At 44.3% G+C, this 144,179-nt stretch overlaps 1 protein-coding gene and 1 pseudogene across 2 annotated transcripts in view; one reads left to right on the top strand and one right to left on the bottom strand.

Moving 5' to 3' along the window:
* CFAP97D2 (CFAP97 domain containing 2) overlaps positions 1–24,731 on the bottom strand; it is a 136,809-nt gene extending 112,078 nt beyond the window's left edge. Inside the window, exon 1 of one of the 2 annotated variants that reach the window (XM_086934579.1) lies at positions 24,574–24,731. In XM_086934579.1, the coding sequence (XP_086790705.1) occupies positions 24,574–24,666 (93 nt within the window). In that variant the 5' untranslated portion in view covers positions 24,667–24,731. Of the gene's footprint in view, positions 1–23,684; positions 23,763–24,573 lie in introns of those variants that run through there. The other variant, XM_086934580.1, reaches the window with a different exon arrangement.
* Positions 24,732–31,122: 6,391 nt separating this feature from the next.
* On the top strand, positions 31,123–114,929 carry LOC147697909 (large ribosomal subunit protein eL8-like; annotated as a pseudogene).
* Positions 114,930–144,179: the final 29,250 nt, after the last annotated feature.

The raw sequence follows: 144,179 nt of genomic DNA, 5'->3' as shown, positions 1-144,179 counted from the left end.
ATAAATGCACACATTTTACAGTATTTTAGACACCAGGGGTTTATGACTGCACTGTTTAATGTCATATTTTTGTAAGGAGTTTGTATAAAAACAACCATTTAAACCAATATTTTGTTTTTGCGGTGATGCCAGTCGTCGCAATGATATCGTAGCCACGGTCCCCGTGAATACGTCGCGAAATGAAAAAACAAATGCAGACATTCAATAGCCACCACCACATTCAAAACTTATAACTGCAAAATGGATTTATCTGAGAGGCGTTGTAAGTTAAGCATTTGTGACCACATATAGTAACCCAGTGACAACACTACAAATGGACACCACACAAGGTTTTATATAAAAAATAAGTATATTTTATATAGAGTTACCACAATACCAATAAACGACAAAAAGTATCCACAGTACTATTAGATTTCAAGAGTTCTGGTTAAAAGGCTTACTTCAAGGTTCTGTGCGAGTCGGTAGCCTGGTCTGTGTACAGCTTTGTTGTAATAACACAGAGTCTAGCAAATCCAGCGGACCGTGTCGGTACGGGCCCACTCAAATGTCGATAGACTCAGTCACAGTACCTTTTACTTGAGGCAGCCCTCATGTATGTGCGGGCCGGTTCCGGTGTCCATCGCAGTGCAGAAAAGAAAGCGTTGCAGGACGCGTTGTCCCTCGATGCGGTGCAGGCAGCGGCCCGTTGACAGAGTTGGTGGATCCAAAGCGTGCGTTGCAGGACGAGACGGTGCTTCTATGCAGTGCTTGCAGCTTGCGGTGCGGCGTCAGAGCCGGAGTTCGGGAGCTGGCGCCGATCAGTCCGGAGAGTGGTGCGAGATGCGGGGGGTGCATCGCGAAGCGTGCGAAGCGGCGCCCAACTCCGGTGCGTTCACAGGACTCGAAGTCAGCAGCAGTGACCACGTCGGTCAGACCAGTACGAGTCGGTGTAGCGAAGCGTTACACCTCGAGGTGTCCACTAGTCGCGGTGCAGGCAACGGCTCGCTGACGGCATCAGGACGGAGTCGGTGACCTCAGAGCTTGCGTTGTTCAAGGCAGAGGTGGGTGGATGCGGTGCCTAGAGGACACCGGGCGGTCGTGAGAGTCTATCACAGCTCCCTGCCTCTGTAGCCACTAAAACAGCGTTTCCAGCAGCAATCCACAAAGACTGGTAAAGTCTACTGGTCCTGAGACTTCGGTCAGGGTGCAAGCTCTTTTCCAAGCCCTTGGAGATCTTTTCACAAGTTGAAAGTAAAGTACACAAAGTCCTTTCTCCTTCCTTTGGCAGTCAGGCAACCACTGCAGGCCAATCCCCCAAGCAGCACTTCAGCTTGGGAATAGTCTCTCCTCAGTTTCTGCAGGTTCCTCTCCTCAGCAAAGGTTTCTTCTTGTAGTCCCAAAGTGATCGAATTTCTTGGGATCAGGGTCCCAATATTTATACCCCAAAATCCTTTGTTCTCTGAGGGGGGAGGGGCCTGTGCCCAGTCCAAACCAGTTCGGAAGCACTCTGTTTACCAGACTTCTCCTTTCCTTTCAAAGTGCAGGGCAGGCACATCAGATGCCCCACAGGAGGTGGAGCCAGCATTGTGGAAGGCAAGTACAGTCCTGGAGCACTTTATTTACCGGACTCCTTCTCTTCTTTCAGTGTGCAGGGCAGAGACATCAGACGCACCACAGGTGGTGGAGCTGGTATTGCAGAGGGAAGGCCCAGCCCTATTCAGGTCCCAGGTGCAACTCCCCCCTCCCATCTAGATGCAGATCTCTCTATTCACCACTGGGCTGCCCCAGCCTGTCTCCTGGAATCCCCCAGTCTTGTCACTCACAAATCCCAGACAAAGGAATACACAACCTCGCAGAGGCAGGCTTGAAAAGGTTAGGCAAGCAAATACCTACTTTCTAAAAGTGGTATTTGCAAACACAGAATGTTAAAACCCACTTTACTAAAAGATGTATTTTATCATTCTGAGTTCAGGCATACTAAACTCGAATTTCTACCATGTTCTCTGAATCAGTTAGGATTATAAAATCTAATAATTTTAACAGCCCATTCTGGCCTATAGAGAACAGGTAGCCTTGCAATGGTGAAAAACGAAAATGGCTGTAATTCACTATTAGGACATGCCACACACCTCAGGGCTTGTCCTACCTTATACTTACAATGCACCCTGCCCTTGGGCCTACCATATGGGTGTCTGATATGAAGAAAAGGGAAGGTTCAGGGACTGGCAAGTGGGTGTACTTGCCCAGTCAGCATGACAGTACCAGACTGCACACAGGCTCTGCAATGGCAGACCTGTATACACATTTTACAAGGCCGCTTCTGTGGGTGGCACAACCAGTGCTGCAAAGCCACTAGCAGCATGTGGATTTACATGCTCTATGCACGCTCAGTGCACTGTACTAGGGTCTGACAAGTAAACCAAATAGTCAATCATGGAATCACCAATTAATACATTCATTTACAGTAGGGAGAGCATATGCACTTTAGCACTGATCAACAGAGGTAAAGTGCCCAGAGTCATAAAATAGCCAACAACAGGTCAGAAAAATATAGAAAGGAGGCAAAAAGTTCAGGGATGACCCTGCAAAAAGAGCCAAGTCCAACACATAGCATGTACAACTCCCTTAATATCTCTATAAGACAGTGCATAACTTTTTCAGTGTAATCTATGACTGCATGTATCACTAAGTCTCTCATTCACTGTATAAGTATTTGAGGGGATCTGTAAGACGGTGCATCAGTTTTTCAATACTTTTGTAACGAAATGCGTGACTGCCTCAATACATCAATGAGTGGGTGCTTCAGTGTCACAATGGGCCAGTGATTAGTTGGGTAAGTCTCTCACTTAATCTGTGAGTAAGTGCATGAGTGCATTTTCACATTTGTGAGTTAGTATATCCCTGTCTGACTGGATTCTCTGAGTGGATAAATAAGTGCCGGAGTGGGTGTTTGAGTGGGTGAGTGAGTGCATGAGTCTCTCAGTGGGCCTATGACTGGCATCATGAGTGTCTGAGTAGTTCTGTCAGTGGGTGCGTGGTTCTTGGAGTGCAACTGTGAGTGGGTACATGAGTCTCTGAGTGTATAACTGACTGGTGCAATAGTCTCTGAGTGGGTCTATGGGTGGCTGTGTGAGTGACTGTATGGGTGTGTAAGTGTCTGAGTGGGCCAATGAGTGGATGTATGAGTGTCTGAGAGGATCTGTGAGTGAGGGTATGGGTGTCTCAATGGGTCTGTGAGTGAGAGTATAACTCTGAATGGGTGAGTGAATGAGTGCATGCATAAGCATCTGAGTGGGTCTGTGACTGGGAGGGTGAGTGTCTGGGTGGCTCTGTGAGTAGATGCATAAGCCTTGACTAGGTGAGTGGGTGGGTGTGTGTATATCTGAGTGAGTGTGTGAGTGGGTGTGTGAGTTTCTGAGTGTATGAGTGAGTGACTGAGCCCATAAGCCTCTGAGGTCTGTGCCTGAGTGTGTGAGTGACTCTATGGGTGTGTAATTTGGTGTATGAGTGTCTGAGTGTATCTGTGAGTCAGTATATGAGTGTCTCAGTGGGTCTGTGAGGACATACGTAAGTGTGTGAGTGGCTCGGTTAGTGGATGCGTGAGTCTCTGAGTGGGTCTGTACATGGGTGCATGACTCTCAGAGTGAGTCTATGTGGATGCATGAGTATCTGATTGGGTCTGTGAGTGGGTGCATGAGGGCCCAGGTGGGTCAGTGAGAGGGCGTGAGAGTCTTTAGGTGGATATGAAACTGTACACATGAGCCTACGAGTGGGTCTCTAAGTAGGTGCATGAGTCTCTCAGTGGGTCTACTCTTTACATGGGTGCATAACACTCCAAGTGAGTTTGCCTGTGAGTGCATGAGTCCCTGAACGGGTATGTGAGTGGGTGCATGAGTATCTGAGTGGGTATGTGACTGAATGTATGTGTGTGAGTAGGTATGTGAATGGGTTAATAAGTGTCCGAGTCAATTTGTGAGTGCATACATGAGTGTGTGACTGTGACTGGTGAGTGTCAACAAATATATATATTTTGTAATATATTTTCACCAATATTTGCGATGGCATAGCGATATTCGCGATGTCCCTGCAACGGTACATGGAAGGCCGTGCTGGCGTTCCCGGGGTCACGTTAATATTGTGCGCGATTTTAAAAAAACTAATTTGGACACATAACTTGTGTCACTAACATGCACATTTCTCAACCATGGGGTCAGAGTATCTCCACCCTGACATTTTATGTGGGCTTTCACACACATTTTCAGCCCTGGCAACTGTTCCCAGACGATAAAATGGTGGCTGCAGCTTTCTGTTCAGGTTGCATCCAGCCACTCAGAACATTCCTGTTGGCGCGTGCATCCACGATTATTCGCAAAACCGTTGCAAAATATCAGCAGCCAGAGATATATCTATTGTTTTCAGTCTAAATTTCTCAAAAACTACTGGACGGATTTGCACCAAATAACAAAAAGCACAATCTGCGTAACAACAGCTACCTTTCTGCCAAATTTGGTGTAATTCCGTCCTGCGGCTCAGATGTAGATTCGACAACGCGTTCCTATGGGAATTAACACACCATTCTTTCATGCCCCTATTTCTCGGTCCACACTGCACAGATCACCACCAAACTTTCCATGACAACCAGAACCTTCTTTGACACTTTCACTTGAAAATTTCATGAAGATTGGTCAAACAAGACCAATGTCAAAAAATGCTTTTCCTACAGAAACTGGGTACTAACTATAACTACCTACTGGCAACCGCCATTAGTTAATTAATATATATACATATATATATATATATATATATATATATATATATATATATATATATATATATATATATATATATATATATATATATATATATATATATATATATATATATTCACAGAAAAAACCATAGGTTTTACACACGTTATAGTTAGGAAGTAGCATTTAAAAAACCTATGAAATTCACTGAAAAAACCATAGGTTTGACACATGTTATAGTTAGCTGGAAATTTTACTGACATAAAACCAATGAAATTCCACGTTATAGTTAGTTGGACTCACTATAACTTGCGCGTGCAATGCACTGCTGATGACGTCACATATTACATCACTCATGACATGGTCAGTGACATCACTGATGACACCATCCTTGTGACATAGTGACAGACCTCCTTTCACTGTAATGTAACCCTTGAGACACATATTCAAAAATATAAACTGAAATTTAAAAAAAAATGGAGATACCTATATCAGTTACAACAAGCAATTCAGTAATTCCACTATCTATATACACATCCACTCATTCACCAACAGTTCTATATAGTCACTCATACATATACTCACTCATCATATGAAGTGATACACCTATACATCCTGTTACACACCGACAGTCATCCAAAAGTTACTCACACACATATTCACACGTGCAAATAAACTATTGAACATCCATTTATTTGAATATAGAGTTATAAACACACTTCCACCTTACTTCTATTGAAAATTACACATATTTATTCTCTTAAACAATCACTTATAGAAACACATACTTATTTAAACAGGAACTCTTACAATCTCTTACTCTCACATATACTCACTTATATACATCAATATTCATATATACTAGATTAAAACATATGTAGTTAGTGATAAAGACACTAGTGAGACAGTCATTCACTCACTAACAAACACATATAGACACTCATCCACCCATACAGTCCTGTACATATGCTGTCTTCAAAACACATACAAACAGAGAGTCAGTCACTCATGCATCTATGTGCTAAGTAATACCCCCACCAAACCATATAGACACTCATACTGATACTAATAAAAATATCTAATAACCCATATACATACGCATGTAGCTACTTACCAACACATGTAGCCACCTATACACAAAGTGAAACACTAATATATATATTTAAATATTTAAACATAACTCACTAATATTTATTTTTCAGAAAGACACATATTCACTGGATGGTGTCATCAGTGATGTCATGAGTGATGTCACTGACCATGTCATGAGTGATGTAATATGTGACGTCATCAGCAGTGCATTGCACGCGCAAGTTATAGTGAGTCCAACTAACTATAGCGTGGAATTTCATTGGTTTTATGTCAGTAAAATTTCCAGCTAACTATAACATGTGTCAAACCTATGGTTTTTTCAGTGAATTTCATAGGTTTTTTAAATGCTACTTCCTAACTATAACGTGTGTAAAACCTATGGTTTTTTCTGTGAATTTCATTGGTTTTTAAAATGCTAATTCAGAAAAATGTCGTGTATGCAACCTATACTTTTGGCAATAAAGTTCTGGCAATATTTTTTTCGAAAACAAGCCGTTTTCTTCACTGTTCAAGTTGCATAGAGACTCCTTGTAAAGCGATACAGAATTCGAAAGTCTGTACCTTGCCTTTTTTTAAACACATTAAAATTTGTCTGTAAATAAAAATAGCCTTACTAAACTTTTGTGCGCGACCCGGTGTGCGCACTCTCGGCAACAGTTGTCAATAAAATGGATATCGCATTTCCAGGCTTTCGTGCGCGACCGAGTGCGCGCACCTGCCTATATATTTCGTGAAAACTTTGCAATTTGAACTTTCCAAAAACAGCTCCAGGAGCATATTATAAAGGGCGTTTATCGGCTTTCGAACGTGCGCGACCGTGTGCGCGCAACCGCCTGTATATATATTTCGGGAAAAGTTCGCGATTGCAACTTATTAAATTTCTTCATACACCCACCATAGAACTTATACTACTCAGAAGATATATTAAATCCGGATATGTTTCGATTTACTCCTTTTCACGTTTTGAAATTGGACCGCTACTTCCAACCAGATACTATCACCGCGTACACGTCCTGAGACGCGCATGTGAAGTCATGTGACTTGAAAACAACACTTCCAATTGGTTCCTAGTAGTTTCTATGCTGCGTCAATACCTACGCCTGCTTCAAACACATGCACAGTTTTGAAACAGCATGGGCCTGAAAGTCACTGAGTGAAATATCATACATTACAGTCAGCCACTTTCAAGACGCATTCCTTCAGAGGAACACTTACCGTTTATTAGAGGTAGATCGTCCGACTCCACCGGAAAACACCCCTAATAAAAAAGACATATATATAAAATGCGGACTAGCCGCTGTATCGTACTAGCAAACTTTAACTTAAAACTCGTTAGAGAAAACAAAAGGAATCGAACAAAATCAATAGGCCACTGATAGGATCTCTTTTTGACCTTGCTAAAATAGAAACATTAGGAACAACCCCTCATGAGAAATATGAAACTAGTGAAACTAGTGAGAGAAACCGAGCTCGACGCCATCTTGCCCCCTTTTAGGCCCCATCACGAACATAGATAGCCCTACATAGCAAAACGTGATCTTATCGCCTGCCCAACTTCAGATCTGACCCCCCCCCCTTTTGCTCTCATGTCATGTCGGAATGTCCGGCTGTAGATTACAATCACATGTTCCATTTGGGAGGGGAAACGACATCAGAGCGACAAATACTAGAAATATACCACACGACAGCAAAATAACAGATTAAAACGTTTTTATTCTTGAACAAAAATATATTAAAACAACTATGGAGAACCATTACGCGAATAGTCCGGAGGCGACACCATGCGCCAAGGCCTGTCCCCAGGATGAACCAAGGAATCCGTTCCTGGGACCGTGGCAAAGAGCAGCCGGTCGCCATCGGCCGGAGAAGGCATGGGCCCGACCCGAGATGTAGTTGTCTTCCCATTCTCTTCCTCTTTCGGCGCCTTGCAGGCCACGAGGGGGGGATGTCTTGCATATGCCTCCGACCCCCCCCCTCTCTTCATCGCCTGGTCCGGCCATAACAAATGTCAGCAAAACGCCGTGGGGTACACTGGGAGGGAGAGACGACGCGGACGATAATCTTTCGGGGCCTTGCAGGCCACGAGGGGGGATGTCTTGCATATGCCTCCGACCCCCCCCTCTCTTCATCGCCTGGTCCGGCCATAACAAATGTCAGCAAGACGCCGTGGGGTGCACTGGGAGGGACAGGCGGCGCGGACGAGCCTCCTTCGCCTCCCCACGTGCAGGCCCCTCACCTGCACCCCCAACGCTCCACGCACCCGTCAAAGGACTCGTCCACTCTTGCGGTGCAGCGACGCTCCATGCACCTGGCAAAGGACTCGTCCACTGTGGCGGTGCAACGATGCTTCGCCCGACAGGCTTGAGTCCATCAGCTCCTGCAACCCAGTGACTGCCGGTGGTTGCAGATCTTTCCTTTCAAAATGCTGCCAACAATATTTTCTGAATGGCGTAGCCACGAGACGTTGGCGCTCTCATGCTGACGCCAGCCTCAGTTTGAATGACCAACAATCCGGGGCGCGGCGCGGAGCGCGTAACGTAAGCATAACAGGTCATGTGACTTGTTAAGGCTTTTCATTGGTTTAGAAATATTTTTATGAGCATATTTGACTATTTTATTAAAGACACTACACATAACCTGTTTTTCAAGTTATGTTTAATTTTAAATGAAACGGTTTACATTTTCACTTTTTATTTCCAGTAAATTTGAAAAATAAATGTTTATAGTTCCATATGCTGAAGCACGTCAGCTTCCCACCCTATGTCATACAATTCTGACAAATCGGCATCCTCATCATGTTCTTCATCATCCTCAGGATTTAAATCATCTAAGGGTTCCACTTCCACTGACGTTTCAATGACATGTTCAACAATAAGATCGAGACCAACGGATTGCTCATTATCACTCATGGTTAATGTCCTTATCTTTAAAGAAAGAGAACAACAATGAGATGTTGCAGAGTAAGAGACAAATCTCAGACACTATAATAGTAAAATTGTTTAACAACAGTAACATTTTGCAGCTATTATTTAGCCATGTCCAGCGATGCTGAGGAGGTGAGTCCTATGTCCAAGTTTTCAGTGAACAGGACTCATCTCTTTTTAACCTTCGATAAGCTTCACCAACTCTGTGTCCCCTGCTCATACTTAAATGTAAAGGAGCAGATTTATGTTAACTGGCGCATCCCCAGAGATGCACCAGTTAATGTGCACCGCTGCTCTGCCACCCATGGTGTGCCGCATTTACAATGTGGAGCACCATTTACTCGCAGTGACAAAATGGCGGTCAACACTTCCTGATTTCCTTCGAATCGAACGTTAACAGACGTCACGCAGCAAAAAAAAATTCCGCTCGCGCGCAGCCCCTCCTTCCCCAAAGTAGCAATGTTGGGCTACTTTTGGGCTGCTTTCTAGTAGGGTTTTTGAGCGTCAGAAAGTCTACAAAAGCCGTCGGCAACGGCCTGGGGTGGAGAACCATTACACGAATAGTCCGGAGGAGACACCACACGCCAAGGCCTGTCCCCAGGATGAACCAAGGGATCCGTTCCTGGGGCCGTGGCAAAGAGCGGCCGGCCGCCATCGGCCAGAGAAGGCATGGGCCCGACCCAAGATATAGTTGTCTTCCCATTCTCTTCTTTTTTCGGTGCCTTGCAGGCCACAAGGGGGATGTGACATACCTAATAGTATACCTCATATATATCCGACCTCCCCCTCTCTTCATCGCCTGGTCCGGCCATAACAAATGTCAGCAAGACGCCGTGGGGTCCACTGGGAGGGAGAGGCGGCGCGGACGAGCCTCCCCAAATGGAGGCCCCTCAGCTGCACCCCCAACGATCCATGCACCCGGCAAAGGGTTCGTACTCTGTGGCGATATAGGGACACTCCACGAGCCCAGCAAAGCGTTCGCATACTGTGGCGGTATAGGGACGCTCCACGAGCCCAGCAAAGGACTCGCCCACTGTTGCGGTACAGCGACGCTCCACTCACCCAGCAGGGTCTCGTCTCCTGTGGCGGTGCAACGATGCTTCGCCCGACAGGCTTGAGTCCATCTGCTCCTGCAACCCAGTGACTGCCGGTGGTTGCAGATCTCCTAAAAATGGCGGTCGACTTTGCAGGAATGGGCCTGGCGTGAAAAGTTGGCCTGGTCACCTGTTAACCAGAAAATGGGCCCCTGTCTTTCCTTTCAAAATGCTGCCAACAATATTATATCAAACTCTGCATCGGTACTTACTTATAAATGCAGAAACAACTCAATTAACACAAGGGCTCTTTTCAGAGCCACCTTATATCAAAGCACTCAAACTTCTGATTTATCTCCATTTTCACACTTTTGTAAATAGGTGTGCGCGCCCGAGTGCGCGCACCCCGCAACTTTTTCGAGAAAAAAATATATATATTTTCGCTTTTGAGGACCTTACTGCACACCCTGAGAAAACCTACGCAGCAAAACAATCTCTACCTTCTCCCCTTTCCATGTTCCAACGCTTTGAAATGACAATATATTTACTCGCAGTGACAAAATGGCGGTCAACACTTCCTGATTTCCTTCAAATCGAACGTTAACAGACGTCACGCAGCAAAAAAAAATTCCGCTCACGCGCAGCCACTTGGGTGCGCGCACGCATGCGCGCCTATAGATATGTAATTGACTTTAACTTTAATTTTCTCAACAACTACTGAACGGATTTACACCATTCCAAAAAAAGCGTAATCTGCGAGCCAGACTGTACAGTTTTGCCAAATTTCTTATAAATCCATGCACCCGTTCGACCTGTAGCCGAGTCTAAAGGTCCTATGGAAAATAACATGGAGAAAACACGTTTTGGGACCCCCCTTTTATCTCAGCCCCCACTTGACCAATCCCCCCCAAACTTTTAGGGAAGGAGCGCAGCGGACTGAGCCATCTTCTTTGAGAAATTCGCTAAGATTCTTCAACCAGGGCCAAAGTTATTCCAAATAGAATGTTGAGCATTTCCTATGGAAACTAGGTCCTAACTATAACTACCTACTGGCGACCGCTGATGACATCACTGATGACATCTCAAATGACATCACTGATGACATAATTGATGACATCTCAAATGACATCGCTGATGACATCACAGATGACATCTCAAATGACATCACTGATGACATCACTGATGACATGTCATTTGACATTACTGATCACATCACTGATGACATCATTCATGTGATTATACGATGAACCTCTTCAGACTCTAATATAACCTTAGATACACTCAGTGTAAACAGACACTCACAGACTGTCACTCATCCATGGAGTTACTCACACACCTAGTCAGTCATGCAAAGAATCAATCACACCTCCATTTCCTCAACTATACAGTTATACACACCTTACTCATTCAAACATATACTAACACATATTTACTCTCTTATACAATCCCTGATACAAGTTCACAATGATCCATACAGCCACTCACACATTCACTGGCTCTTATGCACAGTTATTTATATATGTCAACTCTCACATGTACTGTGTTTTACATATGTACTTACACCTCCCAGCCACCCACACACACACTCAGTCTCCCATACAAATACTTGGGCAACCAATCAATAACCCATATAGTTACTCATATAGCTACTGATCAACACATGCAGCAGTTTACAGAACAACAGACATAATGATGCACAAATTAAGACAGTTTAGTCACTAACCCATGCACTCAGTGAGACACATTTAATCACTCACTTATACAGCCAGTCATGCACCTACTAAATCCTTCATCCAGACACTTATACATCCACTCATTCTTCAATATGTAAGACATATTTTAACTTTACAGAAACATACAGTCACTGGATGTTGTCATCAGTGATGTCATCAGTGATGTCATTTGAGATGTCATCAGTGATGTCATCAGTGATGTCACTGACCATGTCATGAATGATGTAATATGTGACATGATCAGCAGTGGATTGCGGGTGCGCGATATATAGTTAGTGCAACTAACTATATATGCGAATTTCAATGGTTTTGTGTGAGTAAAATAAAGTTTTGTAAATGTTAATTCCTAACTATATATGGTCTATAACCTATGGTTTTTTCAGTGAATTTTCAAGGTTTTGTAAATGCTAATTCCTAACTATATATGGTCTATAACCTATGGTTTTTTCAGTGAATTTCAATGGTTTTTTAATAGCAAATATCAAAAGCTGTAAAATGTATTCTTCTTTTAAAGGAAAAATGTATTTTATATGTATTTAATATAATTTTTTTATGTATATAAATTTTTTGAGGGAACAAATTTATCAACTATCATGCTGAAGAAGAGTGTGGGGAAAAAAAAACAAAGAGGAGAACTAAGAGGAAAGAACAATCAGTTCAAAAATACAATTGCTTTAAAGCATGAAGTGCTTTTCCACACATTTACATTTAAATAACCCATATTTGAACATACAAAATATCTACAGAGGAGACGGTGTACATTGAATTTTAGACTCTTCATTGGTACCTACATGTTGGTACTTACATCACCCACACAACACAACAGCTCTATTCAGAGCTACCCTACCTCAAAGCACTCTAAAATATTATTTTACTATTTCCCTTGGTTTTCCCCTTGTTACGCTTTCCGGAACACTACCCGGTGCGCGGACCGGGCGCTAACCGTGCGGAAATTTGAATTTTTTTTTTTACATATATGGGCCTCCTCAGCCATCCTCAGAAAACCTAGGGGGTCAGGATATGTCTCCCGTGCCCCCTTATACCCATTCTCAACATTGTTTATCCTCCATCTTGTGAATAAATTCGTCCGAAACACAAGATGGTGGACTCCCGTTACGCTACCGGTGAGCTACCCGGTTCGCGTACAGCGGTTAAGCCTTGATCACGTGATCAAGGCTTAACCGCTGAAACGCGTTGTTTGTTTGCCGCATTAAATCGTTTTTCACAGAAGGAAGGTGTCCGAGTATCTTTTGATATACGAAAAGATTGCTGAAAGAATTGTTTGGACTCTCGGTATCCAAACTCGGACCGCCCGATGACAGCTTTATAACCTGACCGGGGATCGTGGAGAGAATTTTTTTTTATATATATATATATATAAAATATATATATATATATCTATATATCTATATCTATATATCTATATATATATATATATATATATATATATATATATATATATAAATAAAATATATAAATATATGTATATTTTGTATTTACGTCTTTTGACTAATACAGATGATTGTCTTTTTATTGACTGTTAAATGGTAACAATGGTTTCTACCTGAAACAGTGGCAAATATAAATGAAAGCATGTTAGAACTGGGGGTCTCTAGTTGGCAGAGGTAGGTACCACTGTCCAAATAGGGACCCTTGCTTCTAGTCAGGGTAAGGAGGAAACCCTCTGGGATAACCCCTGCTCACCCCCTTGGTAGCTTGGCACGAGCAGTCAAGGCTTATCAAAGGCAATGTGTAAAGTATTTGTACCAACACACTGTAACACAGTGAAAACACCACAAACTGACTCCACAACAGTTTAGAAAAATAAAGGTATTTAATCTAAACTACACAAGACCAAACAAAACAACAAAATTCCAACATACTCAGTTCAAGAATATGGTTTCAAAAGAGTTCTTAAGATTGCGTTAAAATAATCCACAGTTGCGTGAAAATAGTTCACAGTTGCGTCACGTTTAGCCAACAGTACCTTTGAATGTGACAAAGTTCCAAAACAGAAGCTGGTGTGGTGGAAAACAAGCAATGCGTCACTCCTGAGACCTTGGGGAGGCGATGCGACAACCCCGCTGGATGTAGCGGGCATGTTGCGACAAATCCGGTCTGTATGGGGAGGGAGGCGATACCTTTTATGGATTCCGGTGCCAAGGATCCGTAGTAGAAAAAGCTCGCATAGGCATGATGTAATGATCTTTGAGGACTGCAACAATCTCCGGGGCGATGATGTGCGGTCCAGCGGCGATCTTCCTCTCGCAGCTCCTCGATGCGATGGCTCTGTGACGATGTTCGCAGCAACTTGATGCGGTCCGCAAGCAAGTGGTGCGACGATCTCACCCAGTGACGACAGGTTCTGCGACAATACTCGCAGCGATGGTAATTTTCCTGCACCAGCCTGGTGCTTCGCACAAACGAAGGATGCAATAACTCTGGCAACGTCAACAGGCGCTGCGACGATCTCGGCCTTCGTAGCAGCGGGAATTTCCTCGCACTGACGGGATGCGCTCCACAAGCGAGCGATGCGATAAAACTTTCAGAAAGTCTTTCAAATCTTGGTTTCTAGCTTCCCAATACAGGCCCAACTTCCAGAAGCACCACAACTGGCCCATACACTCTAGGAAGGACAGAACTCTCTCAGTAGAGTTCAGGGAAGCTGGGGGTGAAGTCCTTTTGTTCCTGGGACTTCTTAACAGGGAACCAGCTCTTCTCAGGCCCTTGGAGATTCCTTCAAGCAAGGGGACACAGCACAAAGCAAAGTCCTTCCCCTCTCCTTGGCAGCAAAGCAACAGCAGGTCAGTCCAGCAGAGCAACAGCAGGACAATCTTCCTTCTTCAGTTTCAGCTTTCTCCTTGGCAGAGGTTCCTTCTTGATTCCAGGATGATCTCATTGTCTGTAGTCTGAGTTCCTGTACTTAAACCCCTAAAAGTCTTTGTTCCCTTTGTGCAGGAGGGCTCTGAGCCCGGTCTGAACCAGTTCTGGGTGTTCCTTGAGCACTTTGTTTTCCTGGCCTCTCCTTTCCTTTCAGAGAGAGGGGCAGGGTCGTCAGCCGCCCAGCAGGAGGTGGAGCCAGCATTGTGGAAGGCAGGCACAGCCCTATTCAGGCCCAGGTGCTACCCCATCCCACCACTCTAGATGCAGTTGGAGATGGTCAGCCCAGGGATGGTCCACTCAGCCTCGGGGAGCCACCCAGCCCCTGTCACTCACAAACCAGACATTGAATTCACAAACAGGTCAAGGCACACAGAAAGGTCAGACAAAAGAACAGCAACTTTCTAAAAGTGCTGTTCTCAAACACAGGATTTAAAAACAACTTTTCCTAAAAGATGTGTTATTTAAATTATGAGTTCAGGCATACCAGACTTTTATGTCCTATCTTGCTCCTATGGGAAGCCACTGTAGCCTGCATACCCCATGATAGCCAATGGGGCAAAATAGCCTTACAATAGTGAAAAACGAAAATGGCTGTAATTCAATACCAGTGCGTGTCACCTGCACTAGTACATGGTCTACCTTTCACCTACAATGCACCCTACCCAAGGGGGTACCTTGGGCCTTCCATAGGGGTGACCAATGTGTACAGAAAGGGAAGGGTTAGGCCTGTTCAGTAGGGACACTGGCCAGGAGGACATGGCAGTTCACAGATTGCACACAGGCACTGCGGTGGCAGGCCTGGGACACCATTTTAGGGCTACTCATGTGGGTGGCACAATCAGTGCTGCAGGCCGTCTAGTAGCGTTTGTTATCACCAGTCCTGGCACACTCAGTGCACTTTACTATGGACTTCTTGGTGATACAAATATGCCAATCATGGATAACCAATCACAATAACAATTTACACAGTGAGCACTTGCACTTTGACACTGATCAGCAGTGGCAAAGTGCCCAAAGCATCTAAACCAGCAAAAAGGAAATCCAGCACAGCATCAAAAATACAGGAGGTAGAGGCAAAACGATAGGGGGAAACCAGGCCAAGGATGCCAGGTCTAACAAAGCATCACTGTGATTAAAATGTTTTCACAAAATCAACATGAGGAATAAAGGAAGCATGTTGAGCATACATAAAACATCCTAATCAATTCAAGGCTAGTGAGCATAATAGATATTATAACTAAAAGCTAAAAACTGTGTGCACAACATTAGAACTGCTTTTAAACTGGACGGGGATAGGTTCTCTCAGCTGACCTAGTCCAAGGCAACTCACTGTCCTTCAGTACCCTGGCGATTTCCCCCCTATCATGTAGAGCTACGCCAGTCCTGTAAGGAGGTCAGACTTTATGTTTCCAGAGCAATCTGAGGCTGTATTACACAAAGTGTTCTGGGAAAGCAACAGGCATTGGTGCCCACTTTGTGCCCTCTCGGGGACCCTTGGTATTAAAAAAGGGGGCACAGATGTGTGTGTGGCACTTTCTGTAGTACTGATAGTGCTGGCACACATATAGCACCCCATGCAAGTGAGGTAACCTCTTTGCCTGTGCCGCCACGCCGTATTATGGGTAACGGCGAAAGGGTAAAAAAGCTGTCAGGAGGCACACTGAAAGTGTGTGCCACAAAAAGGTGGCACACTCTGTGCATCCCCAGATGGCAGCCCTCTGGACGGGAAGGGGTCCGATGGCCCCTGAGACATTCCCTTGCAAGAAGGTGCGGTCACTCACTGCACCCGCCTACAATGTAATCTCTCTCCCTTCTTGAAAGTGCAGGAGGATTGCTACCTGAACCCTAAAACATGGAACAGCTTTTAAATAGCTACTCTGTATTTTGCTTGGGGGCAGCGCATTTTCCTCAGCTGCCCTGAGGGCAACGCGTGTTCACAGCTGTGCTGAGGGCAGCACATTCAGCATAATAGGGCACACTTTTTCTGTTTACGCCCTGCACCCCTTTTAAAAGGTGGGCTGTGGTGCAAACAGGGTAAGGGTGCACTGTGCATAATACCGCCCCTGGTGCACGCAGGAAATGGCACAATAGTATTGCCTTGCAGTAACTTGGCTTCTGTGATCAAACACTGGCTTCTAGTGGGTGCACAAAATAAACTATTTTAAGGAATAGAGGGGTTTGTCATAAAGGAGGTAAAATGTGGTATTATTTTCTTAATTCTGGCTATGTTTTGCTGCTCTACGTATTGTGTCCTATTGTACTGTAATTGGATTTATATGGCGCCTCTTGTCCTATTATGGGGTGCTGAAGTGCACTATTGGATGGGTAGCATGGCCCAACATAGGGGGGTGCTTGATTGGAAGTGTGTTGTACTTGCTGTGAGCCTATGTGGGATGTGTTTATTTCATTTGTTAGTGACTGGAGTGCTGATCTTATAGTATCTTGGGTCGCTGCACTTAGCAATGTGATGGAGAAAGGAAAAAGAGAGATAGGACTTGGGCAGGATATAACTAACTCACAGATGTACATTTCTCTGCATGACCCATTTTGAATGTATGGTTATTACCTACAATGTTCAGTGTTTCCACACTCGTCTTGAAGACTGACCCTGTCCCAGTCCCTGTTTCCTCTGCTGCTCTTTCAGAGTGGCTTTCGACTGACCCCTCTGCAGTAATGCCTAGGAAATAGCTCTGTATGCATTGTTAAAGACCATTCCTTTCTTTATCAGACCTATAGTTTAGGGCACTATATTCCCATGGCAATGTAAGCACAATGCAGACTCTGCGGGACACAGAGTCTATAATTAGAAGGATGAACAATTCTGGGAGACAAAAGAGCTACTTTCACAGTGGAGTAACAAATGTCACCCCAGGGTGTTTTTGGAGACATTATAAACAGCAGTAACTCTACCAAAACTATTCTATTGGCAACGTGATTAGCAGCTACAATAAACTGGGTACATTTTATTTTCGAAGTCTTCCAAAACACTAGTGGTGGAATAAAAGGGCCTCTTTTAAATTTGTTGCAGAGCCTCCTTCAGAGTCATCCAAACAGTATAGCGCTAAATATTGTAGCCTTCATTGCAGGACCTGGTGACAAAGGTATGCTAATAACAACCTGAAACCATCAACATGGAAGTTCAGTCAGTCGGTGCTTAATTTGAATCGGTGGTTTCCGGTGCTCAGCATCGCACTTAATCAACACCTGCGCTATAGTTTCATGAGCACCACTCAAGGACACACTCATTTTTGGTAGGTGATTAGGTGATTTGTCCTGAATCACGGGATGTTGAGCTTTTGCCGAGACTTGAACCTGGTTCTCCAGCTCCAAAGTTGACAGCTCTGGCAATTATGCTACATCCTCTCCCCACTTCCTGGTTAATAGTTGGCTCTGTTTTAGGTGGTGTTACAGAAGAAACGGGCTGGTGCAAACTGGCTCCTGACGAAAGCCCTGGCACTTATATTTTTACAAATTTACCACTGCAGTCAGTGTAGAGTAAGGGCCTGATGTACTATTGTTCCATTTGCAAAAAGTGGTCACAAATTGCATACCAGCTTTTTTCGACCATAATAGTATTTTGCGAACTTACTTATGTATTAATAGGTCGGTTACCAAATACAGACCAACCTGCCCAATAATAGTCATTAGGCAAGTTACAATTTGTGACCCCCGTGATTGGCTGCAATCAACGAGATTGTGACCTGCAAGCGCAAATCACCATCCCCGTGATTGCATTCCAAAACAGCAAACTTTTTGTTAAGCAACCCTTGTACCTCCGCCTTTTCAAAGCAGTTACTACACCAACTTGTGGGTCACTAATTTATCAATAATTTACAACTCCAACAGCGCCTCAAGATTCTCACGGGTGAAGCAGCTGCGCTATGCAAATCCTTCTTGATGATTGATTGAGGTCGTAACCATTGATACACTAATTTTCCCAAAAATAGGACTAAGCTAATCACAGAGTTTGTATTCACAAAAGGTTGTTGCACAAAGTTTTCCTTAGGGCCTTGCTGAGGCACTGCCAAATGCTGGGGTTGCCAAATATCAAGGCTGACTGGCTTTGTTTCAACTTTATGCCTCTTTCTTCCACTATCCTCCTCTTCCTGTCTCTTTGTCTCACTCCTACAAGTTCTTTTTCATCTCTGCTGTGTTTTTAGATCTCTTTTTCATTGACTGCATCAATAATATTAATTGAGTCAGAAAAAAGGCTTTACATAAACAGAAATAATCAACATAAGGGGGCTCAATATTCTGGAAGGAAACAGCCTTTATAGAATGGAAATTAAATACCAAAACCATCAGCGCATAAACATGGATCCGCTACTGTTTCAGGGTACCAACCTGGAGAGAATCCTGTTGTGTAGAGCACGGGTACTCATAGTACGGCCTGCGGCCGCTAGCGGCCCGGCAAGCCTTCCCTGGCGGCCCGCGGACCTTGCAGTACCAGTGTTTTATAAAAACATTTTTAAAGAGTGTCTGCAACCGGAGCTCAACTCCTAGAGACTCTGCTGCTCTGTAGGGGCCGGGTAATTAATTTCAGCGATAGTCAGAGTGGAGCTGCAGGGGCCTAAGAAGAGGTGAAATACTACAAAGCCCCATTAACATGCAAATGGTCTTTTAAAGACCTGTGAAGTGCTCGGGTGCGGTTGTGTGCGTGTGTCTGTGTGTCGCCAAGAAGCTGTCTCAGCCCGGGATGACACACAGGCAGGGTGAGATGACAGAGAGTGACAGAGGGAGGTAGAGGGAGGGAGACAGAGGGAGAGGGAGGGAGGTAGAGGAAGACAGAGGGAGACGGAGGGAGGGAAAGGGAGGGAGACAGAGGGAGAGGGAGGGAAAGGAAGGGAGACAGAGGAAGAAGGAGGGAAAGGGAGGGAGAGTGCGACAGAGAAATAGAGACTGAGAAATGGAGACTGAGAAAGGGAGACAGAGAAAGGAAGACAGACAGAGGGAGGGAGAGAGACAGACAGAGGGAGGAGGGCAACAGAGGGAGGGAGGCAGAGGGAGGGTGACGGAGTGAGGGAGGCGGGGGAGGGAAGCGGAAGTGAGGGAGTGAGGGAAAGGGAGTGAGGGAGTGAGGGAAGGGGAGTGAGGGAGTGAAGGAAGGGGAGTGAGTGAGGGAGGGAAGGGTAATGAGGGAGGGAGTGAGGGGAGTGAGGGTGGCGGAGGGAGGGAGGGAGTGAGGGAGGCAGAGGGAGGGAGGCGGAAGTGAGGGAATGAGGGAAGGGGAGTGAGGGAAGGGGAGTGAGGGAGGGAGTGTGGGAAGGGGAGTGAGGGAGGGAGTGAGGGGAGGGGAGGGAGGGAAGGGGAGTGAGGGAGGGGGAGTGAGGGAAGGTGAGTAAGATGAGTGAGGGAAGGGGAGTGAGGTAGGTAGTGAGGGAGGGAGTGAGGGAAGGGGAGTGAGGGGGAGTGAGGGGGAAGTGAGGGGGGAGTGAGGGAGGGAGTGAGGGAAGGGGAGTGAGGGAAGGGGAGTGAGGGAAGGGGAGTGAGGAAAGGGGAGTGAGGAAAGGGGAGTAAGGGGAGTAATTTTTTTGGAGTGAGGGAAGGGGAGTGAGGGAGGGAGTGAGGGAGGGAGGGAAGGGGAGTGAGGGAGGGAGGGCGGGAGGGGAGTGTGGGAGGGAGAGGGGGAAGGAGGAGCGGGGGAAGGGGAGTGAGGGTGAGGGAAGGGCAGTGAGGGTGAGGGAGGGTGAGGGAAGGGGAGTTAGGGATAGGGAAGGGGAGTGAGGGATAGGGAAGGGGAGTGAGGGAGAGGGGAGGGGAGTGAGAGAGATGGAAGGAGAGTGAGGGAGAGGGAAGGAGAGTGAGGGAGAGGGAGGGAGAGGGAGGAGAGGGAGGGGGAAGGAAGGAGAGGGTGAGGGAGGGAAGGAGAGGGAAGGAGAGGGAGGGGAGGGAAGAAGAGGGAAGGAGAGAGAGGGAGTGAGACAGTCTGAGTGAGAGAGAGTGAGGGTGTGTGAGGGGGAGTGAGGTAGAGTGGGGGGAGTGAGGGAGAGAGGCAGTCAGAGTGAGTGAGACAGAGGAAGACAGGGAGAGAGGGAGAGAGAGGGATGGAGGGAGGGAGACAGAGAGAGATAGAGGGAGAGAGACAGAGAGAGAGATAGAGGGAGGGAGATTGAGGGAGAGAGGGATGGAGGGAGGGAGGGAGACAGAGAGACAGAGAGAGATGTGTGTATGCCGAGTCTGGTGGCTCAGTGGACGAAGACATCCGCTGCAGGGACCTGTGTTCAACCTCATGGTCACAGTTCTTTTTGTTACTCTAGCCCCTCCCTCTCCCCCACTGACCCCGCCCCCACACCACACTGTAAATTTAGCCCCCGAGAGAAAGTTTGTGAGTACCCATGGTGTAGAGGGACACCATGGGGCTTCCTTATTTCCCACAACTTCTATCCAGTCAGGCCATGTCCCTAAATGGAATCATCAGGTATGTGTAGGACTCTAGAGAAACCAAGAATCACAGGAACGCATATCACCATCAGCTTTCGAGACAAAGATGGTGCTGGTGTGCCCAACTTTTCGCAACTGAGAAAATTGTTCTGCACTTTCAATAAGGGTTGATAAATCTCAAGATTGACTAGTACTGCCACGGTAGGGAATGCTTCATGGCACAGAGACATCGGAGTGTTATGTAGAGGCAGAAGATCACCCAGGACCACAATAATGATCTAGCAGGCCAGCGCTTTATCTGTATATTTGTTTGAACTGTTGCATAGAGGGACGCAGACAGGCTTGCCTTTAGCGCCCTTCTCTCTGCTTCCAGTCTAAAATAGGGCGTGAATGGATGGCATATCCCAACTGGCAAGACCAGAGAGTCACCTCCAATACGGCACCTCTAAAATGGCACCGTTGAAAGTAAAGTAAAAATGGGTGATGCTCTAACCGTAATACAGGCGGACCATAAAGTTAAATTAAAATAAGCATTGGCAAAGCCAAAAGGATTAAAATAGGCATTGGCAAAGCCAAAAGGTCTCGTCTATGCAAGAGATATTGTCTTTCTGAATGTGTTCCAGCCAGACGGAAGGGACTGTATGGAACGGGGGCTGCCTCTTCCCTAGAGTAGAGCGTGTTGAATTCTGCACTAGAGACAGTCAAGTTCCCTTACTAGCTTCTGGGCTACTGCCAATGAAAATGTATTACATGTGGCACTGACACCTTTCAATACATGTGCTCCAAAAGGCTTTTTAAGGCCTTCTTTGGCACAGCAGTGGGAACTGGCAAGGTTAAAATGACTGAAATACCAGAGGGAGGGCCTTCAAAGGCGTAGAGAACGGCATACTTTGATGCATGGTGACAGAAAGTGCAGTAGAAAACATTTCTTACACACAAAAAGCTCCTCAGATGCTAACAGTTTTTATGCAGCACTTTACTGCAGATTTTTGCTTCTTCGTAGTGCCGTCAAAAATACAGGTGGACCTATTGCCAAACCGAATGGTACACATTCTGTTGACACTAGAAATTGAAAACCGGAGTCAGTAGCGCGGGGATCTACTTTATTATCTGTAGGGCACACAGAGATCTTAGCAGCAAGCACTTAACGCAATGATATTTTCCAACAACTTTGATGCACTTGCAAAAAAGCAAAAAAAATTCTGTTACTTATTATTTTGTGTATAAAGGAAACCGAGAGAAATGAAAAAGGACCCCTATGAATTGTGAAAGACTTGTCCACATGAGCAAGTGTTTTGCTACTGAGGAGCACACCGGCTTCTGGTCTGCTAGCCAGGGTCAAGAAGTCCCTGCCGTTGGTAACATTAAGAAATCGGACATAAACACTGCTTTTTGCTAAAGCAGCTATTGTTAACATCTTTACCTAAACTAACTCACTGCTCATAGCGCTGCACAGCCTGCAATGGGAGGAGAGCGTTCGAGTGATGCACCTATCTGACGAACAGCACCAATCGAGGCAGCCTTAAAAATTAGAAGAAGCACGCTTGCGGTGCACCTGGGCATTAAACATGAACATAGGCTTGTTCTAGAAACATGTACACAGAGCTAAAATGGGCTGGGATAGAGTCATAGGTCCTCAAAGCAACTTTCAGAAGGGAAGCCAAATTGTGAACTCTAAAGTCCACCGGCCTAAACTGCAGGCAGGTCTTGGTGAACGGCGTAGACTACATCAATGGCACAAGCAGAAGGGTCTCTGGTGAACCACATGGGCAAAAGACAGAAGGTGGTGTTGCTGGCCCATATAGAAAAAAGGTGAACTCAACCAACAAATGAGTCTTAGTTTTCTCGTGAGACTGACGTCACTAGGGTACTAGGGTAACCAAACCCAAAGATTTTAACATTAGGATGCACTGCCATAAAAGAGTTCTTCAAAGTAATAAGAACCTGGATCAGGTCTTCGCACAAGAGATTGAGTCACAACCCAACACATAAGATCTGATTTTCTTCTGTTAAACCTAAGTCCTCCAGAAGCCACTCTGCTCCCCAGTTATGACAAATTCTTTCTGGTGGTACATTGCTCATCCTGGGCACCTGTAAGCTAAGTCACAAATATAAATGTGTCAACAGCATTAGATTGAATCAATGGGCAGTAATGTACGCGAAGGCCCATCAGGATTGAAAATCAATATCGCTTAAATAGGAAAGGCAGGTTGAGCTCTGCAGTACACCACAGAGGATAAGCACAGGTTCTGATGAGAACATGTCTCAACCTCGATCACAATGGTCTGTGCTTCATCTTCATTATAAGACATTGATGTCAATTAGTGGCTCGCCGGGTGTACCAGCCTCTTCTGCTGTCTCTCGCATCCTTCTAGCAGCCAATCCCATCCTGCCAATCAATCTATATTCCCCTGGGCCTCTTGGAACCTTTTAAAAATGTAACATTGACAGCAGTTAAATTGAACACTTGGATTCAGCGAATAACAAACAGGCTTTTAACTCACTGGTAATCGAGAAACTGCCTTCTACAAGTAGCAGACAAAACACCTTCTGATTTAATGATGTCACTTGATATCACTTTGTGTGATGTCACTGTGGGGGTGGAGGGGGTAGAGATTGTGGTATCACCTCGCCTACCACTGTCACATTTTATTGAGATCGGTCAAAAGACAGAAGAGCCAGCGCCCGATTTGTTTCAAGATCGCACCAGGTTTTCCAGGTCAACAAAATTGATATTCCACCCTGAAAGTCGTTTATACGTTTAGCAGGCTTACTACTTATGCCAACATGACTAGTGAATTGCCAGTGTTTTCATAATACATCATAGTTCTCTTTAAATGATTTTATCTGAAAACTCATTTGCAATGTGATTATTTATCAGACATTATACATCGCATAGATGGTCGGTACCTGAATGCTGCTTTTTTGATTAACTCCTGGGCAGGTCATTATTTGTGTATTTGTTTGATGCGTTCTTGTTTCTTTATTTGTGCGTATTGTTCTGAGGTTCAGATCATAGTTACTGTTTAGGCGGGTGTACCCTGTTTTCAGTGGCGATTCAGTGGGGGCAACAGAAATCGAAAGATGAAGAAAAGCTGCCGTAAAACAAGAGATGTCAGACTCATATGGTTTAGGTTAATCAGCGGGGTAGAAGTCCCCTCCCCCCTTGCAATACTGCCAGCAAAGATAGCAAAAAACTTGCATCATCACTTTCAGATGAGTTTGGGGAGTAGGTCACGAGAACCTCCCTAAGAGGCCCCATCTGAAGAAAAAAATCACTTTCCCGGTGCTAGAATTTTTAAACTTTCAGGCAAAATATCAGATTGCCATTGGGTTGCTCCCCTAGGAGCAAAGATATTTTAAGGTCATCTTGTGGTGACAACTTAGGGTAGCTGCTTAAGTGACTTCATTGCATAAACACACTTCCCTCACTCGGACCACAACTCTGGGGCCTCCCCCTACTGAAGGCCCTCAAAGGGCAAACCCACACCCCTCTCCTACAAGAATCGGCAAAGCTAAGTAACTGGTTAGTGTGGACCATGCAAAATCTGAGTAATACAACACCAACGTAAACGTAAAACTCTAAACTACCACGCTGTAATGTGATGGTAGCTATGTTCACTATGCCATTTGCTTTGGAATACTGCACATGTGCTGAGACACCAACATAGTACTTCATTTGTGTGTTTATTTAGTTTAGCACCAAACCTGGACGTCACATGCAGTCCTTGCACATACACATGCAACTAGTCATTGACGTATCGTGTGAAGCACAGCAGGGCCGCCAAACCCCCCTCACCTTCCTCTGGTGCTCGTCATAGTAGGTTTTGTCCCACTTCTGCTGCAGGTACTTGTTGCCGCACGGCAGGATGGGTTGGAAGGCGCGGTGCATGGTGAGCGGCGCGCGAGCACAGGCAATCTGTGCTCTCTTCACGGACTGGGAGCCTGTCACGGGAAGCGACGCCTTGGAGACTCGGCTGTGTTTGGAGCTGGTCATGTGGCGGTTGTCATGGCGCCATTGCGGTTAAGACTGAAGAATAGACCGTGGCGTTGCTACACCGTGTGACAGGCAGTAGGGCAGGCACGCTTCAGAGTTAGCGGTGCTTTTTCAAGGGGGGACCTCGCCTCATCGACATTTTCAGGCAAAATTCACCCCAGGTCCGACTGTAGAAACTCTTGAATGAGGAAAAAATAGCAGTATAATGAGATTTCAGTTCAACCCAGTTTTTCACTTGAAAAATACAAGACATATGACAAGAAATGCAAAATATTTTCTGTTTAAGATACACCTTTTCACTCCGGTTCCAGTGCTTAACTGACCTACGAATATTGTCGAGATCTGTAACCTGCTGCATTGTGCTTTCAGTGGGTTGTCAATGGTGCGACTGTTGCAGTAGTAGCAAAAGGTGGGACCAACACACTTTTTCTGTCCCATTAGACTCTTTTTTATGTACAACAAGAGACAGGATAAGTCAGCGGATACTGCTTATGTGGTAGACACTTCTGTGTAACCTGTCAGTGGTAGGATCCAATTTTACAGTGCAAGGGCTGCTCTTCATCCTACTGTGGTAGATGAAATGTGAATTGTGGAGCTGAGTATAGTAAAAGCTGCTGCTCATAGATCTGCATACATGAAGTACTTTATCAATATTTACAAAGCCAACAGGTCTGACTTTTGTACAGTACTTGCTACATACAGTGAGGTATTCCGCAGAGAGATACACAGGCATACTGGTCCAGAAACATACAGGCATCAATGTACATAGACTGACAGACATAGATAGTTCAGTGCTGCAGGGGACATAGGCGATGTGCATAAGGATGCAGAGGTGCTTAGCAGTGATGGGGCTATTTTCCATATTAAATGTTTTGCATTATATCGACATTAACGTGTATACACACACATGCTATAAATTGTGTATTATTCTTGTCAATATTGACAGTAGTTAATGTAGGCCTGCATTTAAGCAAGGCAAACGTTTGGGAGCCATATTTTGTGATGTCACATTTTTATTTCTATGTTTAAGTGTAGAAAAGGTGAGAATTGTGTGACTTGAGCTAGTGCAGAGCAGAACTTTAGAGATGCTTTTGTGGACTATGAGACAGCTTATAGCAGAGTAAGGTGCTCTATTTATAGGAGAACTGATTTACTTAGCCGTTTCCATTGAGACAACTTTATACTACTCTGTCCTCTTGCTTATATGACGTTAGTCGATTTGAACTTCATAATTACTAAATGCATTAATGTAGTGATCATTGATTGATACTAATTTGATAACTTTGAATCCGTAAACCTTTTTAACCTTTTAATAAACCCTTACGATTTGAAAACGTAAACACTCTCAGTCTTCCTTTTGGAGCCTAATGTGCTTCACGTTATTGAAATGTATTGATCTGATGACTAGCCCAGATTGTGGATTTTGAATAATCAAAAAGCCCTTTATGGGTCCTAATTTCCCCAAAGAAAAGCACTAACAGTAGCAGTAAGCAAAACAAAAGCTGATGTGGTCCAGGCACAAGTGCTGTGCTTAGCGGGAGCACTGGGCAACCATCTTAGAGTAGCACTGAACTTTGTGAATGGTAAACTTTTTTTTTGTATTAAATGTTTTGCATTAACATGCCATTCATGCAATGGCACACAATTGCTAGTTGAAAAATAGAAAGCATTTTAATGACATTTAGAATGAATACAGCAACTTAGGCCTGCCTTTTAAAATGGCTAACTTTGGTTACCATCTTGCTTTGTGATGCTTGAACATTTTATTTTTAACTGAAGCTGGAGTTCGAATTAACAAGTGCGATGTTCTTTTATTCTTCTTTCCCATGTGAAAAATGTTTTTTCTTTTCTTTGTGATAATCATGGAATATTTTAATATATATCACATTCAAGAAGACACTTGCAGAGTTCAGATTGGCATGTGTATCTTATCCTTTTACAAAAACTGCAAGTTTGAAGAACAGAGAGAGAAGACTGCATTGTGAGGAGTCCTGAGAACCTAACATGCCCATTATTTTATCATCCTTCTTTAACTTGATTGCACAGTTTAATGAGAACTGTTTGTAGGTGTGTGAAATGTTAGAATTGCACGTTTAAAGTTAGTGCAATATACATTAAAGTTCAGGCCCGTTGTCTAGGAAGCTTGGAGCTGGTCTGAGTAGGAGATTTAGAGTTCTCTCTTAGTGAGAGAACTGTCTTTCCCTTGTCCTTTCGTTTTGAGGCAACTCCATACTGGTTCATCCTCCCATCTATAAAACATAGATTTAGATTTGAACTGCATATTATTTGAGGCATTTATATTTTGATTATTAATCAATACGAATCTGAATTTTTGCTTTCTGTAAACCATTAACTTTAATAAACCTCCATGGCGTGAGTCGTAAACATTCTCTGTCTTTCTTGTGTGTCATATTTATTAAATGTATTACATTTTTGATCAGGCTCAGCTGCGAGCATCAGTCCATCCGATAGCAGTTTATGGTTCCCAAATCTGCATGAAGAATATCACTAACACACATCAGGACACAATGGGGGTTTGAGGGAAGGAGACTACTTTAGAAGGCCCATCACCGGATTTCTGGGTGGGTGATGGATGCCTGAAAAATGCAGGGGTATGATTGATTTTTCCTGGGGGGAGGTGGGGCTTTATGCAACATTTAGGGTCAGGGTGGAGTTATATGGATTCTCTTCCTGTAGGTATAGTTTAGGAGCCAGACCTGTTGGTGGGGTGTCAATTTTGTAGGCCTGTCAATGATATTGTAGGTGGGTGATTTTATACATTTGGTTGGTTAAACATGGCTTCAAGTGCTGTAAGCATCTGTGGCTTTCCGTGATGCAGGATGAAAGGATTTATTAATCCCAGAGTGCTCAATCAGGCATTGGTAACACGCAGGGCCTGCCCAGCGAGGAGTTTAGATAACACAGTGGCAGCAGTGGTAATTGCTTGCTCACCTCCGCACCAGAAAGTGCAAAAACTTGGTACCAAAGGATTCGCTGCGGTTGTAGTGGAGACTAGAGGAAGGCGTTATGGAGGGAGGCACTCTCACTTGCTGCTGTTGAGTCTGTCACTAAGGTGCCTGTAGCAGTGATATGCCCACAGTTGAAGCATTCAGATGTGGCCGAGTGCAGTACACCTCTCGAGCCAGTAGGAGGCAAATATTCAGTAATACATTGTAATTATTAGTAGGTTGGTGGGTTTATAGGGGATTAGGTTGGGAAGATATTTTAAAAATAAATTATAGTTTTTTATTTGTAATAATTTTGTGTTACATAATTAAATGCTCATTATGTTAAACAATTCATTAATTATTAATTAATTAATTGTTAATTTTATTTTTTCAGAACTTCTTGTGATTTTTGATTCTTCTATTTACATTTTGTACAGTTTAATTGGTATTTTGTAGTTAAATAGTGGGATTTAGGGTTTGTAGGAGATTATGGTGGAAAGTTATTGAAATATTTATTATTGTTTTTTATTTAGAATTTTATGATATTCCTTCAAGGTTGGTCGATAATTAATTATGACAATTATTGAATTGATCAATTCTTAATTTACGTATTTGTTGTTTAAATACATTTTAAAATAGTAGTATTAAATTGTACTTTTAAAAAAACATGAATTTTATATTTATTATGCGTTCTAAATTTACTTGTTTTGTTTTTATAACTAAGTTAAGATGAATAATATTTTATTTATCATTTATATTATTTTTTTAGTATGCTTGTAGTTTTTTTTGAAGGAGGTAGGGGAGTGCATTTGTTTGAGATTTTCTGAAATTGGTCTATGTATTGTAGTTTTTTGTATTATGAAATTTGTTTTTTTACATTAACTTTAATTTTATATATCTATAAAGCATACAGTTTTTAATATAAACACTTTTAAATATTTGTATTATATTTTGTAAATGAAGTTTAAAAAAAAAATAGTAATCGGAATAGTATATCTAACTCCTCTATAGTGCAAATCTTCTGCAACTGTTGCTTAGATTGGAGTGAAAATAGTAAATGCAACCCCTCCAAGTTCTAATTCTTTCTCTACGGTTGCTTAGCGTGGAGTGGGAATAGTAAAACTCACTCTTCCAAAGTCAAGCAGTTTTCCTTACATTGGAGTGGGAGTAGTAAATTGGACCTCTCCAAAGTCCAACACTTTCCCTACTTTTGCTTGGATTTGAGTGGGAATAGTAAATGTAACCCCCCACCCCCCCCCCAATGTCCGATGCTTTCCCAACTGTTGCTTGGATTGGATTGTGAATAGTAGAGGTAACTCTTCCAAAGTCCAACACTTTATGTACTTTTGTGTAAATTAGAGTGGGAATAGTAACTCTTACTCCTTCAAAGTCCAACACTTTTCCCACTGTAGGTGAGATTGAAATGGGAATAGAAAACCTACCCCCTCCAAAGACCACCACATACCCTGCTTTTGCTTACATTGGAGTGTGAATGGAGAATTGGAGAGGAGTTGGCCTAACAGCTGGGACGGCTAGGGTGGTCGACCTCGAATCTGGGGAACCGGGTTCGAGTCTCGGTAATGACGCTGAACATCCTGTGATTCTGGGCAAATCACTTATTCCCCCCGTGTCTAACAAAAAAAAAATGAATGTGTCCTCATGTAACCCATCTGGTGCTATATAAAGCGTTCTGATACCCAATACCTTCGGGTCAAGTTTGCGCTATATAACACTCCGTAAAAAAAAATGACACATTTTTTGGTGTAAATCTGACGTCTTCAAAATCCAACACTTGTGCAAGTGTTCTATATTTTGGGTTGTTCTTATTTTTTCTTAGTTTGTATTTTTTATTTTTTTTAAAACTCCACACATAGAAAGATGGGACATATCTATCTTTTAAAGTGAAGAGTTTTCCGCTCGAACAGTGCAGTCTCTGTGGCCGTAAACTTACACAAATGTATAAGGTCACCATTGTGAATCAGGCCCTGTGTCACTGGAACTAAGCTATTCCTGCATGTTGAGCCCTAACTAGGTCAAAACTGGTTCTAGTTTCTAATCCTCTGGATGAGGGAGGACCTGGTGTGGCAGTTCGGGTTGTTTTGTTCCCTTTGAAGCACGGTCAAGACTAATTTGCATTTGGCTGGGTCCAAACTGAAGTGGCATGGAGTGCAAAATAACAATGGACCGGGATGTTGCCCTTAGTGATTACTAGTGGCTGAGGTTATTCAAGCATTCCATCTATCATTTTCTTGTATACTTTAGTGTGTCTCCCTAAGTGTGACAGGTAAGCCCAGACATGGGTCCTGTGCACACTGTGTCACAGGAATCAACCAATACCTGGCTGATGAGCCCTAACTATGGCAACACCACTCCTTTGTTGCTTGTGTTCCGGCACATGGAGGACCTGGCCTGGCAGTTCAGGCTAGAGTGTTCCATTTGGAGCAGGGGTAAACTTAATGTGCATATGGCTGGGTCCAAACTGAGATGCCATGGGTGTGCAAAATAACAATCGACAGGGATGCGGCCCGAGTGATTACCAGTGGCTGAGATTCAAGTATTTCATACATCACTTATTTTTATACAATATTCTTGAGTCCAGAAATGTTGGTAAACTGTATTTTGTCATGCAACTTCTTTTGCAGAGTCAGATGAAGCTAACGTTTAGGGAATGCAGACAAAGGCTGAGGCAGGCACTGAGCAAGGCACACAATTACCGTAAGGATTACTGACACACCCAGTTATTGATGTGATGATACATCCGGGGCACGCATACGTGTAGAAGAGGCGAGAGAGGAAATGCCAGGGGATTTATGGGAGAGTAAGAAAAGCTGTTTTATAGGTTAAAGGTACAAAGGGAAGAGAGAGTATAGGTGGTGGGTAGGTAGGAAGTGAGACCCAGGAGGGGTTTAAGGGAGAGTACGTAGGTGGATATGAGTGGAGGATGAGTGTGAGTGCAAGGTCATAGCAACAGGTGGGTTACAGAGTAAAGAGGGAGTAGGCATGAGGAGAAGCACATGCAGGTCTAACTCAGACTTTTTAAGTTTAGTTTGAATGGCTAGACAATGGGCCCAGAGCCGCCCCTTCTGCCCCTTCTGCAAAGATCACATGGCTTCTAACTTTGGTTTGTTATTTTTCGTATGTGGTAGTTGGGGACCAGGAGCTGTCTAGTACATAAAGTGCGGCGGCTGTGAGAAGTGCATTAGAAAAGGTTGATGAGACACAGCTGGATTACTATGATGAATTGGTGGACATTGAAGAAGGAAACATTATTAATGAACTCACAGGAAATATGAAGCAAATAGTGTGGCAGTGGTGGGCTGAGCATGTGTTTTGCTGAGACAGGTCCACATTGGGTAACAAAGGGACACAGTTTAGCATTTTACAAGCACAAGAGTAGAAGAAAATGGTACCCCAGAAAGGAGGTGGAAAGGACAGTAGCACGTTTGTGGGCCCTTACATTGAATGCAGGTACTGTGATTGGGGTTGTGAGGATACCGTGCATGGGAAGCTGGGGAAAGGTAAATATTTGTTGGATAAAGATATTGCGACAGATGAGGTTCTCATGGAAAGTGAAGGTAAGAATAAGGTGGCAATGGATACACTGGGAGAATGAGAAAGGAGAACTCTAACATTGAGAATTGGACAGCGGCGTTTCTCATATACGCTAGTGTATTTTGATAGAAATATCCAGGTCACAGTGTAGCGATTTTTAAATACATGGATGTGATGCAGAGGGCTAGCTGACTTTTGGAGGGTTTCTCTAGGTGTCGTATGATGATTTCAAGACTAGGCTGGTGGAGGATGCTGATGATAAGTAGGGCAAGCTAGATGCTGATTTGTGGTTACAATGGATGGTGCCTAGGAGCCCTGCGCCTTCAATATGCATGGCATTCCTTTGATGTATTGCTCCTTGCAGGTTTGTCTCACCCAAGGAGTGTTGGGTGGGCTGGAAGGACACAGATTGACCAGCGAGGAACCTACTGAGCCTTTTACAAGGGTTTTTGTAACAGAGGTCTGTAAGTTTAAGCATTAATGCTGTAAATGTGGAGCAAGACACTCTCTTGTATACTTTTTTTCAAACTCAGGAGTGGCGCATGGGCCAAAAGGGGGAATTGTGCAAGTTCCTGGATGTATAGCTTGAAGAGGTTCTGGGCAGATTAGGAAAGGCTCTTCTACCAGTTAAAGTGAATAGATTACAATTTTGAATGTGGAGTAATCCTTTAGTGGAACTTGCAAAAAGTGAGAGGGTAGTTTCCCAGAGGGTTTTAAGCTAAGTTCTGAGGGCCCCAGGGTTAGGCTTTGGGCATAGAATGTGTTTTTAGTACGGAGCACTCTGATGTGCTACAAAGCAAACTGGACACTGAGGTAATAGTGGGGAGAATAAAGGAGCCATTTGCAGATTGGTCTTTGAAGCATTTGATTGTATCACCCAAAAGGCATAATGTCCAATAATGAACAAGCATTGACAACATCAATAGGTCTAGTTTTAAAAGATTATTCTATGTTAATGTGAAGCATTGCAAGTAAACAGCAGGGGAATACATGTGTATGTGTGCGGAAGCACAGAACTGTGAAATAATATTGGTATAGGCTTGAAGGTTGCACTGTCAAGCAACACCAAATAATCCATGTAGATTAATGACTGCCCTCCTCCCATCTGTGGTGCTGCCAGAAAATAAAAACCGAAATTATCTAGTCATCTAACACACTTTAGTCGCATTACAATATCATGTGTGTGCCCCTGAAAGTTCAAGCTCAGTAAGCTGGATACGTAACCAAAATGATCACAGCTGTGTGGGCTGGAAGATTTTTTTTTTTGTGGAAGCATACAACTTCTACCCAATCAAAACATGTACTCCTGGCTCCAAATATATGGGCGAAGCCAAAGCCTCTCTCTAGTAATGCTCACATAATTGTCTGGCGACAGCTGCAGTGTGAAAGTAGACCATAAAAGGGCCAGTTTTGTTAATTCAACTCTTGTCTTGGACAGAATGGGCATCAATTAACGATTTTATTTACTGTACATTATGCTTCAGTTGATGTTGCACACTCACTGGAGATGGTGAGGACATTGAGCACAAGTACCTTCAAGGCAAAGTGTGACGTTAAGTCTGCGTTCCTTGTTTTGCCGATCCATTCAGTTATTTCTGAAATGTTGAGAGATCCAATTTGGGCAGTAAATATAGACAAGGCACTACCTATTGGCTTGCTTTTTGTTTGAGAAGTTTAGCACTTTTATGCAATGGCTGTTTACACAAGAATCAGGTTGGAATTAGTGGGCAAATTTACTAGCAAATTGGTGATGCGTGTCATTAAGCCAAGAAGGATAACAAGACAATCTGTTACTTTAGAAACGCAGGGCTGCACCATATTTACAAAAATATGGTGCAGCCCTGCATTTCCCACTGTGCTGGAGCTAAATTTAGCTGCCTAGCACCAATGCAGACACCCTTGCACCATAGTGCAACTTGTTGTTAAGGGGGGAGGGATTATGTGTTGGGAAATTATTGAAAGCTGTATATAAATAAATACTGAGGTTAACTCGTTAGCCTGTAAGGCATGTGCCAGGGTTATAAATCAATCAAATATGCACTTGTTTAATTGAAGTAGCCTTTTCACATCAGAAAGGTGTCTTTGTTGGCTTTGTGCCGTCTCACCTGACTGGGTGATGCGTCTTGTTGGGTCCTGGTGGTGCATTGTATCGTATTATTGTATATTGTGTGTCAGAGGAACACTGGTTATTTAGCTTGAGAGGAACAACAGGTGATGAACAGTCAAGGCACAGGACTTAATGCAGTATGGAGGCAAAGGATGATGTGCAATGGTGATGTACAATAGGGGCACATGTCGATGCACAAAAGGTGAACAAAGGGGAATATCTGAAAGGTTTTCCACTTACCAACTTGTGTTTCACTATTATAAACACAGGCTCACTAGTACATGAATGCAAGACCATATGAATTACTTCTACTATACGTGACAGCCATTCAGATGTTTCTGATATTTTCACCAGCGGTCAAATTGAATATCTCAACTCATTTCTGCCCTTAAGTGGTATCTGTTAATCACATTCTACCTTTCCTTGGGTGTTTAGCTCATTTGTATTTAATCTTGCCAATGCCTGCCTAATATGAATGCTTCCACACAATTTTCCATCATTAATTCATGCCCTAATTGCAGCGCAAATCAATTTCGAAAATATAGATTTTCGTAAACAATATGATGATATCAATATGAGAATTCATGATGAAATATATTTTTTTATACCAATCTATAAATCCAAGATTAAATGTTTTGTAATACCATGTATTTAACAGTTTATATAGCACAATTAGCTTGGTGAACATTAAGATGTCTCTGATTGATTGTACATTGAAATATCTAGTACAGAAATATTGTGGTACCAAAATATCATGGCCAAAGTATCAGAGATCAAATTATTGAGAAATAATGTGCATATAGGTAGTAGAGATGTATTATTCTTACCTCCACGGCTAAGTAACCTGAAACTACATATATACTTAACTCGTCAATATTTTGGTCCTTGATACTTTTCCCACAGTGTTCTGGTAACTTGCTATTTGGAGTCGATATTAAGGTGGGACACCCTATATTTCACATCTTTATAACTTAGACATGGTTGGTGTTAAACCCTTATGTGTGTAGTCCCTGGTTCCCTCCAGTCTCTCCGGATTGGAATCGAATGTACAGGGTGGGGAACTGCTCCCTGTCCTCGAAGGAAAGATCAAAGATGATATCTGCCTGTGTAAACAAATCACCCCCATTGCTTGAATAGTGGACTTAGAGTCCTTTGTGGCTCGTTTATGGTGCCCCTTGTGTCACTAGGTAAGACGAGCATAATCATTAACATAATCTTAGTGTCTCTGCCTAGTTATAAGTAGTCCAAGAGATATGCCCATTTCTAATAATCACGATAAGCTTTACTAGTGCCATATTTGTGTTTGAGTAAGTGGGGTACTACAATAGGTAGAAAAAATCAGGGTTGTCAGTCTGGGGTGTTTAGACTCATTCAGGTCATCCATAAATGCCAACGTTTTGCATATATACCATTCATTAAGGGGATAAACCCCTTGATGGCTCTAGATGTCTTTATCAAGGCACATTGGGTTCAGATGTGCTTTGGATAGTGCTGACTGGTTAAGGCTATCCAATTTCTTTACCAAGTGGCTTTATTTAAATATTTTCTTCTGTCCATGGAGGCACATTGTGAGGTCAGGGATCTCACTAAGAGTATTTACATCTTCCAAACCTCACGGCTACAGTATCATTTTAAGGTATGTGCTGTCAGGATTTTATTTTCTAGGGCCTTGAAAGCACCCTATTAAACAGTCTGCTGGGATTTACTGCAAAGAACAAGCCTGGACGAAGGTAGGGGGCTGATAATGATACATTTATTGCAGAGATATAATAAAAAATGAATTACAACCATAAATATTACAACCAGTGTAGATACTAAAGATAACAATTACAACCATGACTTGAAAAATAAACACTTTTCAAGACAGAGATACACAAGATCCAGAACTTTTTCAAGTTTCCCAATGAATTGAATTTCATTGGTAGAAAAGCAGTATTTAACTGCATTATGAATTGTTCTGCAGTTTGCCTTTCTAAAACCAAGCTTCAGATATTTTTAGGTCTTGCCTGAGCCAGCGCCCATGCGCTGCTCTGCGAGACTTTTTGTAAGGGGGCTTCAAAATCTGACCACACGCTCGTGTGTGTGGTTTGTTTTTGGTCAGAGGCTATTGGCCGTTGCATACTTCTTTCTAAGAAAGACAGCACGCAATTGGGCAAATGCAGGTGCATGTCCCGACTTTGCTCCACCCATGGCCTATTGCTTGCGGTTACCCGCACAGGCACAGGCACCATCTGTTTTGAATTATTGTGCCCAGACCCGTGCAGGATAATTCAAAACAGATGTCCCTGTGGCGCTCGCTCCACTCGCGTGCTTGTTGTAGTAGTTGTTGCATCTCAGCTTATCCCCTGTCTGTCTGTCTGGGTCCCTCTCTCTTCAGTATGTCTCCTCCCTTTATATCAGTGGGCCCTTCTCTCTCCTCCTGCCCGCTCATTCCCCGGCCCTCTCTCTTCACCTGCCTCCCAGTCCTGACTCTCTCAAACCTCTCCTCGGTGTCTCAGCCTGTCTTCCGTGCTCCTGCTTCAGGGCCAGTCCGTTTTCCTATTCTCTTTAACTTTCCTTTCTTCGTCTGTTTGCCGACCGCTGACCCGACTCTCTCTTGCCCACCTGTGTGCTCTGGTTCTCCTCTCCCCCTCAGGGACCGCTCGGTGCGCGGCTTCAGCTGCACACGAGCTCTGCCTTGTCTTACCTTTCACTACCCATCCCAACAACAGCTACTATTGCCTGCTTTCTCCGGTGTCTTCAGCCTGCTTCCCATCAGACACATTTTCTCTCTTTCTCTCCAAACTCCTGTTTCCCGTCATTTCCCCTGCCCCCTCCCCATCCCCCCGGCCGTGGGTGCAGCTCACCTGTCTTGGCAACTCGCGCTCTTCCCAGCGTGCAGGGCTCTGGCTATTGGCTCCATCCTCGCCTGACCCATGCCACCCGCAGGATGCCGGGCATTTGCGGGGTCTGCTCCTGATGGGTTTGCGGTGGGCTCTGTGGGCAGGTACCTCGCCCGAGGCTGGTGGGTTCTGAAATGGCAGCGCGGGCACCGAGGTGGTATATCCTGTAGACAAGCGCCCTGAGCAGGTCTCGTGGGCGAATACTGGTGGGTACTGAAGGTCAATGCCCTAATAGAGGTGGGCTGTTGATGGTAGTTGGGTCCTCAAAAAGGTGACTTGCCCTGGTCTTGAAGGCAGATGTCTTGTCCCGGCCCGTGCTTGATCTTGGTCCTCTGGGCTGCTGGGTCCTGGATGCTGGAGGAGGGAGATCTGGTTGGTGCAGAAGGCGGGTTCCTTCCTAGGCGCGAGCGCTGCAGGAAGGTTTCCTGCACTGGTCCTGTTCTTCTGCTGCACAGTCTCCCTTTCTCTGTTCCAGTACTGGCGGGCTGCTCCCGTCTTGCCTGAGCTCCATGGGCTGCTCTTCTCTGCCTCTGCCCGGTGCAGCCCCTTCCACCCGGTCGGTACTGGCAGGCTGCTCCCGTCCCCCCAGAGCCTGTCTGCGTATCTGTACATATATGGGATTACCATATGTGTGTGTGCACCCATGTCATTACATAACTCATTTTATCTAAATCAATTGGTGTGTACGAATGTATATGCACATATGAATGATGTATATTTTATGTATGAAGGATAAGCCCGTGTATATTTGCCATTGCATAATTGATGTAATCTATTTCAACCAGTGTACATGCACATATATAGATGTATACACACAAGCTGTACTTTCAGTGAGCAAGAGTGCAGACTGTAGACTCACAGATCGGAGCCGAGTGCACTCATTTTGAGGGACAGGATTAAGGAGCAGAGAAGGCCACGTTCATCCTAGAGGGAGAACAGACTAACACTTTAGTACTGTGGGCAGGCGGTGACACTAGCAAATTATAGGAAAAAGTGATGGGTGAAATGCCTGAGTTAATCTCAGCGTGGTTCTTCTTCGGGTGCATTCTAGTCCATCTTTTGTGTTTTGCCCACCATGCCACTGTAGTCTCTTTTGTGCTACACAGCTAAACACTTATAAGGTCCCAAAGGCGAGACCTATTGGCTATGCCAATGCTTGTTTTCTTCTAGGGGATAGAAGAGGATATGAGCACACAATGTGCTCTAAGCATTCATCCTTGTAACCACGGAGGTGACAATACCTAAGTGGAAGACACTTCTTGTTCCTTGAGATTTTAATTTGAGCAATCGGAATGTAAAGGAGGGGAAACCTCAGGTACTTAAGTTTACAGACTGGATTTAGAGTGTAACACAAATACCTCTGAGATGTAGCCATATAAGGTTCAGATATATAATCTGAGTGCTTGTAAGCCTGTAAGCAGGCTAAATCTATCTGTCCTGAGATGCCCTTCAGGGTCTGCTTCATAAGACCTTTCTGAGACAACCACAACATTTTTTGAAAGCTGCGATAGGGAAGGTAGATTATTCTGATTTATAGCATTACTGATGTCTACAATGCTCGTAAATAAACTGGAGTCTCCTAACAACTGCAGCTCATCATATATCTAATGTTTCAGCGAATCTCCCATTGCGTTAATACAGTTGCATACATAGTTTACAACTGCTTCCGTGTGTTTCAAGATTAATGAGATTAAAGCAAATTGCAACTGAATTTTACAACGAGGGGTCAAGTACGGAGGCAAAGTAATAACTTCATTTTATTGATGTGAAGTTTGTCCAACTCAACTATTATTTCATGGTTAAAAATCATAGAAGTGCACAAAAGACTCAGAATAATTTACTATTCCACCATAAATTTGAAAATTTATTTTCAGCAGTTGAGTAATTAGCTGAATTTTAATCCGCTTATTAGCTAGGTGGTCTGACCAAATATGATTCTTGTTATTTGTTATGCCCAAATAATTGTAATGTGCCACTTCTTCTAAGGAATTACCACCAAGTCTAAGATCTGGAGAGACTCTGTTGCGCCTAAAAGACATTATTTTAATTTTAGCACAGTTGACCTGCAGCTCGTTCAATTTGTTAAACTCACTTAGCCTCATCAGTTGGAGTAGAATTGCTTTTGGGTTTAACAAAAAGAGGACAATATCATATGCAAAAGTGAGATAACTAGTGGGCTTACTGCCTCATTTGGGGGCGAGGTTGTTACAGATGATCCAGGAACAGGGATAGGTCCACCAAATTAAAATACATTAACAGGGGTGCTAAAACACACTCCTATTTTAGTCCATTTGGGGTCTAAGTCTCTAAGTCAGGACTCCCCCTGCAAGCTTTATTTACACACAGGTGCTATCATGCAGTGCTGTTAAAAAATATAATAGGGTTTGATTAATTCTCCAGTTAGCTAATTTACCCCATCATTTGCTCCTATTAACTTTATTTAGTGGCTTGTTCACTATTAATTTAAAAGCTGTGATGTTATGACTAATAGAGCAGCCTGATCTAAAGCCTGTTTAATTAATGGGAATTAGTTTGTTGTCAAATGCCCAATCCTGTAAGTAGGATAATAAATGGTTTGCAAACATTTTCACTTCCAAATCCATGAGTGTGATAAGACGATAGTTCTTTGGATCCTCCTTCTGACCTTTTTCATAAATTGGTTGGATTAATGCACCTTTCCAGGATAACAGAATTTGACCGGGCTGTAAAATACATTAAATTAATCTGTAGAAAATATTTTCCCACAGATTAGGGTCAGTTTTTAATATAATGAGAATTCAGTTGGGCCCTGAGGCCTATATGAGCGCAAATTCTTTATTAAACCTCTAATTTCCTTAAAAGTAATGGTAAAGTCTGGTTTACAATATACAAGCATTGGGTATGTTACCATGTTTTTTTATTGTGTATAATTTCTGTACAGCTCTCATTTATCAAATGGGATAAAGTGACCATTTGCTGGGTGATAAGACAGAAACCCATGGTCAATTAGAGACCAGCAAAGCTTTGAATTATTAGATTTAATTGCGATATGTAAAGTGCCAATGCAGCATCTTGTTAAGCGTAATGGAGTTCCTGGACTTTTTCCTATGACCTAATTTTTAAACTCTTTTATATGTAAGTCTCAAGATGAGGAAGGTTGTTTCTTTAGAATTTGGCATAGTTGCCTCCAATATTCCTTCTGTAGAGCTTTGCCAGGGTTGTTATTATCTGTCTTTTGATTTGATGTTGCACGCACTGGTCTTGAAGAGATAAAATGCATGATTTCGCATAAGTAAATTTCCCAATCATTTAACCATTTGGGAGGTTAATTTTTGTTGTTGTTATGCCAATTCCCTAATGTTTTGATCATGAAATACTTCAGCTAACATTGAGTGCCTTGTTCCATCTAATTGTGCACTGGTATATGAACCATCTGTGGCCCAGATTCTTTAAAAACTGTAAAGTAATTATTTTTGTGTTGTGATCACTTTCTTGTCTAGGAATATAATAACTCTTGCAAATGCAAACATTTGTAAAATGTAATAGTGTGTAACCAAATTATACTCTTTGCATGAAGCGATGTGAACGTGGGCCAAACAGGCTGATCAACAGGCAATCTTCCATTTAACGTCTGGAAACCTAAGTCATTTTTAGAATTTATACATATACCAACTTTTAGGCCTCTTGTGTGCCCAACAATTGAAAATGATAGGTGATGGTACACCAAAAAGTGAGGTTGAAAGTAATGGAATGAGTAAAAGAAGTCAATTGTTCCCTGGAATCAATTCCAATTTATTTTGTCGTATTTTGTAGCAAAGTGAGAACATTTATAGCCAACACATGTTTCTCCCCTTTACATTGGTCACATGGCCTGGGGCTTCCTCAGGGCTATACATCGTGAAACACATTAATTGACAAACCCAAAATAAGAATTGGCAGACCCAAAAGTGTGCAAGTTAGGAGGCAAAAGAGTGGATCCAACCCATATTGGAGGTTGTGCAGGAGATTATCAGGGCAATAGAAACTGAAGAAGCAAGATATGTAGCACTGACACCAATAGCATTATATGACAAGGGAGAGTGTGAAAATAGAGAGGGAAGGAGAACAGGTAAAGTACCCAAATACATTGATATGAAAAGTGGGCGATTTTGAAGACCTAATATAACAAAAACAAAGCAATTCACATTGAGCATATCAAATAGTCATGGGCATGTATCACAGCAAATATCATATGACATTGACAAAACTGGGGTAACATGGTACATAGGTGATCCAGTACAAGATTATCACAGTTCCAAGGTTGAAAGTGTTGGTCGTGGGAAATATACAGCGACATGTTAGCATGCAAGAGACATTATGAAACAGATGCACAAATTGTTTGGGCCGGTTTAATAGTCTTAAATGACCCTCAATAATTTTAGATGTGTGTGCTCCGATGACTTAGTGAGACCTAACTTTACATGCAGCCTTCACCTGGACGTTATATTCCTTCTCCTCCCGGTGTTTATTTCACCTTATCTCTCTTTCAGTACTGCCGCACGCTGGCTCTCTGGGTAAGGACAAATTACCATTCTTAACCCAGCAAACTGAGAAACTACGGAAAGCGCTGCCTGCGAACCCTGTTCTAGCACTAAAAGTAGTGTTTCACATGGACCTTAACTAGTTTCCTCCCCAGAACTAGGCACAGCAGGCAAGCCCCACACCATCCTTGATTCCTATGAAGGCCTTATCATCACACTGTATTCATGAGTACTCACACAGGCCATAATTTATTTTATCACTGGAGTTTACCAACCCCTAGAACAACGGGCCGGTCGGATTCAATATATGTCATTTAAGATTATTAAACCAACCCAAACAATTTGTGCATCTGTTTCATAATGTCTCTTGTATGCTAACATGTCGCTGTATATTTCCCATGACCAACACTTTCAGCATTGGAACTGCGATAACTTTGTACTGGATTGAGTATGTACCATGGTACCCCACATTTTGTCAATTTCATATGATATGTGCTGTGATACATGCCCATGACTATTTGAAATGCTCTATGTGACTTGCTCCTTTTACTTGCTTTGTTTTTGTTATATTGGGTCAAATGGCCAATGCAAAGGGGCGAAACACGTGTTGGCTATAAATGTTGTCACTTTGCTACAAAATACGACAAAATAAATTGAAATTGATTCCAGGGAATAATTGATTTCTTTTACTAGTTCCGTTACTTTCATACTCACTTTTTGGTGTACCATCACTCATCACTTCCAATTGGTGGGCACACAAGTGGCCTCAAAGTTAGTATATGTGTAAAATCTAAAAATGACTTAGGTTTCCGGACGTTAAATGGAAGATTGCCTGCTGATCAGCCATGTTGGTTTTAAATGTTCTCACTTTGCAACAAAATACGACAAAATAAATCGGAATTGATTTCAGGGAATAATTGATTTCTTTTACTCGTTCCGATACTTTCACAAGTTCTTTAACACTAATGGGGAAGGGGTTTCCCATTGTCATGAACGAGTAAACCTCACCAGATCAGCTCTATTACTATAGGTTTGCTGAGGTCTCAGACCCTGTACCCCCCCCCCCCCCTCCCTTTACACCAAAAAGTGAGTCTGGTGGATCCTCAGGCAGCATCATATTCCCATAATTGGATAATAATAATTATTAAAATTACTAAGCAATCAACAAATTGGCAGTCGAAAAGTGATCTAAGAAATCTTGAATTTCTTGCAGGACACTATATTGTTTTAATTGATCTATTATTAAAGTTGGTGGAAAATATGTGTTCAATATCAGTAACTCATTCTAGCGTTTACAGCCCAGTAGCACTGGTAACACAAAATCTGATTATGTTTATAAATCTATGGATTTTTGTGTTGATCAATTTTTGATTAAGGTAATCAATCTTCCAGTGGGTCTGCCCATCTTGCTGGGAGTTGCACTGACTTCATATATGTGATAATTAGGCACAGGAAGGGAATTGGTGTGGCAGGTTTCCTGAAGGTAAATGACATGATGTTTTTATAAAAACGAAACAAAGTTGGACCAGCTAGAAGCAAGGTAGTTGTAGTAATCACTCCACGCAGGTAGATGATGTTCAGGAGGATTTATTCAAGTTAGTTGGAAGATCAGTAGTACAATAGTATTCAGCCCCACCAGGAGCAGCCAGCAAAGCGCTCAGCCCATCTCCAACTGTGATTTACAGAGACTAACATTCCAAATTACATCATCTTCACAGTGTTCCACTGGAGGTGCAGTGGATGATATGAACAGCACTAAAACCAGGATACTACAGTAGTGCTTGACCCAGGCGATATTCCAGGAGTAGATTATTAAGTCTGTGAGGAGGAGGTCATGAGTAACTTTACGTTGTTTAGGTATACAGTGTGAGTCCTGCATCGTGAATTGCTCCTCCTGCCGACAAAACTATCCAGATCGCACAATGTCCTGTAGCAATGTCTTTGACTATATGCATATTCACATTCCTATTCTGTAGGAAATTACTTTGACTAGTGTGACTTTTCGTCCTCTGATTTAGGTCTGGGGATTTAGTTTCCATCTTGCTTTGATTGTGTAAAAAATGGGAGTATTTTCATTTGATTGGAATCTAACTAAGTATTCCCAAATCCACTAGTTTCTTTTTCTTTGATAAGATTTTTTGCAATATTAAATCTGATGACCAAGAGTTCCTATTAAACTCAGTTTTCCCCATTGGATCCCAAAGGAACATCACATCCATTAAGTTTGTGGTGTCAATGTTTTGCAGCTCTGAAAAATGGATTAGTAACTTTAGCTTGTTCCACCAATTTCAAATGTCGTGGGGGCTTGTAAAACATAATCAGTAGTAAAATATAGGGTGTATCGACCTAAGCGTTGTCAAGATAGAAGTTTGACTGAACAATAGTATCGCCACCCATTGAGAATAATTTGTTTGATTTTGGTTTGGAGGCCTTTGGTGAAGGGGCTCTATTTGGTGAAGTGATTGATAAAATTGTGTTGGGGTCATGTCATAAACTGTCATGGATGCAGTGCCAAGATTGCATAGGAGGTGATGTAATATTACATTTCTTTGGATTCTTTGCAAGTTCTTATAACAAAATAAACAAAATAACCGAAATAGTTTTAGTCAAATTTGGTGAATTTGATTTTGTATAATTAGAGAGACACATAGATTCTGGAGATTTTAATGAGTGTAATTCACCTCCCTTGTCACCGTTAGACTTGTCACTGATACATTTACCCAGACGGACAGGCTTTGGGGAGCTCTGCATCAACTGGTTCTATGCATTTCACAGGTTCCCCTTAAATATGATAGCTCTTTAGAGACTTCAGAAATGCTACTCTTTCTCAAGGCTAATGGTAAATCTGTTTTGTATCATTAGGAGTATTAGACAGTGGCCCGCGTTCCTGTACTAGGTTATCATCGGTGACCTTGGATTCGGATCCCGAAGGGTTGAACCCCTTATTGTGATTATCATTACTGAATATTGGAAAAAGGTTTAAAAGGTTCTTGGATTGATTTATTTATGACTAGTCAGCATGGCTTTTGTGTTTAGCCTTCTTAACTTTTTTAAACACAGCTTACCGACATACGGTTGAAGTACTGCTTCTGCTGTGGTTGTATGCACCGCAGGTATACTGTCAGTTGTTGCAAACTCAGCCAGTAAATTCACATTGTCCAGAGAGCTTGCAAGTGAATTATGAGACTTAGGACCTGGTCGGCAGGTGTGTTACTCTGTCACAACGTGGACAGAGATCCCGTCTGCCGAAATTTAAATCCCTTAGGATATTATGGTATTTAGATTTTGGCGGACTGGATATCTGTCCCCATTGTGACAGAGTAACCCTTCTGCCAATATCAAAATCAGGCCCTTAGTCAAAGGGGCAGCCACGTCTGAGATGACCACTGTATTACTCTTTCCATCCATGGAGTATTACACTTTCCATCCACTGTATTACTCTTTCCATCCATGGAGTGGATCCATGAGATCCACTCCATATCTGGAGTCTGTTCCTGACTTATTTATACGTGGCATTACAATGATTAGAGAGCCACTGACTATGGCCACTGATATTATTGAGTTGATAGGAAGGCAGGGTTTTGATGCAACAGTACTTAATATTGATAAAAATAGAGAGGAGAGACTTGTGAAGTGCATGGCTACTTCAAGGTAAAGTGTCCCAGCGCTGCAGTACTTGAAGTACTAAAACCTGAGGCCCTTCCCTCTAAGTTAAAGATGTCCCTACCTACCTTCAGGTTTGGTCTGCTTACCGTGAGAGCCTCACATGCTTGCCCACTTAATGTTACTGGCATCCATTGCACCCTGTTGCCAGCCTGATCCAGTCCACACCAGTCTACTCAAAGCTGTGGTGGACCAGACATTGAGAAATAACTTCCTTTGTTGGCTCATGATAGGTCTAGTGGCCACAGGTTCAACTCTTAAAGTACTCAGGGATGCTGTTCCAGATGTTCTCCAGCGCCTTTCTCAGAGCAACAGGTAGTAGTATCTCACTCTTCGAACATTTGCTAGGGCCTGAGTTGGAAATGAGAAATGTCACTGCACACAGGGTCAGTGCAGCAGCAAAGTACATTTGGATTTTGCCAGCAATTTTCATGGCAGGTAATTTCAACCTGTTTTATCATGCCTCCTTCACCTCTCCCAGTTTTCTTTTCAGCTTCGTATCAACCTTTGTCCTCTTCTCAATGACACCTTTTAGAGTATCTCCCTGCCTTAAAGCCCCATTCTGTCAACTAAATTTCACTTCTGATTTTCTGTCATCTCCATCTCAACCTCTGTCCCCTCACCTTCATCACTTCCACATCAACTCTAACTCTGAACTCCTCTGGCCTCTACCACCCACAGTTTCTTTTTCACTGCTATATCTATTCTGCTCTATTTTCAAACCCATATTCTCATGTCCACCTATTCCGTCTGTGTATTCTTACCTTCTGGCTCTTAATTTCCCCATTATCTCTTCCATATCACTCTACTGATCTTCAACCCTCCTTGATTCCCACTTGTCTACACATCTATGTCTGCTTTGATCTTACTTCCGCCATTCAGAGTTGTCTCTCATCTCTACCTTGAATTCTCATTCTTTCACTTCATCTCTCAAAGCTTCCCTATCATCTATATCTCTTTTATTCTCTGACGTAATAGTGTTATGTTCACTTTCATCACTATGTTTCTCTTACATTTTCTCTTCTAATTATTTTATTTTTCTACACATTTCTGAGTTTCGCTCCTCTTCCCTTTCCTTCATTTCTCCCAGTTTACTTCTCATTTTTATCTGTCCTCTGTATTTCTCAAATGTTCTGACTCTTACTTCTATTTTTCATTTTTTCCAACCCCCATATGTGCAAGTCTCCTATCTGCTTTCCTTGCAGCTCCTTATTTCGAAGTCCAACTTTCACATCTATATATCTTTCATTACCTCATTCTCTCTAATTATTTCAAGTTTATTGAAAGAAATGTGTTCCACCAGCTAAGCTGCAATTTTCATACCTGCCTGGGTTACAATCCAGGCCTACCCACATTAGCACATTCTGGATCCATGCCGAATCACCTAATGTTTCTGTGGCTTGTTTCCTATAAATGCTGGGAGAATCAGGAGTACCTTGGGATAATTCATCTAGGAGTTTGTACTTTGTATGAAAGTAGATGAATTCCTCCAATGCCCTGCCAGAAGGCTTGCCTTTCTCCAGTCTCTATCCAACATCTGTATTTCAGCTCCTTTGTAGGATCAGATCAGAGGTGTTACGCACTGGAATTCACTGCCAGATGCAAATATCCTACCATACTTCTTTTCAACACTTCATTTGTTAAAAATGACATTCCACATGTGTGGATGGGCATACTGCATGAAACCAGAACTCTCCAATAATTTGAGTTTGTCAGGTGGTGTAGGGGGAAAGGCAATTTTTTTTCACTGGAATTTGGGTAGCGGGATAGCTATAGATTTCTCTGACACACTGGAACTTACCAACCACACACATTGTTTTAACACTAAAGGCCTGGGAAAATCTGTGGAGATATGATTTGCGTGAGTTTTCAAAACTCTCCTTACCCGAAAGTCCTGCAATCATCATACAGTGGCCTATAAAGGCACTATTTCCTCACATGAAAATGTTGTAAGGTACCTAGATTAGCACATGTACATCAAATGTTTGCCCAAACTGCTCTTCTGCAATTCTCCCAATCAAAAAATTACTCCACAATTATGGATGAACATATACAGTAAAGAAAGGAGCCAAAACTAGGAATTGAATGCACATGATCAGATATTTGTCCCATTGCATGAATGTAGCATACGCCACCTAAACACGAAGAGTGCCATTATCAACAGGGAAAAGGTAGTAATATACATTGGTCGGACATTTTTGCAGTCTGTTAGAAATTACGTGGCTTTCCAACAAATAATTATTGGGAAGTTGTGTTTTTAGCCCTTATTTGACGTTTAAATGACATTTTGGGTAACAGAAAGTGGTAAGATCGATGCATACCACATCACTCTGATTTACCCTGGCCGTCTTGTTTACGAAATATCTGTGTTGGGTAGGGGATCTGAAGACGGCCTAAGTACTGCAGCTACCCCAAAGGCACAGTGATATATTTTTTCAAAATGTCACTTGATTTAGTTATGATTTTCCCTTGTTCCTGGCTCGTCTGATATGCCTTAGCACATGTGTTGGGTATATTATCTTTACTGAAAGTACAGATTGGTAGGACTTTTCCTCCTGTACCCACATGCTTATGTGTTTTTTAGTATTAAATCTGTTTTTTTTAGCAATATTCAGGAACAGTAGTCCTAAACAAAGAGCGCCTACAACCCAGAGAGCCGGCGTAAGCACGTTATTCTGTGCAGTCAATTCAATGAACATGGTGGTACATCAGGCATTAAACACAGCAAGCCGCCTACAACCCCATAGGGCCGGCCGCGTCTTAAGGGGGGGACAGGGAAGTGCGTACTCAGGATACCATGCAGTCGTCCAAGTGAGCGCTAGCAGATAAGTAGGTACCCGCAGCAGTCTGACCCCACAGTATCCGCCGCCCCCCCACCTCCGGCCCATAGAGCTGCATAGCAAAGAATGGGGCATGCGTCAGTCCGCCGGTCTCAGTACCTCAAGTCCGCTTTGCCTGCCCCCACAAGGAGCCGTTCAGATGCACCTCTAGGCGTGTGTTGACAGAATAAGCAATGCTACCATATAGGCCTCAGGGTTAGGCAACCAAAACATAGGACATATTAACTAAAGAAAAGGCCCCCCCACCCCAACCCTCCCCTAAACGCAACACCCCCCAACTACCTTCCCCCCACCCTGGTCCAGGTCCGGCCCTCCCACCACAGAAGGTAGTCTCCCTGCTGATTCAGCTGCCCTCCATCTGGGACAAACGCAGAAGATGCAAGTATATAGGGCACGTGACTTCTCCAAATTCCGTAGCCAAGAGGGATATGAACGGCTGCCACAGGTCCGCATATTTAGCACCCTCTCCTGCCTTGATCAGGGACAGCTTTTCCATACCAAGGACCGCCCACAAGCGATAAAGCCACCCATGGAGTGCGGGAACATGTGTGGTGCGCCAAAGAGATAGGATGTTTTGTAGTGCCGACCCAATGGCGATGGTGATCAATCTGCCCCTGCGTGACCGTAGTGGGTATGTAATGGGATTTGGAAGGCCCAGTGGGACATAGGAGGGAAATCGGGGGATTTCAGTATCGAAATGGGAATCGTCTTCGTCCAAGACTGATTTCCAGTAACCTGGAGATGGACGCAATCCCAGAGAAGATGAACCAAGGACCCCCTCTCCCGCATCCTCGCCAACAAGTCGCCTCCCGCCTATGATCCATCTCGTGTAGTCTTTCTGGGGTGTAGTACCAGTATGATACTATTTTAGTGAGTGTGTCAGTCAAACCCATGTGGTAGGCGGAGTGGGCGCGCGGTAGTAGATCCTGTCCCAATTTTTAGTACTGAGCGAGCGCCCCAAGTCCTTCTCCCATCTAGCCCTACCCGAATTATATACCTGAGAGTATCTGTCAATAAGCATATGGTAAAGGTCAGAAATTAGGCGCTTATCCGCAGTCCTTGTAAGCAGCCAATATTCTTAAAGCCGTAGTCGCCTGTCAGCCTCCTCTCGAACCTGACTGTTAAGCGCCCAGTGCAGAACCTGTAAATACCGAAGCCGCTCCGATTCCGGAAGGCCAAATTCTTGTTTAAAGGTTTCGAATGGGATGATTCCGTCCCCGGCGTACATGTGAAATAAGGTTCTGCATCCCGCCGGGCGCCATTTCTCGTATGCCACCACGTCTTGTCCAGGGTGAAATCGGGGTTCTCCAACAGGGGAGTAAGAGGGGACGGGAAGGTGGTTAGCTTATGCTTTAGATTGGTGCTGTCCCACACCTCAAGGGGCGTCCTTGTGATATAGGAGGCGTAAAGATTAGGAGGTCGGTGTTGCCTGCGAAGAAAGGGCACTTCTTGGAGCGGGCAGCCCGCCACCGCCTGATCTTGGAAAAGCCAGTGTGTTTCTGACTCCCATCTGCTCCATTCCACGAGAGTGCGCAGTTGAGTTGCTTGGTAATAGAACTGAAGGTCCGGTAGTCCCAGACTCCCCTTCTCAGGAGGCAGTGTCGCCAGTCTAAGCTTCATTCTCAGTTTCCTGCCGTTCCAGATGAATTGCGCCAGTTCGGCCTGCGTTTGGCGAAGCCAGCCTTCCTGGGGGCGCAAGGGAATGGCCCGGAAGAGATAAAGAATCTGCGGTAGGACCGTCATTTTTACAGCCGCCACTTTACCCAACCATGACAGTGGAAGATGTTTCCACCTGCTCACCTCCTTACGGATAAGAAGGCGCAGGCGTGTGTAATTGACCCTGACCATGTCGTGCAGCGTGGGCGCCAGGTGAATTCCCAGATAAGGGACCGTCGTCTGTGCCCAGCGGAATGGAAAACGTCCCTGCAGGTGGGACTGGGTGTGCGCTTCCAAGGAGAGGTCCAGGGCCTCTGATTTGGTCATGTTAACCTTGAATCCTGACACCCTAGAGAATGCGTCAAGGCTTTCAACGCAGGCTGGCAGAGAGGTATTCGGGGAGGATAGCGACAAGAGGACGTCGTCAGCATACAGGCTAATGGTATGCACGTAGGCCCCGAACTCAATTCCGCGCACCTCCGGATTGGACCGCATCAACTGCGCCAGTGGCTCCATATATAGGGCGAAGAGCAGCGGCGACAGTGGGCACCCCTGTCTCATACCTCTTTCGATGGGAAAACGAGGCGACGTGCAACCATTAACCCTGACCGTCGTGGAGGGATAAGAGTAACAATTGAGTATCCACTTGCAAAATTTATCGCCCAGGCCCGCCTTCACCAGCACCTGCTCCAAATACGGCCAGTAGACCCGGTCGAACGCCTTCTCGGCGTCTATAGCGAGAAACATATACTCGCCAGTCGTCCTGGTGGCCCTCCTTATGTGTTTTTTAAAGCCGTTGTTTCTAGTTTGTCAGGTATTTTGGGAATCAAAAATTGATGGGTTCTCCTCATCCTCACCTCCATCGGTTATCTGTGTTTCCAATTTTCAGAAGTGCTATACATAATACTGAACTAAAGTCCCACCAGAGGGGCAGTAAAGCCATAGATCTTGTAAACTGTACAGAGAGACAAGGGGAGAAACTAATAGGTTCTACACTACATAAAGTGTGTATTTCCAAATTTCACATTAACGCTTGTGTCTCTTGATGCTAAAATAACAGATATTTATCATTAACCAAATTATTTTGCCAGCGTCAGAAGGATGAATAGCTGTGTGAATGAATGAATGAATGAATGAATGAATGAATGCATTAATAAAAAGCTTTATTTGGTTACTCAAAACCATTAAAGAAGACATCAAACTTTTAGTCAGCATTATTTTCATATCAAAGATGGAGTAATAAAGAGTAAAAAGAAAAAACTTTAAAAATGAATAAAACCATGATTAAAAGAGCTAAGTTCATTAGACCGTTTCTTCGTAAGCTGGAATGTCTCATAGCAGTTAGCGGCCGTTGGCCTAATTTGGCTGGGCCATCAGCTTCCGGCGTGCCTGTTGTATGAATTTGTTGAACACAGCCATGTCTTTCACTATTTCCATTGTGAATAGATAGCTGACTGCCTCCTTTGTCATTCTAATTCCTTGTCTGAGTAGAATTGGCTTTAAATAGCGGTTACGCTCGGCAGACAGCCCCGGGCAGCAAAACAGGATGTGAGCAAAGCTCTCTTGTTTGTACTTACATAAGCGGCATTCAGAATGCGTTATCTCAAGACTACTCCTGGAGTAAAGCTCTTTAAGGGGCAGAGGGTGTAGTCAAAGCGCTAAAATCCTGCTAACTGCCACCTTGCCCACTGCTTGGGTAAGGTGCAGTTTCGAGGTCTGTGCCAGCTGCGGAAGTATTAGCGATTCATGGAAGCCTCTTGATTCCAATGCTTCCAGGTCAGTGATACGTGAGCAGAGCCGGACTTGTCGTTTTATTGCGCTTTTAATGGAGGCATAATTGAGTAACTCGGGGTCCCAGTTATCCACAGCAAGGTTCAAAGTTTCTTTTGCGGAGGAGAGAAAATTTGACCACGGATTCTTTGCATCCAGGTAAATGCTCTTTGTGAGAAGGTGGCCTGATATGCAGTGCTCACTATTCTAGTGAACACTATGTATCAGTCCAGCAACCCTTATTGATGATTGGTTGTAAGTCAACCTTATAGACCAGCTATCCTAGTGGCGTGGATACGAGCAGTCTAAGGCTAAAGACTCGAGAGGGCGTGTTAAGCCAGCTGTTTACCACACATATACCCCTTGAAAACCAAGTGAAAGGACACCACACAAGTGTTATGAAAATAAACAAGATATTTATTAAGAATCACAACAGCCCTGTACTCTTTATGAGGACAGGGTACTAAGCACAAAACAAAACTCTTACGAAAATACTTAAGTTAGCACAGTATATACAAATGCCCGAGGGGCACGGAAAACCATATACTCTGAAAGTGGAATGCGAAATTACTAGCAGGTAAGTACAGTACTAATAGGCTTTGGAATCGCTAGATCTTGACTATAGAATCTTCAGATTACTTCTAGGAGACCCAGGGGACTCGGGTGCAGAGTGTGCACTCTCACGCGTGATGCGGCACAAAGTCTATGGTAGCTAGTAAAGACAAAGTTAGTGTTCTCGGGCGAACCCGACCTGGTAGGAGGAAAACGAAAGTGGATTCTGACCCTTGGATAGTGAGGCTATGCTGGGGCACCGAAATGCCGAAGTTACCTAGCCCAGGGGCTGCAGCTGCATAGGTCTCAAAAGACGTCGGGAATCCTCGTAGACGGACCAGGAGCCTGGAAGAAAGAAGTTGCTGGCAGGCGACCAGTGAAGAAAGTTTGATGGATCCAAGCCTGGATCGAAGGAAGATGACACCTGAAAGCAGAGGGGACCAAGTTCGAGACTACTAGCCAGTAGTCAGTGGGCACCAGGAGGGCACCGGATGGTAGCCACCTCGACTAGGTGAGTGGGTGACGCTGTGCTCGCAGATCTCACGGACCAAGAGGCGTTGTCGGCGACCAGGAGGGAGGAGCGAGCTGTCCCACGATGGATGAAGCTGTCGGCGTCGCTGGACCCAGGATTGGGCAACAAAGCCTTGGCAAATTCAAGCCCACGCGGTGGACTCACAATGGCGTCTGGAGTAGACCAGGAGGGTCCGGGGTGCCTCTCTTGAAGAAGGAAGCAAGGGCCAGTCTGGAGCAACCAGACCAGCAGCAGTGATGTCGTCGGGCGTCGTGAAGAAGGCCACAAGCCAGCCGGCTAGTAGCCACACAGCGCGGTGAGCACGCAAAAGCAGAAGGGCCCCACGCAGATCGTGGAGATGCTGGAGGGCTGATCTTCGGTGCTGGAGCTGCTCAGGGTTGGGGCTTCTCGGACCCCAAAGCACTCACCAGTGGAGCACACGGTGGGCTTGTTGCAAAGAAGTCGTGCAGTCTTGGCGATCGTCGGTCCCTCGAGGTCTCGTCGCACTCACAGTTCTCAGCTTTGCTGTAGAGGTGAGTAGAGGTCAGAGGTGCCAGGGAAGCCGGGTCTCGTCGAGCTGGGTCGTCGGATTCGTGAAGAAGGACTTGCAGCAGACCGCAGTGTTCTTAGGATGGTGCCTGCGGATGCAGGGTGACTACTCCTTAGGCACAAGGGAGAATCTTGAAGAAGGAAATCTTGATGCCTTTCGCAGAAAGTCGGGTCTTGATTCCAAAGATGATCTAATTTGAACAGGGGGCCCGCTCCCATCTTTATACTAAAAAAGGGGGCTGACCCGGTGACTAGGTCCTGCCTATGGGTGGGACTAGGAGGGGGGTGGTTACACCCCTCTGCCATGCCGGACTTTCCCCAGGCCAGGGGCTGGTGTGCCCCTGGAACTGGTTCTGACCGGCCTATGCGTAGTGAGCACCGGGGTGCCACTCAGCAGTCACCTTCCTGAAAAGCCCTGCCTACCCAGGATACACAAAACCATGTCTGGGACGGTGCTAGCACCGCCCCTGACAGGAAACCCTTTGTCCAGGCTCCCCTCACTGGAAGGACTCCCAGCTGCAGGGGGTCAGACTCGTGTCTGTGGTGGCAGCATCCATTTTGTGGAGCTGAGGCTTCAGTTAACTTTAACCGGGGTTCACAGTTACATACATGTCGTGTCCCTCTAGAAGGGTGGAATGCTAACCCCGTCGCCAGAATTGGCGAGGGGTTAGTATTCCAATTCGTATGACACCTTACTCGACATGTTTTGATAAAGCAATACCAAAGTTAGCATTTAACCGCGAGGATTATAATGCACTTAAGAGTATATGGTATGCGATATCATGGAACAGCTATTAGGACTTGGTTCCGCAAGCTGCAGACAGGCTCAGCTCATGCCAGAGCACCATCTCACACGATTCCAAGCACTCTGCCTTCAGGATTGTCAAGGCCTGCCATAGGAGTGACTGATAGGAATCTGTGTGTCCATTTTAGGGTTAGGTATAGGTATACTACACCTACAGCAAAGGGTGATTACACGACTTTGCCCCAGCTGTCATGCAGCCAGTTGTGTCAAATTTAGGAGGCCAGCCAGGGGTGGCATAATACATGCTTCAGCCCCTGGTAGGCCCTGGGTGCACCTATGCCCTGAGTTACAGGGTCTGATAAAGTGGCCCAGTACCAATTGGAAATGTACCTAAGGTACATGGAATCCATTTTACAGAGAGAGCAGTAGGCCTGGGGTCCTGATTGGCAGGGCCCCAGGTCGACTATGTCAAAAACCAGCTAAAACACAGGGCAAAAAGTTGGGGGCAACCATAGTCAGGAGGTACCTTCCTACGCAACCCCCCCAAACGAAAGGAGATAAGGCTATCCTTGTCCAGGTAAGCCTCTATTACCTAAGTGGCCATATAAGGAAGGACCAGCTCTGGCTTGGTTTCCCCCTGTGTCATGGTCCACTAGGCAGCCCCTCACCCTAAGGGTATCTGAGGGTCTCCACCATAGGGAATCTCTGTCTCTGGTGTGTCTTGGGAAAGAAGAAGGCTGATGCTGGGATGGAGTACTGTAGTGAGGCTCCTCTACCTTTGGGCTCAACTTCCTCCAATCACCATTCATCATGTGTGCCTTTCTTTCTTTAGCTGAGATGCACTGAGCTCTCAGGGTCAGCCTCTGGCTACCTAAAGCTGGAGGCTGAGTCCCTCTGTTTGGCTTACTGGAGGGACAGGTCAGGTCTGGGGTTTTTAGGCCCCATGTTTGGCTGTGCCCAACAGTGTCCAGCTGGGGGAGGTCCCTAACTACTTTTAAGGGGGATCCCTCAGGAGTCTGATTTCTTTTCACTTGGCTAGGTTTACCAGCGTCAGTGATCCTAATCTGCTGATTAAGGAGTTCTTTTGGACAGGGGGCCCTTTGGGGTCCACCACTGGCCTCCCTGACCTCTTCAGCCCTGGGCTGACTGAGGCAGGGTAGAGAGGTGCAGGTTACCTGCTCCAGACTGGGTCCCACCTGGGAAGGGTCCACTGCCATCAGGGGCTCTGCCAGGCTAGGCCTGACTACCTCTGGGGCAGTTCCTTCAACAGGGGTAGAGTCAGTTCCCTGAGGAGGCTGGCTCTCACCTAGTGTCTGGGAGGGGGAAGACTCTTCTTCCTCCTCAATGCTCTCTGTTTGAGTGGAGTGATCCATTGTTTCAGGCTTCACAACCTCACTATCTGTTTGAGTAGAGGTTGAGACCATTTCAACCTTGCCAACCTTTTCAGGAGGGCACTCAGTCTGTGTTTGGGCTGTGACTGTCACAGCCCTCCTATCCTGTTCTGGAAAGTCTGTCTGAGCCTGGGCAGTGGCTACCACTGCCCTTCCAACCTTTTCAGGGAGGAATGGTGATTGGACTGGGGCTGTAGCTATTACTGCCCCACTAACCTGTCTGGATAGGCCTATCATTCTGGAGTGAGTTTCTTGCTCCACCTCAGCCCATGCTGAGAGTTCCAGGTCATTCCCCAGTAAGCAATCTACAGGTAGGTTATCTGTCACTGCCACTCTCATGGGCCCTGTGACATTACCCCAGCTGAGCTTGACTACTGCCATGGGATGCCTTCTCTTCACTCCATGAATGTCTGTCACCTGATAAGTAAAACCAGGGGTCAGTTGAGCAGAGGGGACCAGATGGTCAATCACCATGGTGATGCTGGCCCCTGTGTCTCTGAATGCCTCAACTTTCTGACCATTCACTATGACCTCTTGTCTAGACTTTCCCAAAATGTGGGGTCCAGTAGTGAAGTTGGCAAACCCCATGCCAGTCTCACAGACAAGAGTGTGGTCAGGGGACCTGGCTAGGCCATAGTCCTCCTGATTGCCCAAAGTAATGCCCACCACATTCTTGGGGGCACTCCCACCACCTGGGGGATTACCACTAGTGGTAACAGGAGGTCTGGGAGTGTTACTTGGGGGTATGTTTTCCTTATTGCTATTTTTAGGGCACTTGGCATCACTTTTGTAATGGCCCACCTGTTTACAGGTATGGCAATAAGGTTTCTTCTGTTCTGAAGGAGTGTTCTGGGACCCACCACCCTTGTTGGAGTTTTGGGGCCCTTGGGAAGTCTTCTCTGTGGATTTATCCCCACCCTTCTCTTGAGGCTTGGTTGATTCCTTCTTTTGGTCACCACCCTGGTTTTTAGGCCTGACCCTGGTTCTGACCCATTTGTCTGCCCTCTTACCCAACTCCTGTGGAGAGGTCAGATCAGAGTCTACCAGGTGCTGGTGTAATAACTGGTTCTGACAATTATTTAAGATTTGCTCCCTCATAATTAGATTGTACAATCCTTTAAAATCAGTAACCTTACTACCCAGTAGCCAGCCTTCAAAAGCCTTAGTGGCACAATCAACAAAGTCAGACCAATCTTGAGACTGAGTTTTCTGGGTGTCTCTGAACAGCATACTGTACTGCTCAGTGGTTAAACCAAACCCATCAACCAGTGTATTTTTCAAGATTTGGTAATTGTTAGCATCCTCCACTCTAGTAGTGAGGAGCTTATCTCTACCTTTACCATCAAAGGAGAGCCACAAGATAGCTGCCCACTGACTTTGGGGAACACCCTGCACAGTGCAGGCCCTCTCCAAAGCAGTTATCCATTTGTGGATGTCATCCCCTTGTTTAAAGGGGGGCACTATCTTATTCAGGTGCTTTGTATCAAAACTCCTTTCCCTATTGCTAGGTTTATTGCTGCCACCAGTGGGCTGTAGCCCACATAATTCTTGCTCTCTAGCAAAGGCAAGTCTCTCTTTGGCCAGGGCAAGTTCTTCCCTTTCAATCCTCAGTTTGACTGCCCTTTCTTCAGCTTCATACACTCTCCTCTGAGGGGAAGTCATCCCTCTGTGAGAAGAGTTGTGAGAGCCATTGGTTCGAAGGGATCTGTTAGAGCCTCTTGATAGAGACCTAACTCGTCCATTCCCAATGTTAAGCTGACCTGAGAGTGGCCCCAGGGGTCCCCCAGTACCAATCTCATGTCTGCTTAAGTTGGACCTGTTTAGTCTTCTGAATTCTACCTGTCCCTTATCTGCCTCATCCCCTGACAACTCATCCTCATCCTCATCCTCAGCATCATCTGCCTCCTGGAGGGGATGGTCATGGTTATCAAAGGGACCCTGTAAGGAGGGCATACTCCCATCTGGATTAGAAGGGTCTGGGTTACCAGCCCTACTGGCATCATAAGCCTCTAAGAGACCAATCAGAAAGGAAGTTGTGGGGTTAGACCCCTGTCTTATCTTCCTGGAGGTACACACCTGTCTCAACTCCCTGAAGCTAAGAACAGTATATCTGGAAGTGGGGACCTGTGGAGGGTCCACTGACACAAGGGGAGACTCAGAGTTTCCTCCTTTGTCTGACATACTGTTTCTAGTGTGGTGTAAGTGATGCACCTACCTACACTATGTGTTTGCCTACTGATCCCTTGCTAAGAGTTGCAGCCAAGGTGTGCTAAGCCTTGAGGAGCTGCAACAGCTGGTTCAGTAGAACTCAGAGTATTCTAAGCTTTAGTTATATGTACCTAACAGTACTTATGTGATCTTTCAACAAGATATTCTTAGGATACGTGTGGCAAAACAACAGCAAGCTCAAATCCCACCGCTGCCACCAATGTGAGAAGGTGGCCTTATATGCAGTGCTCACTATTCTAGTGAACACTATGTATCAGTCCAGCAACCCTTATTGATGATTGGTTGTAAGTCAACCTTATAGACCAGCTATCCTAGTAGCGTGGATATGAGCAGTCTAAGGCTAAAGACTCGAGAGGGCGTGTTAAGCCAGCTGTTTACCACACATATACCCCTTGAATACCAAGTGAAAGGACACCACACAAGTGTTATGAAAATAAACAAGATATTTATTAAGAATCACAACAGCCCTGTACTCTTTATGAGGACAGGGTACTAAGCACAAAACAAAACTCTTACGAAAATACTTAAGTTAGCACAGTATATACAAATGCCCGAGGGGCACGGAAAACCATATACTCTGAAAGTGGAATGCGAAATTACTAGCAGGTAAGTACAGTACTAATAGGCTTTGGAATCGCTAGATCTTGACTATAGAATCTTCAGATTACTTCTAGGAGACCCAGGGGACTCGGGTGCAGAGTGTGCACTCTCACGCGTGATGCGGGACAAAGTCTATGGTAGCTAGTAAAGACAAAGTTAGTGTTCTCGGGCGAACCCGACCTGGTAGGAGGAAAACGAAAGTGGATTCTGACCCTTGGATAGTGAGGCTATGCTGGGGCACCGAAATGCCGAAGTTACCTAGCCCAGGGGCTGCAGCTGCATAGGTCTCAAAAGACGTCGGGAATCCTCGTAGACGGACCAGGAGCCTGGAAGAAAGAAGTTGCTGGCAGGCGACCAGTGAAGAAAGTTCGATGGATCCAAGCCTGGATCGAAGGAAGATGACACCTGAAAGCAGAGGGGACCAAGTTCGAGACTACTAGCCAGTAGTCAGTGGGCACCAGGAGGGCACCGGATGGTAGCCACCTCGACTAGGTGAGTGGGTGACGCTGTGCTCACAGATCTCACGGACCAAGAGGCGTTGTCGGCGACCAGGAGGGAGGAGCGAGCTGTCCCACGATGGATGAAGCTGTCGGCGTCGCTGGACCCAGGATTGGGCAACAAAGCCTTGGCAAATTCAAGCCCACGCGGTGGACTCACAATGGCGTCTGGAGTGGACCAGGAGGGTCCGGGGTGCCTCTCTTGAAGAAGGAAGCAAGGGCCAGTCTGGAGCAACCAGACCAGCAGCAGTGATGTCGTCGGGCGTCGTGAAGAAGGCCACAAGCCAGCCGGCTAGTAGCCACACAGCGCGGTGAGCACGCAAAAGCAGAAGGGCCCCACGCCTTTTCCCTTTTGCCCGTATTTTCTCAAGATGTATTCCTGGCCGCCCTGTCTCGCAAAGCCAAACTCCCAAGTAGTTGTATTGTCGTGTGCAGTCCAACATCAGTTTTCCTATCTTCCATTTTATAGGTTTTTTTATCGGAAAAGGATCAAATATTATTATTTTTGATTTGGCTGCGTTCATGATCAGTTTGTTTTTTGCGTTGTAAGTGCCCAAGGCCGTTAAGGCTTTTTGAAGCCCAATTTTAGTGTGGTCTAGTAATACAAGATCATCAGCGTACTGCAGTAATTGGATCTTGGTGTGCCCAAGACGGGGAGTTGCAAGTGATGCTCCCATCAAGGTTTTGCCCATGTCTGCAGTGTATAAATTGAATAGCATTGGGGCTAATACGCATCCTTGCTTCAAGCCGCGATTGGTGTCAATTTTCTCTGAGGCAGACGTAGTTGACAATTTAATTCTGACCCAGGTGTTTGAATATAGGGAAATCATTGATTTTAGTAATTGTGGGTCGATATTCCAGGTAGCCAGTTTCTGCCAAAGAATGGAATGGTCAACACCATCAAAGGCCGCCGTATAGTCAATAAAGCCGGGAAAAATAGGGAGAGATTTTCGTGCCACTGCCTTGTATGTTAGGTATGAGAGTGCTATGATGCTATCCACTGTTGAAGCTCCTGGTCTGAACCCTGTTTGATAGAATGGCAGGAGGCCTTCCTTACTAACCCAATTTGAGAGTTCCATTAGTAGAGTACTGGCGTAGGCCTTTCCCTCGATATCAAGGAGTGCAATCATCCGGTAATTTTGTGGGTTTGATTTTGACCCTTTCTTATAGATGGGATGTAGGAGCGACCCGCGCCAAGAATCCGGTACGTTCCCTGCTAATCGACATTCCGCGTATAACACGGACAGATTTTCGGACCAAAAGTCTGTGTCTTGCCTGAATAGGGAGCCCGGCAAGCCGTTGAGTCCTTGCGCTCCGTTGGGTCTGATGTTTTTTAATATTGTGTTGACTAACTTTTTTTCCACTGTGTATGAATTTTTTGGGTTAGTCAGTTTTGTTGTGTTGTCTAATTCTGTATTTGAATAATTTAGGATGCCTTCCTCTTTGTATAAAGATGTCACGTGGGCTATCCAGATGTCGGAGACAATTGAGTTTTCTCTCTGCGTATTCCCTTGATTTAGAGTGTTAAGGTATTGCCAGAACTCTTGCGTTTTACTGGGATTCAACAGTCCGAATATCTTTAGCCACTTTGCTTCAGTTTGTTTCCATTTTTCCTCCCAAACTTGCTTTGAATGTGATTTTACTATTTCCTGCAGGAGTTGTTTATCTGTAGTTGAGCCGGTTTTCAGGTAAGTCTTTCGTTTGATGCGCACTAATTTAGCGCTTTTTCGGATTGCAAGTATATCACCGAGGTTATTCCTCGGATAGTTGTTGGTTTTTCTTATTTTCACTTCTTGTAGGAGTATTACCAAATTGTGGGCAAGCTGGTCCCAGTCTTTAATTATGCCCCTATTTGTTTCCTTTAAAGTGCCGTCCACCCATGCTTTTTTCCATTCCTCAAAGTTATGTATAGAGCCTATGTGAGCCTGCTAGAATTCAAAACTGTGGCCCTAAAATCACACAGATTCCTGGAGTGAATGCATCAGTGTACTGAACCATCAGACCTGGCTTGGCTACTCTCCCCTCCACCAGACCAAACTCCAGTCCTTTGCCCTTCAGTCATATAGGCAAAAAGAGCGTAGTTTTATATGGCTGTGTGTAGATCCAGCTACCATCACCCTCCTTGCTGCATGGTATTAGGGGAAAGCAGCCAATATCAATTGAGGGCAGGGCTACACTCTAGAAACACCGTCCAATAAGAAGTCTTAGATCCACATTCAAACTCCTCATAGTAAGCACGGAGAACCTCAAGATCACTCACATGCTGTCAAGACCTGAGAGAAACCAGGACAGATCATAGTGCCCACACTGCCAGCGCTCGCTCCGCATTGCACTTTATACACTTCTATACCAAATAAAACTCATGAGACATAATTGTGGGAAAGCAGTGCTGCAGGTTTATTTCGTACAAACAGGTAGTTGTTAAGGTGGGTCATCTTACAGGCGATCCAATGCGGCAGCCCCTCGCTGACCCGCATGCCTAAGGAGCCATCTTGCACGGCGAGTCGATGCTCTGACGGTGCAGTAAATTACCATTTCGTTATACTCCCGCCCCCCCTGTCAGGGCGAAGTGATGAGGCACACCCCCGGTCGGTTCAGGCCCCCCGACCGCCCGAAGGACTAACGGGGCGCCGACGCTGTTTCCTGGGCCTCCTTCGGCTCCAGGTGCTTGGCTCAGGCACCCTTACTGTGCCAGGCAGAGGTATCTAGACTGTATCCTTCTGCCGCAGAGGTACCCTTACTGTCCATCTGCTTCCAGATCGCCCTGTGACTCCGCCTGCAACACAAAACATGACCATTAAAAAATTCACAACTTTCACCCTACCGCTCTGCAGCTGGGTCAGGGGTCAGGGTGGGATCAGCGCAGAGCCTAGGGGAATCCTGGCGCGGGAAGAGCGGCTGAGCCAAGATGCTGCGCCATTTTATACTGCGAGGAACGCCCCCATCCCGAGGTGAGCCCTCCCTATTGGCTACTGGCACCGAGAGGACGGCTCAGGGAGGGGTCCATGCTAAGGGCTCTGCTCGCCCGTCGTGTGGGACTAGGGCGCTGTCCCGCCCATGCTCCCCTGCGTGTCGCGCGGTCAGCGGCATAGTGCCCACACCGCCAGCGCTCGCTCCGCATTGCACTTTATACACTTCTATACCAAATAAAACTCATGAGACATAATTGTGGGAAAGCAGTGCTGCAGGTTTATTTCGTACAAACAGGTAGTTGTTAAGGTGGGTCATCTTACAGGCGATCCAATGCGGCAGCCCCTCGCTGACCCGCATGCCTAAGGAGCCATCTTGCACGGCGAGTCGATGCTCTGGCGGTGCAGTAAATTACCATTTTGTTATACTCCCGCCCCCCCTGTCAGGGCGGAGCGATGAGGCACACCCCCGGTCGGTTCAGGCCCCCCAACCGCCCGAAGGACTAACGGGGCGCCGACGCTGTTTCCTGGGCCTCCTTCGGCTCCAGGTGCTTGGCTCAGGCACCCTTACTGTGCCAGGCAGAGGTATCTAGACTGTATCCTTCTGCCGCAGAGGTACCCTTACTGTCCATCTGCTTCCAGATCGCCCTGTACTCCGCCACAGCTCTGGAGGAGGCCTACGTCGACGACAGAGCCCCCCACCCACCTAGCTACTTTCGGTCGCTGTTTAGTGCACCTTCATCATAGTACCCTTCCGTTTTCTCTTCGTATTGGTACCTCCTCCCTCACATCCTTTCTTAAATCTTTTTATAGAGTACTCAGAGACTGAAATTTTCATTTTTGACAATATATAATCAGCTTTGCTGCTTCACTTCGGTAAATGCAGCGGTCCTTTTTAGCCAATGAATTTTGTAGATAAATCATGTTTGTGATTTAAGTAGCTCCAGGCTTCTTTAAGGGGCACTTTGTGGATTCACTTGATCTTCTAAGAAAACAAAATAATGAATTTGAAACAACTGGCTTAAATAAAGGATCCCATGGCTAATCTAGTGATGCCATTCAATTTCTTTCTTATGATTAGTGATATCTGAGCTATTCTAGGTTGAAGCATTCCATACTTGCAGATATTAAAGACTGTGTTTTGCAACACCACTAAAAATCGTCTGGCATTTGTGATCATGTCTAACAGGGATGAGTTTGGTTTGATTTTGTTGGTGTAAAGGCTTATTTTGAATGATATATAATTGGAGGAGGAGTCTTTATTGTGGATCCATTTAGAATTCTCTGGTGTAACACAGTGCTTAGCCTGGTGATTGATAAAGCGGATTTGATATGTGTTGAGGTCAGGAAAATCATACCCACCCATTGTGTGCTTAAGTACAGTCTGGGTAGCTGTTTTGTCCCAGGAGGAAGTGTCTGCATACAGTTTTAGATAGATTTTATGTTGAAAAGAATTTGGTTGGTTAGTATGTAAACAAAACATTTGGAAACAATACACATTTGCTAGCGCTAACTTTGTCTACAAGGACACGCCAAGGCTGTGCAATATGGCATTGGCTTATTTAACATGAACACTCACTTGTTTAGCATTAATCCTGGTTATACACACAATTCTCATTATAATGTATGATGTCCAGGTAAGTTATTTAATCTTTGAATCATTCAATTTCTGAATGCATTTTTAAGACTGCTGGTGACAGAAGCATGATATCAGATGTTAAACAGTTAATATTGTACCCTATAAAGATCCAAAGCTGTCAACCAGAAATTAAGTGGTCTGGGATGAGATTTGTAGAGAAGAAAAAGTCACAGACATTTTAATAATCGTGACCATGAGCAATGTGCGTTTCATTAACTCCGATGCAGGGGTGTCTACGCCAGTCCGCATAGCTGCCAAGGTTTCAGGTTGCTATGTGTGACATTTTATAATTTGAGTGTAATTATGAGTGACAGTTCAATAGCTATGAGTGACACTTTCTCGTACGTAAAATCAAGCAATGAAGACGAGGGAAACAGCAGCTGCTCAGAAGGGGATCGTATTTATCTGATCATTATGACTGTGCCATAGTGTATACAACGTTTGTAGGCTTGCATATTCACAGTGCACTCTGAAGCAGACTGGGGCCTCACAGCACTGTAATACAGTTGCCACTGTCTACCTTTCCGCCAAACCAGTACTGTATGATGTTTCTATCTGGTTAGACACCAACGTTTGCCGCGATTGCATTAAAATTGAGCAGCACAATATCATATTTCATGGTTTACTGACAGCTTGGATTTATTGGACTCCTTTGCAGCTGGAAATCACCACACACCATTCACACACATACATAATATTTATTTTAACTGCGAAACAAGTTAACCCCTGGTATTTCAAAGAATAGCATGCCTCTTGTTTAAACTAACTGGAGTAATTGCAGTGACCTATACATAGCTGTCAAAGTTTAAGACTAGGTATGTGTGACATAGCCATATATTCAGTCTTTTTACGTGTGACATATAAATGTCTTATGTCTAGCACTTTTACCGATGCATGTTAGAAAACCAAGAACTGAATAGAGATCGACAGTTGTGCCTATTTAGTAAGATAAATGACCCCTTTTGTGGTAAATTGAACCAAGTTATAAAAGTACTTTAAAATAATGATTAACATAAAAACGATACTGGAGTTTCCTTTGAGAATACCTGCGTGTCAGTTGCAAGACAAAACTATCAAATTGGAGTAGTCGTGCGTTGCCAAGACGTCTGGTTGCTTTTTGTAACATTGCCCGGAGTGCAGCATGATTTATAGCTGCGTTTTGCCTTGTTTACTTTGCGCGGGAATCGCAAGGTTTGGGTGCGGAGTGCACGCCTAATAGTGTAGTTAGTGTGTCATAGGCACTATTTCAAGAAGGAAATGGGCCCCGGGATGGTGTTAGAATGATAAAATACAGCAATGATCAACTACAGCAATAATCAGGGTTCAAGTGTCCTCGGTGCCACTGCACCCGCTGCACCCACGGAAGCTACACTCCTGTTTATGCCTGTCTCAGTGAGGGAGTTTCTTCCTATAGGAAACAGGTGTAGGGTCTGATTCTCAAAGTCACGTGTGCACCTAAGCTTCGCATGTGTGCACAAGCATCTTTGTTTAGGCCGCAGCAGTCTTCTTTCTTCCCCCAGACACTGCTGCTGTGCTGTGACTCACTCGAGTCGCCCCCCGCTCTGACAGCAATTTGCGCCGATCACCGAGCAGAGGACGACTTCGACTGACTCACATAGAGTCCCCCGCGCTAATGCCTCAATAACTTTGAAACAAAACGATTACATTTATTAGCGGGAAAGGAGCATTATATTACCATCCAGCTCCTTCCCCTTAAGAATACCTCTGCATCTACACCACACTGCCAATAAATATTTCGAGGTAACAACTACAAATAAAGGGGATGTTTCATATTTAAGTAGCCTAAAGACCTCAATACTTTTTCCCTATGGGATTCCCGAGAGGTGGTAAATATCAGGTTTCTGCTGTAAATACAGACCCTCAACGCGTGTGAGTTTTGTTGTTATCCCTCGCTTAAGACAGAGGGCGGATGGTGGTCGCGGCGACAGGGGTGGAGGGCACCTCGCGCTTCTGCCTCATGATTGTTTTGACCCGGCCCAGCCGCGATGAGATCGTTTACACGGTGGTGGCGTTCAGCCAATGATGGCTACCCCGTGATTTGCTTTGGAGGACCTAGGCTCATTGTTTGCAGGTCAGGCAAACAGAGCTGATCAAGTTAGTTCTGCAATTGCCGCTCTACTACCCACTTACTATGAATAGTGGTGTCAATGATATTTATTTATCGGGCATGCGCACTCTACGAGGGCCTAATCCCACCCTTAGAGATGGGTAACGTGAGTAGCCGGGGGACTAGATGGAGTTAACCGCCTGTAGGATTAGCCAGGTCTCGTTTGCCAAAAAGCGCCAAATGTGCCCGAGTGCATATCTGGCATGGGACCCGTAATTTAGCGAAGCAATCCGCAGCCATGGCGCCCTGTTGCTTTTAAAGCATTTCGCGGCAGCTGATTCGAGCAGTAGTTTAACCCTGTGCAGAAATAAACCAGGTGCACAGCGGTCCACTGCAGGCCTCTCCCAACAACCCTTGCTGTTACATCCTTCAACATTTAGACGGTGCTTCACCGAAGCGCTAGTCACGGTGACTATAACACCTAAGAGCTCATTACTGGTTATTACACACAGGCCATGCTGCGTCATGAATACTTTTAAAACAATGCTGCATCATGAATACTTTTAAAACGCACAGTTATTTGCACCCCAAGGGACCTGCATGGGGCGGGAGACTCCAGATGTGTAAACCAGCGCACATGACCTGAAATTGACTCCGCTTCCATATACGGCACTCGCAAAATGCATTCTCCCGATTTTAACGGCAACATGTCTCATATGTGACTTGATTATATTTTCCCTTCATTAATCAATTACGTATACTGTATTACTAGTGTATGTTACAGTTGCCTACTTAAGCCCCCCCAACCAGCTTTGTCAACATACTTATGTATTGACTGACATCCTACGAATTAGTGTTCTTCCAGTTCTCCATTCTGGAAAGACGAGCGGATGGGGGGGCTCAGCCAGACTCTTGGAGAGCCGCAGCTAACCTAGACCGAGGGCATTGGCCTTGCAAGGGCGGCTGCTGCGGTCTGGGGAGGGAGAGGGGTAGGGCCTAGAGGTCAACTGCCTCTTCCTCACTGTCCCCGCACAAAGGCTTTGTACGCAAGGGAAATCACGCAAATAGGATTGGTCGAGGCGGATTCGAATAGGCCAATGGAGGCAGGGCGGATGCGGCCCTTCCCTTTTCAAAGGATGGCGGGCGGTCGAGCAGTCTTGTCTCGCTCCATCCACTTCCATTGTCGTCCCATTCTTCCTAACCACCACATTAGTAGGGCATGGCAGCTGACCGGCAGGGCTCAGCACCATTTAACCTGTGCTAATAAATTGGAAGGGTGGCGGGTAGGGCTATAAAGAGTTCCCGGCAAGATAATCCTTGGAATGACTGACGGCATGGACACAGAGAGGCAATAAAGGAGCCCAAAGGAGAGTGGCAAAGCAGACACATCACTTGTGGCCTGTGACAGACAGCGTGGGCGTCGGATGCCACGCATCGGTAGTAGGGGAAGCCTAGATCGGTGCCACAAGAAACCCATTAACCTCATGAAGGTGTGGGCAAAGGGATCATTTATGGACCATGGCATAACGGTGAAGTACCAGGATCCAAGCTACGATGGTAAAGTGATGATCTTTGTCTGACGGCGTGGCTCCTGGATAGGGAGCAACATGCTGTAAGGTTTATGTCTATGGCTGACAGTTGTGTATGAATTATGAGAGATTAATTACATTGTGATGCAGAATAAGTATGCTTTGCTCTGTCCACCGCCTGTTCGTATCAGTACACGCACAATAAATTGATTACATCGTGTCTTCCCCGCATACAAGTAAACGTTTCCGTGTCCCCGGAATCCGACCCCATAATCTGGCAACCTTACTCTACTTGGATAAGTACTAATACCAAGTTGGACAATTAGAGCCACCCATGCGCCCAGCACCGGCTGTTTGTCATCATAACCCCCAGCCAGAGGTGAGAACATGGCCACCTAGTCAACCCCTCCAGAAAACAAACGCGACCTTAGCATGGCGCACTGCATGAAAGGCGTACACCCGGGCGTCGCACGGACAAAGAACCCACTGTGCAATAGCTTAGCTCAATTACACCTTGAACCGGGAGCTCGGCTCATGACTGCCTTTGCGATAATCCTGTCCCTAGACCCATCTCTTAGCAACTACCGGCACCGCGTCTCTAACTCTACCAGGTGGGCCTCTGAACACCGCGTTGCGCAGGGGCCGTTTTCCAGAGCAATTTTAAAGCTTGAACGGGATGTCTGCATTAAGCAGGAAAGAGTGAAACCGGCCGCTCACACCACTCGGCGCCACAGGCTGCCTCGACACGAAAAACGCCCGCAGACGGGCTCACAAAACAAGCCAGCACTCACCATACTCGTCGAAGAAACTCGACGCAAGCCCAGTGCAGCGAGGTAGGCAGGCGCAGTCGACCGTAACCGGGTCCGGACATGCAACAAGCCTTAACGAAGCGAGTTTGTCAAGACTATCGTGCAAGGATGCACGCATTTTAAATCATAAGCTCTGTCTACTAATTTAAATTGCAATACAGACTTTTACGTTTTACCCGTGCAGAGATAGACGTATATATGCTATCCCCCAAGAGGTTTCAATACAAAAGAACATTTCCTTCCGCCCGTTATTTGATACCCGTCACAGATTTAAGTACTGTGTAAATGTATCATCAAGTGAAACGACCATCACTTGCATTCTCCCCCCGCCGCCCCCGAGAACCGAATATGCCTAGGCGGCCTTGCAACTATGGGCGACCACGTGTCTAGGTCTCAGCTCATGCTGGGCACAGTGAACTCCACTCCCTGCATGTACCAGTGAGCGAATTCTGTAATGCGTGATCGATTCAAACAAACCACTGCATCACCGCTCGACTAGCGAGGGGATCGGGTTGGTGCCACAATTCAGCCGCCACCACCGGTCCTTTGTTCCCAGCCCCTCGCATGAGAGTTACGTTTCAGCATGGATGGAGATTGCGCACTTTTATCATTCACACATCTTTACAGAACAGCTTTGCCAGCGCCGGTTGCAGAACAGCTTTGCCAACGCCGGTTTGCAGGCATACCCCTAGGAAAGTCACTTGACTCCTTTCAGTTGTTTCACTGCCATTGCACAATACTGCATCCTAATATGCTCCACCTAGTTCTGCACCCGTATGAATCCATGTTACACCTGCATGATGGCTCAATGAGTTACACATTCATCTCTGTCGACTACATACCACGATTTGATCTTAGTAGGGCAACTCAGCAATGCATCCTTCTTAAGTTGGTAAATTGAGTGCCGTTTGGCTGGTACGAAACAATAGAAGTGGAGAAGAAAGCACTGTGTATAAGTCAGCGCCGACCTCTCCCATGGAAGAAGTCGGGCTTCTGCGGTTGGACATGCCCTTATTAAAATGACACCTTATATAAAAAAACGCCTTCAATAGAATAAACAAAAGAAAACAAGTCGTGGCCTAAGTGCTGCGGACGGTGGCAGATACGCTATCCACCGCAACGGCACACCACAATGCATCTCGCTCCCTCCATGTGTTAGGCCACCAACTCCCAGCACTATGTACGCGAACCCAGCAATATGTGCTATCAATTCCGTCCATATGAAATGTGCTGCACGGAGGCTGGCGATGCGCACTTAAAAATAAATCACTCGTGACAACAAATCAGAGGAAAAGATGAGCAAAGCTGAGTGAGCTTAACTAAACGAAAACACATGCAATAAACGTCTTCAATCAGGACTGCAAAGAACGACGAGGCGGCATGGACACTCTCATCACCCGCCAGAACAAACACTGCCCGGCACGCTCTCCCCCGGCCCCCCAGGCCACACAACCGCCGCCTGCATCAATCCGCAACTCCTTACCATACCCAATAGCAAATATCTGCACTGTTAGCAAAGCAGCTGACACCAGACATATGAAATCTGTTGCACGGAGGCTGGCGATGCGCACTTAAAAAGAAATCACTCGAGACAACAATTCAGAGGAGAAGATGAGAAACGCTGAGTGAGCTTAACTAAACGAAAACACATGCAATTAACGTCTTCCGTCAGGACTGCAAAGAACGACGAGGTGGCATGGACACTCCCATCACCCGCCAGAACAACCACTGCCCGGCACGCTCTCCCTCGGCCCCCCAGGCCACACAACCGCCGCCTGCATCGGGGACAACAAACGGCCCCAAAAATCCGCGAAACCCCTCCGCAAGCAGCCTTTGAACACCAGCACTCACCGCACACCCGTCGAGGCAGAAAACCCGACGCAAGACCAGCGAGGCAGGCAGTCGCAGGACGGCCACAATGAGGCCGAGACCGGAACCGCGCCTGACGAACAGATCAGCGCAGAGCCTAGGGGAATCCTGGCGCGGGAAGAGCGGCCGAGCCAAGATGCTGCGCCATTTTATACTGCGAGGAACGCCCCCATCCCGAGGTGAGCCCTCCCTATTGGCTACTGGCGCCGAGAGGACGGCTCAGGGAGGGGTCCATGCTAACGGCTCTGCTCGCCCGTCGTGTGGGACTAGGGCGCTGTCCCGCCCATGCTCCCCTGCGTGTTGCGCGGTCAGCGGTAAAAGGTCGAATAGGAAGGGTAGCACCGATGTTGCTAGACAAGTGAGAAGGTCTGTCCATAGATGTGTCAGGTTACCACCATCTGAGCTTAGGAGCTCCACTAACCATAGACAAGGGCGCACCTGTGCTGCTGTCAAATGTGGCCAATGGATGGCGAGCAGAGCCAGGTGTGGGTGTATTTCATCGGGGCGTTAGGGGAGTCTAGCAGGCACAGTATTACTTAATACCACCCCGGATGTGAGAATAGTTGAGCCACTGTTTAATAAACAGAGATGTAACCATCATTCAGACTCTACAGTTCACAGCATCATAATTCTATGCTGTACTAAATCGAACAGTGCGCGCAGGCATGTTAAACAACATGTTTTTGACCTATGCATTTTGCTTTAACCTGCTGTGAAAAATATTCGTTCAGGGATTGATTTTCAACGCTGCTTACCTCTTTCTGATTTTATTCCTGTCACACAAACGACAACCCACATCTGTGGGCGATTTCTTGATATAGCTCTGTAACCCAGCTGGACTCCTGGGTCATGCTTTTTATTTTCCTTTCAGAATATGTAACGCTCCGCGTGCGTGTTTTGAGCGCCCCACAGCATGTTGCATATGAATCTAGATTGTGCCCTTTACATGACAATAATCAAATTGAAAGCAAAGACAAGTTTATTGTCCTTTGTTTTTCACATCCCCTGGGATACACATTTCACAAAGAGAGCTGCCGTTGTGAGTCTTTCATGCCATTTAATGCCTGTTCTTTCGAAATAACCACTTGATCCCCAAGACTTGTTCTCCCCCGGGCTTGTCAAGTTTACAAGCCATTAGAAACTGACACATCCAGAAATGCTGAAAAGCTGGCCTTCACATATTCTCAGTAAGCCCGCCATCTTGTCATTCAGGAACTCGCAAACATTTCTGAACAAGCATTTACAATGCAATGGTTTCGCCTTTGGAAAAGTTAAAGCTATTGGCATTGTAAATGACAAACTTTGTATTTATGTGTTGGTTTTGTCATTTACATTGCCATTAGCTTAATCTCTCGCAATGTGAGACCTATTGTACCCTACGAACGAGCTCAGCAGACAGCAATTACTACCACACACACACAGAGCCACACACACACACAGAGCCACACACACACAGAGACACACACAGAGACACACACACACCCAGAGACACACACACACCCAGACCCCCCACACACACACACCCACCCAGAGCCCCCCCACACACACCCACCCAGAGCCACACACACACACCCACACCCAGAGCCCCACACACACACACACACACCCAGAGCCCCACACACACACACCCAGAGTCCCACACACACCCACCCAGAGCCCCACACACACACCCAGAGCCCCACACACACACACACCCAGAGCCCCACACACACACACCCACCCAGAGCCCCACACCCACACCCACCCAGAGCCCCACACACACACACCCACCCAGAGGCAGGGCAGCCCACATCTCACTTCTTGCTGTTTGAACAATATATTTGGGGACTAAGAGTGTATTGCTACATTCTCCCTACCTCTCTTCACAGAAAAATCTAGGACTAACACAAAAACACACAAAATCTTTCACTCTGAGGAAAGGCAAGTAACCATATACATTGCTAATCCACGGTTTCTAAGGAAAAAGCAACGGCCAGCCACCCCGTTATTGTCATCTACCACGCACTGAAAAATGCTTAGCCAACAATTGCTTTTCCATCAAAACCTGAACAGGAATGAGACTTATAGGCAAAGACACAGAAACTCAATCCATAAAGAATGGTAGAATACCTTGGTGGTACCCATGTCCCCATTCTGTAGGCTCTTGTGGGTGAAAGCAGTATGCGATGAAGGGAGCTCACCCAAAGCCCCTCTACGTTGTAGGTGGGTATATTTTTTTAATTGTGTATTTTTTGATTGGATCTGGCTTGTGAATTAACTAGAGGTGTCTCCAGACCATGTCTAAAAGGCCTAGCACTGATGCAGGGAGTAAGTAGCCAGAGCGAAAAGCAGAGGTGCCCAACATTGGTTTATGAAGGCCAAAGCCACTGTAGATTTCCAGGATAACCATCGACTTTATCATTTCATGCAGGTAATGCACAGCAACCAGAGTGACCAACTAACTCCAGGCCATGTCACACAGGTTCCAGTCCTAGGCTTTAATGTATCAGCCAAATGCATTCTGGGTGTCGTAGTTGTTCCTATTTAAATAATTAGACAAACTTAACTGATTACTATGATTTGTAGGGAAACAGTTCAGGACTTGAAACAGTTTGTGTGATGTACCGGAGTGAGGCCCGCCCCCCCACATATTCTTTTTGTAATTGAATGTTATATTTATTTCCCCTTTGCGGCGGTGTTAAGTTCCTTTCATGAAGGATACATCACCGGTACACTTTAAATGAGACTTGGAACTTGTTCATGCAGTTTCTGGTGATCCTTGGTTAATCGGACATAAGACTATTTTACATCACTGGGAAGGCCTAATCGCTGGTAGAGCATTGGTATATTTCGAGGCGCTTTTGAATCGGCGCTGTCTGTTAGTGCACACGCTTGTAGGTACACATGCCGGCTCTCGGCGCTGGGCAGTGCACCAGCTGGCAGTGTGTAACTGAGCTGGTGAGAAGTGGGCACGTGAGAGTTTTACCGTCGTGCACAGCCAGCTGACGCCGTGCCACCACAGGGTCAAAGTTGCTGTGGTTACACATTCGCCAGCCGAGCAGCAAGCAGTGCCGTTCCAGCCCCCGCATGCGGATCTCTCCAGGAACCAGAGGAACGCTTTTATGTTTCAGATGATCTTATGCGTCTTCGAATACACACTTAAGGACGACTTTTGTTATTTTTAAAATAAAACTATTTTTTTAAATGTCAGTAAAGCCAGAAATTTAGGGCATCGAAATACTCTTGATTTTACCGGCGTTTTGACCAAGAGTGCTTGTCTTGCGATGGAACATTTTTCTTGAAGATAGTCAATTATAAAGAATACTGGCGAGGCACTGTGAACTTACAGCGTCATCAATACTGCCGAGACATTGAACATATTTACGTTTTTTTTTTAAATAAATACTGCGACGTTTGGAACTTAAAAGCTGTGAGCTCGCTGGATCTTGCTGCGTGAAAGCTTTTCTCTGAACTGCCCGTGTTCTCGGAAAGAAAGTCAAAGGTTGTTTTTTTCCCCCTATTGCCTGTGGACAAGGCGGACACGTAGATTTTGGGACATAAGATGAGAAGCCGAAGCAACTCCGGAGTTCGGCTGGATGGGTATGCCAGACTGGTACACCAAAAGATCCTCTGCCATCAGGTGGGTTTTTAGGTTCGTTTGCTTAGGTGGGAAATTACTGGGTGTGACCTCAGCACAACGTAGGAAGTCCCAGTTCCTCAGTTTACTTTGTGAAACGTTCAATCGCCTGCGCCGCTAACGTATACACCGAATTGGTTTTTTAGCGAATAGCATCGTTATTGGTAATAGTTAACGTGACAGATGCAGAGCTAGCAAGATGTAATTTTTCTCACACACTGTTGGGTACTTTATTTACAATCGTAGACCAAGAGCAGATATGTCACACATGCTCGGCTTGGGTGAAGCAGCACAGTGCCCAGCAACAGGATATGGTTGTTACATGCTTTTTTTGGTCTATGGGTAAGATGACTCACCCAGAGCGGCATGCACCCTTCCACTCACTGGTAGTACAGCTGGATACATTCAGCATTTTTTTTAAGTCTCTATAAGTTTGCAAATGAAAATAGAAGTGAACTCATTCGTGAAATTGAAGAGTAGATTAGCTTGTCATTTCTCATCGCTGGAGGAAGATTGTGCTGACCATAATTGTCAAAAGTGACAGGGTAGTATGGGGTGTTAACATAAGAGACCTGGAAACGTTTACACCATGACTGAAAGGTATGCATTTTAATAAAGTCATAACCCAGACACGTAGTGAGTAAGATCAGTCTTAAAGATTAAAACGGTTGAATTAAACAGTGAACACGATCAATAAATCACAGTGACGAACAGGGCAGTTAACACAGTAGCATGTTAGCTGTATTTGGGCATGTAGTTAAAAAACTGGAAATTTATAATAAAATATAGGGTGCTTGAATGCATTTAAAACAAGCACTCACCTGGGCTCGTGGTCGGCATGAAATGACACAAAAACAACCCCCCTCCACAGAGGAAAACATTAGATTTTGCTGGCACATGCGTACTTCGTACGCATTGCCGAGGCAAAACCTAACAGTCAGGTCCCGGGCCGCGCTGTGATTGGCTGACGTCACGGGGGTGTCCCGGGCCGGCAGCCAATCACAGCGCGGCCCGGGAATGACGTCACGGGGGTGTCCCGGGCCGGCAGCCAATCGCAGCGCGGCCCGGGACAAAGGGGCGGGGCTTATAAAAAGCACCAGAAACGCCCCCGAATCGCGTTTTCTGGAGAAAGCGCGATTGACAGCCTCTGTCTCCCAATGTCTAGCCTCCATTTATGGAGCTAGCCAATTGGAAACAGAGGCTGTCCTAACCTCACTACTAAAAACAAAAGATTTCGACTGGGAGGGGCTTCGCCCCTCGCCAAAAGTCGAAACCTAAAAACGCAATTACCTGTAAATAAAATGTAGGTTTGCAACTCAGGCAGCACAAAAATTGGCAGATAGTGTATCCACTGTAAGAAGCTGTGAAAATGTTTCCTTTAGTAAACAGTAATTTAAGCTATGATTAAAAAATATTTATTTTCCTCGCTTATGCTTTGCATTTTTTTGGTACCTCTGAGTCTTCTCAACCCCACTAAATCACAAATGGCAAAGGCTATCAAGCTGTAGTCCCGCTGCTTGATCGGTTTATAATAGAGCTTAAACGTTCACTACAAACTCTATAATTATTTGTTTAGTATTCTTGAATGGCGCTCCCGGCCTAAGTGCGCTTCACATGAAACAAGAAAGATACATAGGAGTTAACAAATGTAAAACATTGATCAACAATAAAGTGGGTAAGCAGAAATGCCTTGGGTCCTAAGTCATCTCAGGGGATCTTGCAGTGAGTTAGGTTAGGAATTGTCAAAGGAGATGGGTTTTGAGGTGGTTCCTGACAGAGGTGAACATGTTTTTGTCTATCTTTCCTTAAGCAAAGCGTTGCTGCAGTGGCTGCCCCGGTGAAGGCGCTTCTGAGGGCAGATCCTCCAGCTGTGGGTGGTGGTTGTTGTGTATGGCTTTATAGGCCAGGCAGCAGAGTTTGAATTGGATTCTTATGTGCCCGTGAACCGGTGGAGGTCCGCAGTGTGGGGGTAATGTGGTTGAATTCTTCTAGCAGTGGTGATAATCCTGGATGCTGAGTGGTGACCAGCTTTTAGTGGGTAGTGGATGTTTGGTGGGTTCCTTCCATGATGGCCTTTCCAAAGTCTATGGCCAATGCAACAACAGATGTTCTCGGGAGTTCAGGGGAATGGGGTGGCAGATATTTTTGGGGGCATATAGTGGGAAGTTTGCAGAGTTAATCTCACTGTTTATGTGAGGGCGGTATCAATTGTGAACCCAAGAGATTTTACAAAGCATGGAAAAGATGGGACAAAGCCATCAAGGTACAGTGTGTCCAGTTTAGGTGGGTCAGGTTTGTTTTGAGCAAGGGATAAAAACAGAGGGAGTTCAGTTATAGGGGTGTTTAGTAGCAAGACAGTTTCTATTATCGACTTCTGCACCTGGGCAACGCCAGTTTCTCAGGATGATGAGATCCTCAATTTGCACTATTTCTCAGTACAACTGAGGATTACGGGCTTACTGCTATGCAGCGACGCCATCATTCTTGAGGACCTGACTCAAGGACTAAAGAAGGTAAGAGCTAGGACATAGCCTTGTGGATATGCAACAATTCAATCCTGCTTTGGCAGACATGAAGTCTCCAATCCACACCTATCGGTGTCTGTCGATAAAGGAGGTCAACCTTCTCAGCATCTTCCCTCTAAAGCCCTTCTTGTGCTCCACATTTTAGATTAGCTTCCAAAAACAAGAGTGCTTTAACAGTGTTGAAGACTCCAATGGGTCTAACAGTACAACCAAACAAGTATCTCCTTTGTCTGGCATATGATGGCTAACATCCAGGATTTACAGATAAGCTATTTTATTGTTAAAAGCCATCTCGGCTGACTGGTTTGAAGTAATCCAGCAGATGTTCCTTGGAAAATACAAGGTTCAGTTGCTTTTTTTCTATGGCATTTCCTAGCCAAAGTAACTTTAAAACTAATCAGCAGTTTAGTAAATGGCAAAGGTCTAGGAAAGGTGTTTGAACATAAATGTTATTTGACTGATATTTAAGGAGCTCAGGAATAGGCCTTGATCTAATCTGGTATTTATCACGCCATACCCAAATTAAAAATAGGAAAGTTGTCCTTTATAATTTTTGTTGGCGAGTGATCAATGGAATATTTTGTAGATTAAATAGCTTTGCTAACTTGTTTCTACAGTGGTAAAAGTGTCCCAGGTATTTTCATATTTTAAAGTGGGTTCTTTTTTCAAACTTTTCATGTTAACGTTATTTCTAACAAAGTGGAATGTTTTCAATGAAGTTGTTGAAGAATTCCTCACATTTGTACATGAAAGGAGGTTCCATGTGTTCTTCTTGGGTGGTACTAGGTTTCTTATGTGCCAAAACAGAGATTGAGTTGCAATGGGAGATAAACATTCGATAGTTGCTAATCAGACTGTCATATAAAAATGAATAATTTTTCCGCTTCAAACTAATTGGCAAAAAAAAAGAGGCAAAAAACTGGCAATCTGAACAAAAGTTGATACCCAGACGAGCATTTACATCCAGGGCTGCAAAAAACTATTTTCCAATCTTTCTTTAGAAACTTTGCAAATAGAGGAACTTCAAAAGTATCAAAAAATGGAACAACATGAATGTTGAAGACTTTCTGTTCTTTGCCTATATTATGGTTAAACAGACCACTTCGTTTGACTGTATCCTCAATGTCAAGGGATTAGTAGGGTGAGTTTGGAACAAGGCTGGATTACAGGAATGTGTGCTACTTGTACTGTAAAGGAATTTCCAAAGAAGGGGTAACACATATACAAGCAGGTATCTGAAGGCTGGGAAGGAATAGAGCATAGGGGCTTAGGACCGGACTAGATAGGAATAGGCTATGAATCAGGAAAGTAAGTCGGTAAAGAGAAACTACAAGATGACACATTCCTTACTCACTAATCTCTCTGTGAGATGAAAAGGTCTTACAAGCAGTTTAATCTCACAGGGTGGTTCTCTGTTCTAAAGGCACAGGTCTTGAAGTCTAACAGGCACCCTTGTAAACAATGACAACCAAGATTATACTACAAGCACAGAAGAACACAATGAGGAGCAGTGGAAAGAAAACAGAAACATGAACTGGGCTCAGGAAACAGCAGGACTGAGCCAAGGTCAGACTCAGGACTGGAATGCACAGGGCATAAGACAGGGAATTTGCATCTAACAGGACAGATCAAGAAGACTGCAGACAAAACTAGGAACAATGACTGTGACAGAAATAGACAGGAAAACATAATATAGAAATTGAATCTGTGGAAATTGAAAATTGTTACATAAATTCAGCCTCTTAATTATGTAGAAATTACCTTTAATTTTAATGTAGAAAACACGTGTCAATATAGTAATTAAGGGGGCGTGGCTACGGCATCAGGGAAGATGGCCACAGTTCCGAGGAGCTCCGTCGGAGAGTAACAGTGACGGGAGCCCTCAAAGTGCCTTTTCTCCTCCTCGGGTCGCAATGTTCCTGTCACAGTCACCAGAACCCCTCCTGCCCATGTGGACACCGCTATAACCTGCAGCAGTGAACGGGAAAGCTTAAAATTCCAGCTTTTTGTCTACGGCGGGTCGCGCTGGAGTTGCGGCCGCCATTTTGGACGCTTGGACGAGCAGTAAGCGCGATGAGCGCTGAAAGCGTTTCTCCTCAGGCAAGTTTCGTCGAAGCTGCACACTTCAAGATATAGCTTCATTTTTGCATCAACTGTATGCCCATATTGCTAATACTTTTAAGAATTGGTCTTTTTTGCCTGTTTTCTTTAGTTAGCTTTTGGGATGCAGCTTTTTCTTCAACTCCATCATTTTGAGGTGCTTGCTCTCTCTCTGAATTACCTATTATGCTCTTTTTTTCTATTTTTTACCTCATTTAACTCTCCGTAGCAGGCTATGTCATTATGGAAGTGGATTATCAATGACTATTTTCAATGACTAACTTCAGGAGCATTTTCTGTATTTTCATACTAAACAAATAAGCACCTCTATGCTCCTTTAATTGCAAATCTCTACTTTGCTTGCCACAGTTGTCAGTATTCACATATTTTGCCAGTTCCTTTCCTCTAGTGAATTACTGCGTGCATTTTTGCGATACTGTTATTTGGGCTTAAGCATTGTGCTATCAGAGTCTTCTGTTTTCACGCTGAGGATCTGGCTGTTTTGGTTTTTGACCTACTCCCTTATTTTTCTTTTTATTCCTCACCCTCTTAATGGCAATGCCTCGTTCTAATCGGAATTCTCCTCAGCAAAATAGTGTTTCTACCGTTTCTTTGGCAGATATCAATCCCTCTAGTGTTCTTCAAGAGAACATGGAGGATACCTCAAATGACATCACCTCAAAAGGCTCTTCTCCCAATACTTCTCGTCAAAATGTCAAAATTCTTCCAAATTGCCTTCTCCTTCTACTTCTACCTCAGGAAAATGAGTTAAAATGAATCCTCCATCTCCGACTAATTTGTCTTCTATTTCTATGGAACTTTTGCTGGAAGAAATTCGCTCACCTTACATGACGGAAACGAATTCACGCCTTCAAAACCTTGAGGATAAGTGGTCCCACTCTGAACAAAAGGTGGAGCAACTTGAAAAATCTATTGCTTCAGTTCAAGTTTTAACTAATCAAGTTCCTTCTATGCAGAGAGAGATTCAAGATCTTAAACAACAGGTTGAAAACCCGAAATAGGCATAATAACCTTCGCATTTACGGCCTGGCGGAAGGACTTGAGGGATCAAATGCAATATCCTTTTTTCGGTCCTTCCTTCCGACGCTCCTTGGTCTTCCCAAATCTTCATCTTTGAACATTCAACCAGCGCATCGTCTAGGTCCACCCTCTCGTTCTTCTCCGTCTTCCACCTCAACAACAACGTTATTCTTTACTTTTTGGAGTACACTAACCTGCTCAAAGTTCTACAGGCTGCAAGCAGAAAGGGAAAATTACTTGGAATGGTTCTAATCTTTTCTTCTCCCAGGACTACGCTAAGACTACATCGGATCGCCGCAAGAAATTTCTGGAAATGAGACCTGCCCTTCAATCTTTGAACGCTCGTTATGGTCTGTTCCATCCCTGCTTATTTAAAGTGGCTTACAATAATAAAACAACGTTATACGAAGGTCCGGCGAAGCTCCAGCAATTTCTTGATTCTTGTGGGACTGAGTCTATGGACATTCCTCAAGCATAACAGTGATCGCATTTATTCTTCTTATGCAGTGATGTTTTCGTAATGACTTCCTCCTTTTTCTCATCCCGGCTCTATCTTGTATTTTGTACTCTGTTTTTTGTGTTCTAAGTTTTGTATTTTATTCTCATTATACTATGAGTCCAATTGTTAATAGTTCTTCTTTTTCCTGTTCTATTTTAGGCGCAGTTTTGTGATCCCTTCATATATTGTGTATTCTCGTTTCACTTGGAGGCTCCTGTCCATCTGCATGCTCCTTCGGAGTCCTCGGTCTGGTGTGCTGTTTTCCTCATGTGGTGCCACCACCCCCTGTCTGACTGTTCCCTTGTGGTATGTCTTCTTGTTGTCTTCCTGTATTGTTAAATGTTGGAAATACATTTCTTTCCTGTTCCCTGTTTCCTTCTCTACCCTATTTTTTCTTCCTTCCTTTCCTCTTTTCTTACTTATTGCTCTCATTTTTCCATATTCTTTCAGACTATTACTATCAATATCTTTCTTATGCCTTTCTTTCTTATCTTCTCGATTTTGAACTTTGTTCAATATCCCTTTTCTTTTTTCTTCTTTCCTTTAAGTAATAGAAATTTGTTTGCTAATATGGTTTGCATATTGATTGTTCACATTTTATACCTTCACTACCATTTAACTGTTTTTAAGATATCGTTGCATGTTTTTATCTTAGATAGCTTACCTTTAGAGTTGTAACTTGGAATGTTAAAGGAGTTATTAACCTCATAAAAAGGCAACGCATCTTAACCCACTTAGCTAGACTGAATGCTGATATCGCTTTTATTCAGGAATCTCATCTATCAGACTCTGAAGCAGCTAAATTAAATAGAAGTTGGGTAGGACATGTTTTCTCTTCACCAGCTTTGGGCAAGAAAAATGATGTATCCATCTTATTCCATAAAAAACATAAGTTTTCAGTTCTCTATCATAACAATGATCTGGAGGGCCGTTGGGTAATTGTTAAGTTACTCATTGATCAAATACCCTTAGTGTTGTTTAATGTTTATGCTCCTGTTAATATTGATAATACGTTTTGGTCTATGATATCTGATAAACTTCTTATGTTTGATGATGACTATATTATTTTTGGAGGTGACTGTAACCAGATTATTGATCCCATTTTAGATAGACATTCCTCTGTGAAGTTCTCCAATACCAAAATGCATTCTCAATTTACCTCGACCGTACATCGCAAAGCTTTAACTGACATTTGGAGACTTTGTAACCCTGACTTACAGGAATATACCTTTTATTCCCCCCCACATAACTCTCAATCCAGAATAGACTATCTTTTTTTTAGTAAACCCTTGTCACAACTTGTCTCTCATGCCAAGATTGGCTCAATTCTAATATCAGACCATGCTCCTGTTTTTGTAGATTTTGATTTGCTACCGTTCTCCGCCCATTCTGGGAGATGGCGATTTAATAACATATTATTATCAGATCCTAATTTCACAAGCCAATTCACTCTTTTTGCTTCTGAATTATTTTCTCTTAACTCTACACCTGACTCTTCTCCAGTAATGATTTGGGACTCTTTTAAAACTGCCGCTAGAGGTTTTATTATAAATTTTGTTTCACATAGGAAAAAGACTTTTGCAGCTAAAAATACTCAACTATTGGCCAAGAGTAAACAACTAGAGTATTCTTATTACCGTTCTAATTCTGAAAACGCATTAAAAAATCTTATTGAGGCGAAAATTTCTTTTAATAAAACCTCCACCAAAGTGGCGTCCTCTTATCTCTTAAAAAGTAGTGCCCGTTATTATGGAGGCCAAAATTAAATGGGTAAATTACCGGCAAATTATTAAAAAATTTGCGGTGAACGGACCAAAATTGACTATCTGTAATATTTTGGGAGTCTCATTGCATAAAAATAGTGATATTCTGTCTGAATTTGTTTCATTTTATAAAAACCTATACACACCTGAACATCAACCAACTCCAGAAGCTCTTTCCTCCTTCTTCCAATTAATAGATTCTCCTCACCCTCACAACACTGATTTTGTCTCATTAGACTCGGACAATACTTTATCTGAAATTAAACGTGCTGTTTCTATATTGAAAAGGGGTAAAGCCCCGGGACCTGATGGTTTTTACTATTGAATTTTATTCCCACTTTGCGCCCTTATTACTTCCTCACCTTTACTACTTTATCAATTCTTTATTAAGGAATGCTCTTCTTCAGGTTCGTTCTAGGATGCTATGATTTGTTTAATTCCCAAATAGAACAAAGATCCCTCTTTCTGCAAGAACTATCTTCTGATCTCCCTAGTTAACTTAGATTATAACATTTTTTGCGAAAATCCTTATTGGTCCGGAACAATCCGGTTTTGTTAAAGGCCGCTTATCGTCAGATAACTCTAGAGTTTTCTTCAACATTTTAAGTAAAGCCTCATCGCTTGATTATCCTATTGCTGCGATAGCATTGGACGCTGAAAAAGCTTTTGATAGGATTGGGTGGGATTTTAAGTTTCAACCCCTTAAGTGGACTGGCTTTCCTACTAAATTGATTTCTCTTATCTCCTTGCTATACTCTGGCCCTAAAGCATCTATTTTTGTCAACTGCAAAACCTTTAACTATTTTCCTCTCTTTAGAGGAGTTTGGCAGGGTTGCCCCTTATCTCCTCTTTTATTTATAACTGCCTTGGAACCCTTTTTAACAAAGATCAGGTTGGATGAAAATATTATTGGTTTTGGGCTTGAAGATAGTCAAGTTAAATTGCCTGTGTATGCTGACGATATTCTGCTTTACTGCTCAAACCCTTCTACTTCACTTCCGGCTTTTCTATCTCAGGTTAACACATTTTCTCAATTATCCGGTTATTGTCTCAACTCTGACAAATGCTAAGTTCTCCCTTTAAACATTCTTTGTCTAAAACAGGATTTTACTTCTACGGGTTTCTCTTGGAAAACATCTAAAATGAAGTACTTAGGTTCATGGTTTGCTCCTTCTATTCCAGAAACATTAAAAGAAAACTTTGATAATCTTATCAAAACCTTATCGGTTTCTATTGATCGCTGGCATCCACTTTTCCTCTCTTGGTGGGGACGCATGGATTCTATTAAGATGATGCTTTCACAGTTAATTCTCTACCTTTTGTCTATGCTTCCTGTTCATATTCCTAACTTCTACTTTAAAAAAATTGACTCACTTCTAAACAAGTTTCTTTGGAAAAATAAATCCCCTAGAATAGCTCTTAATGCTCTTAAAACGGGCAAAGGCTCTGGTGGTCTCACATTTTCAGACTTTAAATCATATCATTATGCTTTCTCCCTTAGACAATCTTCCCGATGGCTTTCTCCTGATCGTTGTATTCATCCTCCTATCTGGTTGAAAATAGAAAAATATTTTATAGCTCCTTTTCACTTCAATGAAGCTCTTACTTTTTCTAACAATATCTCCTCTTTCCGCTCTCAAGTTGTATCTTATACACGTACGATATTAATTCCTTTTCTTCCATCCTTTTATCCTTCATACTCCACTTTGGATCAGCAACCCATTTGGCAAATCACTTATTGCGTATCAAGGGACGTACTATCTACTGGAAATCTTGAAGACTTCAAGGTTTGTTATGGATCTCACAATTATTCTTTAATAATTCACTGTTATCTTTTGCAGATCTTCAATTAAAATTTTCTTTACCCTCTTCTTGCAAGTCTCAATATACCTTGCTTCTTCCTTCCCTCTTGCAATATCTTCTTTTATTGCCATCTAGTCCTAACGTTCCCTCCAAATGTTCAAGTCTCTTTACTTTACTTTCTATTGAATCTTCAGCCTCTTCTCTCTATAGAAATGTGTTTTTCTCCTCTGATAGAACCAAGGGGAAAGCTGAATTGGCTTGGGAAAAGAATCTTGTGGAATGTTGGTCTATTCCATTTTGGGATAGAATATGGTTAAAAATCCATAAAACATCTAGAGCAGCTAATACGTCTCAAACTCTTTTCTTTATATACAAACGTCTTCTTTTTACTCCAGCGAAATTGGCCTCTTTTTCTACAGAAACATTACCAACTTGCAGGTCTTGCACAGCTCCATCAGCCGATTTAAAGCATATGCTTTTTGAATGCCCATCTATCTCTCATTTTTGGTCCCTAGTTTGGTCTCAAATTAATACAATTTTTCATACCCAACTCTCTTTTTCTCTTTCTAATGTCTTTCTAGGTTCCTTATCACCTTCATGGCCACATCCGACTCCTAACCCTTCTTTAATTGATTTATTATTAGCAATCGCCCTTAATTTAATAACCTCCAATTGGAAACAAGCAGATAAAGTTACTTTTAGAGCCTGGTGGAATGCTGTTTGTTTTCATCATAAACTGGATACAAGCAATAACGTGCCTATATCAGTATCTATTAAAAGAGACCTGTTTTGGCTCCCTTTATCCACTTACCTAACGGATATAGCCTCATCTGCCACTGGTACAGTTAACTCTTCGGATGAAGTTAGAAAACCTCCTTGAATGGTTTTTTGTTGTCTTTGTACTTAAGCATAGTCCTAGATTCCTTAGTCAATCAGTAATACTCCTTTTTATATCATCTATTAACTATTGTATCTTCCACTGTTTATGGTTTCAATATGCTTCCCATTTTTTCTGATTTATGCAATGATGATTACAGTTTTCCACTCCCCCCCTTTTTCCCTCTCTTCTGATACTTTTCCCTTTATTTTACACTTACAATATTCTTACATTGTGACTTCACTTATTTGCTGTTATATTACATTGTGATTTCGCTTATTTGATGTTATATTATTTTGTTATCACAACTTCTTCTTTAATAAACTTTTAAACTTAAAAAATATAGTAATTAAGGAAATTACATTTTTATTAAAGGTGCCACAGAGAAAATGCTGCTTATTTCTGCAGAAAGCTCCCATTTTTATCGGTTTTTCACTGCTAAGCCTCAAAAGGGTCTCATTCTTTACTATCCCTTTGATAAAATGGATGCTTTTTTGTAAATGCTTACTTAACATTCTAATTAAAGTGCAAACTTGACATCTTTGTGAAATGTGTTTTTTGCTACAAAATGTATCTCTTTCCACCTCACACCATGTAATTTTTAAAGAAAATGCTTGCAATACTTCTGATTTCCATGATCTAACCAGGCCATGCTAGATATTAATGTTTCATTTCATAGAGCAGACCATTGTTACTATTTCAGTACGCAAGGGTGAAGAGGCGCCTCCTGAGGGTTTGTCTGCTTATATTATGATGACTAAGCATGGTTTTAGCACATGCCTTTGGCAATGGAGTAGGATCACTGAGAAGGGGGGTGCCTTGAGTTTCCCTCGATATGGGACATTTAACACTAGAATTCTAGATCATTTGAAAGAAAAAATGTACGAATTGAAGCCACCACCTAGACCCATTTAATATGAGGCTTTTAATGTGTGGTAGAAAGTTGCAAGGGAGAAAGAGAGGAAAAAATATCAGAGGAGGACAAATAGGGAAGTTTAAACATATGCAAATACTCAATGGGACGAAGAACAGTGTTGATGGAGGAAAGCCAATAAAGAAGGACCTAGAGCATATCCAGTACTTACCTCAGAGGTTGCTAAGAAAAGAAAGGCCAGAGATTACCTTAAGAAAGAAATGGATGAGTCAGATACAGATTCAGGAGATGAAATATTGAAACACATGTTGACCTTGAGACCACCATCACATGTGATCCCTACAGGGCAAAGTGAATCAGGCGCTCGTACCAGTTCGATAATGCCTACTGCTCCAGCACATCCAGGTGCAACCCCAATTGAATGCACCATACAAATATTGCAGTTTGCCTCACCCGTAATAGCTCAACCACAAGCTATGGCTCCAACTGTGACCACTGCAGCTTAAGTGACCAATATAGCACCAGTACCTGTTATTAGTGCTCAATCTGTAACTAGGGTAGTAGCAAGTGCTCCTCCACTTACAGAGACAAGACCTGAGACTCAACTAGTCACCTGAGGTTTTGTGCCAACTTCTCAGAACTCACAGATTGTTGCCTGGAAGCCACCACTAATAGTGTAAGCAGATAGATGTAGGGATGTTAGTACTCAATGCCCTAATATCACCAAAAGAAATAGTTGTGACTGCGGAGGGATATATACCAACCTGGTTTGATGGAAAAGCATAACCTAGTAAGGCAGAGTGCAGGAACACCTGAAAATCAGAGGTTGAAAAGGGGAAGCCCTTAAACGTTTCACAATTGAAAGTTGAACTGGAGGAAATAACAAGGGGATGTTTGGAGTTTGAGCACATAGACAATATCAAAGGAAAATATTATTGTACTTGTGCAAGGAGGTTATGAGAAGGGCAGTGTTACCTCATGACAAGTCAACTGAACTAGCTGAAAAATAGGAGAATGGTCTTACAAAAAATGTGTATCTACACAGAAGGTATATGGTTCAGTTGGACGACCCAGCACTCGAAAATATGAGGATTATAGGACAGCATTTGCATATTGTAAAATTGGTTAAGTGCATTCACCGGTGGAGTGAGATTGACAAATTAAAGACCACGTGGGATAAGACACATGAGATGAAAAAGAGGGAAGCAGCTATTACAGGAAAGCAAGATGAAGAAGGTGAGGAAGAAGTGACATATTACCCACTTAAAGCAATCACAGGAGGAACATAGGTACCTGTTGTTTGGAGTCAAGGTGATTTGGTAGCATTTGCGAACAATTTTCCCACATTGAGAGACAAGCTGGTGTAGTGGTATGCACAAGTGGAAAGGTTTGTAAAGATTTCAAAGGTGTTGTGGACTGATTTCAATACGTTCTTTGACATTGTGGTGCCTGCAGATTTATTGGCTGAATGTAAGACTGATCTACAATGGCCTAGATAGGAACCAGCAAGAATCACTGGGACAAATACACCATCCCCTACGGTGATTGAGAACCACACCGGGGCCTACAGAGACTGTACATGAGTGGTATGAGAGATTATTACTGGTGTTTCAGCAGGACAGGGGCTGTGAATATCCTGAGGAGGACATTGGGATTTTAGTATCCCAATTTGTTTTAGGGCTAAAGACAGAGACGTGTTGGCCAAACAAATCACTCAACTAAATCCTGACATATACAAAATACTACAGCGATGAGTTACACATGAAACAGAAAAGGATAAAAGAGAAGTTAATGTTAGCACATATGAAGCTTGCTCAGAAAGGTTTTCAGAATCCTTCTTTTGTAGGAAATCAAGGAAACATGCAAGGAATTGATGTGCCACAGTCAGGGTTTCAGAGAAATCAAGGAGGAATAAATACATCCCGTTGCAGAGTTCGAGGTGTACCTGTGGGTACAGGATCTGGAACAGATATTGCTGCTATGGAAAAGATTACAGCTTGTCATAACTGTCATCGAGTTGGACATTGGAAGAGGTGATGTCCATATAATCCTGATAATGCTGAAGGGAATGTACAAACGCCACAAGGTATCAAGCTCAAAATGTGCACACACAGCAAATGCAGATGCCAGTGCAAAGACAGGCTCCAATGATACCTGTTGCACCTGCACAAATGGGTAATCCTAGGTTTAATCTCAATAAAAAGGCAAGAATGAATACCAGTTAATTTCAGAATGCCATGCCACAATTTCATGATGCATACCAGAATGCATTACAAAGATTCCTGTTATTTGAAACTGATGGTTCCAGTTACAAAAATGCTAAATGATGGTGCCTGTGAGGAGAAGAAGGTTGTGTACTTGGTGCAGTCTTAGGGGCCGATTACGATTTTGTTAGGAAAGTATTCCCACGACTGGGGTTAGGAATGCTTTCTGTACGGATCACACTCCGAGAGTCCGACCGACCGAGTATGATGTGTCTGTATGTGGACAGACTCAGTTTGGTCGGACTCCCTTTGAATTCAATATGAACCTGTGTACCCAACGGGAACACAGGCTCCCATTGAAAAAAGGGTGGGTGGGGAAAAGTGTGCATCCAGTGGCGGGCACCCCATGGTGCCACCACACTATACATGCATGAAAAGAAAGGACCCATGGGTTCCCCCTTGTGACCGACTCAGAGGGCCCCGGGTGAAGGGGGGCTGCTACGGATCCCCGAAAACCAATTTCACAGCTTTTTTGTCTTGGCAAAAGCGAGTCAGTACATCTGTCAGGATCGGGCATCGTACTGACTCGTTTGGAAGCTGTCCGTATTGAGCTGCATGAATCGGATCTGAACGAATCGGACTAACAGAAGGGTTCCTTGCATCGTACTTGGTCGTTCAGAAAGGGGGACAAATAATTCAGAAACATAGGCTCCGAATCGGATATGCTTTTTCCGAATCCTGTTTGGATCCCTTCTTAACGAGAACGTAATCAGCCCCTTAGAGTTAGACCATATGTAGATGCTGAAGTCTATGGCCACACTGTATCATTTCTAATTGATGCAGGAGCTACCAGATCCAGAGTTAGAACAGTGGAAGTCTCAGACTTACCTTTCTTGGGGAAAGCTATCCAAGTTGTTGGAGTAATTAATAAACAAATCCAAAATCCAGTTTTTGAAAATGTTCCAGTATAAATAGGCTCATTTGAAGAAAAGCACCTATTTGTAGTCTGTGATTCAAGTCCTGTGAACCTGTTAGGAATGGATTTGTTGTGCAAATTAAATTGCACGATCTATTGTACACTGGATGGTGTGGTATTCCAGACGCATGATAAGGATGTAGATTTTAAATTAATTAACAGGCTGAGACAGGAATATTCCTCTTGCTAACTATCAATGAAATACAGCGAACACAGAAGTCTTGGATTTTACAGGAAAAGAGATCAGACTAATTAAAGGTGTGGTCCAGTCCAAATCTCTGTGAAACAAAATCCAGCCTATCCCAGAACACCACCATATCATTTGACACCAGAGACAAGAGCAGGAATACAACCAGTGATAGATGACGTGTTGCAAAAAAGAATCCTAAAGGAAATAGTTGGAAGTGAATATAATGCTCCAATTATGGGTTTCCAGACACCCAATGGAAAATATAGTTCCTAATTTACAAAAAGTAAATAAAACAGTAGTGCTCTGTTGTCCTGTGGTACCGAATCTAGCTACCATATTGGTTCAAATCCAATACACAGCAGAGTGGTTTACAGTTATTGATCTGTACCAGGCTCCCATTGCACAAAGAAAACCAATTTCTCCTTTCCTTTACAATCCAGCAGAAGGTATTGAAATGGTGTCGTGTCCTACAAGGGTATACAAAAAGCCCATCCATTTTCAATCAAATCCTGAAAAGAAATCTAGGAACTCTGCAGGTGCTAGGAAGATCAACCTGTGCACAATACATAGATGATCTGCTTGTGGTATCAGAAACACAAGATGCAACAAGCGTTGGCATAGCCAATAGATCTCGCCTTTGGGCCTCATATGTGTTTAGCCTTGCAGCACATTATCCTGGGTGCTGTGCCGCCAGGGATTGAAGAGCTCTTCAATTACTACACACTTGCAGTTTAATTCAGGAATACATGCTTTCCTTGGGAAACCCTTATGGGCACAGTCCAAGACTTTTTAGTGCACAGACAAAAAGACAAGTGCCTCAATCCAAGTCAACAGCACTGTAACATTCTGAACCAGAATATATTTAATGGTACAAGTGGGCACCATTAGCTTGTACAGATCTGGAACCTGCATGATTTGCTACACTACCCAGTGCAACATACCCAGTTTACCCAAGCAGATTTAATTCTACAGTAAATCAGTTGAAAATGTTTTTAAAGCAGAGATAAAGTACATTTTGGAACAGGGTATTTATGGGGGATTTTTATTCCTGCAACTGCACAATGAAGTGACCCAGGGCCCTAATATCCCCAAAAAATGAACAGGTTTAGTAGCCCAAGACCACGGTGCAGAAAATGCACTGGGCAATAAAATGTTAAAATAAGCTTAGTCTGCGGAGCACATACCAGTGCCAAACGTAAAACAGCAGAGAGCATACTCAAAATTGTGTCAGCTGCAGTTTTACATTACAGTAGATATGTTCTTTGCGGTCAGGTCATTAAATAAAAACCACAAACACAGAAAGCAAGGAATGCCAAAGCACATAGGTAAGGGCTAGCATGGAGTCTACACTAACATTTTTAAAAAGCCTGCCGCAGCGAGTAAACGGGTTGCTTTCTGTAAATAATGCATCTAAGAAAAAATATTTGATTTGAGATGCTTCATTGTACTTCTGAGATGCAAAATAGGCCCTTGTGCACTCAGTGCCAACCATCTAGGGTGTTTAGACTGGTACACCAAAAAGCCAATAGCGTTAGGTGCGTAAAAAATTCTTCGCGAGGCTGAGTCTAGGCCCACTCTATGTATACTTTCAAGAACTGGTAACAACAGGACTTTCAAGAATTGGCAACAATAGGTCAAACAAACAGACGTGTTGCTGAGGCAGACCTGAAGCTTAGGATATTTTGAGACAAGGGTAGGGCTGGCCATTGGTGCGATCTACACGGAGAGCTCTGGTGAAGCAAGGCTAGGTCTGCCACTGTGTACATTATACACCATAGCCTCTAATGAGACCAGCCTATGGCTGGCCTTCTGTGCCTTGCACACCACAGCTCTTGTGAGACATGGCGAAGTGCTGTCTTTGTGTGCAACATGCACGATGGGTTCTGGTGAGAGAAGGCTAGGGCTGGTCTTGTTTGCCCTGTTTTCGGTAGGCTCTTGTGAGACAAGGCTAAGGGTGGTAATGTGTACAGATCTGAGGCTTATGGTCTCTAACTTTGCAGCAATCGACAACACGGCACAAGAGAGGCTGTTTGTGGGGAGTTTACTCTAAAACACAAAATTACGAATTTGTGGGAGGAATCTATGCTCAATCACGGAGTTGCACTTTAATCCCTCAAAGCGATACTCTCCCCCAAAGCCCCTAAAAACAACTAATAACAAGTCTTGAAAAGACAGCGCAAGTGCTGTCTAGGCTCGACCTAAAATGCCTGTGTGTTCTAGAAAACATAGAAAGAAATATTGCACTGCTGTACAAGTACACCTACGAAATAATTCTGCCTTACATTATGGTCAGGACAGTCAATAACATTTTAGAATGACGTCTAATCAGTAGAGAAACATACAATACGGCAACTAGGTAACTAAAGCACAAGCCAGCATTTTTTACAAACAATGCAACCACACTGATATGATATAATTGTGGGGTAAGTGAGGATGTGTGGAAATTGCACAAAACAGGCAAGAATGCGATATTCCCATTGTGCTTTGCAAAACAGGTCTTTGAAAAAGAGTACCTGCCGGCTCCAGGAAGTCAAACGAGGTCACGCTGCAAGCTACGCAGCTGCAAACCAGTTGGCATAACTGGCATGCCTACAAAACAAATGCAATTTGAGTTTACATATTGTGAGTGCTGCAGACATCAGCGCATGGCTATGTGCCAAGAGGCCTCTCGGTGTGGTGAGGTGCACCTCTGTCTGCACTCGCTCTCCTGAAGAACTGTTGTATATGCTGTCTCAGGAATGCCTTGATTCCCCCTGCAAACCCCACTTCTAAAATACATATCTTCCGGTCGGAAGTGTTAGAGATGAGCCGAACCAGAAGGAAAAATGGCGATTCTCTATTTCAATAAAAAGTTCAGAAAGTGCAGCTACACAGTCATGGCTTCTCTCGATGGCAGCAGCTTAAAGTACCGTGGGTGATTTCATGGGCGGCTCTAGGCTCATGGCTGCCCTGGGCAGGGAGTGTAGGTAGGGGGCCCCGGAATAGGTGGTCCGGGTGCGGAGGAGCACGGAGGGCAGTGAAGGGGGGGGGGACAGGGTGTTGGGAAGTGGAACAGAGCCGGAAGCTGCCAAATCCCTGCCAGTGGCAGCCACGCAAATATGTATCCATCCTCAGAGGATTATTATATTAAGGATATATCTTGCCATGGTGGCCCCTGGGGTTTGGTGGCCATGTGCAGGTGCCCAGCTTGCACATGCCTAAGGCCGCCCCTGCTGATTTATTTGAGAAATGTAGGCAGTCTGACTATATGGTATTATAAATACACTTGGGTGGTTAGTGCACTGCTCTCTACAGTCTCACTAAACTTATTTCAACTCTGCAGGGCCAGCCACCGTGGCACTTGAGGGTTTGCCACCCCCCTACTGAGTCCTCCACCAGTGTCCTGGCTGCTGCATTGGTCACACTCAGTCTCTCCCTCGTCTCAAGGGCAATTGAATTACCGGGGAAGGGTGCATTGATTTTAATACTACAGCTCAGCTGACAGTTGACGGCGGCTGGTGGAAGCACTCAGGAAGCACTGCCAGTGCTATAATTGCCATGCCCAAACTAGCCAGCCGTTCTCCAACAACAAACTCCGGCTATGCAGCAGGACGTGCCATGGCTCCAGAGATTGTACCACACAATTTATGGCCACCACTTTGTAGGTAGCAACAAAGTAAAGCACAGATTACAGTGCAGCCCAATTTTAAGGAGCTCTGTTGCCAGCACAACAGTGCCGGCACCAGTAAAGGATCGCTCGCTGCAGCAGTAAATACAAGCAGTGATGAGCGGTGGCAGAAAGTACCAATACAAAAAAGAGTTGTCCCTAACAACGTATGAAGAGGGACATCACAAGGAAACTGTAGTTGGCCGATGAGCCTAAGCCTCACAGGGAAGTGATGTATTGACAAATCGAACATTAGAACGCAGCAAGGAAAAGCGATAGTGGAGTGGTAAATAGGAGATGGGAATATTATTTATTACAGTAGGTCCTCCAGACAGCACATGCGTCCTGTAGCTTTACTTGAAAATGACAGCATTGCACTCTTGAAACACCTGGCTGAGAAAAGTGTCTCCAGGGAAACTGCAGTATTGCCAAAAAGAGGGACAATATCTGGGACACATTATTGTGAAAGGAGCTATGCATGTGTCATCAGAGAGAGTGGACGCAGTTTTGCAGATGAATCCACCTCAAACTCAAAAAAAGATCTGAATGTTTTTTGGGACTGGTCGTCTACTGTAGACAGTGGATACCAAACCTTTCCCTAGTGGCAAACCCTCTACTGAGGCTGACACACAGACATGTGTCTGATCCAATTCCATGGGACAATGAATGTACAAGAGTGTTCCTAGAGTTGAAAGATAAATTGTGCCACACCTCAGCACTAGGAATGCCAGATTATACCAAAGAATCCACATTGTTTTGGAGCAAGAGAGATGGGCTGAGATCAAGGAGCACATTTGCAATACTTGCCTTGAACCCAAGTGGAAAGGCCCCTTTCAGGTGATCCTCACTACACATACTGCTGTTAAGTATGCTGGAGTCCCGAGTTGGATTCATGCCTCGCACACCAAGAGAGTGAGCAATCCAGAAGAAGTAACTTTGGTCTATGATCCTGAACAAAGAGCTTTGATGGTTGCACCATCAATTGAGAGACCATCCAGACCAATAGCACCAGTGTCAATCCAGCCACTGGCAGAAGGAAGGGGTGAAGATCAGTTGGTAGAAATTCAAGTGCAAGAACCTTAAGTAACACAGAGCGGCATTGAGATCTCTAACAGAGGAGAAGCAGAGATTGAGTCACAGAGAGAAAGTGCTGCTGATGTGCTACTGAGACAAGAAGAACTAGGCAAAGGAACCAGCACTGAACGAGGAGAATCAACCGACAAGCAGAATGAGCACAAAGCTATGAATACAAAATCTGAGGAGGGTTTTTTCAATAGCTTGAAATAATACCCGAAGAGGCTGAGTATAGTGACAAAGGTAGCCTAGATCCAAATCAGCAAACCCTACTAAGATCGAAAAGAACACAAGTGCCTGTCGCAGATATTAAGCACCTGAATGGTAATACTTCATGTTTCAAATATAACAAATTCCTAGGCAACTTGAAAACCCTGCAGGATGGCAGGTACAGCAACACAAAAGATAATGACAGAAACTACAGTGTACTGGACTAATAACAACAAAATATATAGAAAAATATTGTTCATTTATTATTATTATAAATAATATACATACAAAGAGCAAATTAAAAAAAATCTTGTTATCAAACATATAAATGATCACAATACATGCCAAATAATATGGGGCATAAAATGATTTAAAAAAAACAATATATGGAGGTTAAATACACATTCAATGTTAAAATACAATACAAGAAATTGAAACAACAAAATGGATTAGATGTTGATCTCTACGCACGTTTCGGCGTATGGCACGCCTTCTTCTGGAGAACCACTTGTAGACTCTAAAATTGTTTTAAAAAACGACGGCTCTGGATTGCGCAACGGAGACGTATCTCAAGAACAACAGGAAGCTATACGAATACAGTCCACAAAGTTGTGAAGCCAATGTTATTTGGCAACATCAACTGGAGGAAATCCGGGTCCCAATTTTCATTCTGGTGATATGTAGTTCAGCAATCACCCGAAGATTAACCTTATGTTGTGGCAGAAATAATCACAGCTTTGAAATAAAGGGCTGAATCTTGAAGATACAGAGAGACAATAAAAATGAACCTTAAGTAGGAACTAGGTCTATCATGAATGGATGGGAATGATCCGTGAGTTTCAATAAGACTCAGATCCCCGCTGGCGCCAAATTTTGATGAGGGGCAGCCTGGCGTGAAGTATACGTATATGTGGATTCCCGACCTGGATGGTAATACTTCATGCTGCTTTGAATGTTAAATTGGAGATTTGTGCAGTGTAAACCCTGAACTATTGGAACATCCCTGAAAAAAGGGAAAATGAGATTGATGAGAATACTCTGAAGTAAATTTAAGACTAAACAGAACTGAAGGAAGACAATTTGAACTATGCCTAATAGATGATTGCTGTTTTAGTTCTTTGTTTGACATAATATCCACCTAGGCCTGAGTTGAAAGTTACAGAAGAACAGAGACAACAATTTAGTAGAGCATGGAGTAGGGTGAAGGTTGTCTAGTTAGGCTTGTGACTGCAAACAAAAAATGAAAAAAAGAAGGCTAACCACACTAAAGAAGCTGCACACTAAAAAGTGCTACAAGCTATTGAACTAAGTGCTTTAAACTGACTCTGAGAATATGTTGCATTAGAAATAAGTGTAAATATATCATACGTTCAATTTTCGTTATAACAGTAATAATGATTACTATAGTACTAATAGGATTTTACCTAGCATCAGAGCCTAAAGCAAAGAACATTATTAATTCACTTATTTACCATACCAATTTCAGAAGAGGTTACATATTACCACATGACTTTATCTTATGCTATTTCTTGCATCATCATATTGCCATTAGTTTATAGTTGAGGACATTTTGAATATTTTTGTTTTAATTATGATCTAATACTTTCCAGTGTACTATCAATAGAAAGCATGAATTTACACTCACAAGCAAGGGAAATGAACTCAGCTTGGAGTTATTTCTTTTCCCATAGACCCATAGATAGTGTAAAGGTTTACAAAAATAATGTAACCTGTTTAATGCGGCCAATAGAAAAGGCTTATATAATAGCTTTAGAAGAGAGACACACTAACATGACACAAACTACTGACAAAAAGGGAGATATTTTAGATAATGTCTAGAAGAAGGAAGAAAGCGGGGTTAGAAAGAAGATGGTTTACCCTAAACTGAGACTTGACAGCCAACACAAATGGAAAATTTGCATGTACAGAAGACGGACACCAAAAAGGACTAGACATGAAATATGGCACGCTCTCCTGCCTCCTCCCTGTCGCACAACGCAACGCAGCCTCGCGGGGGGGGGGGGGGGCTGTGCTGCGTTGAGCGACTATTTTAAAAACCTCCCCCCAAGTTTGTTTGAAAATATGGGAAATGGAGTTGCTACAATTGGAAATTGGTTTCCACAGCAGGAAGGGGTATATTGAAGGCTTTGTTTTCTGCCAAAAGCAATAGTGGGACTTTGTCTATTATTTCTTTACTAATTAATTCTGGGCTGTAGATACATACTTCGCAAGAGAGAAGAAAGGATGGAAAAGAAATGGTATGAGAAGGATTTGGGTTGGAAGGCTATAATGAATGATGATTACATGAAGTCTTTAAAATTTAGCGGCTTAAAAAGGAAATTGCACTCTGAAATGGGCTCACATGAGAAACCTAGATATGTGATGATTAATAAAATCATCAGACTGGGGATTGTGGAAGTTTAACATTTTTACGTAAATATAGCCTCAAAATATTATAGAAATGAACTTTAGCGTTAACGTAGAAAACACGTGTCAATATAGTGGTTAGGGAAAATGCATTTTTATTAAATGTGTCACATAGAAAATACTGCTTATTTCTGCAGACAACCCACATTTCTTACGTTCTTTCTCTGATAGGTTGCAAAATATTCTTATTCTTTATTATCCCTTTAATAAAATTAATGCTTTTTGTAAATGCTGACAACGTTATAATTGATCTGCAAAACTTGAAATCTTTGTGAAATGTGCTGTGTGCTGCAAAATGTATTCATTTCCACCGCACACCATATTATTTCATTGTATTCAGATAGTTTTCTCTGCTGCATGCTTATAATGAATAGGTAAAGAAAATGCTTGCTATAGCTCTGATTTCCATGATCTAACCAGGGCATGCTAGATAATAATGTTTCATTTCATAGACCTTTTACACAATGGGACACAGAACTGCTAACAGAGTAGACTTGCAAAGGTTCTCATGGAAACTTTGCTAGATGTATCTGTTTGTAATATGTTATAGCCATATTGAAATAACAACATGTTGAAATGAATGTTTACCGTGTAAATTGAGGAAGAAGATGGCAGACCATTGGAAGATCTTTTGCCATTGGCCAGGGATGATTCAACATTTCGAGTTTGCAACATGTTTTATGTTTTTCGCATTTCTATATAAAAAAGGGTCCTAGCTAAAGAGTTAATGCATTCTGTTCTCTCTTTCCCTGCCATGTCCCTTAGCACTTGACTGTGCTACTCTTGCCCGAGATTGCTGTAAGCTACTGCTAACAGTGATTTTCTTGTTTTCCTTACCCTTTATTAGGAGACTTTTGATCTTTATTCTGATCATAGCTACTGCTGTGATTATTTCCTTCTACCTATTTTAACGGTTGTTAGGGCAGCTGTTAGGAAACGTGGCTGAGTTTCCAGAACTGCTCTTCATGGGAAGTTCGACTTTTCATAGCTATGAGCCCTTTGCTTCAAATTTACTTGCTTTTTTCCAAAAGAACTCTTTATGGGTTCTCGCTAAGATAGGTTAGGTCCTTTACATTAAGATAGAGACTAAACCCTTTATAGAATGCAGTGTTATTTTGTATGCTGTCTCTTATAACAAATCTTTTTGATATTTGTATAAACAGATTTGTCTGACTAACTTAGATAAAGGAACAAAAATATGAACTAATCTCTTAAATGAGAAATAAAGCTTTTAAAACGTAATCAAACCTCTCATTGACCGAACATTAAATGTTGTACGTTGATGATTATTTTGAAATGTATTCAGGTTTTGCTCCATTCTAACATGGTGGTAATGATTTGTCGACCTGGAGAAGAAAGACATTTGCTTGGAAGTTGGATTTTTACTTAATAAGTTTTAATGTGGATCTGGTCATAATGAGATTTCTACACTCATAACTCTAAAGGGAAACCAATCAGCAACAGGGAGGTGAGAGAGCTAAAGGAGACTCAACAGCCAAGCCAGCTGCAAGCCACTGCACTCAAGGCTAAGAGAGCAGAAATAGCTGAAATCTCTAGGGAGGAGCAGAGGTGCAGGGAGAGAACCAGATGCAAGAACTAAACCCGGAGCAAAGAATCAGGGAATCACCAATGGAGGGAACACTAAACTAGGACTTGGAAAGGGAAAGGTCAACGGTACAAGGCAGGGAACAGGAAAGCCAAGAGCCAGAGCAGAGGCAAGAGAGTGAAATGTTGGGAAGGCAGGTATAAAAGGGTCAGAACAGCCGTGGAATGCAGAAAATCAAGAGAGAGAATAGGGCACCACCATCAGGACATGACTGGAGCAGGGTTTGGAGACAGAAAGAGCTACAAGGACCATGATCAGGAAGATGGTTCGGAAGCCTGGACTGTCATATTCTGTTGTAATATCTGGACCCCACAGGGCTATCATGAGCGCCCCCTGATGGCAGGATGGTAGAATCCTGACACAATCTACACATAAATTATGTTACTGGTTATTTGTTTGAATTTTCGAAAAAAAATGTTTGATCATCTTGATGAACAGACATGAGATATGTTACAGATGGACTAGCTAGGTTTATACAGGTAAGACTCAAAGGAGTACGTATGTCAAGGAAAAACCAGTAGGTTTTATTTGAAAGCCCTCACCCACCAACCTAGTTGGTGGCATGCTTCATCATCGGGCCCCACCACAGTGGCACCTAACGTGCCCCGGGTGTGCTTCGACGCCAGGTTACTGCGGAGCTGGTATAATTGCTGAGTGTGCAATGTGGTGAGTGTGAAGGTGAAGATTAAAAAGCCATACAAAAATCCCAGCACCCGAGGGTAAAAACCACACAGGACACTGGAGGTCATAATCCATACTCCACTGTGTCCGTCTGCCTTTTAACTTGCCAACAGATACCCAGTTTCATTAAAATAGTTTTTACCCTCGGGTGCTGGGCTTTCAAATAAAACCTACTGGTTTTTCTTTGACATACGTACTCCTTTGAGTCTTACCTGTATAAACCTAGCTAGTCTCTCTTGATTTTGGAAATATAAAAGCGGGGATTCAGACTAGCTTATCTAGTCCTCCCTCTCTCCTTTGATTTAGTGATATGTTACAGATGAACTTTTTGTTTTTACTTTTTTTTAGCCATTAGCTATTTTTACCTTCTGTACTGAGATGTTAAACCTACAATTGTGTCTTTAAAAAGCCCATGGCAGAACTTTGCCCAAGTGAAAAACTTGTTGATAGTGTGAGTCTATGGTTGCCAACCATACACTAATTTCCATAATCGAGATATGAATTGGTTATATTGAAATAATTGTACTATTAAATTAAGAATGATTCTGACATTTCTGTGACAAAGAATTATCTTGAATTACCAACAATAAAACCACTAAAATTTAGATGGGTGTTTTGAATTAACTCCTCTACTCTCGCAGCTATGATGATTAATGAGTACAATAGTTATACATTGTGGGGCTAAGTCAAAGCAGCACATAACCCATACCTGCTAACAACTCCTCTTCTTGTTACAAACATACAGACTTCTACCTTAAGCTTGAACTTGGTCAGGTGAGCAAATGGAGTGTAATGATACCTAAACCTTATGAGCCTTTGGCTCACCTATGTTTGTAAATAGCTGAGTTCTCACTTTCTGGACACTTGGGTTTATAGCATTATACCTTTAACTTCTCTTTCATAATGACTTGGCTTGTATTTTTTTTCACACCAGACAAGCATGGTTCAAGTGAGCAAACCTATTTTTTTTTTGACAATACAAATCTATAATTCTATACTACTATTATAAAGAGAGAACTGGGAACCTTTGGGCCAGGTAAACTGCAGAAGTACAGCACCAATCACAACACCCAATACAGCGTTGGAAAGGGGAGGTCCAGGAGATAGACATAGGCAATCACCACACCATATACATTAGGAAGGGGAAGAACGTTAGGGGAAAAGTAGTCCTTAGGCATAGGCATACTGTGATTGATCGCGGCGTTCAGCGTCAGCGTCATGGGTGCAAAACGCGGCGTTTGGTGCATACAACGCGATAGCGTGTGAGCGTGACGCGAGGAGGAGCGCGGAACCGACACCTGGTTCACTGCAATGTGCGCCACTGGAGCTGTGGGGAGGAGCGGCGAAAGTGCAGCCGTAAACAACAAAAGTAAGTTGGCATTCCTGGAGCCGTGGGGAGGAGCGGCAAAAGTGCAACCAACACCTGGGTCACTGCAATGGCGTTCCTGGAGCCGTGGGGAGGAGCGGCGAAAGTGCAACCAACACCCGGTTCACTGCAATGTGCGCCACTGGAGCCGTGGGGAGGAGCGGCGAAAGTGCAGCTGTAAAGAAGAAAAGTAAGGCGGTGTTCAGCCTACGGCCAGGAGCGCGGGGAGGAGAGCGGAAGTAAGTGTACTCAAGTGATAGTGTGAACCGACACACGGTTCACTGCGGAGGAGCGCGGAAGTGAGTGTACTCCAGTGATAGTGTGAGGATGAGGTGACTGGGCTCAGGAGATTGGGGGGAAGGTGCGCAGGCTCTCACAACAGAAGAACAAGTACTTTGAAGGGAACACACAGAAAGGAGCTGGCTGTGTCCGGGTTGCGCAATGTTGGTGACTGCAGGAGATTTGGGGGGGGGGGAGGGAAGGTGCGCATGCTCTCACAACAGAAGGCCAAGTAGTTTGAGGGGAAGTGGGCAAAAAGGGCTGATTGTTAAAACACAGAAAGGAGCTGGCCGTTTCCGGGTTGCGCAATGCTGGTGACTACCTTTCACCTCACAAAGCCTACCCGAACAACGTCGGGCGGGCTGCTAGTTGGGAATAAAACTAGTTCATCGGAATTACAATAGACATTTCAGGGGGCCACCGTTGTCCTCATAATTAAAATCTTATTATTACTGACAACATGCAAGGATTTTCCATACAATTTAAAGATTGCAATATCAAACTATGTTTATGTTGTTCTGGTTCACCATAGCCTTTAAAGTCATTAAACCACCTAGAGCCAAAGCCTTAAGTACACCGAGAAAAATGTACAACAATAACAAATAGTGATAAACAGGTTTACTATTGTAGCCAAGAGATAAAATAGTTCTGATGAGGTGAACTGTTACCAACCTGCAGGTCACTGTGCAGCATTCCAACAAACAAATTCAGACATTCATTGTTCCAAACCTAAACAGCTGAAAGGATTTTTACCTACATAACCTTGGTAAGTTTTTGCAACTTTTGCAATTTTGGTGGTGAATACTTCGACTAAAAGTAGGCTTTGTGGGATCCCTTTGCCTCTAGCCTGTAATAACTCACTTTTAATGGAGAGTTGTTCTGCTAAATGTCTTTGAAGAAAAAATGGAGAAGCTTTTTCACACAAACATTATTTTCGAGGTTTTGAGGAAACCTTCCGAACTTTATAAACTGTAGAGTTTCTTAACATTTCATTACTAATCACACGTCTGAGTAGGGTATAAAATATCACAAAGCTATTTCTGTCCATTAACACAGTGCACGGCTGCAAATGGCTCAATTTATAGCAGTGATGGATCCACAAAGGGATGGTTGGCAGGCTTAAACGCTTTTACTACTGCATAATTGAATGCACAACAGCATACAATTACAAAACAGTTAACTCCATGCAATGGGTGGATTGGTTGATTAAGTCATGGTTTGCCTTGAGAGTTTTTTAAACGCACACAATCCTGTGAGTTTGCAACCATTCACAAACGCCTTTCTGACCATTTTTACAGCCTGAAAATTTTGGGAGGTTTGCTCCAGTAAACAGATGGATTAAATTCCATCATGGGTGGGAAGGAAAACAGAACACATCTAAACTTTGTGGAATATAGGGGTAGGGTACACCTTTGGAGACATGCTATCAGGAATGTCTTTGAATTTCAAAAACTGATAAATCTACCAGCATGAGTTATGTCTTCTAGCTTAGACTTACAAATGTTCTTTGTGAAACAGACCAGGAAACACTAGTGTAAAACATAAAGAATGGAGTGAAGAGGTGGAGAGATTTAAACAAGGATGCAGTTGGGGCAAATATGGCACGCACTGAGAAAACAACTTCAAATAATTTATATAATAAAAATGTAGGTTAATGGTGTGTCTCCCTTGCAAGCACTGAAATCACATTCAATAAAAAAATAAGTAGAAAAAATCAAGGTTTGCAGAGGTCCTTTTTCTTGAACACATACGAAAAGAACAGACAAGCCTTTCAGTCTAACATCACATGGTGTCCCTATATAGGGTTTGTAGCATTAACATGGGTATCACAGACGTGAGGGAGTCCATAGTCATTTTCTGAGTGAGACCTACAAACTAACCTTACAGCTCATGCACATTTCAGATTTCTTCTTTAGTGTAGTTCGTTGTTTGCTCTGCTGTGGCACCAGTCCCCATGAGTACTACTTAATCCTTGGAAGAAAATCAAATCTTTCCATTGCTACATTTCTGATCTACTTCTTTGCTTGTGATTGACTGTTATTCACCAAGAAGTTGATGTTCATCACAGCATCCTGAAACTGTGCTTTCTCAGCCTTATGTGACAAACTACAATTCGGGTGCTGAAAGTCTCTTTATTCCCTCTCCTGACCCCCAAGGTACCGATACCAGGGACATCAGTAAATCCGTTTTTTTTTGCCTTCACGGTTTTCACCATGTAAAACCTCTTGCAAATTGTGCAGACAAATAGCACACCTCCAAAGGGTGTTTACCATGCACTATTAGAATATTATCTACCCCTTTCATGGTATGTAAACCAGAGTGTGGCGCTGATTTGGAAACAAGTAATTAATGTTGTGTTATTGGTATTTACTGGGTGTACAATTTACCATTCTCAACAAGGGTCTAAGACTATTTTTCCCCCACCATTAACCTCCTTATTTTATGTATACTCCCTCAGCATATCTCAGACAGACCACCGCCAAATTCACACTTTTTTCACTTTTACATTTGTCCCATATATTCTTCGCGCTCCTTACCACTTGACGCCACATCTTGGCCCCAGGTTATTCAGCCCATTTTGTTTCACTCATTTTCACTTTCCTATCTTCCAGAATCCAACACTCTATTTCCTCAAGCTCTTCTTCCCCAGCTGTAATGTTTTACTATCTTACTACTTTCTCTTGTGTGCTTTCTCTTCACTGTGTTTGATTCTATGCCTCATTTCTTCGTTCGACCCCATTAACTCTATACAAAATGTACTCTTTCTTTTTTAAGAGGGGACTCCTCAATCATTCACTGCGCATGCTATAGCCGCACTGCAGTCTCTCTCGTTCAGCCACCACGTATTTCATTTAATCTCTTATCCTATTTTAAAACATTGTTTCTCCTTCCTTCCCCATAGTCAATACATTTTGATTCTTGCTTTAATTTTTTTCACCTGGAATCCTACTTTTCTGTTTTTCTTAATCCAGTCACATTCTCCATTTACTTTCGCTTGTTACTATTGCAAAATTATATATAGCTCATACAACTGGCGATATTGCTCGGTATAGTAGAAAATCAGGAAGAGAGAGAAAATAAATCAAATACAAAAGAGTTACGTTGATAAAAATTAATGTCATAAATTTTGCGGGGATTTTATTAGGTTCCTGTTGGAAGTGGGGGTCCTTATTGCTTACCGCCACCACCAAATGCTGGAGGCGGGTGTCCCCGACCCCTCGCTTCAACGTTAGGCTAAGTAAGGACACCGTTTGAGACAGCCCTGCTCACCCCTTAGTAGTTTGGCACGAGCAGCCAGGCTTATCTTCAAGGGACAAGTGTTCAATATGTGCAACCACGCTTACAGTAACCACATGATGTCACCACAAATAGCCTCCACACAAGTTTTGATAAAATTAGTATGATCTTTATATAAGCAATTATACGATACAACCACATGATACAAAATCAACATAAAAGAATGGGTAGTATTGTTTCCGGTGGGTTGGTAGGTTTTAATCCCAACCACCACTCCTAACCAATAGTTAAGCTCACTTCTAACCGTTTCCAAAAGGTTAGGCCAGTCGCATTGCTAAAATCACACACGTTGCAAAAGGAAACAAATATTGCAATGCGTAATGATATTCTCTTATACTGTGCAACAGAGAAACAATGCCATACGTAGCGCCACAGTCATGTACTTTACAATTGAAGAAATAATGCAATGAGTATCGCCGTCATCATGCCCTGTACCAGGAAGAAACAAAGCAATGCGTCACGCTACAATCCTGTACAGTGCAATGAAGAAATAATACTCTGTGCCACGTTATACTCAGATACTGTGCACTGAAGAAATAATGCAATACGCCACATTACAATCAGGCAATATGCAAGGGAAAAATAACACCGTGCGTAGTGCATCAAGCATGTAGTTCGTCATGCCCCAAATGAGGTCAGGCGTCATACGACAGTTTGATAGTTCGTTTGCAGCAATAATGCAAAGTGTAATACAACAGTTTTACGTGCTCCATTACCAGTGCCCCTGTTATGGATAAAACGATGACACAAAAGTACTGCTTCCCACTCCGGCCCCAGCACTGCCCCTCCTAGGGTCAGCACGGGCTGGGTTTTTTAGCCAAAGCAATAGCTCATACAGCTGACTGCAACAGGAGGCCGAGAGAGTGTCCCTCCATGCCCGCACCCCCACCCCAGGTGTTGATCCACGTTACCTGGGGGGGCGCGACCCCACTCTCCTCCCCGACATCAGCGACTTGGGCCTTAATCCAGAACTCCGTCACGGGTTGAAGCGGACTTGGGCTGTCGGTCCCAGCCATTGCGAGTAACTCCGAGGGCCCAATTACTTGGCCCTCCTTCCGCAGGTCTCAGTCCACACCGAGATCCACCTTCAGCACTGTGGAGACTTTACTTCCAATTCGGTGAACCTCCTACTCATGCACTCCTCACCAGCGCCTCAGGTTGTACTTCGACATGCACACTGCGTGTCCGAGACTCGCCTCTTCTTTGGTGCTCACTATGATCCGGCGCTCTTCACCAAAGCTCGGCTTGCACCTCAACATGCGCCCTGCAAGTTTGAGTCTCTCTTTTTCTCCAGGTGCACACGAGGTCCAGGCACTCTTCACCAACGCCCTGGCTGCATCACGACACGCACCTAGCGCGCCCAAGACTCACTTCTTCTGCTGGTGGCTATGAGGCCCGGGCGCTCTTCACCAACACGCAGGCCGCACCACGACACTCACCCAGCACGTCCGAGACTCACTTCTTCTGTTGGTGCACACGATGCCCCGACGGTCTTCACCAGCGCCCTGGCTGCACCCAGACACGCACCCATCACGTCCGAGTTTCACTTCTTCCTTTGGTGCACATGAGGACCAGGCGCTCCTCACCAACACCCGAGCTGCACCACGACACGCACACTGCGCGTCCGAGCCGCACCTCATCTCCCTGCGCACACCACGACCAGGCGCTCCTCACCAACACCTTGGCCAGCACTTCTACACGCACCCAGCGCATCCGAGACTTAGCTTACTTCTGCGTCCCCACGATCATATAGCACAACTTCTGAGGGTCTAAAAATGCGAAAACTTTTATGATCTGGATCCTTAATCACTCAGCAGGAGATAGGTCAATTGGTTTATAGCACCAGCCGAGGCCTTTTCACCTCCCGGGCTTATCCTCCCCCCTACTCTCCAGATGCAGGTCGGCCTGGTGCCATCTCAACCCCTCCCTGGGTCAAGACCTCTCCCAGTTCCTCTCACCTTTCAGTTCCAGACAGACAATCAACGTTTCAGAGACACAATGAAATGCTCAGAGCACAAAACTCAGCCACTTTCTAAAAGAGTGGTTTATGATCACACAGTGACAAAACCACCTTCACAGAAAGATGTGTTATAAGACCGCAAGTTCATACATACTAAACTTCACCTCTCCATTATAAACTGACAGGAAACTAGACTAACAAACACAACACCTAGCCTCCCCATTCTGTCCTATGGGCAGGAAGGCTTTTCAGCAGTGAAAAACGAAATGGAGAGTTTTTCACTGTCAGAACATAGCACACAACTCAGTATATGTTCTGCCTTTTACCTACACTGCACCCTGCCCAGAGGTTACCTAGGAGCTCCCACAGGGGTGCCCAAAATGTATGTAAAAGGGAAAGTGAGGGCTGACAAGTGGTTGCACTTGTCAGGGTCCAAGCTAACTTAGCTTTCTGCGCCCTACACTGAAGGCCTGAGTTACCTTCTCTGCGCGCCCTTGCATTACTAGCCCTTGCACACACAGTGCATATCACTAGGGACATTACTAGTAAGGCAAAAATACCAATTATGGCCAACCAATCACCATTACATTTTAAATAGGGAACTCTTGTACTTTGACACTGACCAGCAGTGGCAAAGTACCCAAAGGAGCTAAAAGCAAAGTAGACAGAGGCAAAAAGTCAGGGGTAATCATGCCAAGATTTACTAGATCTAACACGCGTCCCCTCCAGCTCACAAGTGGGGGGAGGGGAATTACACATCCTCATGGGAGTTCTCATCACTAAGGCAGAAAAATCTGGACAGACCATCAGCCTTGGCGTGATCTGTTCCTGGACGGTGTTCCACCGTGAAGTCCATTCCCTGTAGGGTGATGGACCACCTCAACAGCTTTGGGTTCTCACCCTTAATCTGCATCAACCATCTGAGGGGCCTCTGGTCGGTCTGAACCAAGAAGTGGGTCCCAAACAAGTAGGGCCTTAGCTTCCTCAGTGTCCACACCACTGCAAAAGCTTCCCATTCAATTGCACTCCTGGGAAGTAGCCTTCTGCTAATGAAAGCTACCAGTTGGTCCAAGCCCTCGTTGTTAAATTGTTAGAGCACATCCCCTACCCCATGCTCTGAAGCATCTGTCTTCACTATAAACTCCTTGAAAAAATCTGGCGCCCGTAACACGGGTGCAGTGCACATGGCAGCCTTTAGGGCATCAAAGGCGGTCTGGCAGGCATCGGTCCAGATCACCTTCTTGGGCTGTTTCTAGGACGTCATTTCTGTCAAGGGTGCAACGAGGGTGCCATACCCCTTCACGAACCATCTGTAATACCCTGTGAGTCCTAAAAAGGCCCTCACTCCTGTCTGGATCCTGGGGGGTTCCCATGCTAGAATGGTATCAATCTTTGCCTGTTGGGGCGCCACCTGGCCGCTCCCCACCAGGTGTCCGAAGTACATCACTGACCCCTGCCCTATCTGGCACTTATTGCCTTGATAGTTACGCCCGCCCTATGCAAGGCCTTCATAACTTCACAGAGGTGTTGCAAATGTTCCTCCCAACTGGAGCTGAACACTGCAATGTCGTCCAGGTAAGCAGCACTGAATTCCTCTAGCCCGCTCAGCACCTGGTTAACCAGTCTCTGGAAGGTGGCAGGGACGTTCTTCAACCCAAAGGGCATAACCCTGAACTGGAAGTGCCCCTCTGGCATTGAGAATGCTGACCTCTCTTTGGCCCCCTCGGTCAAGGCAATCTGCCAGTACACAGAAGTCAAATCAAATGTACTGAGGTACCGGGCAGCTCCTGGTACCTCAGTCTCTGGAAGGTGGTAGGGACGTTCTTCAACCCAAAGGGCATAACCCTGAACTGGTAGTGCCCCTCTGGCATTGAGAATGCTGACCTCTCTTTGGCCCCCTCGGTCAAGGCAATCTGCCAGTACCCACATTTCAAATCAAATGTACTGAGGTACCGGGCAGGTCCTAGCCGATCAACAAGCTCATCAGCTCTGGGGATGGGGTGCGCGTCAGTCTTTGAGACCGCATTCAGCCCACGGTAGTCCAAACAGAACTGGAGTTCCGGGGTGGCACCCGGTACAGCAGTTTTTTGTACAAAGACCACTGGGCTGGCCAAGGGGCTGATGGATGGCCCATTACCCCTAACGCCAGCATCTTGGAAATCTCGTCCTTGATGCTGGCCCTGACCTTATGAGCTACCCTGTAAAATGTTTGTTTCACAGAGAGACTGTCTCCAGTGTCCACATCATGGATGCACCAATGGGTGACTCCTGGGATCAGGGAGAACAGGGAGGCGAACTGACCCAATACCTGGCAACAGTCCCTCCGCTGTTCCGGGGTCAGGGTAGGCGAGAGGTATACCCCATCCACTCACCCATCCTTCTCCTTGGCTAACAGAAGGTCAGGAAGAGGTTCACTCTCTTCTTCCGCCCCGTCATCTGTAGCCAAGAGCATGGTCACTTCAGACCTCTCAAAGTGTGGTTTGAGGCAGTTCAAATGGAGGATCTGCAAAGGATTCCTTGGAGACTGTAAGTCCACCAGGGAGGTCACTTCGCTCCTCCACTCCACCACCTCATAAGGCCCAGTCCACTTGTCCTGGAGTGCATGTGGCTCCACTGGTGCCATCACCCACACTTTTTGACCAGGTTGAAACTCAACCAGAGTCGCATTCTGATTGTACCAGTGTTTCATATCTTCCTGGCTGGCTTCCAGGTTCGCCTGAGCGAGCTGCCTGAAATGCCTAGTTTGGTTCCTGAAGGCCAGAATGTAGCTGTATACATCCTGGGGAGGTGTACTAGGAGCCTTCTCCCAGCCCTCCTTCACCAAACTCAAGGGTCCTCTGACCGGGTGCCCATACAGGAGCTCAAAGAGACTGAACCCTAATGTCTTGTGTGGCACCACCCTGCAGGCAAACAGCAGGCATTGCAAGAGGACGTCCCACCTACTCCTCATGGGTCCCTCCAGACCCTTAATCATGCCCTTCAAAGTTCGGTTAAACCTCTCAACCAGACCATTACCCTGGTGGTGGTATGGTGTGGTGAACTTAAAAGTTACACCGCACTCCTTCCACGGAGATTTAATATACCTTGATATGAAATTAGTACCCTGTCGGATACCACCTCTCTGGGGAACCCCACACGGGAGAAAATTACCATCAGTACATGGCCCACCATGGGGGCTGTCACCATACGGAGAGGAATGGCTTCCGGGTACAGGGTGGCATGGTCCACCAAGACAGGATACACCTGTTGCCCATGGCTGTCTTGGGATCCAGAGGCCCCACAATGTCAATGCCCACCCTCTCAAGGGGTGTGCTGACCACAGGTAAAGGGTGGAGGGGATCTTTCCCTTCCTTCCGCTCTTACCACTCGCCTGACAAGTCTGACAGGTCCTGAAATGAGTATCAGAAATCTTGCGCATCTGGGGCCAGTAGAAGTGGGTGACAAGCTGCTCAAAGGTCTTGTCCTGCCCCAAATGTCCCACCAAAGGTACATCATGAGCCAATCCCAATAGGAAGGATCTGAAGCGCTCAGGTACCACCAGCGCCCGGGCTGACTCAGACTCTGCCACCTTTGTCTCACTATACAGGAGATTGTTTTCCCAGTAAATCAAGTCTGATCCAGACTGATCACCTGTTGCCTGGTTTGCTGCCTGCTGCTGCAAACCTACAAGAGAAGGGTACTCTTCTGCTCCTCACAGAATTCCCCCCTGGAGGTCCCCACTTCCTGCTGCCATTTGGTTAGCCTGGGTATGTCCTCTAGTTCAGCCACTTGTTACCCTGTAGGCTCCTTCAAAGGGTGCCTCCTCTTGGACTGTGGGAACTGTGGGGGCCGGTTTCCCATACCCCCTGCCTCTTCTCTTACGGGCAGGCACCTGGGCAACTGTTTCAGGCTCCAGGTTCTCTTGAATACCTTTACTGGCTACCATAGACCGAGTGGTCACACAAGCCCACTCAGGTAGACCCAACATCTTTAAATGTGCCTGGTGCTTCACCTCCTTCCAGGGGGAACTCTCCAGGTCATTCCCTAGCAAACAGTCTACAGGCATGGATAGACTTACAACAACCTTCAAGGAACCTGAGACCCCTCCCCATTCAAAGGGAATCAGCGCCACCTTGCAAAGGAGCACTGGAAACCCAATGACACTGGACAGATGTCAAACTGGCACCTGTGTCCCACAGAGCCTCCACTCTCCGTCCATTGATGGTCACCCACTGCCTGTACTTTTTAGTGTTCTCAGGCAGAGGGATTTCTTGGACCATCTCTTGATCTCCTAAGGAGACCAGGGTCATAACTGCTGGCTCCTCCCCATTCCAAGGACTCAATTCCTCCCCCAACGCCAGACTCACTAAACCAGGTGTTGGAGCACCAGTGGTTGTAGCTGAATTTTTGGGGCATTTAGGGGAAATATGACCCACTTCTTTACAGAAGTAACACGTAGGAGGACCGCAGGACTCCTTCTTACCCTTCAAGACCCAGACCCTCTTGGCCTTGGGAGACTGGGACCCTTTCTTGGGGGAACTACTTTAGGGCCCTTTAGGGGACTCCTTGTGGTTACCCTTGTCTTCCCCCACCTTCGGCGGGGGACCCTGCACACTCTTGGCAGTGTTATTCACAAACTCCCTTGTGGACCCGGGTACTTGTCCAGAGGTCCGCCTCCTCAGCAAGCTTACTGGGATCAGTTAGATTACTATCCAATAGATGCTGGTGCAGCTCTGGAACACACAGGCTACTCAAGTGCTCCTAACTGATTAAATTGCATAGGCCTTTAAAATCACTGACCTTGCTGCCCAGTATCCAACCATCCAGTGCCCGGGTGTACTCATTCACACATACTCCCCAAGAACGGGATTCTAGTTTCTTAGAGGTCCTGAACTGCTGCTGGTATTGTTCAGGAGAGAGCCCATACTGGAGGCATAAAGCCTCTCTCATGTTGGCCTCGGTCAGGGTTCCCGCCCTTTCTAAAGGTGATAGAACGCCCCTCCCCGAAGCCTCAAGGTGTTTTCATAGGCCTGCCCAAATGTTTTTCATGCATCTCATTCATTTTAGTGCGATCTCATATGCTGTGAACCAAGCATAAATGTCATCACCCCTCTGGTAATCTCGCACTAAATCCTTGGGAATATACACCTTCCCTACTGGCACTGGTGGTGCGCTGCCACCATGCGATCTGGGCCCTTCTTGTCTACTCATAATGTCCAGTTCCCTCATGCTTAACTCATAGGAGAAGTGAATCCATTTCTCTTCCAACGCGAGAGCATTCCTGTTCTCCTCTGCTTGAGTTTTAAGTTTTAACACCTCCAACTCATGCAGCCTGACCCTTTGGTTTTTCTCCAACTTCTCTGGTGAAAAACTGCTCCCTGAATGGCTACTACCAGCCCCTGCAGCTGGTCCCTCCACTGGCAAATCCTGTGGACCAAATCCATTCCCTGGGTCATCCTCATCCACCTCACCATCACTTGTCTCTTGAGCCTCTTTGGCTTCCCACCAGGCCATCAAGGCCACTTGTAGCTCCTCCATCTTGGTGCTACTCTTCATGGGACATCCCAAAGCCCTGCAGAATTTCCTCAACTGATCATCCTTGTAGGTAAACAGTGCCTCAATGTCAAATTCCAATTCTGCAGCCTCAGCCTCACCGCTATCTGACTCTCCCCCTGAGACATAATGTGTGGATTAAAGGTTACATAACACTAGAACCACCAAATCAAAAACAATATGTTGTTGCATCGTGGTCTGCAATCAATTTATGATGAACACCAATTACTGTGAGTGATTTTGCACATACATGTTTACTTTATTTTAGGATCTAATCCCAGCTCCCTGCTGTTGGAAGTGGGGGTGCTTATCGCTTACCGCCGCCACCAAATGCTGGAGGCAGGCGTCCCGACTCCTCGCTTCAACGTTATGCTAAGTAAGGACACCGTTTGAGATAGCCCTGCTCACCCCCTTAGTAGCTTGGCACGAGCAGCCTGGCTTTTCTCCAAGGCACGAGTGTTCAATATGTACAACCACACTCTCAGTAACCCCATGATGTCACCACAAATAGACTCCACATGAGTTTTGATAACATTTGTATAATCTTTATATGAGCAATTATACAATACAACCACACGATACGAAATCAACATAAAAGAATGGGTAGTATTCTTTCAGGTGGGTTGGTAGGTTCTAATCCCAACCACTGCTCCTAACCAACAGCTAAGCTCACTTCTAACCGTTTCCAAAAGGTTAGGCCAGTCGTATTGCTAGAATCACACATGTTGCAAAAGGAAACAAATACTGCAATGCGTAACGATATTCTCTTATACTGTACAACAGAGAAACAATACCATACGTAGCGCCACAGTCATGTACTTTGCAATTGAAGAAATAATGCAACGCGTATCGCCACCAGCACGGCCTGTACCTGGAAGAAAGAAAGCAATGCATCAAACTACAATCCTGTACAGTGCAATGAAGAAATAATACACTGTGCCACGTTATACTCAGATACTGTGCACTGAAGAAATAATGTAATGCGCCACATTACAATCAGGTAATATGCAATAGAAAAATAACACATGTGCTTAACGCACCATGCATGTAGTTGGTCAGGCCCCAAATGAGGTCAGGTGTCATACAACAGTTTGATAGTTTGATTAGCAGCAATAATGCAAAGTGTAATACAACAGTTTTACGTCCTCCGTTACCAGTCCCCCTGTTATGGATCAAATGATTATGCAAAAGTACTGCTTCCCTCTCCGGTCCCAGCAGCGCCCCTTTTTGGGTCAGCACGGGGCGGGATCCGAGCCGAAGCAATGGGTTGCACAGTTGACTGCAACAGGAGGCCGAGAGAGTGTCCCTCCGGGCCGGCACCCCCACCCCAGGTGTTGATCCACGTTACCTGGGGGGGCGTGACCACACTCTCCTCCCCAAAGTCAGCGACTTGGGCCTTGATCCAGAACTCCGTAACAGGTTGCGGCAGACTCAGGCTGGCGGCTCAGCTCTTCCGTGGCTGCTGGTCTGAGCCACTGCGAGTGACTCTGAGGGCCCAATGACTTGGCCCTCCTTCCGTTGCTCTCAGTTCACACCGAGATCCGCCCTCAGCACAGTGGAGACTTGACTTCGGTGCATCCCCTACTCAGGCACTCCTCATCAGTGCCTCAGGTTGCACTTCAACAGGTACACTGCATGTCCGAAACTCACCTCTTCTTTGGTGCTCACGACGATATGGCGCTTTTCACCAACGCTCCGCTTGCACCTCAACATGCACCCTGTAAGTTCGAGTCTCTCCTTTTCACCCGGTGCACACGATGTCCAGGTGCTCTTCACCAACGCCCTGGCTGCTACACGGCACTCACTCTGTGTGTCTGAGTCTCACCTCTTCTCCTGGTGCACACAATGTTTAGGCGCTCCTCACCAACAACCTTGCTGCACCATGACAGGCACCTAGCGCATCCGAGATGCGCTTCTTCTGTTGGTGCCTACGAGGCCAGGCGCTCTTCACCAACACCCAGGCCACACCACGACACACACCCAGCACGTCCGAGACTCACTTCTTTCATTGGTGCACACGATGCCCAGGCGCTCCTCACCAACACCCTGGCTGCACCACAACACGCAAACTGCGCGTCCTCACCTCACCTCATCTCCCTGTGCACACCACGACCAGGCGCTCCTCACCAACGCCTTGGCCTGCACTTCTACACGCACTTAGCGCATCCGAGACTTAGCTTACTCCTGCGTGCCCACGATCACATGGCACAACTTCTGAGGGTCTCAAGCTGCAGAAGCACGAACACACTGCGTTACTTGGCACTTCTCCAAAAACTTTAATGAACCTTTATTTCCAAACAGGGAGCCAGCTTACCTCGAGCCCTTGGGGGTTACAAGACACAGCACAAAGCACAGGTTCTTCAAGCAGGGGGACCCAGCACCTCCAAGCACAGTCCCAACAGCTTCGCCCTTAGTTAGAACAGCAAAGAGCATACCAGTCCCAGATCACGAAGCAACAATTGGTCTGTCCACAACAGTCTGTTTAATTGCCCATTCTTTAGCAGAGATTCCTCTTGACCACATAATGGGCCCAAGCCTTTACAGTCTCAATCCATATCTGTTTCATTCCAACTTTCAGGGCGTTTACCTTTCCTAGTTATACCCCTTAATATCGTTTGTGTGTGCTCAGGGGTCCCTGACCCCTCCCTAAATCAGTTCTGGGTGTCTCCCTCCCAGTGTCACCTCTCTCCCTTTGATACTGGGGGTCTGGATCCTTAATCACTCAGCAGGAGATGGGTCAATTGGTTTATAGCATCAGCCCAGGACTTTTCATCTCCTGAGCTTCTCCCCCCCCCTGCTCTCCAGATGCAGGGCAGATTGGTGCCATCTGAACCCCTCCTTAGGTCAAGACCGCTCCCAGTTCCTTTCACCTTTCAGTTCCAGACAGACAATCTACATTTCAGAGACACACAGAAATGCTCAGAGCACAAAACTCAGCCACTTTCTAAAATAGTGGTTTAAGAACACACAGTGACAAAACCTTCACAGAAAGACGTGTTATAATACTGTGAGTTCAGACATACTCACCTCTCCGTTTTAAAATGACAGGAAACATGGCTAACAAACACAACGCCTAGCCTTCCCCATTCTGTCCTATGGATAGGATGGCCTTTCAGCAGTGAAAACCGAAATGGAGAGTTTTTCACTGTAAGAACATAGCACACACCTCAGTATATGTTCTGCCTTTTACCTACACTGCAACCTGCCCAGGGGTTGCCTGGGAGTTACCACAGGGGGGCCCAACATGATGTAAAAGGGAAAGTCAGGCCTGACAAGTGGTTGCACTTGTCAGGACTACATGCTATCTTAGCATTCTGCATGCAGGCCCTATACTGAAGGCCTGAGTTCCCTTTTCTGTGTGCCCTTGCATTACAAGTCCTTGCACACACAGTGCACATCACTAGGGACTTTACTAGTAAGGCAAACATACCAATCATGGCCAACCAATCACCATTACATTTTAAACAGGGAACTCTTGTACTTTGACACTGATCAGCAGTGGCAAAGTACCCAAAGCATCTAAAAGCAAAGGAGGCAGAGGCAAAAAGTCAGGGGTAATTGCGCCAAGATATGCTAGGTCTAACAGTTCCCTTTCAAGTTGCAGCATGTTTTAGAAGCACTCACACTAGGGAACGCCAAACCAAAGTATTTTGGTGCCAGCTAGCGGTGTTGCAACATTAGCTGCATCACGAAGGGACAGATCTGTTCCACTTTTTGTAACATGAGCACTGGGACCCTAGTAATTGTGTTGCTTGGGTAGTAGTTGCAAAGTGTCTGTCCACTGAAGGGGGCATTATATTTGCAGCCAATAGCTTATGTATCAATGGCAAAGCAAACAAGTGTTAAAAAGTCTTATAAGGCCATTGAAGTGGGGCCATTTCTGTTGCAATTTCTTTTGGAATTTCATTTTTAGGGACCTAGGGCCATATGTATCAAGATACCCATTTGCGATTCCCAAATAGCGATTTTTAAGAAATCACTATTTGAGAATCGCAAATGGGCATGTATGTACAAAATAACATTTTTTTTGCTGTTACTTAAAATTCTTTAATTGCGATTAGCAAATTGCGAATCACAATGAAGGAATACTTTCCTATTCATTTCTATAGGCCAGGAGGCCCATAGGAATGAATGGTAAGTTATTCTCAATTTGCGATTCACAATTTGCTAATCGCAAATTGAGAATAATGTCAAGGGTGCAGGGGTGTCCAAAGAACACCCTGTTTCATCCCATGGGTGCACATGTGGCGCACATACATGCCCTAAGGGCATGTATGTTAGTCACATGGTACTTTGAAAAATGCAAAAATGTGCATTTGTCAAGGAATTCAAAACTTACCACCAACTAGAAGTTGGTGGTAATTTGCGATTCCTTAAGGGCATTTTGCAATTTTTTTTGGCTAAATACATTGCATATAAGGAATCGCAAAATTTGCGATTCCTTAAATGCAATTGCAAAATAAGGAATTGCAAATTTTGCAATTCCTTATTTTGTACCACATTTTGCTTAAACATTCCATTTAGCAAATTCGCATTTGCAAATTTCGGCCTTTGCAAATGCAAATTTGCTTGATACATATGGCCCTATATCACAAAGGTAAACTTACACGTGAGTAAATCTGCATGTGTGAATTTACTCTTCCACTTTGTAGTAAATGGACTACTTTTGACTATTCCCTATTTACGAGTGAAAATTTACAACAAATTGTAGACTTACATTTCTACACCCCCTGAATTCGGGGGGTGGAGACAATATTACGAGTGTAAAGTTACCACTAGTAATTTCCACATGTTGGTGAGGGTTTCTGTAACCCGGCGGTGATCTTTCAATGGTAAAGAATAGGGGAAAGTTAAAAAAAGTTGATAAATCTTAATGCAAATTAATTCTATATATTTATTTTAAATGTAGAGCAAAATAAAAAAGCTAGAAGCTATCAAATTAATTTTGAGTTAAAATGTATTATAAATATTTATTACAAATATTTATTATAATTCTTTTTTTCTCTATCACTGTCAGCTGTGCCGAAGGGGAAGAAGGTGAAAGGGAAGAAGGTGGCCCTTCCCCTTCTGTGAAGACGAACTCAAGGCCAAGAAAACCAACCTCTTCTTTGAGAAGAAACCCAAAATCTACGACTTTGGCCAGATTATTCAGTCTAAGTGTGATCTGACTCACATCCAGCTGCAGCGCCAGGGGCCCATCCTCTAACAATAGACTTTAAGTGCCACCTGCGATCAACCAGTTCAAGCAGGTCCTGGACCGACAGACGGATACTCAACTCTTTAAGCTGGCCCACAAATATAGACCAGAGACTAAGCAGGAGAAGAAGCAGAGGCTCTTGGCTCCCACTGAACAGAAGGCTGTAGGCAAGGGGGATGCTCCAATCAAGAGACCTCCTGTGCTCTGTGCAGACGTGAACATAGTAACCACTCTGGTTGAATATAAGAAAGTCCAATTGATGGTCATTAGCCATGATGTGGACCCTATTGAGCTTGTAGTTTTCTTGCCTGCTCTGGGCTGTAAAATGGGTGATCCATACTGCATCATAATGGGGATGGCCAGGCTGGGCCGACTGATCCACAGGAGGACCTGCACTTCAATCGCTTTCACACAAGAAAAAACGGAAGATATGGTTGCTCTAGACAAGCTAGTCAAGGCCATCAGAGTCAACTAAATTGACATATATGATGAGATTCATCGTCAGAGGGATGGTGGTGTCCTGAGTCCTAATTCAGTAACTCGATTGCAAAACTTGAGAATGTCAAGGCAAAGAAAGGAGATTGCCACCAGGCTGGGTTAAGTCAACAGCATCTTTCTGTACATAATAAACTATGAAGGAAAAATGCTGCATTGTTTTTTTCTGAAATAAATTGCTTGTCCCTGCAAAACAAATATATATTAATTTTATTAGAATTCATTTTTTGATGATGTATTTAAAAAAACACACCTCAACTAAAACTTATATATTTATTTATTAATTATAAGAAGTTACAGAAAGATATATAGATGTAATTTAAAGTAATTTCATTATTTAAAAATATATTTTTTACAGTACTGAGGTTCCGTGACGATTTGAACCCATGTTTTCAATATTGTCGGAAATACATAATTTTGGTATCAATGAACCGCAAATGATCCATTTAGCATATCCTGATGTTTTCGCTATGCCACGAGCAAGAGTACTCCTGTTACAAACACATTTCCGATCTACCCATGGCATCCATCTTAGATCATGGCAGCCATTTTGTGTTTCTTGCCCTCACATACGCAATGACCTCTGATTACTTCATTTCGATTAAGGACACGTAGGCTTAGCCGGCGATTCACCTTTCCCGTGACACGTGCACCTTAGAACAGAACACGCTGTAGCTGCATGACTCGACAAAGGCTACCCCCTCTGCCCGAGGCCAGTCCTGCTATACTGGTTCTTGTGTTCGTTGACCTGATCATGATTAGGCGGCCGAAGCCGGTAGCCTTGCCCATTTACAACCCACAAACATCCCTTATCCTGCTTTTCTATCTTCTGCACCTGGCTCTGCTCCTTTCCTTCTGGGCCTTTATTAGGGGGAGGTAACGAAATTTACGATGAGGCGGTCCGGGTCTTGAATGAAAAGTTGACATGAGATTATGATGGAAAAGTGGGAACCCCTCGTTCGTAATGTTTTGACATCAGATATTGTCGACGATTGTGCAACGCCAAATATTTATTGTTTAGGACACAAAGGTTTGGGAATGTATTACATGTAAAGAATTTGCCTCAAGCTCAAATTTTAGTATATAAGGAGCAACCCTTTTTGTACAAATTGAACAGGCTCCTAGATTCTGCCCGTGTGTAGTTTCTGTGACTTCTGTGTCCCTGCAGTAATAAACCTTTGGTCTTTGACGCCACCATCGAGAAGCCCGTGTTTCTGTTTATTTGTGCACCGAGACAGGTGGAACTCCGGGGTCTTCGGGTGTTATCCCTGACACCTCTGGACGGAACCAAAAAGTCCAGAACTCCAATTGGCGCCCAATGTGGGGCGACATCATTCGGTACCGGTCCAAAAGCCTGAAGAGTTCGAGAAGCTTCGTGTGAAGATTCCTGAGGGAGGCGCCCCACTTCATCGATCCCGGCATATCGCAAAAAAAAAGTGGCCCGACGTTCTCTTCCACGAGGGTTCCCGTTCAGGACGGCTGCAGTGGTCCGTTGCCTTGACCGTCGCCCTGTCTTGGACCCGAGGTGCAGTCCTTAGTACGGCGAAACGTGACGGGTTTCTCCTTGGTGACGTCTTCAGTGCCTCAGTTAAGTATTTAGTGGTTGCTAGTTGGTTACTTCGTAAGGGTTGTTAAAATCCTTTTAGTCCTTGGTTTGGTTTGGTTTCGTAAGATTATCACTGGTTGTTCTGGTTACGATAATCTATTGGTTTAGTTTGGGTATCGATACATTTGTTCGCTTTTGGTAGGCCTAAGTTCTTGGTTCGAGTGCACATTCCTGTTTGTGTTTGTTTGTTCTGTGTTCCGGATTATAAAATGGTAAGTCGGAAAAATTATATGTTGTCGTGCTTTGGTTGCAACAGTGATTCCCGGTTGGAGGACTCATGTCTGGTTCCTCTGATCGGAACTCCCCTATATGATCTTTATTGTAAGTTTGGAGTGGGTCCTAAATCTTATAATGAGGTGTGGGTCCGATACACTGAAAAAGATGGTGTCCTTAGTTGGCCACTACATGGTAGTTTTGAACCTGAAGTTCTTGACAATTTAGAAGTAAAATTGTTTAAGAAGAAAGCCCGGCCAGCAATGTTTGATTCTTTCCGTTACTGGCGAAAAGAATCTAAACAGAGAGAAATTAAAAGGTTGAAAAAAGAACAGAAAGAGCAAGAGTTAACTTTAGAACAAGCGGCTAAGCAGCTGCAAGATAACGAGTCTGAGAAAGCAATGGAGATAGCTACTAGAGAGCGTAACTTAGCGATAGATAAATGCTATCCTGCCTTGCCATCGAGTACAACTAAGATAGTGGAGGACCCCGAAAACGATCCTCTGTTGTCTTACTTGTTACGGTCACCCCTACCGTATGCCCGTATGCTCAGGGTGCTACGGCTCCACCTATACCGAATGTTCAATTGCCGGTTGCTGGACAACCTGGTATTCCTGCTCCTGCCCCTCAGAATCAAGCTCCTGTACCTCCTGTGGTTAATGTAAATGTTCCTTCAGCACCCCCTCTTCCTGGGTTGCCGACTTCTTTGCCTATTCCTATATTGCTTACACCTACTGCTTCACAAGCTACCATACTTGATACTCCTACTGTCCCTGTACTATCTGCTCCAACTGCTACTGTGTTTTCTACATCTGCTAGTATTATGACTCCGCTTTCTGTTCGTCGAAGAATCACTGATTCTGTCTCTAACATTCTGTCTCCTTTCTATAAATCTTTAATTAAGACTCCTACTTCTGAGTCTGTGCAGAAACGTAGTCAGCTCCCAAGTACTGAGGAACGGGGAATATTAGATTCCACGGCTCTCCGATGGATTTCGAAGAGTAGGAGATATAGTACGAGAGATGTACTAGATACATTTATGCAGTGGAACGAACCAACACAACGATATGTATTCGACGAGATGTGCTCTCTTTTACGTGAGGAACTAGAAGAAGATGACTCTGAATCGAATTCAGAAGACTTAATTAAGGTTCAGAAAGAGTTTGCTGTAGGTATGATAGTAGGTCAAAATATAAAAGAAGCGATGGAACTGATTTTAAGTTATAGGAATGATCCATCACTTCGTTCACCGAGGGACTTAGAGAAAAGTAGTACGAAGCAGAATCGCCAATATCCAATGAGAGAGGTTCCTCCAATTTGGCGTGAAGCTGTGCAAGCTAATGTAAACCTTGGTATTGCAGCTGCTCCGGCACAATTCCAGAGAGTGTGGATACACATTCCGTGGAAGCGAGCTGAAGTATTGGCAGTGAAACAGGCCTTGCCAGATCCGCGTAAAAATCCTGCCGGATATTATAAGGAGTTAGCACAAACAGTTGAGGCTTGTGTAATGAATCTAGCGGACATTGACATGTTATTTGGGAATGTAGTTCCGCAACCAATTTGGGCTAAAATTCGTAAAGAGAATCACCCAGTTGCTCTAGGTGGTGATTGGGCGGCTATCATTGCAGCAGATGGTCAGCAAATAGGTGGTTCCAAACCCGAACCTCTAATTGCTAATCTTCCAGGTAGGATAATCGACTTAATGAAGACTCTGATGCCAGCATTGCGTGTTAACTGGGACAAGTTGTCCGCATGCAGGCAAAAGAAAGACGAAAGTGTCTCCGACTTTTTCACGAGGTTCGAAGAGACTTTTGTAGATCACAGTGGTCAGGATATGAGCACAGAAGGAGGACAGAGATTGTTTGTCGATAAATTTGTACACAATTTGCTACCCGAGCTATGCAATAAATTAAAAGATTCCAAGAGTGCGTGGGCTGTCTCTACAACTGCGCAAATACTTGCAACTGCACAGTATTATGAAAATAGGGATAAAGAGGAGAAAGAGAAATCAGATAAGAAAACGAAAGACTTAAAAACTAAAGTTCTTCTGCAACAAGCATATACGCCTCGCATGAATCAGACCAATACACAGCAAGGGTTGTATCAAAGGACAGATTATGGTTCTCAGAGACCACAATACCAGTGGAATCAGTGTGCGTATTGTAAGAAAGAGGGTCATTATAAGAATGAGTGTCCAGTCTTAGCGCAAAATAACGCAGCAGCAGCTCAGAGAGGTCGTGGTGGTTTTGTGCAAAATTCTAGAGGTCGAGGACGAGGTGCTATGCCTCCACAAACAAATGATCGCTCTTCCAATCACTTTGATCAGCGAAATGGACAGTCTGCTCAACAGAATAGGTCGCAACAGTATCGTGTCGAAGACTATTGTGAAAATGATGAGGGATTTCAACAAAATGAGTACTAGGACAGCCATGGACAGAGAGAGGGAGTAGTATCAGTTCCAGTGGATCAGAGTGGGCCTTATGTCGCAGTAGCAACATCAGGTGTAGTCGAACCATTTCTGTTGGATACTGGTGCCGCAAAAAGTTCTATCATTCATGCGAAACTCCCTGGCGCACCTTTGTCCGGCTTAACAAATGTTTCTGTAGGTTTTTCAGGCGCCCCTGTTTACAACCCTGTATCTGGTCCTTTGTCTATTTCTGTTGGACCGTGTCAATTGAAAGCACCCCTGATTTTGACGACAGGTTGTAATGAAAATCTGCTTGGTTTAGACTTGTTAAAACGCCTATATGCGACATTGTACTGTTCTCCGGAAGGAGTACAGCTTACGTTGGGTAAACAAATCACCTCTCCGATGTACTTGTCAATGGATGCACTTCCGCCAGAGCTGCGTTCACTCCCTGATACTCTTTGGGCGACTGGTCCTAACGATGTAGGCCTTTTAGAGATACCACCATATGTAGTCACTTTGAAAGCAAATGTCAAATTTCCACGAATTCCTCAATACAGAATCTCTAGTGAAGGCGAACGTGCACTTTTATTGATCGTGCAAGATTTGATTAAGAAAGGGGTGGTTGAAGAAACTAGAGGAAATGTCTGTAATAGTCCTGTATTGCCAATTTTGAAACGTACTGATCCTTCAAAGCCTCCAGTATATAGATTTGTTATTGATCTCAGAGAGGTTAATAAAATTGTGGTTCCGCAGTTTCCTGTAGTTCCAGACATTACTGCATTGTTAACATTGATTCCTGCAACAGCTACATGGTTTTCAGTCATCGACTTGAAGAATGCCTTTTTCAGCATTCCGATAGCCGAGGAAAGCAGAGATATTTTCGACTTCTGTCTAGGAGGTCGAAGCTTCAGGTTTAAACGCGCTCCACAAGGCTATTGTGAGAGCCCATCCATTTACAGTCAGGCATTAAAAAGTCAGTTAGATTCCTTTGTACTTCCTCCAGGTTCTGCTCTAGTGAAGTATGTAGATGACCTTCTAGTGGCTGCCGATGACAAGGAAACTTGCAAAGCAGCTACGATTTCGTTATTGCATCATTTGTCTAATTTGAATCACAAGGTGTCACCTTCGAAAATGCAATACTGCTGCCAAGAAGTGACCTACCTAGGTCATCTCTTGTCAAAGGAGGGAAGGAAGTTGACCCCAGAGAGAATAAAAGCAATTACGCAGATGAGTGTTCCTCGCACACAGAGAGAAGTACGTGCCTTTCTAGGTATTACCTCTTACTGTAGGCAGTGGATCCCAAATTTTTCTCTTTTAGCAAAACCGTTGGTAGCTTTGACTGGGGAAATTGTTCCGAGTCCGGTGCCATGGTCTGCTGAATGTCAGGAGAGTTTTTCTGAGTTACGAAATGCACTATGTTCAGCTCCTGTATTGGGTACACCCGATTACAACAAGCCATTCACGCTCTATGTTCACGAGAGAGAAGGTTGCGCGTTAAGTGTTCTGACACAGAGATTCGGTGATAAACAACGCCCTTGTGCGTACTTTTCATCAACATTAGATCCGGTAGCTAGAGCGTTACCTAGTTGTTTGAGAGCTACAGCGGCAGCTGCGGCTTCCATTCGACAATCTGCTGGTTTGGTGATGAATAACATGCTAGTGGTCATGGTTCCTCATGCTGTGGATACACTCATGAACAGAACCAAGACGCAGCACCTTACCAGTGCTAGATTATCTGGCTACGAGCTGACACTGCTAGCGAGTCATATTCAGATCAAAAGATGCAATGTATTGAATCCAGCAACACTGTTGCTGGCTAATCAAGAGTCGAGTGATTCCGAGCCCCATGATTGCTGTTTCAGAACCGAAGAGGAGACAAAAGGACGAATTGATTTAAAAGACACCCCATTGTCAGATCCAGATGGCACGTTGTATGTTGATGGGTCATGCTTTAAATTGGAGAATGGTGATGTGACTGCTGCCTATGCAGTAACGACTTTGAGTACGATTGTGGAGACTGCAAGAGTGAGTCAGAATTCTGCCCAAGCTGCAGAATTAATCGCTCTAACGAGAGCGTGTGTTTTAGCTAAGGGAAAGAGAGTGAATGTGTTCACAGATAGTCAGTACGCGTTCGGCGTGGCCCATAATTTTGGCCGTTTGTGGAAAGAAAGAGGTTTCATTACGTCCCATAGGACTAAGATTCAACATGGTCAGCTAGTTAACGACTTGTTGGAATCTCTAACCTTGCCGACTGAAGTTGCGATTGTGAAATGCAGTGCGCATAAAGCAATCACGGATGATGTTGGTCGTGGGAATGCTTTTGCTGACGAGACCGCTAAACAGACAGCTAGAAATATGATGAGTAGAATGTATGTGGCTACGTCTGCGAGATGGATTTCTGAGTCTGGAATGTGTGAGGATACAGTGGAAAGTGTGAAAGAGATTCAGAAAGAGGCGACTGAGGAGGAAAAGCGTGCATGGAAAGAAAGTACGGGCAAGTTGGACTCGAGTGGGTGTTGGATTGACTTGTCGGAACAATAGCGTTGGATGTTGCCTGATGCGTATGTGCTTGCAGTGGTGACAATGGCACATGGAGTAGCGCATATAAGTTCTAAAGGGATCTGTAAGATGTTGGCTCCAGTCTGGAAGAATGATGGGATTAGTAAATGTGCAGAGAGAGTGGTGAAAAATTGTATGGTATGCCTGATGCATAATCCTGGCAAGGGAATCCCTACTCCTGCTGGTCACTTCGCTCCTCCCTCTTGCCCCTTTGAAGTGATTCAGTTAGACTTCATTCACATGGATCGGTGCAATAACTTAAAGTACGTCCTGGTGGTAGTTTGTGCTTTCTCCAGATGGATCGAAGCATATCCACTAAAGGACAACACTGCCCTATCAACTGCCAAAATTCTTCTCGAAGAATATTTCCCTAGGTACGGAATGCCACGGATTGTATGGTCAGATAACGGAAGTGAGTTTGTAGGGAAAGTTATGCAGAGTGTGTGTGCCGGTTTAGGAATAAAGCAAAAGTTTCACAGTGCAAACCATCCCCAGTCTGCTGGTTTAGTTGAGGGTTACAATGGCACCCTCAAACTAAAACTCGCTAAAATACAGGCATCCACGGGTTTATCCTGGCCAGACGCACTACCCTTGGCTTTGTTATCCACGAGAGCGACTGTACATTCTAGAGTAGGGCTTAGTCCGTATGAAATTGTCTTTGGCCGTCCCGCTAATATTTGGGGAGTGCCAAGGCCAAAGGAATTTTGTTCTCTGGAATATCCAATGTTGATTGATTACCTTTACGACTTGACTGCTAAATTGAGTCTTATTCACCAACAGGTTTTCGATGCATTGCCAAAGCCACCGGAGAGTCCACGTCATCAGCTGAAACCAGGGGACCACGTTGTGGTGCGGACCTTCGCCAGGACGAAGAACCTTCAGCCCAGATTTGTTGGCCCCTATCAAGTACTACTAGCAACGAGAACTGCTGTTCGTGTGGCCGGACGCAAGCACTGGATCCATGCGACACACGTCAAACGTGTGCCCCTGCCACTTCCTTATGACAACTGGATTAGGAAGGGAATTGGTGCCTCTGAGTTCGAGCGAACACCCAAGTTTGTCCCTTTCAGCGATGCCGAATTGATAACTGACACTTCGAACTCTGACTCTCCTCCTGAAACTACTTCTTTGACTCCTGAACACTTGCCCTCTGCATCAGAAGGAACTTTGCCATCTGCGAACTTGAACATTGCAACCTCTGCTGATAACACACTGTTTCCTGATCAAACAGTTCCTGCAAAACTAAGATACAATTTACGATCTCGCAATATGGACAAATAAAGCAGGAAACTGCCTATTTTACACATTTGAAATTTTAACACTTTGCCTTCAGCCAGGAAGTTTGCTATTGTTTTATTTTTTTTTAAAAATTGCCTTGCCGTCTGGGTAGCCGTAGGGTCGTGGCTGTGTGCCTAGTTGAATCTGCGGGGGTCAGAGACAAGGTCGATCTTTCTGTTGGTTCTGGGAACTCCCAGGGCTGATAGAGGCATTTTCATCTACGTACACATCATCAGTGGTCGCGAGCGGATTGTAGAAGATGGAGCTTCCTGCGCTGCAACGAGAAAATGTGATTTATGTTCGCAGAAACAGACTTTACAGAATTCTTCATAGCAAATGTTTTCTGATGCAATGTGCTATTACATTTTTAATTGTTTTAATAACGTTGGTGGGTGGAATCGTTTTTGGTATAAATTTAATTTTTGTGCCAGTAACTACAGTACCTCCCCTTGATCCTGCTACCTCTACTGTTTCTTCTATACACTCTTTTCACTCGTTTCCTGAACATGAGCAAGCTCGACGCTCAGAATTTATCAATAACACTTTCGTACAACTCTTGCACCAACACCAACTGGTGGTCAACACTACAGACTGCTGGGTGTGTGGCTTGATACCCCACACTATGGATAAAGGTATTCCCTATCTGGTTTTGCCTTTTAGCAATAATGGATCATTTCAGGCCCTTCAGACCATTTTTGCCTATGCCCTTGAAACCTATCCTCCGCGTCCACCGCGTTCCACTAAATATAACTCTGCCAACAAAGCTTTAGTCCAGGGAATTATTGACATGATCAAGGACGTCAATAATACTCCATCTTACCCTAGAGACGAATTGCGAGTATATTTGAGTTGGAACTCTACAGAGTCGCCTTAGTTTGGGAGAAAGCAAGCGAAAAAGCTCCACTCCAATCTGGGTTGTGCCTCACCGAGGTCAGGTCTGTTTGCAAGGTAATGGGAGAAATCCGAGAGCTCAGCTAGGGAGGAGTGAGTGCGTTGAGACTTACGTGTTTCCGTCTAACTCTTCCCCTGCTTTTCTTACTGCTAGGGGTACCTACTTCATCTGTCAAGACAGAGTGTATACATGGTTGCCTGCTGACTTTTCAGGTTCATGTTATATTGCTCGATTGTTGCCTCCAACATACACTGCTTCTTCTGATTATCACAAGACCAGAGTAGCAAGAGGTGTTTTCAGCAAGGAAGATACCGCTGGTCAGGAAGCTGGAGACTTCTTCAAAGGTTTCCTTCCGTTCTGGGGGCCTATGGCCAATAGTAGAAACATACGTCAGCTAACACGGGTAGTTGAATCTACTATTACCGAAACTGCTGGTGCCCTTAGCAACTTGACAGCTGAGCTTCAGGCGGATAGACTCATGACGTTGCAGAACCGTATGGTTCTAGACGTAATACTTGCAGATCGAGGTGGGGTATGCAGAATGATCCAATCGAGCTGCTGTGTCTTTATTCCCAATAATGCTCCAACAGTCTATGAGGCGATCTCTAAGCTACACAAGATTTCCGACTCTATACATGTAGACAAGGGAAACTGGTCCTTCATGGAGTGGTTGTGGACTCTGATATCAGCGTGGGGATGGAAGGTTCTGATGGTCATTGGTGTCACCTTAGTATTCCTATTCTCATGCTGCCTGATTATCCAGTGTGGTCCTGCTTTGTGTAGTCTCTGTGCTGCAACCTGTTTTAGAAAACCACCTGCGTTTGGAGAAAAGGCACGAGAAAGGATGATGATACAACAGCATGTCACTGACCTGATGAGCATAGAGTTAGACTCTGACATAGACTGAGTAATTGCCTATGTAAGGGCAAAAGGAGGGTCTGAGGTTCCGTGACGATTTGAACCCGTGTTTTCAATATTGTCGGAAATACATAATTTTGGTATCAATGAACCGCAAATGATCCATTTAGCATATCCTGGTGTTTTCGCTATGCCACGAGCAAGAGTACTCCTGTTACAAACACATTTCCGATCTACCCATGGCATCCATCTTAGATCATGGCAGCCATTTTGTGTTTCTTGCCCTCACATACGCAATGACCTCTGATTACTTCATTTCGATTAAGGACACGTAGGCTTAGCCGGCGATTCACCTTTACGGTGACACGTGCACCTTAGAACAGAACACGCTGTAGCTGCATGACTCGACAAAGGCTACCCCCTCTGCCCGAGGCCAGTCCTGCTATACTGGTTCTTGTGTTCGTTGGCCTGATCATGATTAGGCGGCCGAAGCCGGTAGCCTTGCCCATTTACAACCCACAAACATCCCTTATCCTGCTTTTCTATCTTCTGCACCTGGCTCTGCTCCTTCCCTTCTGGGCCTTTATTAGGGGGAGGTAACGAAATTTACGATGAGGCGGTCCGGGTCTTGAATGAAAAGTTGACATGAGATTATGATGGAAAAGTGGGAACCCCTCGTTCGTAATGTTTTGACATCAGATATTGTCGACGATTCCTGTGCAACGCCAAATATTTATTGTTTAGGACACAAAGGTTTGGGAATGTATTACATGTAAAGAATTTGCCTCAAGCTCAAATTTTAGTATATAAGGAGCAACCCTTTTTGTACAAATTGAACAGGCTCCTAGATTCTGCCCGTGTGTAGTTTCTGTGACTTCTGTGTCCCTGCAGTAATAAACCTTTGGTCTTTGACGCCACCATCGAGAAGCCCGTGTTTCTGTTTATTTGTGCACCGAGACAGGTGGAACTCCGGGGTCTTCGGGTGTTATCCCTGACACCTCTGGACGGAACCAAAAAGTCCAGAACTCCAGTACTTGGGCAACAGTCATGCTCGGCTGCTCACAGGTGATGCCCACAGGTCCTGGATGCAAGCCCTGCATCCAGTCCCATCCTGCACGCGGCCAATAAAGCCATGGTCAGTGACAGAGGTGGGTGAATATGTACAAAAAATCCCCAGAAAGTCACTGGAAAAACTAAAGGAAAGGGACATTATAGTTAGGTATGATAATAAGATCTTACTTTACGTTTAAAAAAAACATTGAAATTCCCTAAAAACAGCAAATGTAAGAGTGACTTTATAATTAGGTTTTGTAAGAAAATCTTACTTTATGTGAAAAAAATCCCCTAGAAATTCATCTAAAAAAAGAAAGGTTAAAGTGATGTTCTGATCAGTCCTTGAAACAATTAAAAAACTATGGGGCAGATTTACAAGCCTCATTTACGCCGCCATTGCATCATTTTTGTGACGCAGCGGCGGCGCAAATCCTGCTCCATGGTGCGGGGGTACTTACAACGTAACGCATCTGAGATGTGTCACGTTGTAATGCCCTGCGCCACATGTAGGCGTTCCTGTGCAGGGGGGGGGGGGGGTGTTCCGGCGCAGGAACACCTCCTAAAAGTGGCTGAGTGAAATCTATGCGTCACGCATCTGTGCCATTTTTGCACCATGGTGCGCTGCATTGTAAATGCGGCACATCCATGATGGCGGAGCTGAGGCGCACAATAACTGGCGCATCCCTGCTGATTTGCAGGGTTGCCCCAGTTATTGTAAATATGCCCCCAAGTTTTAAAACAAAAAACACTGAAGTTCAGCAGTCATGGTTTTCTAAGCTAAATTTGCCTTGCACCACTGCCATGCACAGCTTATCACCTCATATCTTACATCACTCATAACAAGTTAAATGACATAATTCATGGCATCATTCACACCAGACCCTGCATCCAACATACAGTAGTGGTTGGAATGTCGTCTTGCCCTATGGCCAGACACTGCACCCATCCGTCTGCAAGTGGCCATGCTCAGGTGAGCGTTGACTGCAGGACAATAGCACCCAGCTTGGATAGGGGTACGTGGGGTGGGGGAGAGGGTGGGGGGTGAGGGGATATTTTTAAAAAAATTAAAAAGACATACCTTACCACCACGTCTCTCTGTCATCTCTACTTGCGTTGGGAATGAAACAGGAAGGAGGCAGCCAGGCTCCCCTGCCCAATCACAATACTGCAATGCAGCGTTGTGAGTAGTAAGCACCCAGGCTCCCCTGACCAATCACAACGCTGCAATGCAGCATTTTGATTTAGCTATAATGCAGCCTGCATGGAGAACAAGGGAAGTGCAAATGACTGTTTGGTTGGCCCGAGAGTGCCGGCAAAACAAACATTGCGCACTTAGGAGGGTGTTACCACTCCTCCCCTGCTCTGCAGCCCCGCCCCGTCACACAAAGCTGCCGCAGCTTGAGGTCAACATAAAATGATAATGAGATTATGTTATTATCATTTTATCTATTCCTTTCTTTTACTGCTTTGAGGCAGTGGGGCCATACTCCTCCACCTTAGCCGAGGAGCCACCACTGCTGCAGGGCCTGGTCTGCCGCCATTTTACTGGTATAAGATTTGGTGGTGATTAGCAGTGCTGGTTAAAAATGTGGGCATTTAATATGTGTCCTGCTTATGTTTCTGAACCCACTTGGGAACAGAGTTTACGTAATACTCCTGAGTTCCCCGAATTAGCTCCAGTTTCTTCACAATTCTAAATTGAACCATCTCCAAGAAATTAATACGACTGCACTTGCAACCTGTAACTATTCAGATGACCTGAAATATCCCTGGAGGTGCCAACCATATTTCAGATCACCTTCAAATAGAAAGTTGTGAAGACTATACGTATTCTAATTTCTGACATACCTTGACAGGCTTAGGAAAAGTATGAACTCTACCCCCTGTGGCACATATTTGCACATTAGTTACCATTATTTCCATTACAAACAGGCCCACTGGAATTATGTGACAGGGGAGGGCCAAATTATGTGAAAGGGTTGACTAAATTATACAGCAAGATAAAGACATATTATGTCACGTAATTCGGCACATTTTTGTGATAGCAATACTTGAATTCTTTGTTATAATATGCATTATAATACTGTCTGGGAAAAGATTTCACTTTATCAGCCTAACACACCAACATGCAAGTGAAAGGTGAGAGTCGTCCTTTGTGAAGGGCATTTCACCGTGTAGCAACACGTGCAGCTGCATTTTTGGTAAAGGGTGCATATTATGCAGAAGATTATGGAATTTCTGGCAAATGAAGCTTGCCAATTATTATGCGGAAAATGTCACAGCATCAGAATCACATAGTTCTAGTGGCATTGATAATAATCACAATATATTTAATTAAGGAGTTACAAACATAATTTGGCAAAACAGTGATTTTTTTTCAGCCAATGGATCTTTTGGATTTTAAACTAATAATTGGCCAAATGAATGTCATAATCTATCAATGCACACTTTTTAAAAAGGATTGAATCAGGACAGTATTAATCTGGACAAAGCTGTCTGATTATTTTTATCTTGTTTTCACTGTTTTGCAACTGCATGTAATATTTCGTTGGAAAAATAACCGAAATGTGGCTGAATAGCCTTGGAATGTAAATACCTCAAAGATACATAAAGAATGTTGTGAGTCGAGTTGTGCGAAATTCCATTTTTGTTCTTGCAAATATATGTAATTTTTGTATACATTATGCATAATTGCACACATTATTCACAGTGCACTTGGTTGGTGCCTAGGATGAACATTTCATACGGGGGCATGCAAACCTTGCATCAAAAGCCACGCTTGATGCTCGGCCCAAGAAGATATTGTATTCACGTAAAACGTAATATGCTAATTCTACAAGATTTTCCTGGGGACTAGTTGTGAGCCACTCATTCAAAACATGTACTGACAACGAATAAATACAGGAGCACGCAAAATGTTTATTGCTCAGCTGCGAAACTGGTTTGGTGACGTTATCCTGTTATATTCATGGGGTCTCATTTATGACTTTTTGCCGTAGGGAAGCGCAGCAGACCTTCCTGCTGCGCTTCCCTACGGCAAAAGAAAAGGGCAGAAATGCGCCGTATCTATAAGATACGGCGCATTCCTGTCCTTTTCCCCTCCGCCGGCGCACAATGGGCAGCCTGCGCCAACGCAGGTACCTTTGCACGATGGTGCAAGGGTGCCTGCGTTGCAGGGAAGATTATTTTTGTACAGGAAGGGAAACCTTTCTGTACAAAAATAATCACAAGAGGCTTTTCCTCTTTCTATGTGTGCTGTAGAATGCAGCACACATAGAAAAAGGAAATACAGGGAGAAATAAAGACATTTCTCCCTGTTGCGCCTCTCTTACGCCTCCCCTGGGGAGGCGTAAGCTTTTGGCACTGCTTCAGAGTTACGATTTCTCGTAAATCTGGGGCAGTGTCAAAAGGCCATGGATGTTGCTGGGAACGCCCCCAGCAACACCCATTGCACGCCCCTTTAACGCAGTACACTGCGTTAAAGGGACTGATATTTATCAGGCAGCAGTACGCCACAAAAACTGGCGTACTGCTGCCTGATAAATACCACGCAGGCTTCTGCGCCACGGAACTTCATGAAAAGTGAAGTTCCGATGGCGCAAGGGGCCTCATAAATGAGGCCCATGGCGCTTATCAAATATGACGTTAACCTTCGACATTATCGACAGGGACTTCCTTGGTAAAAAGGTCACTGCAATACCTTCATGAATCTCAATTCGCCGATATTATCAATTTTGCGGACGTTGCAACGTGCTCCATCTGTAAACCACTTGTTTTTAAGCTACATATTTTATAGCTTCTGCAAATGATCCCCCTGGAAGTAGAACAGTGAAATGACACAAATGTGTACTAAAAAGCAAGACTTTTTGTCTTGGACGGATGTATTTATTTTCTTTGCCGTTATTTCCAACAATTCACCACTATTTGACGGCAAAGCTCCACAAGATGGCAGTATTTACTCACTTTACCAGGATTTTAAGAGTTACACACGACTTATTCCACTGGCTGGCAGTTTTAATAGCAAACACACCTCTTTGCTTGGAAGGAATACAAAAATACATTCGTTACCATTGCCTGGCGACAATCTTGTTAACAAAACACTTGTAAACACTTCAAGCATTTCCTCTTGCTTGACTGTAGAGGTTTAAAGTGGAGCTAATTGCATAAGTTAAAGTGGGTGAAATTTCTCTTTTATGAGAGGCACAGGTGCATGATTTACAAACCCTCATCTGATGAATCTTTTTAAGATGACTGAGACACAAAGGGAGTTAGCAATAATAAAACAATTCAACTTGTGTGACGCCCATTTGGCCCCACAATAAGGATCAGGAATCAGGGATTAAAGTTAAGTAGTTTTATTAACAATTAATAATCAGGCAATTTACATCCCAGCAGGGGCGGCCTTAGGCATGTGCAAGCTGTGCACCTGCAAAGGGCCACCATACCCCAGGGGCCACCACGCCAATATATATCCTTAATATAATAATTCTCTGAGGATGGATAAATATTTGTGTGGCGGCCCTGGCAGGGATTTGGCGGCCTCCGGTTCTGTTCCACTTCCAAACACCCTGACCCCCCCCTCTTCACTGGCCTCCGCGCTCTGCCCCGCCCAGACCCCCTCTTCCGGGGCCCCCTACCTACGCTTCCTGCCCAGGGCCACCATGAGCCTAGAGCTGCCCCTGATCCCAGGCACAAGTTCGCCTGGAATTTGGGCTACTCAATCAACTCCCTGCAAGGTTAGCAGCAAAACTAAAATTGTGCTGGAAGATTAGAGCAGTCCAAGAAGAATGATTGTTAGGTCTCTGCTGGATGGAACTGAAGAACCAGCCAAAAGGCAAGAAAGCCTGGCCTACTGCGCTTGAGCAAGCGTTAACCACTCTCAACTTGCACAAAGCATGGGGCACAAACTGCAGCTTACCGGCATTTAAAAAAATTAGCAAACAGTGCAGCCAAACATAAATCCTGGTTATTGAACAAAGCAGAGCTTGCAAAGAAGAAACATGGATGGATGGTATTATCATCAAACGTGGTCCGGTTGCCGCAGCTGTATCTTGTACAGCACATATCTCCAACTATACAGCACTTGCTGCTTCTGATTCGACTGGGAGCTTTCTGCTCAAAAGATCAGGTACCAACATGGAAACGAACATGGCCGACCAGTCTGTGCCGACTCTGCGAACATGTGGAAACAGCAGTTTTACACTTCTTGTGCATTTGCCCAGCCGTCAATAACTGGAGAGGGCATTTTCTACTCCCTGCTCTCTGTTCTCCCAGGATTCGATCATGTTGACCAGCCGTAATGGCATTACTAAATAGCCAGTCGCTACATATCTCATTAAGGGCAGCCAAGTTCCTGTAAAAAGTCAGCAAACTGTTACAAACATCGAATCCATAGTGCTAATTCTATGCCCTAGCTTTTGGCTACCCTATACTATAAAGTCCAAGCACATAATCATTGGAAAAGAGTACAGCGGTCACTTAGCATAATTCACAAATAGACCCAACTCCATTGCATAAGATGGAAATACACTCCATTCCCAGGGCCTCATTTATGAGGCTGTGCGTCACGTTTATGCCGCCGGTGCATCACTTTTTGTGACGCACCAGTGGCGTAAAAAATGCGCCTTGTTGCTCCATATTTACAAAGTGACGCATCTAGGTAGATGCGTCACTTTGTAAACCCCTGCGCCACATTATACCTGCGCCAGGTATAATGCATGCAAGGGGGGCATATTGACACAAGGAAGGGTCGTAGAAGTGACACAGTGAAATCTATGAGATTTCTCTGCGTCACTTTTAGGACGCCGTTGCGTCAAAATCTTGCGCCTGCTTCACAGCAGACGTAAGACTGACGCAGGCCCTTTCACATGGGGCTTGCCCCATGTGAAAGGATGCATTGCTGGAGTTGCGTCACTTTTGTGACACACTCCAGCAATGCGTCACTTTTGTGCTTACAGATACGTCAGAAATACTGACGTATCTGTAACTCCTTGCGACATGATGCGTCATACATTAAATATGACGCATCAGGAATGTCGCAAGGAGTGCGCACTGAGAAGTGACGCATCGCTGCTTTCATGCAGCGATGCGTCATTTCTCATAAATGAGGCCCCCAATCTTTAAGATTGTGCCATTTACCATGAGTTTGGTACATTGACTACTTTTGTATATGAACTTTAACCACGCGGCAGCTACAAAGGGCACAGCGCAGGTGTACATATGATTGCAACGGAGGACAGCTGCTATTTGGCACTCACTTACACACAGTTCGTTTTACTCCTGTTTTTAGATGTATATTTCCATCTTTTTTAGATTTGTGTTTAGAAATTAAATTATTTATTTGCAGGGATCCTTTTAATGATGGTAAGAGAAATTTCTGGACCAGCCTAATGGAAGACAAAAACATGATCAGCTTCCTTACAATCCCTATGAATGTAATCAGCGGACACTTCCACATTTCGGTCATAAACACGTCGACTTGGTTTTAGATGTATCATGTTTAAAGCCTAATTTTAGGAAGATCGAACGAACTTGCAATTTTGCACAATTCTACGTGTAAATAAGAATGTTGACATACTTGATACATTTTATGCAAAAATTGTAATGGTTTTAATTAACTACACAATAAAGTCATTCTTTGCAGACCAGTATATATGCATGTCAAGAGAACATTAACAATATACAGAATTACAACTGGCAAACTGAAATAACATAATAGGTTCAGTCCCAGTGGAATAAGAGATGAAATAATCACAGCCACAGTAATACAAAAATGGAGAAATAGGAATAGGTGTTTCTTAAAGAATCTCAGATTCTCTCTCTTAAACATGAATAAGTTCTAAAGTCATCTGATCAAGGCTCTAAGTTTAGAATAAGGATGGTTCATAGAATAGGGCCTCATAGAAATTCGGAAGTGCGAGAAGGTGTCAGCATAGTAAATACCTCAGTAGAAGTCTTCCAAAATTGAAATAAGTGTTTAGCAGGAGGCTTCACACTTGCAAGAATAAAGGAAGCAGAGAGGTCTGTAACCCTCAAAGTCTAAGGAAATCTGCTCTAACTTTTAACAGTGTGACCACTAATTAAAACAAGTAAAATGTAAACAAAAATCCTATCACTTCCCAAACCACCAGGAACCAAACAATTCCTTCATCTGCTCATTAGGTCTTCACATTTCTTGCCAAGATGTCTCTTCTCAGGCCTAACTATCAAGAAACTAATAATCCCACAACCTGTAGTCCCCTTTGCCTTATGTAACATTTTATTTACACTGATTAACACACATTATATTCATTGTCTCTATACGTGTGTGATGTAAAGTGATCAGACACCCTCCACTGATATAAGAGGTGCTATAAAACAAATTAAATACATGTGGCAGAGGGGCTATGGAGAGATGAGAGGCACTGTTGGAGGGTGATAGTTAGGGAATCATTAAAGAGCCCCAACAAATACTGCCTTATCCTGATGCACAGTAAGGTCATCATTTACTATGCTTTAAAAGCTAATATAATTGAATATATAATGACAAATGTGTTGTAGAATGCACAACTTGTTCCCACATTTTCTTGGGGGGAGAGCCCCTCAGAGGCCCCCGTTGCATATCTTTTCAACATAAAACAATAAAATCTTTAGTAATTAGAGTATTTGTTTGGTGTGTACTTGTTTGCATATTTTTTGTGAATTACTGTTTTAATGTTTGAAATTTAAATTGCATAAATTGCTTGGGGTCGCTGACTTCCAGTAGTGACTCAGTGTGATCCTCTGGAGTCAAAAGGTCGGGACCCACTGGCATACATGATTAAACTTTTAAATATGACTTTCAGAATATATGCAAATGTGGCTTGAAGTATAAATGCAAACGTAAACTCAGAATACGTCTTCACGTTAAACTGAACATTAGTGCACACATTTATAAAACTCTAGTTTCTACAGTAAATACATTTTATCAACACGTTTAAATGTTCACACATGTTAATAAAGTTATGGAACACAGTAAATATAGTGTCATATATATGTACATAAGTACATTTCTGTGGACATGTAAGGGTGGAGTCATTACACTAAGTCAAGTAAATTCCAATCAGTTCATGTAAAAATCCTATCGTGATCACCGGCATATCTTAGTCTGTGAGATTCGGGGTGGGGGGGAGGAAGAATCTCAAATTTACGAACTAAAAATTCCATGTGATGAGTGCAGGTGGGGTCCATCCCCTTCCTGGAACTACCACTTCGTCACTCTCACACTACCTGATAGAAATGACTATCACACATGCTGTAGTGGGGGCTAAAGCCCTAGTGCAGTCTCTGACTCTTTCATTCATAGCCTCTGGAGGTGCCTTGTACATCAGTGTCACTACACCCCGTCCCCACTTAGCTCTGAACCCTGCCTCTGGCCATTCAAAGTCCTGGAACCGTTGGCTATGCTTGGGATGTAGCCAGAGATCTTACCTCTGAATATGCAACTAATCTGCTCCAGCTTTCTGGCTTGTTTCTTTTGGTGCCTTCACTGGACACCCTCCCCCAGTTTCCTCTTCCTTCGGCCTCTCATCACACTGATGTTGGCTCTGCGGTTCCTTGGCCACCTGTGGGTTTTCGACCCCTTATGTCTCCTCTTTTTTTTTTTATTTGAAAAGTTTTATATAGCACTGGCTAGCGCATCGGAGGCATGAGAGTGCTTTACATGACGAGCATTGTTTCAGAGCATAGTTATCAGTTAACAAAGTTACAAGTTACACATTTTCAGAGCGTAGTTACAAGTTGCTCGATCGTAGTTACATGTGTTAAAACATATGCGTAAGGGAAAAAGAAGGCACGGGGTGAGATTCAGGAGAGAGGGGGTAGAAGCAGGGGAGGTAGACAAAGAATGAAAGAAGGAAAGAGGTGGGAGAGGGTGACGGAAAACACAAACCGGGAGACGAGGAAAAACTGTGTCCAAGTGTCAGGTGTGCAGTGATCCCAGTGGGAATGGTGTCATTCCCACACCTCCCCTGTGTGTGGTTCCCTTTACACTGTGGACTCTCCCAGAGGGGTCTCTGAGACTCCAGGGCAAAAATACTGGATCCCTTCCCAACAATGGGACAGGGAGTGCTTTGGCAAGGGGCGCCATTCCCACACCTCCACTGTGTGTGACTCCCTTAACGCTGTGGATTCTCTCAGGGGGGTCACTGAGACTCCAGGGTAAAAATGCTGGATCCCGCCCCAACAAGGGGAGAAGGAGTGCTTTGGTACAGGGCACACCCCATGGTGGTAACTTTAGGGATAATGGTGTTTTGCATGGTGAAACGGTTTTAGAGTCCACCCATGGGGCATAGTCAGAGTTCAATCAGAAGATTTCATCCTTGTGGGGGTAAGGTTATTTGATTGTGTGTTCAGTAGATTTTGCCCCCAACACCTCTTCCCCCTGTGTCTGCAGACCAAGCAGTCCCACTTTCTTGTACCATGATGTTTCGAGTAACAGTCTCTTCACCTTTTTGAACAGTTTCCATTGTGTCTTCCACTCTCACTACAGTTGAGACTCCTTGCTCACATGGTGTCCTGGACTTTCACCCAGGCCAACAGTCTTTTAGGAGTTCCTGATCACTCAGTATTAGCCTCCGAAGAGTAGCTCTCCTCCAGATGCTTGCCCTCATGTTGCTTTGTGTCCGCCTGTTCTGGGAACCCTGCGGATTGTACTCTGGGAGAGACCACTCCGATTGCATAGAATTCGTGTTCGGTTTGGTTCCTCACAGCATCGGAGCCCATGGTAGACATTGTGTGGTGCAGTGGGGTGTGCCCCAATCGTCCTTCAGGAAATGATGACGGCCGATTTCTGAGCTGATGTCTTCATGTGTGGCTATCCCCAGCGTTTGGTTCAGAGTCAGCATTAATCTTTCCACCTCCACAATCACCTGAGGCCACTGGGAAGTAATTTCACGATGTCTGATTCCCGGGCGGTCAAGTGGATCTCTGAGCTCAGCGTCCTGAAACAGCGACCCACTGTCTGTTCTAAGTTCCTCAGGCATGCCAAACATAGTGAATACCTTTTCCAGGATGGGTACTACATTTGTGAATGCTTTGGACTCCATCATCTCAATCGGATACTTTGAATAACTGTTGACGAGGACCATGGTGGTCATTCAATCTGAGAAGCTGCTCACCTTGGAGTATGGTGCATCATATGGCTCTTCCGTGATCATCAGGGCTGGTGTTTCTGGACTGCTTGTGATCTGTCATGCAGGATACAGCCTCACCAGTTAGTCTAACACTGACTTCAGCCTCGGAAACCACACCTTCTTGTGCAGGTGTGCCTTTGTTTTTGCCGTCCCCTAATGCCCTACATGTGCCAGCATCTCTACCTTTCGCTGCAGATTGTCAGGGCTGACTATCCTGTGGCCTCTCAATATGAGGCCCTCTTGAGTGGCGCTGAGCTTGCGTGAGGCTTTCCTTGTGCAGGCCATTCCAGCCGTTGGCATCTTGTGGAAAGCTGTGCCATGATCCTCGCTGTAGTGTCTCCAGAAATGTCTTAAGCACTGGGTCAGCCACTGCCGCCTCTTCTATTTCAGTCAGGCTGTAAGCCTTCAGGCAGGCTCCTCGAGACTCCAACCAGATGTACTTTTCTGTGTGATCCATTTTCTTTTGAGCTTTCCGCTCGCTTTGGGATGGGTGGCATTACAGGAGGCCTGGATTCTTGGACCCTTGCCTGTAGACCAGTTCGATTTGATAGTGCTGCAATTGGATTGCCCACCTTTCAATGCAAGGTGGGGGATGTGGTTCTATCCCCTTGAATAATAGCATAGTAGAGAAGCGCGTGAACACCTATCTATCAGAACATCTAGAAGCGACGGAGGGCCTGGACTACTCGCAATCTGGGTTCAGGCCTAACCACAGCACCGAATCAGCCCTCCAAACGGTGACCAATAACATCAAAATGGCACTGGATGAGGGCAGCTCTATGATTCTGGTGCTGTTGGACCTCTCCGCCGCTTTTGATACGGTGTCTCACACGGTGCTTCTCGATCGTTTAAAGGATGTAGGCGTGGAAGGAGTGGCTCTGTCATGGATGGAAAGTTTTCTATCTGGCCGCTCCCAAGAAGTTAGGCTGGGCTCCCACAAATCCATCCACAGGGAGCTCAACAAGGGAGTGCCACAGGGCTCTTGTTTAAGCCCGACACTATTCGATGTGTATGTGGCCCCCTTGGCCAACTTAGCAAGATCATTTGGGTTTACCCCGGTGTCGTACGCCGACGACACCCAACTCCTCTTTCCTTTTAAAAGTCTGACACCTGCAATAAAAAGATCATTTGCAGATGGAATGAGAGCAATATCTGAGTGGATGTCATCAAACTGTCTTCAATGCAACGTAGGGAAAACAGAGGTCATGTTGTTTGGACAAGCAGCAACACACTGGTCACCTGAATGGTGGCCCTTAGAATTAGGACCTGTTCCCAGCCCTAGGAGCACGGTAAAAAACTTGGGAGTGTTATTAGATCAGACACTCACTTTTAAAGACCATGTAAACCAAGTGGCTAGTACCTGCTTTCGGGCAATTGGGATGCTAAGAAGAGTGTTCCCCTATCTGCCAGACTGCCACAGGAAAACACTTGTGCAGGCGCTAGTCATCAGCAGAGTGGATTACTGTAACGGTCTTCTTTTAGGAGCTAATGAAGGGCAACTTAAAAAGTTACAAGTAATCCAAAACACGGCAGCAAGGACAGTCCTTAATGTTCCCTCTAGGACTCCTTCTTGCCCCCTGCTGACCCGACTCCACTGGCTACCAGTGAGGAAGCGAGTACAGTTTAAGACTCTATGTACTATTCACAAAAGTGTGATAGGTGAAGGTCCAAAATATCTTGCCAAAATCTTTCAGCCATATGCTCCTGGGCGCTCTCTGCGCTCTGGTAACCAGCAGCTTCTGCAGGTACCTAGAATAAAGAAGTCCAGACAAGGAGGCCGAGCGCTGGCCCATGTGGGACCAGTGCTCTGGAACTCTCTACCTCTTGAGTTGAGATCACTCACCAGCCATTTGACCTTTCGGAAGACCTTGAAAACACACTTATTTTCCAGCAATTGATTTTCCCCTGATAATATGTACTATCCCCTCTGAACAAGACCATCTGGAGTTATATTCTTACTGGCAAAGCGCGAGATACCCCTTCGGGGGTCTATTCAGGCGCTATATAAGAATATAAAATAAAATAAAATAAAATAAAATAAAATAATGACACCTGCGTCTGGTGATTACTCTGACTGACCTTCCACGCAGGTACAAGTGGAAGTGCCCGCATGCCCAATTGATGCAGGGGCTTTCCTTTCAATATGTGCGTACCTTGCTTCCGTCGACGTGAGCACTTTGCTTGTGGACACCAATAATGCTTATCTTCTTGGGTTCACTTCCTGTGTGAGAACAGCCAAAAGGCCTACAGGGCTCACATTAACCACCAGCTCCATCCTCTTGGGATTGGCGAATGCCCTTTTTGCCTTGCTCAGGAAAGCTGAATGCACCCTTTGAAACGCATCTTCTTCACTTGTGCCCCACACCCAGGGAGCATCCACCTTTGTCAGTGCCTTCAATGGTTCCACAATGATTGCTAGATTTGGAATAAATCTTCTACAGTAGGTGGCCATTCCTAAGAAACTGTGCACCTCTGAGATATTGCTTGGTGCCGGAGTCTGTTTGATGGCATTTGGTTTTTGTGCACAGCAGCCAATCCCGGAACAACAGGCATGTCTTCTTCTGTGCAGGTTAGATCTACATAGCCAGTGTGCAGGTGGGGTCCACCATCTGCCTGGGCCTACTGCTAGGGCACTCTCACACTGCCTGCCATGAACAACTATCACAAAGTACTGTAGTGTGGGCAAAGATCACATGTGGTCTCTGACGCTTTTATTTATAGAGGATATCCTGTTTGTACTTCTGGGTAAGGGAGCCTCCCCTATAAAGTCTGGATTCTCAATACAGGACGCAAGGTAAATGAGTGAGATAATGGAGGGTTGCGACGGATGTTCCCATGAGTTGCATGTTCGCTACTGATTTGTAATAAGTGGGCCTCTGAGGCTGTTTTAGAGTTTGACATAGAATACTCAGGGGCAGATTTACAAGGAAAGTGACTCATGGGGCAGATTTACAAGCCCCTTACACCACCGGTGCGTCACTTGTTGTGACACACCAGTGGCGCATTTTGTGCACCATATTTACAAGGACAGGAAAAGCCACCCTGCATGACTTTGCGTGAAAACTTTCGGTGTTCCCAAGCAACACCCTTGGAACTAAACACATTTCCAGATTTACGAGAAATCTTAAATCTGGAAATGGGTCTGAATAATACGCCTACCAAGGGGAGGCATAGGGACGCACAACGAGGAGAAATGTTTTAATTTCCCCTTGTTTTTTTCCTCTTTCTGTGGCTGCTGCATTCTGTGGAGGAAACTAACAACAATGTCTCAACCAGATTTAGTAGAAATAAATATATATGTATGTAGAAGACATTACAGGAAGAGAACAAAAGAAAGAGACTCCAAATTATTTGTTAAATATGCTCATGGCATCATATATTAGAAACAAGAGTTATACATGACAGTTATATCAGAACTGTTAGCATAAATGCAGAGGCAACCCTAAAGAACTTGGTGCACGTTGTGCTCGTGACAGGTAGGTGACGGCGCAAGTGACAAGTGAGGAACACAGTGCTAGGCGTGAGTTGAAAAAGTGAAATACAATATGTACAGTGTTAATATAAGACAACCAGTGAATTTTCAGGGCATCATGCAAGTTTAAGCAGTCTAAAATGATGGATCTGGTTAAAGCAGTTTTTCCTTTTTCCAGATTTGGGCCCATATAATAAGGGTCCTGCCATCAAGATGTCCTCTAGAAATTGCAGCCCCACCTCATGATGTGCGATGGTATTCGATACAGTAGCTGGTAAAAACAACAAGCGTTTTATAAAGAAATTTTCTTCAGTTTATAACCCAGCGCAATTTGTGTAACCCCAAAGTCCTGCCCCATATATACCAGTACTTAATCCTTTAGCTTTATAGATGGTAACCATCTCCCTAATTGGTCGTTTTCCCAGTTTAGCTGTAAATTTGAAAATCCCTTTGTTGGCCGTACTCATTTTAACTTTTATATTTATGATATGTTGGGACCATGTACCATTATCTGAAAACAGTATACCAAGGTAGGAGAAAGAGTTTACTGTACAAATTGGGGTACCATCTATATGAAAGGTTCTACAAGGTTTCTTTTTAGGCTCACATACCATGGTAAACATTTTCAATTTGTTTATTACCATCCTCCGTTGTTCCATAAAACTTAAGAAAGCATCCAACAATCTTTGGAGGCCTACTGGGGTCCATGCCAATAGTACTGCGTTGTCTGCATATAATAATACAGGTATCGGACGACCAGCCACCCTGTGTACATCAACTTGAATTTTCTGTAGGTAAGTATCAACCTTGTTAATAAAAAGGGAGAATAAAATTGAGGCTAGCACGCATCCTTGTTGTATACCCTGACCCACTTTAAATTTAGGGGTACATTCTGCCTGGGGGCCAAAACGAACCACACTGGTTAGTTTTTCGTATAGGCAACAGAGAGAGAGATGTTAACAATTGCCCAAGGAGCTCCCAGGTCAATCAAGGTTTGCCATAGTAAGCTGTGGGCCACTAAATCGAAGGCGCTACTCAAATGGGCAAAGCATAGATAAAGGGAACCCATCTTTGCGTCAGTGTATTTGCCGATGAGTAGCTCCAGATTAAGGCACTGTTCAACTGTCCCCAGATATTTCCGAACCTGTACTGCACAGGCGTTAGGATGCAATGCTCTTCAACCCATTCCTCCAGCCTTTTAAGTAAAACCCTACTCGTGACTTTTAAAGTATCCAGGAGGGAAATTGGGAGATAATTTTTTGGTTCAGTTTTGTCCCCCTTTTTATGTATTGGGACAATAATAAACTCACCCCATGTTTGTGGTGTTGTTTCTCTTGCGGCTGAATTGAACACTCTAGTTAAAATAGGTCCCCATATTTCCGGTTCTGATTTATAGATGTCTACTGGGACTCTATTGGGACCTGGTGCCCACCCAACAGCACTCTCCGGAATTGCCAGTACAACCTCTGCACATGAAATATCTAAGATGCAAATCCTCTCTTCGTGAACATCCCTATCTAATCCCCCACTATCTCCTCAGTGTTGGTAAAGATTCTAGAGAAGTGTGCCAGCCATTTTTCTGCCGGGATAAATGAATCAAACTCTGGTACATCATAATTATTTTTAAAAGGGGGCATTTACAGTGTCCTAAAAGAGTTTGCTGTTCCTTGTTTCAGTTGAGGTTATCAGGTTATTCCATCCTTCTTTCTGTTATACCTTTTTCCTATTTACTAGAGCTATTTTATATTCTTGTCTTAGGGATTTGACCACCAATGCATCTCGCGGTATTTTGGATAGTGCATATTTGAGCACCTAAAGTGCTTTGGTATAGGTATTGTCAAACCACCCCTTCTAGTTTTTAGCTGCATTACCGGTCTGCCTAGTTAAAAGTCCTTTAACATACATGGGGATGCAGTTAAAATTACTTATTAATACAATTGGGGAAATATCATCCTGAAGGCAATAGGCGATTTCACCCTCATTATTTGCTTGGGTCAACACCCATCCACTTAATTCGAGTTCCATTATTCCTAAATGGAGTAATATTGTCTGCTATGGAAAACGCTTTACCCTTTGTGCCCCAAAAGAACAAAGGTAAAGCCAGTAGGTTATGGTCACTCAGAATGGAGGGGACGAAGATGGGGTTTCCACACCTTAATATATCCGAGGTGGATACAAATATGTGGTCAATAGCCGAGTAAATATTTCTCCCTAAAAAAGTTGGAAATACGACCCCATCTTGGCCGCAGTCTCCATTAAGTAAAAGGAGATCGTATTTGGATACCATCTGGTTTAAGGCTTCCCCATACTCACTATGGCAAAAATGGTCAACTTTGTTCCTGTCGCCATGAATATGGCAGCTTGCCTGGGGGTTTGAGCATTAAATGCCTGTATATTAAAATCTCCTATCCATAGTAGGACATAGTCTATACTAATTGTTGCTAAAAAGTTTCTTGTTGCCAATCAAGGGCTGCTACCACATTAATAAGTTTAGAAAAAATATTATTATAAACATTTACTAAGATACGGTCTTTCCCTCCCTTTTTGCTTAGCCATAAGATCTAAGCATGAGGTTCCACTAATATAACTTTTTTAACTGTTACTGTTACAGGTATTTTATTGGAAATAGGTATCTGCAAGCCCCCCTTTGCTAAACCTGATTTTGAGCCAGTTGCTGGAAGGAAATAGGATGCAAAACCGTCAATTTGTACTGAATTTGCACAATAGGTTTCCTGGATGCATACAGTATCATAACAGGAAATAACGTTAACCCAGACCATGTTCTTGACGTTATTTTTCAACCCGTTCACAACCAGGTTGCTAAAACAAACCCTTCCCAATGATGTTGATCAGATAACCCTTTGCATATCACTCTATTTCCAGGTTGATCCCTTTCTGGTCCCTCAGATGCCTTTCCTGTATCAGACCCCATATTTTTAACCCTCCCACCCATATGGGGGATCTTTATTATATGTGTGCCATCACCGGGCCCTAATTTACCTGAATGACTATCATTAGAAAAGGAGGCGGGTGGCCCTTGCTGCTCTCTATATAACAGTGGCTTTAGTCAGTCACAATGCTCCAAGTCACTTAGGGGGCACATCTATTGTAGGTGGCTAACTCTCTAGGTCCCCCCTCCATTGGGACTGTAATTTTCATTGGTCCTTCACCCCCCCAGTAATGTTGACTCGTTAATCGGTGTTGGGGAGTGTCTATGAAAGAAAAACCCATAGGGTAAAACTTTTATCTGAGTATCCCTACGTAAATCCCTCTGCAGGTAGTCCAGGAGGATTCTAGGGCTGTAATGATTGTTAAAATTCAGGATAACACAATCCCCATCCATTGATTTATTTGTTGGGCCCAACCACTCCACCCTTCTCGCGATATTAATCTGTTTGCGAGTAGGACAGCCCCCGTTACTCCTCTAGGGACCTGACAGGAACGCCAGTAGAGAGATTTGTTTAACAGTTGAATAGTGCTTTCCAACTGATCTTTACCTAAGGTTGGAACATTGGACAGAATCATGATGGCAAGAGGCTCTAAGGCATTAGGAAGGTGCAAAGACTGATAGGGTTTAGTAAGGACCCACATGACAGGCTTTGTTTGATCAAAGAAGTGACCCTCTCCTTCTGGCCCTGTAATGTTGGGTGAATATTATTAACTGGGCCGTTTATGATAGTGACCGGTTGTAGTAGGGTGGTACCATTGCTCTGATGAGGTTGGTTTTGTTTTCTCTGGTAAGCCATTTGGCTTTGCGATTCTGTTTGGGCAGTAGGTGGCAGACACCTCAGAGAAAGATGACTATTTGTGTTCCCATCCTTTATATTAGAAGGCTCCAACCCTCCTTCTCCTCTCTGTCTAAGTTGATTACCCTGTGCAGTACCATTACTTAGATATGGCTATGGATTGGCCGGGGGCAAGGGCAGGGGCCCAACTTGTTGACGCTGATGGAGAAGCCAAGTGGGTGACTTACAAAAGGGAGTTAATAGGCCCTCAATATGCGACATACGCTCCTCAATCCCATTCAACTGTATTGTAAAGGGTTTAGCAATACAGTAATCATTGTCTCAAACCTCTTCCACATATCATCACTCTCAGTTAGTGGGAAGAAAGCAGAGTCCTTATTTATAGCATGAGGCACAGTGTAATTTGGGCCAGGATCAGTTCTTTCAGTTACTTCATTCCCTTTACATCTTGTGGTTTGGGTTTTTTTCTTCACCGGTTGCTTTACTAGTGCACCACCCCTTCTGCGGTTCACTGTGGGTTTGTTGCTTTTATCAGGACAACTATTGGCCCCTGCCTTGCTATAATGCCTTAGAGCTAGTAATAGGCTCATCAGGTAGATGGAATCGGTGCACGCCCACTGGCGCAACAATTTGTACAGGTGATGCCGATGACATTGATGGAGTAGAAGGTGAAGCCAATAGCGGTGTTAGTGAGGTAAATGTACCCAGTGAGGAACGCTTTTGCGCAGTTAATAAGTCCAAGGAAAGGCGTCTCTCTGTTAAAGCATTCTCATGCGTCAGTACCGATTCTGCCCTAGTCAGAAAAGCATCTAAAGTTCCTGCCACACTCCCGACTGTCTAATCGGGGTGAGTCTTCCTTTTTGCCATTACTTTTAACTTAATTTTGAATAGATATACAATATGTAGAAAGGGCAGTCAGCATTTAATTTTTACAATTAGTTGGGAATCTCATGACAGTACATTTTTGATGAATCATATAGTCCAGAATGTCAGGGGATAGGCCCAGTCCAGTCTCTTCCGGGCATGGACAGGCCCGCCCTTGGCCCGGGCTTTGCCTGGGCACACCCCGCACGTGTCCTGCCCCACGGGGGAAGAGGCTGTGCTTTGAGCATGCTGGA

Source organism: Lissotriton vulgaris, chromosome 8, assembly GCF_964263255.1.
Source record: "Lissotriton vulgaris chromosome 8, aLisVul1.2, whole genome shotgun sequence".
In the NCBI taxonomy this organism is placed as follows: domain Eukaryota; kingdom Metazoa; phylum Chordata; class Amphibia; order Caudata; family Salamandridae; genus Lissotriton; species Lissotriton vulgaris.
The sequence above is the reverse complement of the archived record's forward strand: the minus strand, read 5'-3'. Positions and strand labels throughout refer to the sequence as shown.